This window comes from Thamnophis sirtalis, unplaced genomic scaffold (genome assembly GCF_051295495.1).
Source record: "Thamnophis sirtalis isolate CommonGarterSnake01/CBP01778 unplaced genomic scaffold, rThaSir2_p1.2 scaffold_14, whole genome shotgun sequence".
Classification (NCBI taxonomy): domain Eukaryota; kingdom Metazoa; phylum Chordata; class Lepidosauria; order Squamata; family Natricidae; genus Thamnophis; species Thamnophis sirtalis.
Window position 1 is genome coordinate 24,013,820 of NW_028261394.1, and position 122,029 is coordinate 24,135,848.

Consider the following 122,029-nt stretch of genomic DNA (forward strand, 5'->3'; position numbering starts at 1 on the left):
ACACAAGTGGCTCTTTCCCCTCTTTGCTATCAAGGGGAATCAGATCCATGAAGGCTGGACCTGGGGATCCAAGATCCAGTTGATGAGGACAGCGCAGGAGCCAATGGTGATCTCAGACGTGATATTCTGCAATTGTCACTGGATCCTCCTGCAATATTTTAATATTTACCTGTTAATTACTGCCCCGGGACGTTCTTCTTTTGACGGGCAGAGAATGACTGCAGTTTCTCCCTTGTGCATCTTCTGGCAGCCTCAGTCACAGCATGGAGGCCAGCAAAGATCGCTTGCCTGGGGGCTCAGCTGCCTGTCTCTCGGGAGGCTGGAGCCCTGGTTGTGGGAAGGTAGCAGCTGCTGCTCTCGTGTGCAGGGGGGGCAAATAGTGCAGCTGCTGGACAAAGGCCTCTTTAGGCCACCTGCAGTTAGGGGCTCCTCTGGCCACCCACAGCCTCTTCCTCAGGCAGGGGGGGAGGAGAGAAGGGCTTGACCACTGCTCACATCAGACTTAAAATGCGGGAGGGGGAAAAGACTGTCTTCCTCTTGGCAGCACAGCCCATTGAGTGACACCCGGCTGCCCTTCCCCATGAAGGCCCCTGCTAAGGCTGGGGCCCCTGCCACACTTCCAGGGAAGAAGTGCCTCCAGACCCCAGTGGGAATGCAGGGAAGGCATCCTGAGTGGGCTGGGGGGTGGGTGCATGTGTGTGTGTGGTACAACTATCCCACCAGCCCCTTGGATACAGCTTCCCCCTCCCCCCCTTCATGCAGGGAAGAGGGGCTGCTGAAGGACAATGGCGTTGCTGCTGCTGCTGCTGCCTTTGGGCTCCGGCCTGCTCCTCCCACCTTCTCAGGCCGGGAAGCTCTTCTGCCCCCCCCCCCACAGTCTCCTCCCCAAGGGGCGAGGAAAAGGGGCCGCCACCCACCCCTCACTTGAGGGCCTCTCAGCCTTGAGGGGGGGAGTTGGGGCCACTTTTAGCAATTCCACCCGCGCGCACAAGAACCGCAAAGGGGAAGCCGCCCTTCCCTCTTCGCCCTCCCCACCCGTCGCAGAGGAGGCGAAGGCCCGACTGGCCCTCCCGCTGCGCCCGGCCTCTTGCGGCTCCTGAGGAGCAGCGCTTCGCGGGCAGCGGGGAGCTTCGCAGGGCAGCGGCTGAAGCCCTCGGCGGAGCCCGGACCCTTCTGCGTCCCCCACCCGGAGAGGCCTTCAACTTCTCCCATTGGCAGCAGGGCAGGGCAGCTCCGCCCTCCGCCTCTTTTTTACAACTCATGTGCCGCTTGCCTCCTCACTCTGCCGGGCGAGGCGCGCTCGGGACACCCGGCGCGACCGCCGCCTGCCTTTTGTTTGCCGCCGCCCGAGCGGGCCGCCTGCCTCCTCGCGCAGCCCCGGCCTCCGGTCCCTCCTCCCGGCCGGCTTCCCGCCCTGCCCCGCATGGAGCTGGGCTGGGCGTGCAGCCTCTCGGTGTGGCTGCTCTTCCTGGGCAGCCTGGCGCTGCGGCTCCTGCGCGCGGACCTGCTGCTCAGCCGGTTGCTGCTGCTGCGGGTCGGGCTGCTGGCCGTCCTGCAGGCGCTGGGCCAGGCCGTCCTGCCGCTGCCGCTCAGCGCCGCCCTCACGGGGGCTGCCTGCTGGCTCGTCTCGGCCAGCACCGCCCGGCGGAAGCGGATCCCCGTCGGAGGCAAAGCGGTGGTGGTGACAGGTGAGTCGGTGGATCCGCGGCGGACCCTTCGGGGGTGGTGGAGCTCGCTGGGGCCACAGTCGCTCGGGCCGAGCCGGTGGCCCAGAGAGCTCGGCTGCATACTCGGCTGGGCGGGGCGGCCTCGTCTGCTCCGAGACTGCACGGCGGGCCGGGCGGGGCGGGGGCCTGGCGAGCGAGGGGCCCCTGGCCCTCTCCATCCTTCCCGCTCGGGGCCGGCCGCATCAGGACCGAGCCTGGTCTCCGCGCTCCTATCCTCTTCGGGACGGAGATGCTGGCGCCGGCAAGGCGCACTCGCTGCCCAGAAATGCGCGCTTATCTCCCGCCGGCCTAGAAGGGGCCCCTCTGCCGCGGGGACCGAGCGGGGCCGCGAGAGCAGCCGGGGGCTGCGGGCAAAACGGACCCAGCGTCCTTTCCGACGGAGAGACCGCCCAGACGCCGCCCTCCTCCCGCGGCGAGACGGCGCTTGCGAGCCTCGTCCTGGGCGGACGGCGGAGGCGAAGTCAGAGGTCGGCGTCCCCCCCCCCCGCCCAAAGCCCCCGCCCGAGCGCTGAGAGTCTGGCAGGAGGCGACCTAGCGCGGGGCTCGCCCCGCCAGATCGACTTTGGTGCCGCAGCGGCGGCAGCAGCCGGGACGTGGCGGGTGGAAGCCGGATCCTGCGCGGCTCCTTCGGGGAAAGGTCAGGCGCGCCCCGGGGCCAGGATGCAAGAACGCGGGACCGGAGAGCGGGCGGGCGGCCCTGATGCCGGCTCCACGACGCCCCGCAAGTCGGCTGGAGGAGGAGCAGCGGCCGGGCAGCCCCGGCGGCGGATGCGCGCGAGGATCTGGGGCTGGCGGAAGCCGCGGACAGGCTGAGTCCTAGTTAAAGGCGTCCTTTCCAGGAGGGCTGCCCAGCAAAGTCCTGGGGGAAAACAAGGCACGGAGTGGGAGGGATCTGGCTAGGAATGCAGCCGAGAGAAAGGCGGTCTTAAGACCCCCATCCTGAGGGCTGCCTTGTCTCCACCTGTGGGGACCCCCACACCTTACATGGGAGGGACTGGTGGGCCCTGATGGGTCATGCCCAGGGTTGCCCCTGCTTTGCTCCCTCAAATGAGCCTCTCCTCCAGGAAACCGGTGGGAAAGAGAACAGGCACCACTTGAGGAAGGACACCTGCTTTCTCCAGAAGAATTTGCAGACTAGCTATTTTTATAAACCGATTCTCCATCCAGCTGCAGGTGGTTTCAATGTTGACATCAGCTGGTGGGGGCTCAGGTGCAGCCTTTCTGAATGAGAACAAGTCTGGGATGGTGACCAAACTGAGGAACAGTTTGGTTGGTGGGAAAATTATAGTTGCTAATCCTGCTGAAAAATGATGACTACTAACTCTGCCAAAAATGTGAGTCTTGCTTGAAAAAGAAGCATTCCAATAAGTGAATCCTGGATTTCAGTTGAGTGGCTGCTCAGGGGAGCCCCATTTGAATCCTTCCAGATAAACGGTTGCTTGGCCTCACTTGAGCCAAGGAAAAGAAGCTCCTCTCCTCTATGGGCCACGAGTTCCCTGCCAAAGGAAGTTTTTCTAGGATTCATGCAGGATATAGCAATAGCAATAGCAGTAGACTTATATACCGCTTCATAGGCCTTTCAGGCCTCTCTAAGCGGTTTACAGAGAGTCAGCATATTGCCCCCAACAATCTGGGTCCTCATTTTACCCACCTCGGAAGGATGGAAGGCTGAGTCAACCCTGAGCCGGTGAGATTTGAACCGCTGACCTGCTGATCTAGCAGTAGCCTGCAGTGCTGCATTTAACCACTGCGCCACCTTCCTGTAAGTTAGATGCTACTATTTGCTCTTGATTCTGGAGTGAGAGTGAGCAGGTCCTGGGCTTCATCTGACTTTTCTGATACTTCCACAATGTTATATTATTCTGCTCCCCCCTCAGTCATATTTCTCAGAAATATACAGCAGCCCCAGCTTCCCTTCGGAGGGCTTTCCAGGCCCCCGGATAGTTTACGTTGCCTTCCTCTGAGTCCTAATTTCTCAATATGCAATATGCCTAAATGTAGACAAGTCAGGTTCTACATTTAGGCAAGGAAAACAAAATGCCCAGGTACAGTATATGGGGTACCTTGCTCAATATTGGTGACTGTGAGAGGGATCTTGGAGTCCTAGTGGACAACCATTTAAATAGGAGCCAGCAGTGTGCTGTAGCTGCCAAAAAAGCCAACACAGTTCTGGGCTGCATAAACAGAGGGATAGAAGGGTTAATACCACTTTATAAAGCCTTGGTAAGACCACACTTGGAATACTGCATCCAATTTTTGTTGCCACAATGTAAAAGAAGATGTTGAGACTCTAAAAAGAGTGCAGAGAAGAGCAACAAAGTTGATTAGGGGGCTGGAGAATGGTATGAAGAACGATTGGAGGAACTGGGCATGGCTAGTCTATTGAAGAGAAGGACTAGGATATGATAGCAGTGTTCCAATATCTCAGGAGTTGCCACAAAGAAGAGGGAGTGAAGCTATTCTCCAAGGCACCTGAGGGTAGAACAAGAAGCAATGGGTGGGAACTAATCCAGGAGAGAAGCAACTTAGAACTAAGGAGAAATTTCCTGAGTTAGAACAATCAATCACTGGAACAACTTGCCTCCAGAAGTTGTGAATGCTCAAACACTGGAAGTTTTTAAGAAGATGTTAAACAATCATTTGTCTGAAGTGGTGTAGGGTTTCCTGCATAGGCAGGGGGTTGGACTAGAAGACCTCCAAGGTTCCTTCCAACTCTGTTATTCTATTCTAATATCCTTCTGCACGCTACACTACATGACTGGAGACAGGGCTCAAGATGGGATGTGACCAAACCAGAATGGTAGTAGTCCTCAGATTATGACTGGTTACTTAGGGAAGTCATCAAATCAGTCATCTGGGTATCTCGATTTATAACTACCATGACATACAATGAAAATTCTGGGTTCTATGATAAATTGAGGACTACTTACTGCAATTAGTTCTTGTGATTTGGAAATGATGCTTCTACTCATGTAGCCTAAAATTGTTTTTTTTTTAAAAAAATCACATCCCTAGACTGGCTCATTTTCAGCAATTAACTACAATTCCAAGATGACATTCACAAATATTATGATCTGCCTAGTAGAGAAATCCAGGCTCCATTCAGTAAACATCAGTTGCTTCCAGTTAAAAGGCTGTCCTGCCATTGTATCTGCTTAGCTGGCAGGACAGTTATAGAAGGCTTCTGAACCCGTCACAGCTGACTCCTTGACTGCCAGTTTTGGTGAACTTTTAAAGAGTTAATTTTATTATGTTTTTATGCATCTTTTACATCTTTCCTATAGGGAGACTCTGGGCAATTTACAGATTATGATTATTATTGTTGCTGTCACAGATTATTATTGCTCCTGACCATGGGATTAGAAGATGGGTATAGTAATCCCGGCATCAGGAGATGTTACATATTACTTAGGGATGCTTCCTGTTCTTGCTGTTTGGAGGAGAATTTAGAATTGTCAGATTGAGCTTTCACAGTTTAAGGGATATGATCAAGATTGAAGGATTGCCTATGTCCTTGTGGGGAGCAGAATCAAGCTTAAAATCATAGAACCAGAGGCCTGGAAGGGACTTTGGAGGTCTTCTAGTCCAATCCCCAGCCCAGGGCAGGAGTCCTTATTCCATCCCAGACAAATGGTTGCCCAATTTTTTCTTGAAGACCTCCAAAGGGGGTGAAACTGCAACTCCAGGAGGTGAGCTGTTCTATTGGTTCATTGTTCTCTTTATTGTTCATATTCCTCCTTAGTTCTCGGTTGCTTCTCTCCTTGATAAGTTTCCATCTATTACTTCTTGTCTTGCCCTCAGATGCTTTGGACAATAGGGTTCCCTGTGACAGCCCCAAGTATTGGAAGATAGCTATCATGTCCCCCTATCCTTCTCTTTGTTAGATTAGACATGCCCAGTTCCCTTAACCGTTCTGCATATGTTTTAAGCCTCCAGCCTCCTAATCATCTTCTCTGCCCTCTTTTTTGTATCATGATGACCAAAACTGGATCAGTATTCCAAGTGTGGCCTCACTGGTGTAATGTAGAGCAGGGCTATCACTTCCCATGATCTTGATGTTGTCCTTTTGTTGATGCAGCCCAAGACTGCATTGGTCTTTTGGGCAGCTGACATTGGATAAAATCATTCCAGAATACTTTGGACTGGGAGAAAAAAGCAGTTCAGTAAATAAAACTAGATTGCTCACTGGAAGCACTTCATAATGCAGCTAAAGTTAATGCCAAGCAAGAGCCTGAGAGGAAGCTCCGAGGCTGGCTAGATACCTCTTGCCACTGATGACACAAGCAGGACTTTACAGAATTTAGAGAAATCGTTGTACACAGACAATCCTGGCCAAACATTGTCCGTCCAGTCACAAAGAGTTGCAAGAGACTAACAAGCTCCTCCCCCATTGCAACCAAAGAATAGAGAGATGCTGCCAAGGGCACTTTGGAGCTAAAAAGGTTCCATGAGGTTTAGTGCAGAGGAGAAGTTTAGAGGGTGGTGAGTCCCCCTCCCCTTTGGCCCAAGGTCCCCTGCCTCTGGGCCAGGATTAGGTCTTCTGACTGTGGCTCCTTGCTTTGGTCACTACAGATGACAATCGCTTAATTCCTACATCGCTTCATAGGTCTCTGAATGGGGAGATCAAGAATGCCTTCAGCTATCCTTAGATGAAATTATATTAGCTACTGAGATTGTTCTTTTTTCATTTCATCTTTCATGTTCCTTCTAATGTGAAGATTCACATTCTCAGATTTCAGTGAGGACATTGGAGCTATCATTGGAGTCTGGGGCAGGAGCTCTTCCCTCCTGCACCATGTGGGAAATTTTAGCAGAGAGAAGCATCACTAGCCACCTCCAGGGCTCTCTGACTCGAGCCCATTGCAGATGCCTTGCTTGAAATATGGCAGAGGAGTCTCGGGATTTTCTAGGATATTAGTCGTGCGATTAAATGTTATACCCTCCAAAGTGGCTTGTTAAAAGACATGACTAAGGGTCTGATGATTGTCTGACTGCAGAGTCGCTTAGCCAGCTTGACGCGCCAGTTGCCCTGCCTTTCCTTGTTCCACATGTGAGTGCAAGAAAAGCAGGAAGGCCGTGCCATGGACTTGGGAAGCCCTGCTGCCCTTCTGGTGGGCAGGGAGGGAATTCCCCGCCCTCCAGGAGGACCTGGAGAAGCAGCTGTTCTTTTCAGCACCAAGGAGAGCTGCAGGGAGAGAGTCTGTTCCAGCAGAGGGAGGGGGCCGAGATGGAGCCTTTGGGGATCCCTTCCTGGGTACCACAGTCCCCACCTAGGATCAAGGTTCACTCTTCCTGGGCGTGGGTGTGTCTGTTGAGCAGCAGATAGTGGAGCAGGAGGGAGATGACCCTCAGGTTCCTTGCCGTATTTGGGGTGACCGCCACTCCTCCATCTATGGCCAGGAGTTTGAGTTCCTGAGACTTTCCAGGCAACAACTCGGATGCAGCAGAGATTTGCCTGGTGGAAATCATTTCAACTGCGAGGCTTCCCTACTCAGTCCCTAACCGCCTCTTCTCTAAATCATTGAAGCTGAAGCAGAGAAGCCGTTGCAGCTTTGGGGCGAAGGAGTCTGGTGACGCCATTAACGGAAATAGTGTGTATGTTTTATCAGGTAAAACACTCCTAATTATGTCTTCTCCCACGAGAAAATCTGATTTCTGAATGAATCCTTGCAGAACTTATCTTAACTTTTTTCCTGCAGTTTCCAGGCAAAACAGAATCGCCAAATGTCAAAACAATATAAAACGCATTATGAGTTGGGACTACAGCTTAGAGAGTAGTCACATGGTTGTATTTGTATTTTATTATTTGTATGCCGCCCTTCTCCGGGAGGACTCAGGGCAGCGAACAATTCAAGGGGGGGAAAAGGGGGAACATAAAAGACAAAATACAAATAATAAAAGTAGACAACAGTCGCACAACCATACATGTCGAGAGGGGAGGGAACTCATCACCCCCAGGCTGTCGGCAAAGCCAGGTTTTGATGGCTTTTCAGAAGGCCTGGAGAGAGGTGAGGGTCCGAATCCCTGCGGGGAGTTCATTCCAGAGGGTTCCTGGGAGAGGATTCTCAGAGAATGGAAGAACATCTCAGGTGCCCTCCTACTGGGTTCCCCCAAAAATAAGACCCAGACCTATTTATTTTGGGGCTCCAAAATAAGCACTGGGCTTTATTTTGGGGGACACCCCCAAAAATAAACCCTAGTGCTTATTTTGGAGCCCAAAAGAAAATAAGTCTAGGTCTTATTTTCAGGGAAACACAGAAGGAGGGCACCTGAGATGTTCTCCCCTTCTCTAAAATTCTTCTCTCAGGAACCATGTGATTACGTGGGAGGTTCACTTCTGCTTGCTTGTGGCAGCTCAGGAGGCTGTGCAGTGCGGGGAGGTGGAGCTGCCCTACGCACCCTGCACCGGCTTACCTCAGAGCCCCCGCAGCCAGGGCATCCATGCCCTGACATTTGCCTTGCCTCATGCCCGCGGCACCATCACATCACTCGGCCTCCTGCTCGGTTGCAGCCACATGAGCAAGCAGAAGTGAGTTGGCAGCCATGCACGGTCCTGCTGGATGGAGTTGCTGGAGCAGCCGCCATGAGGCAAGGTAAATGTCAGGGCATGGATGGCACATGGGGCAACTCCATCCCACCTCGCTTCATGAATGCAGCACCACAAGCAACCGGATGGAATGGGTGGTTGGGCGGGCGGCTGTGCAGGTGCTTAAGTAGACTTATTTTGGGGGTGTGTCTTATATTGGGTGCAGGTGCAAAAATATAGCTCTTATTTTTGGGGAAACACGGCAATATGGCTGAAGGAGGACCTGACAGGAAGCCCCTCTGACCTTATCCCAGTCCCTCTACGCAGCTGGTGCTTGTTAAGATTGTTCCAGCCAGGGACGCTTGCAAGGATGACTTCCACACCAATGAGAAAGAATATATGTAAAAGGTCTCAGGATTTTGAATCTATTGATACCTCGCTAGAAGCAAAGGAAGCAAAATTTGATGTGGTAGGAGAAACTGGTGAAAGAAAGAAAAATGCTCAAAAATGGGCCAGATCCAGTCTGGGAGTGCAGGAGAAATAATTCTTCAGAAACTACCTGAGGACGAATGGGCCTGACTGTCCCAGCTCAAGCCTCCCTCCCAGTCACCACGGCCCCCGAGCAGCCCCCCCTTTTCTATAGGAACATCAATCCTGCATACAGATAACACCCCCCCCCCCTAGAAATGCACAATATCCTTGGTTCCAGAGAAGAAAATGAGCAAGACCTCTGCCCATAAAGTGGTTGATGCCCATTTTCCTGTTCTCCCTTCCTTGTTTCTGTGGGGGGGGGGTCTCCCCTTCTTAAAATGCAAACCCAGAACATGATACCAAAGGTCTACCTGACAGGTGACCAGGGAGGAAAGGCGATTCTCTTGAACCCGAGGCTCTGTTAAGGATCCCAGTTGCCTTTTTTGGAACTGCGTCACATCTCCCACCCCCCAAAAACCTTCTGGCTCCTCAGAAGGTTGCAGGAGGTTTCCCCAGGACGGAGCTCCAGAATCTCAGCAGCTTTTGATCCCATCAGTCCTGGCATCCTTCTGGGTGGGCTCAGGAGATGTGGAGGCCCTGAGGGGCTCAGTGTGGCTGTGAAGAAGGGGTTGTGTGGCGATTTCGCCTTTTCCTCCAAGACAGGAAAAAAGATGGACAAAGCTGTGAGGAAAATATGGGAAGTTGCTGTTTGAAAGAACATTGTTTTCTGTGCAGAAGCATTGTGCGATTTCTGCCTTACTAGAAAATCCTACGGCATTCCGGGTTTTTTTCTGGATACATCGGCTAGATTCACAGAATATGGTAAATTATACCCAGGTGAACAAAATACAACTGCTGACTTCACATTCCAGGCCATTCCCGAACAAAGCAACCATGCACTGACCCACGGAATTGGCCAAGTCAAAGGCTGTGCTTCCACAACACGCTGAGTCAGGAATTGCCAGGCAGTTGGGGTCAAGCACACAATTGTTGGGTGGAGTCAGAGGGCCCACAGGGGGCCCCTTCCAGCCACCCGAAGAGAAGCTGAGTGCGGGGCTGGAGGCCATGCGGGCCTTGGCTCTTCCATGGTTCTGATGGTGATCTGGAGGAAGGAATGGTGGTCAGATTTGTCAGTGACATGTATACTCTAGAGAAGTGATTAAGTATCTAGGAGAGAAGGAGAAGATTCAGATCTGGACATGCTTGAACAATGAGCCAAAATGAGCAAAAAGAAACTTAGCTGGATGGGAGGCATCTGGGAAGACCACTAAAGGCATAAAAGAAGGAGTGGGGGACACTGGCCTGGCAGTAGCACCTGCCTGGGCATTCTAGGCAGTCACCAGTAGGACATGGATCAGTAGTGAGATGCAGCAGCTAGAAAGGCAAACTTGCTTTGGGATGCATAAACGGGAGCCCCGTCCCCCTCGGCTGCTTTGACCAGGGCCCCCTCAGGATGACAGTTCAATTACGAGCCCTGCGGTGCAAATCAAGAGCGACCAACGGGTGTCAGGGCAGTGAAGGGGAAGAAGGCAGTGAGGAGCCTGGAGGGCTTCCCACAAGGAACAATGGAAGATCTGGATGTGTTTGGTGGAAGAAGAGACAATGGAAGGGGAAGGCTTCACATGTCACTGGCCAAGTACCCAAAAGGCTCTTGCAGATTTGCACCAAGCAGCAGGTGAAATGAGATGATTTCTGATGTGAAGCCTAAAACTTCAGTAGAAGCATTATTTCACAACCTCTTTTGTTCCAACAAACTTAACAGAACAATTAATACATGCATATACATGTACTGGAAATGTGTTGCATCATTAAAATTTAATAGAGAAAAGGCCTAGACACATCTACCCCAAGTGAAGGAGCTCCAGAAAGAACAAATTACTTTAAGATCATCTCCCTTCTTTTGTCAGAGAAAGAATGACCCAGCTCAGGTGTTGACAGGTATGCAGGAATCTAAAGCATCTGCCTGTCTAGCAGCCTCTTTAGAAATGCCACTGCCAGAGCAGAGAAATAATCCTTTGGTGTTCGAAGGCTGCCCCGGGTTACCTACCTCCTCAGAAGCCTCTGGGGCAGTTGAAGGAGCGTCCTTGGGGGCTGGCTAATGTCCACCATTAGCTGGGTGGCCTCACAGGGTTCGTTCTGCAAGGCCATCAGACTGACCTTCCGGAGAGAAAACAGTTAAAATGCAGAGATGACCCAGGTGGGTTCAGGGAGAGGGCCTCTCGCTTGCTCCAGATTCAAACACGGGATCATGGGGGCCAGTAAACTCAGACGCTGCTACAAATGGAAGTTTGGATGAAGAAAGCCTGGAGGTAGTCAGCATTATCTGCACAGGAATCCAGGCAGAGTGGAATCCTGCTAGAGAACAGACACCCGCTTAGGCATGCAGGCTTATTGATGTTGGTTTGCTCTCCCGTCACTGCCTGCTTTGGGGGCAGATTATTGCAAAGGTCAAAGCACTGGCTCTTCCTTTCGTCTGGAGCTCAGGGGTGGTCCCTGCTTGGCCAAGGAGAGAAAAGTTCCCCTGGGCTGGCCAGGCTGGTTTTGTGCCCTTTGGGTGGAAATGTTGGGCCGAGGGAGTGGCAGCCGATGTGCACACAAGCGCGCAGCAGCCTCCGTTGGCAGCTGGCCGGCAGCTGTTAATGGTTAATGTTGCCATAAATCTGCGGAGAGGGAAGCTCTATCACCATACCTATCAGAGGGGGAAAGAACATCCTGTTCCTTGCTCGCCCCAGATTGTTTTCATTCCTCCCCCTTTCTCCCCCGCTTGGCGTGAGAAAGTCCTCCCCTCCTCGCCCTTCTGGGGAGGAGTCCCCCCCTTCCCTCCGCCATTTCCTTCACTCGTGTGAGGCAGCCTCTCCTCTCCTGGGCTCCGTGTTCCTCTCACCTCATGTTCGCCAAGGCCCACTAAGCAAGAGCTCTTAGTGATCCTATACAGATACATTCCATGGGGGGCCCAAATACTGTTTTTAAATTCCCAATATTCTCTGTGGAAAAGTTAAGCATGCTGTTAATTCTGTTGAAATTAATTCTTAACAAGATTTTTATTGTGACGACCTATTTGGTTTATTTAAATGTTGTCTCCGTTTGACTTGTGATTATTCTTTGTTTACAAATTGTGAAAAAGGAGAGATTCTTGGAAGCCTTAAGGACAAAGCATAAGCCATTGTTTCTTGGCCCCCTCCTTCCCTCCCACATATTCCGAGACCTTTGTGCTTTCATCGTTTCTGTCCTCAAAACAACCACGAGGGGGGGGGGACAGCAAGTGAGGTGGGGCCAGAGGTCTCTGGTCCAGTTCTCCCACCTCTCTCTTCATGCTTCTCAGGATGCGATTCCGGCTTTGGAAAGGCAGCTGCCCAGCATTTGGACAGGCTGGGGCTCACCGTCTATGCCAGTGTGCTGGACCTGAAGAGCTCCGGGGCAGAAGAGCTTCGGCAGACGTGCTCCCCACGGCTGACCCTCCTGGAAATGGACCTTACTAAAGCAGAGGACATTCAGCGAGCCCTGCAGTTCATCAAGGCACAGACCAGAAGGACAGGTAATCTGCCCTCAGCAGCCCCCGGTCTCCGTCTGTTCCCTCTTTCCTAACATGCTGATCCCCAGGGATCCTCTGAGGGGACGAGGATCAGGGAGGCTTCTCCAAGTGGGAAGACGACGACTGGGCTTGAAATGGTCTACAGTCACTGGCCTATAAATGCCGACGGAGAGCACGCCAACCTGGCCTCAGAATTTCCTGTCTCCATTGACCTAATGTGACCTGACCTCATTCCCCCAAGTGCTGATGTCCAAGATCTCTGCCCCTCTTTGCTCTTGGCCTCGTATTTTGCTGCCTCCACCCAGGCCCTGGCCAGCGTGTCTTCCTGGGGGGAGTGGGGTGGATTTGATCTGAAATGTTCTGTGGGCATATTTGTAGCGAGGAGAGCTCTTTTCCCATGGAAGAAGCTGTCAGAAAACAGCCCCTGTCAGGGACCAATGGCTTCCATGGGCTAGACTTCATGTTTGGCTGGGTTTGTGCCCCCCCTCCTTTTGTGCCCCTCTCGGGCTGCAGTGAGCCTTTCCATACGCCCCTCCCTCTTTTGTTCCCACGGGCAGGTCTCTGGGGCCTTGTGAACAATGCTGGGTTCAACGAGACCATTGCCAACGTGGAGCTGACGCCAGTGCCCCATTTCCGCACCTGCATGGAGGTGAACTTCTTTGGGCCCTTGGAGCTGACCAAAGGGCTGCTGCCCCTGCTCCGCTCATCCCGTGGCAGGATCGTCACAGTCAGCAGCCCGGCTGGTAAGAAGCCCCCTCAGAAAAAGGGGCTTGCTCAGGCTGGGCCTACGGGGGAGAGTGGCCACTCAATCACCTGGAAAACAAATGGGGTTTTCTGGTTCTTTAGCAGATCCTTCTGAGGGTTTATCTGCAACTTTGTTCACTAGAAATAGGCGTACCCTCCCCATCCCTGGACTATAGTAGGCTGCCACAGCAACTTGGGATCCTTCTTTGGCCCATGAACAAATCAACCCAGCCTTGCTTTACCTAGCACAGTGGTTCCCAAACTGGCTGGAGAATTCTGGGAGTTGAAGTCCACAAGTCTTAAAGTTGCCAAGTTTGGGAACCACTGACCTAGCACAACACCTGCTTTGCTGCCTTGTGTGAACCGAGGCCTTTGTGCCAAGCCTTGCGCTCTGTGCAACTACAGTTAAAGTTGCTGGCCATTATCCCACTCACTCACCAATAGCAGCAACCGGTGGAGGTCTCTGGGGAAGAGCAGTTGCCACTGGGGCCCTTGGAGGCTTCGGGGTGGCCAACGAGAGGCCTAGCAAGCCTTATTTGTGTTCCCTCAGGCAATATGCCCTACCCCTGCTTGGCCAGCTACGGGACCTCCAAAGCGGCGCTCAGCCTTCTGATGGACACCTTCCACTGTGAACTTGCGCCCTGGGGGATCAGAGTGAGCGTGATTTTTCCAGGGTACTTCAAAACAGGTAAGGCTGACAATACTTGGGTAATGCTGTGCTGTATCCTCCTCCTCCTTGCCATGGTCTATCCGCTGCAGGATGAAAGCCTCTTCCGCGTGTTTCCAACCAATACGGTCCTGGGATTTCCTTTGCCAGTTGGGCCTGCAATATTTGCTGATGTTGTCAATCTGTCTTGTTTTAGGTCTCTTCCGTGGACGCTTTTGATCAAGTGGGATCCATTTTATGGCTGCCTTGGTCCTCCTGCCCGCAGCTCTTCTTGCTATGTGACCGGTCCATTTCCATTTCCCTTCTTTGACTTTCTTGATGGCATCATATATTTTCCTTTGTTCTCTGATCCATGTGCCTTTCTATCTTGTCTTGTGATGCCGAGAGTCTCTCTTTCCATGGCTCTTTGTGCCACTCATAGCTTCTGTATCGATTGTGAGGTTAGTATCCTTGTTTCACTGACATATGTTAGAGCAGGTGGCACAGGCTGAGTTAAAGCTTTTCAAGCATAAGGGGAAATCGTTCTTCAAAATCAGGCTTAGCTTGCCAAATGCCTCCCATTGAATAATTTCCTTTATTGCACCACCTCCCGTTGAGATCTGTACAGTATGTAGTGGTCTACTATATCTAGTTCTTCTCCGGGTACAATTTTCTTTCTTCCTTTAGTGAATTTATGAAAGGTAACCTGGCTCTTGTTATCAGGATTATTTCTAAGCCAAATGGCTCTCCTGCGCCGTGCAGCCCTTGTATGTGTCTTTGTAGCTCTTCTGGGCCTTGTGAGAACATCATCATCTGCACATCTTAAGTGATTGAAATAGAAGCCATTGATTTTTATTCCATCTTTTGTCCAGCCTAGTTTGCAAAATCCGTCTTCAAGGCAGGCTGAGAAAAAGATAGGTGATATTGTATCACCTTGTCATACACCTTGTTAATGTCAGCTGTGTCATGTATGGATATGTGCATTTCTCCCACATATAGAAACTTAGCATATACTTTAAGATCTCTGCTGCTTTCCAATGAGATTTTTCACTGAGATCTTCTGAGCTCAACAATTTTCCTGGAAAGTAAATGCATCTCAGGAATTGGTCCAAGCCAGCCCAGGTCATGCCAAGAGGTCCTTCTCAGTGGACATTTCTCTCTGCATGTTGCATGACTTAGCTACTCCTTTTAGGAGGGGGCTCCCCCGGGGCCTTCCCGTGTGTCCTTGCTGCCCTCCCTTCACTGGTGGCTATTCCAGAAGGCCTGCAACAGAGCTCCAACAGGAGGCGGGTGACCCTCATTGGGGTGGAACCTGCAGCAAGGACTCTGAATGTCTAAATCAGGAGTCTGCAACCTTAAAATTTGAAGAGCCATTTGGACCTTCCACCCAGTCACATGATCCCCCCAGCCACGCCTACTCAGGTTTCTGTAGGAAACAGGTCTGTGTGTGTGTCTTTCTGTGTCTATCATTCCCTTTCTCCCTCTCCCTCTTTCTGTCTCTCTCGCTCTCTCATCTTTCTCCATTTGATCTCTCTCCATCTCTTTGTCTGTCTTTCTCCCTCTTATCTTTCTCCTCTCAGCTTTTTCTCTCATTTCCCTCTAATCTTTCTCCCTTTCTCTCATCTTTCTCCCTCTCCTTCTCTTTCTCCATCTCTCTCATCTCTTTGCCCAGCTCTCTCTCATCTTTCTCTCTCTCTGTGTGTGTGCGCACACACGTGCATGTTCCCTCTTGAACCATTTCCAAAAACAAGCGAGGGTTGGGGTTTTTTGTTTTTTTTTGCTGATGTTCTTTCTTCTTCTTTGGGTGCTTTTTACCATGATTTAAATCAAGAGTCTTTTCATGTTCCCAGATAAATGAAGCTCTTTCATCCCCCTGCTGGGACTCCCTGTCGACTGGCCCCACCCCTCGCCCTTCCACTCACTCCTCCTTCCGGCCCTTGTCGATGCTGCATGTGCCTCGCTCGCTCCGCTCCGAGACATTGGCTTGGCCTGGCTGCGGCTGATGCTCCGCATCCTAATGGGCTCCAGGAAGAGAAGGGGGCGCATTTAGCATGCTTCCCAATGGGGGAGATGGCATCCCCTCTTCCTCCTGGAACCCATTAGGATGCAGAGCATTGGCCATAGCCAGGCTGGCCAGTGTCTTGGGGCGGAGAGCAAGTTGCGCATCTCCCCAAGCGACTGCGGTGTGCACAGCACCAACAAGCACCGGAAAAAGCGCCTGCAAGATGAGGAAAGTACAGGGGCGCTTTGCTCCCGCTCTGGGAGCAAAGTGTCCATATGGAATGAGTCTCCATCTCACCAGCCAGCGGTGGATTTAATCGACAGGGAGCCACAGATGGAGAACAAGAGTCGCATGCGGCTCCATAGCTGCAGGTTGCCAACACCCAGTCTAAATGATGTGAGAATGTCGCATGCTCTACTCTGCTCTCCTTTAAAAATACAAACCAAGGTTCTTGGAAGATGAGGTTTTACATTAGCAACCATCTGTGCACCGGCCTTCTCTGGTGCCTTATGAAAGAGTAACGCTCTCCTCCTCTCTCCCTGATTTACAACAGGTGGCAGCTGTAACCCCGAGTACTGGAAGGAGAGGAAGGACCAGCTCCTTGCAGCTTTACCCGATGACCTTCTGGAAGCCTACGGAGAGGAGTATCTTGAGGAGATCAACAGGCAGTTTGTGGACTTCATGAAGATGGCTGTGGAGGACCTCAGCTCGGTGGTGGACAGCATCACTGACGGCCTTCTTTCCACTAAGCCTCTGCTGAAATATTACCCAGGGAGAGGCTTGTGGCTCATGTACTTCATCCACCATTATCTCCCTCACACAGTCCGGGACCTTTTCCTAAAAACCTTTTTTATCAATCCAAAACCGCCACAGGGATTGTGTCCCAAGGCCTGCCACACACAGCAGCTGTTGTGAGAGCTGCTGGGGATCTTTTGCACCATCGCCAGAGAATCTCTGGAGAATGCTTCCTTTTTATTCCACCTGTGTCCAGCTAACTAGAAGAGGCATTTGTTCCTGTAGAAACAGGGCAGGGCAATTTGCTCAGTCCTGGGTTGCCTCTCACAATGACTTTCCTTGGGGGGATGGGAAGCACGGATGCCCTGGTCCCCTACACAAGGCCCGAGACACCTGGGTGGGGATAGAAGCAGCATCCTTTCTAAACGAAACCTACCTGGACTTTCTCTCTCCCCCCATCCCGTCCCCCAAAATGTGCCAAAGGAGAGGTCAGAAGCTGCTGCTAGCCAAAACAAAGAGCTTCTGGGCATCTCTAGTCAATCATATACCTCCTCAAAAGTTGCCTCAAGGAAACTAAGCTACCTTCTCTTGCCACATGATGTGGCAAGGCCTCAAAGTCGCAGCCTTCGGCTTCTTGATGAACCAACCTCCTCTGTGGCTTGGGCCAGTTCTCCTCTTCCACTGCAGCCCCCATCATTGTGCAGAGACACATCAAGGGGACCTCACCAGTGAGCCAATGGTCTGCCATGTTTTTTTCAAAAGGAGCACAACTGTATTGTTACTTAGTTAAATAAAAAATATTTCATTATTGGATTAGAGGTTATGTTTTACTGGGAACCATCCAGATACTGTTGGGTTCAGGCCAGTGGTTCATGGCTGCAAACCCACCCCCTAAAAAGCCAGATAAACGGTGCCCCCCCCCATTAGCTGGCTCCTCAGAACAAGGCTTTTTCATCCTCTGGAGGCTTCAAGGAAGCGCCTGAAGCCTGGGGGGGGGGCTGTTTTCGCCCTCCCCAGGCTCCTAGAAAGCCTCTGGAGGGCCAAAAAAGGGCACCAAACAGGACCAGTGCCCAATCTGGGGGGAGGTCGCCCTGGACTCCTGCTCAGAGCAAGTGGCACTCATGGTTAGGAAGGCCTTTGCACATCTTTGGGTGGTGCACCAGTTCCATCCATACTTGTACTGGAAGACCCTACTCAGAGGAACTCATGCCCTTGTACCCTCCAGGTTAGACTACTGTTATACACTCTACCAGGGGCTGCCCTTGAAGACCATTAGGAAACTTCAATGGGTGTACAATGCAGCTGTGTGGGTAAGTAACTGGTGCCACCCATACGGGACCTAACACCACTTCCTGCGTGAGCTGCATCGGCCACCAGTGTTTCTGGGTGCAATTCAAAGGGCTGCTGGTTACCTACAAAGCCCTGCCTGGCTAGGGACTGGGGTACCTGAGAGATTGCCTTTTCCCCAGTCTCTGCCCATCCCAGGTCATGCTGCAGATCCCATGCGCCGAAGGGCGTCTGCAGTGGCTCCTGCTCTGTGGGACATCCCCCCTTCGAGAGCGGAAGGGCCCCAGCCCTCTTAGCCTTTCGCCAAGCTCTAATGGCCTGGCTCTGCTCCTGAGCCTGGGATGCTACGTGATTCCCAGCTGCATTCTTCACAGGCTAAGGATCTGGCTCTTGCGTCTCTCGAGTTGGAGGTTTTAATGCTTTTTTACTGGTTTTATTGTTTTAAAGATTTTTAAAAATTTTTTAACTGTAATACTGTGCAAACGTTTTAGGCAGGTGTGAAAAAATGTTGTAAACAAAAAACACTTTCAGAAATATAAATAATGATTGTTTATTTCTGTCGATTTTCAAAATGCAAAGTGAGCGAACAAAAGAAAAATCTAAATCAAATGAATATTTGGTGTGACCCACCCTTTGCCTTCACAACAGCAGCAATTCTTCTAGGTCCACTTGCAGAGTTTTTGAAGGGATTCAGCTGGCAGGTTGTTCCAAACATCTTGAAGAACTAACCACAGATCCTCTGTGGATGTAGGCTCACATCCTTCTGTCTCTTCATGTAATCCCAGACACACTCAATGAAGTTGAGATCATTGAGATCATGGCTCTGTGGGGGCCATGCTGTCACTTCCAGTACTACTACTTCTTCTTTACGCTGAAGATAGTTCTTAATGACCTTGGCCATCATATGTTTGGGGTTGTTGTCCTGCTGCAGAATAAATTTGGGGCCAATCATACGTCTCCCTGATGATATTGCATGATGGATAAGTATCTGCCTGTATTTCTCAGCTGATGGCACTGCTGGACATCTTCCGATTTCGAAGGGCAATAAGCTTGATGTGTCTTTCATCTGCTGCACTAAGTTTCCTTGGCCAACCACTGCGTCTACGATCTTCAATGTTGCCCGTTTCTTTGTGCTTCTTCAAAAGAGCTTGAACAGCACATCTTGAAGCCCCCTTTGAAATCTTTGCCTGGGAGAGACCTTGTTGATGCAGTATAACTACCTTGTGTCTTGTTGCTGTGCTCAATCTTGCCATGACATGAAACTGTCTTTCACAACCTCACCTTGGTAGCAGAGTTTGGCTGTTCCTACACAGCTGTTTCTGTTTCAGTTCATGATTGGGTATCAACCTATGTGTGGCATTGATGATCATTAGCACCTGTTTGGCATAATTGGCTGATCATACCATACACCTGACTATAATCTTACAAAATCCCTGACTTTGTGCAAGTGTACCTATGAGAATTGCTGCTGTTTTGAAGGCAAAGGGTGGGTCACACCAAATATTGATTTGATTTAGATTTTTCTTTTGTTCGCTCACTTTGCATTTTGAAAATTGACAGAAATAAACAATCATTTATATTTCTGAAAGCGTTCTTCGTTTACACCATTTTTTCATACCTGCCTAAAATTTTTGCACAGTACCATATTTTAACTGTAAGCCACTCAGAGTCACTGAGAAGGGGGAGAAATTAAACCAACAGCAAATTTAGTAAATGGAGTAAGCGTTGAAACCGCCCACTTGCAAGAATTGGGTGGAAGCCCTGCAGTGACCCTGGGATCCTTTGTTCACTGTTTAGGGGGAAGCCGCTTGCAATCAGCCCAAACTCCCAAGACCATCTCTGCCGACCAGTGCAAGAGGCCAGAAGACAGAAACAGCCATTCAGTGGTTCATTACCATGGTTTAAGCGGAAGATACACAAACACTGGGAGCAGCAAAATCACTGAGCACACACGGAGGCTGACTGGACTGACTTATCTCACCCACAAAAGCCAGGGAAGGGCAGCATTTGGCCGGGGCTCACAGGGGACCCACAGGGGATGCGAGCCAGGCCTTTGGAAGCTGGGTGGGGCAGGCCACGCCCATTTTCTGAAGAGTGGGGCAAAGGGATGGACATCTATCTTTTTTTGTAGGAGGCCTGGCAACAAAGACCCCCCCCCCAATTCCCCAGGGGCCAAACTGCCTACTCTCAAGGGGAAAAAAAGGGGGTTTCAACAAGAGTTTTGGGTCTGTTAGGAGGAAGGGCAGTTTTTTCGATTATCTCTGGTGGGAGAAAAGATGCCTTGGAGGTCAAAAGCACCAGCCTCACCTGGCTCAGGTAAACGGGCTGATGCAGGTGCCCAAAACAAGGAGTGGGAAGAGCTCAGAACCATCCCAGGCAGGAAGATCCTTGCCTGAACTTGGGGTCGAGACCTTCGGAAAGACCCACTGCTGACCATCTGGGCAGGAGGAACGGGGGGGCTGGAGCTGCTGTTTAAGGTCAGAGCCAACATCTGGAGAAGATCGGATGGAGCCCAGCCCAGCCAATGCTAGGCCTGCTAGGGGACTCAGAGGCCAGGGGAGAAGCAGGCAGGCCCATGGGGGGGGGGGAGGCAGGGGGGGGGAATGCCGTTCTAGCAGCACTCCAAGCACAGGGTCCCTTGCTAAGCTGCCACTTCAGGACTGCCCTGACCTGGGCCAAAAAGCCCGATGATGGTGGCAACAGGCAGCAGATGCAAAGAGGGGTCATGAAATGAACTGGACGCTCGGTGCGTCCCAAATGGGGCCCCCAGGAGGGCTGCAGATGTGAAACCTTCTGATGCGCCCAGCAAGATGCCTTCTCAACAGCACAACGAGTTGGTACAGACACAGCACGATTTAACCTGTCCGATTCTGGCAGGCACAAGGAGTCCAAGAGGAAAGGGGGGTGCGTGTGGGTTCCCTCCTGCCCCAGCTTCCCCAGGCGGGGCTGAAGAAGCCATCCGGGACATCTACGGACTTTGCCAGACAAAGGGAAACACTCAGAAGATGGGAATGTAGTTGTCAATCTTGGCTCGGTGGCGCTGTGCAATGCACTCCGCAATCCACACAATGTTGCGACATTCTTGCTCCTTCAGTTTCACAAAAGCATAAAACACACCAAAATGGAACTGGTTCAGGAAGGCCAGCTTGTTCAGCTTCACCTGCCGGGAAGAGACACACCTGAGCGGGCATCCTGCTATCCTGGGGAGCCCCAACCGTCCCGGGGAAGAACCACCTTCTTCAATGGGCTTGGCAGGGGAGATTTCTGCAGTACTGGCAGGCAGCACCACATGTGGGGGGGGGGCTCCCCATGACCTCTGCTGTGATGGCGTCCCCCCTCCCGGAGGTTTGGTAAGTCTGTCCAGGCTGAACATTGGCCATCAAAGCATGGCCATCCCCCTGCTGAAGTCCGGCAGCTGCTCCTGAGGGCACAGCTCACCACTGCCCGGCTCTGGACCAAGCGGCAGTGGGACGCCCTCTATGCTGCACCTGGATTTATAGCTAGGAATTGAGGATTCCCCTCTCTTCCACTGCAACTTTAGCAACGGCCTAAAGGTACCGAGGGTGACAGGGCTGAAGCACAGGTTCTCTGACCAGAGGCCTTCAGCAAATGGGATTGCACGGAGTGAAAAACTACAGAGGACAGCAAAGGATGGCTCTGTATTTCTCTGCTGCCATCCTCTGATGCTCGGCGTCATCACAGCCCACTGAGAGCAGCCTCAGAAAAGGGCCCCCAGGAGAGCCACAGCAGAGGATGGAGGGCGCCTCTGGCTGCTGCCCCTCCTTCTCCCTGAGGCCACCACACGCCGGGGGAGGAGGGGCTCCTAGAGTTAAAGAGCTAGACGTGCATGGGGAGCTCCCACCTGCTCACCTCGTGCTCAAAGAATCGGTCTTCCAGGGTTTTGTCACCAGGGTTGCTCCCTGCTCCTTCAAAGAGCAACTTGTATTCCTGCAGGAGAGAGAGAGAGACATGAGGGAGGACAGGGAAAGCTGGCAGGCAGGGCATGGAATACCCTTCAGCTGAGAGGTTGTAAAAGAATTAGAAGAGCAAAAAAAGGCCCCCCTCAGGCTGCCTTCAGGGACGTGGGCCGGAACATCCCCTCCGAGACAGGGGAGAGCCACTTTTGGGGGTGGGGGTGGCTGAGGGGCTGCTGACCTCCAAACAAGAAGAGCCAAAGCCCTGGTTCTGCTTCAGGCCTGAAAAGTCCTCTCCCTGCCCAGCTCCCAGGAGGAGAAGCCCTGAGCTGCCTCGCCTTCATCAAAACTAAAGGAAGGGCAAACATCCATCCAGCCTCCTTTTCACCAGACTAGGATGGATGAAAGCAAGAAGAAATGCCCCAACTTCTCTCAGCAAAGGCTCCCCCTCTCCTGGGAGCTGCACCACATCCAGAACTGCAGCCCAAGGACCCAGAGGAGGCCAGGCTGGGCGATGCCTATGTGGAGAAGAGACACCGGCTCCGATGCACAACTCAGAAGGACCCCAACGCAGGCAGCACTGGCCCCTCTTGCGAACTGGGCTCTGCGTCTCCCTCGCACTGACCAGCCCCACCACCCACGGCTGCCCTGGGGCCCTTACCGGGTAGTAATTGGCCACTGTTTTGACGTGCTCGTAGTCGTCTGCCCGGGCGAGCTGAGCCAGGCCCTCGGGGTGGAGTTTGCCGCAGTGGGGGAAGAGCTTGGCGCGGTCCTCCTTGGACAGCTCGGTGCCAAAAGAATTGATGGTGATGATGAAGGCTCTGCGATCCGCTTCGAACTAGAGGGAAAGAGGACCGGGTCTCCTCTCTTGCCAAGCAAGCGGGAAGTTGGACCCCCACAGAGCAGGTGCTCAGCTGGCTCCTACCTCCAGAATCGGGCACATGGCATCTGCTGTTGTGCCTCCCAGGCTCTTGCAGAACTTGTAGAAGGACTCCAGGTAAGCCTGGGGAGAAATCAGCCCCTGGTGAAGACCAGGCCAGCAAGCCTGGCAAGAGCAACCCATGCAAGCTACAGAATGGCCCACAAAGAGTTTGGAGCTTACAGCCTGCCAGGGGCACTGCCCTCCAAGAAGGGGGGGGCACCTGGTTTGGCAGAACAGCGAGAAGCTTTGGGATAGGCGAGAACCTTGAAGCTGAATCCCCAGGAGACGCAGCCTCTGCGTATGGTTGGGAACATACGGAAGCAATCAAAGCAGACGGCGTATCTGGGGGGCAATTTGCAGGCTGCTTTGGACATGAGCCCCTGCATTTCCCTTGCCTTGCTCCCCTGCTGAAGTCTCTGGAGGCAGACAGAGCGGCCTTTTCTTTTCGGGAGATCCAGCCAGCCAGGCTGGGCTATGAAGCCACACAGGAAGCCGGCATCCTCGGCCAAACCTCTCCAGCAGCCCCCGTGCTCAACTCTCGGCCCATGGAGCTTGGCAGACCCTCCACACCGCTTCCCACTCCCTTGTTTGCTTTGAGGTCCCCCGGGAGCTGCACGCTTATGCCCCCTGGCTCTGGGACTCTGTCCGATGAAGGGAAGCAGGCAGAAGCAGCATCCTGGGCTTTGCCAGGCACGAAAGGAACCTGGAGCAACCGAGCCAGGTCTTGAGCTCAGTGCTGGGAGGCCGAGGGAGTGGCAGCAGCTTCCTCAGCACACCTGGCATTCTCCCCTTCTCACCCTCCCTCGCCTCACAGAATGGCTACCCAGCCTTTCAGCAGCACTACCAGCTGTTCCATCAGGGCAAAAGGATTGTTACCCTGAAGTCCCAAAGGGCAAACCCTGAGCTCTTCCTTTCACCTTTCAAATCCAAATGGATGCTCATCCCCTCTATTTACTTCTCAAACACAACACCTTTCTTCAACTGATTCCGAGAGTTCTCCTGAAGAAGTCAAGTCTACCACACTAACCCTCCCTCTGGCTGCCATCCAGAGACAAGGGCCGAACCTGTGGGGGTGGGGTGGGGGGTTCTCAACCTTTTCTTCACTATACCCCCCCCCTTAAATACCATTTGTGGCCACCACCGTCTCAAGAATGAGACTATAACATTTCTCCGAGCCTTTGTGGAACCCCTGGGATGACATCTCAAAGACCGGCTGAGACCCAAGAGCCCAACACAGCCTTACAAAACCAGACTTATGTACAAGTTGCTCTCTACCGTTGGTTTACTTTGCAGTTCTTATGAGGGACTGAGGGAGATCAAAAGGGAGCTTCCGGGGTGCAGGAGACTGAGGCCCGGCCAACATGCCCCCCCTTTCCCGCTCCCCCCCCCACCATGGAGGGAGAGGGGCCTTTGCCCTTCTGGCTTCAGTCCATCCTGCAGACCCAGAAATGTTGCACAAATGGGGGAAGCTTTGTGGCCCCGCATTTATTCGTCTCCAAGCACTTACCTTATACAAAGTGTTTCGTATGATCTCTATGTTCATCTCATCCAGGTCCTGCTCAGATATGCAATCCTGGAAAAAGGCGGCTGAAAGAGAAGGAAATGGGTGAGCAGAAGAGAGACCCCACAGGGCCCCTGCTCAGCCCTGCAGCTATCACTGCTTTGAGGAGGAGGAGTAGACCCCTCACCTAGCAGGCCCTGAGGTTTTCCACAAAGACTCACGCTTGCCAAGGCCACCAGTTTTTCCGCCCATCCAGGGCTGAGCCCCATTTGATAGCTGCCCTCTTATCTTACCGAGAGGCGTGTCCACCAGGATGGCATTGTAGAGCTCAGCTGGTGTCTGGGCAATATTCACAGCCTCCATCTGCTCAAAGCTGCCCAAGGGGTGGCACTTGGGTACCAGTTCTGCGATGGAGCGTTGATGGAGCGTCCCGGTAATCAGCAGAATGACATTATCGATCATGTAGCTGTAGCTGAAAAAAAGCAGTGAGAGCAGGGCTAGGAGAGCAAGCCACCCTCTCCCAGTGGAGGTCCTGTGGCCATCCATTCACATATGCATCCCCAAACAGGCTTCAGGGGGTTTCTCAACAGCAATGCCAGACGAGGGTGCAGCAGAGCACAGGCTGGGGCTTCTGCCCTTTGGGAAAGTTAGGACTTCAAACCTGCTACCTTGCAAGAAACAAGTTTAAACCACAAAAGCAAAAAAAAACAACAACAAACCAACAACGTAAATGTGGGGTTTCTCACTGCTGTTATGAGAAGCCTGCTAAGTTTTCTTCTGCTCCATGACTCTGCACAAGAGGCAAGTGGCTCCGAAAGAAAACCCGTTTGAAGTGATTCAGGGGACTTAGCCTACAGCTGTGAGCTCCAGATGATCCGACCTGACCGCAGGACCCAAGCAGGAGCAGCCCTGGTCGGGAAGACTCTTGGCCAGACCGGCCAGTGAAATCCCCACCCGGGAAGAAAGCACCAGGCAGAGCACCAAGAGAAGCGCAGGAACGCAATCATCGGGAGAGGAGCTTCCTTTGAAAGGTTGTCTGTTTTTTAGAAGTTATGACACCTGGATGCTCTTCTGTCCTTAGAAAGCCTCTTCCGAAGAACAGGGAAGGATCGGTGGCTGCTCACGGCGGCAGTTCCTCAACAGGCTTTGGCTGGACAGCCCCCACCAGGGACGCCTCAGGTTTTACAAGCTAGACGGTAGAAAGTGTATTCCTGATTTTTGCAGATGGTACGATAGAAAAGCATCTATCGTGACTTAAAGGCACATCACCAATGCAGGTCATCCAATGACTACCTTGAAGATTGGCCAATATTATCTGGTTGCTGCTACAGAAAAATCAGTCCAACCTTTCTCTGCCTGGAGCCAGTGGCCACTTTGCACACCCCGGCTTCCCTGGTGGGCCTGAAGTGCCCAGAGGCATCAAAGAAGCCAACTTCTCAGACCAGGCCACCCAGCGCAGATCCCCATTCAAAGCGGCTCTGGGGCCCTCCAGCGGAAGATACCAGAGGGAACCAACCAATCCTATTAGGCAAGAGATGGATCTCTAGCTTCCACTTCAACCTTGGCGACTTTCAGCTGCAGGGACCTGACACCCGGCATCCTGGCTGGGGAATTCTGGGAGTTCAAATCCATACAATTTAAATTCACCTAGGTTGAGATGCTCTGCTCTACCTTCAATGAAACCGATCAATACCTTGTGCCAATGTTTCTATCGCTGAATTGCTCCAGAAAGTTGGTTTTCCTACCCACCCAACAGTCACCGTTATTCTCTGTCTTGCACTAAACAACAGAAAGAGATTGTGGTCTCCCTGAAGAGTGTGACTGTAGGGGCAAGAGACCTGGCATGGCAGCCAGCTAGGCCGATGCATTGCACTCAGGAAAGACTTGTGCCAGGTAAGCTGTGTCCAATTGTGGGGCCTGGCAAGCCAGAAAGACATGGAGAAGCTGGACTGGGTTTACGATGATAACAGCCCTGGGAAGCAAACTGATGAGGAGGAATGGCTAAACTATTTGGGCATGTTTATTTTTCAAACAGGGGAGATAAAATAAAAGTGCACACTTCTAAATCTAAAAAAACCCAAACATTTTACAATTTCCATGAGGAAATAGACTTATTCTCTGTTTAAACAGAAGACAGAACAAGGACCAATGGACTGAAATTAACTTAACAATTGAATGTTATTATTAAACTCTTTTAAACATACAGGTAGTCCACACTTAATGATTGTAACTAGGATAGGCAACATTGTCATTAACCAAAGTGATCACTAACTGGGAAATCACATGACTGCAACTGTGGATGCAAGAAAGAAGACTAGTCGTTTTCATACTTTTTCTACAATTTGCCTCCTAACCACTCTTGCTCTTTGGCAGCAGGAAATGGAAAAGAGGAGAGAGCTTATGTACTTGCTCCTCCTTCCACAGCAGAGCCTGGAGAGGGAGGGATTTCAAGAGAGTAAGCTGCTTGCTCTTCCACACATTGAGAAAAATGTAATTGTGCTGGCAGTGGGAGACACCTTACTTTCTTGCAATCTCTTTCTCTCCAATCTACAGGACAGGGGTGGGTTTCTCGCCCCGTTCCAACCGGTTCGGTTGGAACGGGGCCAGCGGCATCCTCATGCATGTGCGCAGTGCACGCATGCGTACTAGCGCCTGTGCGATGCTCCAGCTGCTCCTGGAGGATCGCGCAGGCGCTGTATGTGTTCTGCGCATGCGTGGAAGCGCAGAACTCGTCAAAACCAGGTAAGAAACGCGGGCGGGCGGGTGGATCCTTCGGCGTTCCCGGAAGTTACTTACTTCCGGGTTCGCCAACCAACCGGTTCGTGGGGACCGCCACGAACCGCCTGAAATCCACTCCTGCTACAGGACGACCTCTAGATGTCACAAGCGCTACTAAGAGTTCAGAACAGTAGTGGATTCTTTTTGCAGGATGATCATCAGCCAGGAATACCTGACTGCAGTGATGGCAAATGCTTTAGACACCGAGTGCCCAAATTGCACACGTGCACATGCCCAAACTGAAAGGTGCACTCACACACGCGAATACGTGCATGCACAGCAGAGACCCAAAGACCATCTGGCTGGTGGGGGCTGGTGGGAGGCGGTGCATCCCAACACCGGCAGCGCAGCAAAAGGTAAGATCTTTTTCTTTCGTGAGCTTGTTTCATCGTCTGCAGGGAAACGGAAGCTCACAAAAGAAACGCCACGGAGATCTGAGGGCGATGGCGCACGTGCCAGCAGAGAGGGCTCTGCCTGCTACCTCTGGTACGCGTCCCATAGGTTCGCCATCATGGCTTAGTGGATTCCTGAAGTGACCAGAAAATTAAACCTATAATGTCCCTTCCAACTCACATATCCTATGCCAGGGGTGTCAAACTGGATTTCTTCAAGGGCTGGATCAGCATTGTAGTTCTCCTCTGAGGGCCAGCCTAGGGGAGGGGGGGAGGGGAGACGGGAGGCCTACAGCTGCACCTTACCATCCAAAATGGGCCTGAATGGCCTCTTGTAACAGCCTGCCGGGCTACATTCAGCCCACGGGCCTTGAGTTTAACACCCCTTTCCCATCTCAGTTCCCCCAACTCTCTTCTTCTCAAGACTAAAGAAGCCAACAACAACTTCTCAAGAAACGACTCGACACATGGACATCACCAGACGGTCAACACAGACATCAGATTGACTGTGTGCTCTGCAACGAAAGATGGAGAAGCTCTATACAGTCAATAAAAACAAGACCAGGAGCTGACTGTAGCTTAGATCATGAGCTTCTTGTTGCAAAATTTGGGCTTAAATTGAAGGAAGTAGGGAAAAGCACTGGCCACTCAGGTATGAACTAAATCATATCCCTGGTGAATATACAGTAGAGGTGACAAATAGATTTAAGGAATTAGATCTGATAGACAGAGTGCCTGAACAACTATAGACAGAGGTTCACAACATTGTACAAGAGGTAGCAACTAAAACCATCTGAAAGAAAAATAAATGCAAGAAAGCAAAATGGCTGTCTGAGGAAGCTTTGCAAACAGCTGAGGAAAGAAGGGAAGCGAAAGGAAAGGGAGAAAGAGAAAGATACACCCAGTTGAATGTAGACTCCCAGAGAATAGCTAGAAGAGATAAGAATGACTTCTTAAATGAAAAGAAATAGAAGAAAACAATAGAATAGGGAGGACCAGAGATCTCTGCAAGAAAATTGGAGATATGAAGGGAAGGTTTCATGGAAAGATGGGTATGAAAAAGGATCAAAATGGCAGGGACACAATAGAGGCGGAAGAGATTAAGAAGAGGTGGCAAAATTACACAGAAGAACTATACAAGAAGGAGCTTAACGTCCCTGATAACCACAATGGTCACTGAACTAGAGCCAGACATCCTAGAAGGTGAAGTCAAATGGGCTTTAGAAAATCTGAGCAACAACAAAGCCAGTGAAGATGACAATAATCCAGCTCAGCTATCCAAAATCTTAAAAGACAATGGAGTAAAAGTGTTACACCAAATTTGCCAGTAAATTTTGAAAACTCAACAACGGCCACAGGATTGGAAAAGGTCAGCCTACATTCCAATTCCAAAGAAGGGCAATGCCAAAGAATGTTCAAACTACCGCATCATTGCACTCATTTCACATGCTAGCAAAGTTATGCTCAAAATCTTACAAGCTAGGCTCCAGCAATATGTGGACCGAGAACTACCAGAAGTACAGGCAGGATTTCAAAGAGGCAGAGGAACTAGGGATCAAATTGCCAACGTACACTGGATCATGGAGAAAGCTAGTGAGTTCCAGAAAAAGATCTGCTTCATTGACTATGCTAAAGCCTTTGATTGTATGGATCACAATAAATTGTGGTAAGTTCTTAAAGAGATGGGAAGTACCAGACCATCTTATTTGTCATTTGAGGAACCATATGCAGGCCAAGAAGCTGTATACTGTCGCCCTGCCTATTTAACTTATATGCAGAGCACTTCATGAGAAAGGCGGGGCTAGATGAATCACAAGTTGGAATTAAGATTGCTGGGAGAAATATCAATAACCTCAGATATGCAGATAATACCACTCTAATGGCAAGAAATTAAAAGATGCTTGTTCCTGGGGAGGAAAGCTATTGCAAATCTAGACAGCATACTAAAAAATAGAGGCATCATCCTGCCAACAAAAGTGCGTATAGTCGAGAGGGAGGATCACGTCGCGATGTTACAACATGCGGTCTCAATACTCTGAGACCGGTGTTGATACTTTTGCTGCTGGGGGGGTCCATTGAGACTGAAACCATCCCGTAGAAATGGTGATCAGGAAGACAAAGCCTTGCTGGTCTCAGGGATATCGCAAAATCCCTGATAGACCCAAGGGAAGTGCTTCAAGCCTGTGGCAAACAGGCAGCCCCTAGGCTGATGATCGGGACCTCCAGAAGGAAGGAAGTGAAAAGAGAAAGTGAAGATATAGAAGATAAAGATAAGACAATAGATGAATGGTGCAAATGTGGGTGAAAATGGAAAGGAAATATGGAAAAGGGAATTCGACGAATTGGAGCTCTACCCCCAATTCCAGGACACAGAAGAGAAAAAAAAAATACTAATGATGATAGACATAAGAAGAGAATTTTTTTCAGGAGCAAGATTGACAAACAAAGACAAGTGAACTTTAGTAGCAACTGGTGAGCAAGGGAATTATCTGAGAGACCCTTCAAGCAACAAAGTGCGGAGAGAAGTCTATAAAAACCTTATAAAGGAGATAAAAAGAAGACTGACTCCACAATTGGCAAGAGAGATAAGACTGTTTTGTTACTGGAAAGATACAGGTTGACAATGAAAATTGATAATAAAAAATAGTTTTTTTAATTATTGGTGATTAATAAGTAGGAATCTTGTAACTCCTAGATTGTTTTAGATTGTTATTAAATATTTACTCGCTAACAATTAACTATAAATAATAATAATGAAATGATAATGGATATAGCATAATGATATATACATGTATTGACAATTTAGTAAAAGAAATTTGGATATAAATTGTAAATTGTGACTTGGGAAAAAGACCTCTAAATTTTATTAACAAATTTTCATTTAGATCTTGTTATAAAGGTGTAAGGTTTTTTTTGTGGGGGTGGGGGCCCTGATGAGAGGAGATGGGGCATAAATAGTAAATGATTTTTAGCCAATTACAATAACAAGGAAATGTTAATGGACATTGTTTAACAATATATACATGCTATAGTATTGGCTAAAGTAACTTGGATATAAAATTAGTCAGTGAGTTGGAGGGGAAAGTGGGGGGAAGGCTTAGAAACTTTATTAATTGACTTTTACTTAAAAGATGCTATAAAGGTGTAAAGTTATTGGAAGATTTTTTGAAATAGCTAATGAATGCCATTATGTGGTTGTGTCTATAAGTATGAATGATTTGAGGTAAAAGCATGTTCAAATAATTGTAGTCAAATGAGAATTGTGGTACATTGATAGTAAGATATACAAAGATTTTTTACTTAAAGTGTATAATCTAATATGAACTATAAGTAATGACTGTGGAAGAAATGGACAAAAGTTATCTGTAACCAATCGACACACTTTCTATAAGATGTAATGAAGGATGATTCTTTTTTTTGTGTTTTTGTTCAATTAAAATTTAAAAAATTCAAAAAAAAAAGTGCGTATAGTCAAGGCTATGGTTTTCCCAGTTGCAATGTATGGCTGTGAAAGTTGGACCATATGAAAGGCTGAGGGTCAAAGAATGAAGGCCTTTGAACTCTGTTGCTGAAGAAAACTCCTGCGAGTCCCTTGGATTGCAAGGCGATCCAACCAGTCAGTCGCCAGTCAGTCGTAGAGGAGATCAACCCTGACTGCTCTTTAGAAGGCCAGATCCTGAAGAGGAAACTCAAGTACTTTGGCCACCTAATGAGAAGAAAGGACTCACTGGAGAAGAGCCTCATGCTGGGAACAACTGATGGCAAAAGAAGAAGGGAACGGCAGAGAAGGAGGTTGCTGGATAGAGTCACTGAAGCAGTCGGCGTGAGCTTAAAGGGACTCCGGGGGATTTTCTTTGTGATTGTGATGGGTCGGACACGATTTCGTGACTAACAACAACAAACAAGCCAGCATTTTCAATTCCTGTCCGCAAGGCTTAGCATCTGGTCTCATCATCCCAACGTTCTTTCGTTCATTTCTTACTTTGCAGAACATTTAGAGTAATTGCCAAATGTTCTGCTTTGGACAGTTTAAGCCCCCACTTAATCTGGAATTGTCACAAGATTCCCCTCTTTAAATTAAATTCTCTTCAGCTTCTAATGAATTCAACATAGAAATCCAAGGCTAGAAAAAGGGGTTGTGATCTTAGGACACGTCGTAAACAATTTGTAAGCATGAAGTAAGAAAGACTCTCAAAGTCCTTTGAAACATTGCTCAAAGCTTTCCCAACATGTATTGTGTTTCCACATAATCTACCTGGTGGACTTGTGCCAGCCAGATTCCCAGGGATTTTGTGCCCTGCAGGTCCAGCACTTACGTGATGAAGTCCAGGAAGCTGGCCAAAGGCTCGTAAGCGTGATTCCGCATGTGCCGGAACTCCACCACCATCTTCTCCTTAAGCTTGTCATCAATGACAGAGACAGTGAGAGGAGAGGCTTCATTTGCCAGGAAGTTCCCATAGTCCGTACTCTGGAGGTGAAGCTTTAGATCTGAAAAATTAAAAACAAATTTCAAGCAGGAAAATGGATGGAAGACAGATCTGGCAGTCACTGACAATAGTTTCCCCCATCTAGGCTGGAGCTTGGCACTTTTACTTGCCTAATGTATAAGGTATGTCAGCTGCCCCCTCAGGCTTGCTTGTGCTTCACTGCTAGGCAGTGAAAGACTTCCATGAACTGCGTGGGGAGGGGGAATGAAGGGGGGAGTGTATCAAGGTCACCCAGCTGGAAGAGGAGGGGAGGGGGGCATACCAAACTATGCTTCGATTGTCCGTTAGGAAACCATCTTGCCAAAACCAGATTGGTTGCACTGGGGGAAGCAATGAGAGACAGTTAAGGGAGGGAAAAGTAGAACTTAGGGAGTTTGGCGTACAATTTTCAGTTTTGGTTTTGCACTACTGCAATACACTTGATTTCTAATAAACTGTATCTTTCTCAACAAATGGAGCCAAGAATCTTTTTTATTGAGAAGTTTGTGACAGGTCTGACAAGGTGTACTAGCTCTAGGGATCTAGAATCATGAGTCCCTTGGGACAAATCTCTGACAAAACAGGCACTTCTTTCAGGTGCCTTTTCCTATCTAGTAGTTAAGGAAGGTGTAGCTGCTAGGGAGATTTGAGTGGCCCTGTATGCTTCAAGTCACTGTTGAGTTGCACTTGAGAACAGAAGGAAATACAGTATTCTGCAAGAAGATCGCATAGACCAATGACAAACAACAGCATGACAAAGTAACAATGGTGCATTGGAAGAGCCGCAAGAAATGGCATTTGCCTGCAAGCAAGAACTGGTCAGACCATCAAATAAGTAATAGAAAATGTAGAAGCTAAAGTGGTCTGGAACTTTAGAATTGAAACAGAGAGGAACTTGCCACATAACACCCCAGATTCTACAACTGTCAATAAGAAAGACAAAAACCTCTGAACAGTGGACTTGCCAATACCTGGAGGCAGCAAAATAGTGATGATAACAAAACACAAAGACTTTAAACAGAAATGGGACAACTTCGGCAAAAGAAAGCAAAGGTAGCACCATCAGTCATAGGCTCCTAGGGTGCAATCCCAAAATAGCTGGAGCACCACTTGAATAGCATGGGCATTGACAAATTCACCTTTGATCAGTCAATTGCAAAAGGCAGCTTGACTCAGAACAGCTGATATCCTTCGATGGGTCCTTTAACACCATCAAGCATCAACATCTGCCTATCTGAGGTCTTTGGGAAAGACTCGACAGATGGGTAAAAATGCCAAATCCAGTCGTTTGTTGCTTTACTATGAAACAAAAAATAACAGTCAAAGTCTTTTTAGCCAAAGAAATAAAGTGCAAAGCACTAGGAATATAGAAGTGGGCCACTGATATGCCTTCAATTCATTCCTACTCATATAAGACCAAATTAAGCATCCTTTAAAGATGACGGTTTTTTTCTATTTTGTGAGAGACCTGTCTCCCCAGCTTCTCAACGACTACTCTTGCTGGACTGCTTCCCCGTTTCCCCCACCTCATGCAAATATTCTTCACATAGCAAATGTTCCATATAAAGAACAGTCTTTTCTTGCTGTTCAAGTCCAACCCCTGCCCCAACAGACGGAACTAAGCCAGCTAGAATAAACACTAGTTGAGCTCCTCACAGAGCGACTAGGAGCCTTAATCTGCCTTTGACCTTTTCAGTAGTTCAGTTTGACATGTTTTAGCCAGCCAAAAGCCTCAAGTCTTGGGGTAGAGATGAGGGGACAGAGAGGGGGGAAAGTGTGTGAGACAAACTGATTGGAACCAGATGGAACTGACTTGCTTCCAAAGACTTCTCAGATTTTGGAAATCTGGAAGAGTTCAAGGCACTCCCTGCCTTCAGGGATTCCATGAATTGCAGAATTACTTTTCAGTTCAATATCAGAAAGGCAGAACAGAGGTGGTGAGGGATTCCATGCTAAACCAGGAGACCCAGAGCACCACTTTCTTAGTGAGTTGCACAGAGAAGGAATGGAGATAGTCCAAACATGAGTGCAGCCATGTATGAAGCGCAGTCTAGAAAATGTTGACTTTCAGCTTCTGGGTGAGGTTTTAGGGCATATTAGATGTGTCCAAGATAGCGGAAAAAGTGAGCAAAACGAACAATGGCCAGTGATAATCCCTGGCCAGTTAAAGTCTTTCTGGGCAAAGGACAGAAGGAGAGATCACCCGTCTATGCCCCAGACAGCTGGTCCTTGCAAGGAGATTGAAGGATGGAAATCTTGTGGTCTTCTCATGAATAGAGCATTGGGGGTGGGATGTCACAGAAAAAACAGCTTGCTTGTATTTGTCATGCCCGACTTTTAAAGGACATTGAGTTCGATCCTTTACTTCTTTCATCAATTTGAGGTATAATCAATTTACAATTGAAAACAAGAACACAAAATAAACTTCTTGGACAGTCAGCTTTTCTTCCAAATTACAAAATCCTTTCCAATTAGAATACTACACAAAAGGGAGAAGTATTATTTTTTTACCAACAAACCTGAACCAAAAAATGTATAATATTAATGGGATAAATGAAAAAGAGTGATTTTCACTTTTAAACAATAGAAGTTCAGATTGAATTGGTCCAGAAAGTGAGAGAATTGTTAGAAATGTTTAAAAGTGGACTGCACTGAAAATGACAAAGAGACTTAGCACTTTTGATTCTGAATAGCTACAACAAAAATCTGAGGGAGAGATCACCATATTGGACATCAGAAATCCTAAGGTTTTGGTATAAATATGGAATATAAATGCCTAATGTGGAACATAAATGGGACAAGTGATCCTCAAAAAAGAAGAAAATTATTTCACTATTTAAAAAATTGAAACAGGATATATAGCCTGTTTACAAAAAGAATATATTTTAAAAAGGATTTAAAATTTGACTTGTTACTCTGATACCTAACATCAATGATGAAGAAAAACCAGAAACGTACTGGCTTTTATCTTGTACTAATATGGGGAAAGGGCCTGGCATACAATGAGAGCAACTGCAAACAGAATTCCTGATGCAGCAACGGAAAACCGCTCCCAGGAGTGAAAAGGTGGCCTGCCCGAGATTCTGGTTCATGGCTCAAGAGGCTCAAGGGGATGAGATGCTCTTGGCCTGGTCTGGATGGGGCTCTTCTATGCCCCTGGTTGCTGTGTGGGATGGCTCAGCCGTTGCTGGATTTGAAAGAGTTGAAACAACTGCAGCCAGAATGCCAAAAGGCAACTTATCAAGGGGTTCCCTCTGCCTTCGTTACAAGTCCTGCAAGACACTTTGCACTTCACTCTTAAGAAGTATCCAGAAATTAACAGATTAACAGTTGGAGGGAACCTTATAGATCATCTAGTCCAACCCCCTCCCCTGCCCAAGCAGACCCTACACCATTTATGACAGATGACAGTCCAGTCTCTTCTTGAAAGCTTCCAGTGATGAAGCTCCCACAACTTCTGAAGGCAACAATTACAACAGGCGCAGAATGAAAGGAACAGCCAGGCCACTGATACAAGACAGGGGAACCATCGCCTTGCACAATTTACCCAAATGAGTTGACAGCCTGCAGAGTCCCATCCCCCACAAGGAACCGGGGAGGGAGGGGGAGAAGAGGCTGCCCAGCCCTGGGGATGCAAGAAAGGGCTACTCTGTGCAGGAACCCATTTCGGTCCCACAACTTCACCAAACGCTAAATGTGCTTCTCTCCTAATACTTCTAAAGATTTTGATTCCCTCCCCACCCATTTTTCATTTGTTCCGTGTTTTAAAGCTCATGACCTGCTTTGAGTGTTGAGTGATATAAATTCAGAAATAATTAAACAGGAAAGCTTCTATTTCGTATTTTCAGTCGTTAAAAAGGCAGAAAAGAAAACCAGGCACTGTCCCCACTTTCACCCACAGGCAGGCAGAGCAGCAACGCCCAGGGAAGAAGGCGGAGAGGCCGCCGCTTCCTCTTTTTTCGGCCCCGGCGCCGCATCCCTCAGCCTCCTGGGCTCCGAAGGCGCTCAGCCCCCCAGGGGCCCAGCCCGCCTCCCCCCAGCCCGTGTCCATAGCGGCCGCTGGCAGGAACTGGAGAGGCGGCCGCGGTGCCCCTCCCCGGGATCGGCCCGAGGGTGAAGCGGCGCCTCTCCGAAGCGGAGGAGCCCGTCCGCCTGGGAGCCGAGAGCGGGGACGGGGCGGAGGGAGGGAGGGAGGCCGCCGCGGCGCCACCGACCTTCCAGGCTCTCGCACTGGACCAGGTTGAGGTAGTCGGCCTGGCTGAGCACCCCGGCCTTGAAACCGCGCACCAGGCCCTCCAGGTAGCCGCTGTCCACGTTGAAGTAGAGCTCCGGGAAGCAGGAGAGTAGCATGGCGGCGGCGGCGGCGGCGGCGGAGCCCGGTCTGTCTCGTGACGCCCGGCACTTCCGCCGCCGTAGCAGTGGCCATAGAGACGCACGGAGGAGCGGCTTCCGGCGCTGCCAGAGCGCCCTTCTGCGAGGTAGCCGCGTGGGGCGCCTCTGCCTGGACCGGGCCGGGAAGCCTCTACTGGAGGGATTGGGGGAGGGGGGGTCTCGGGAGGTCCAGTTCTTGGAACGGGAATCAGAGGCCACTGAGGGAGGCCGCCGCCTGCTTCCTCGCTGCCGAGAGCCGCCAAGCGAGGCGAGGACAGCCGGCAACTGCGGGAGGGAGGCGGGGGCTCCTCCGTGAGGGAGGGCGGCGGAGGCGCAGAAGCAGAAGCCCGGCGTGCTTGGGGCTCCGGGAGTTGGGGGCTTCGGGGGCTGGTGAGGCGCGGCCCTTGCTGGAGGCAGCTGCGGTAAGGGAGACGCCTGAGGCTGCAGGGCGTCTTTTCTCTCGAGGAGCCCGGCGGGATCGCCCTGGCCTTCCTCGGTTCTTCGTCTACGGCCCGGCTCCCTTTCTGCCTCTAAAGCCCCTGCCTTCCTCTTCCTCAGAGGGCAAAAGGGTCTTTCCAGAACATTCCCTCGCTGGGAAGCGACCATAATTTCCAAGGGGTCTTTAACCATTTGGGGAAACGGGGTATGGGAAGCGCACCCCAAACTGGACGGTGCCAGGAAGGAACTCCTGAAACCGTTCAGGAAATGAAAACGGCCTTTTTCCTTAGCAGAGTAAAGAAAAGAAACCGGGAGGCAAAAGCTCAGGACATGATTGCAAATCTGGGCAGACTGCCAAAAGCTATGACTAGAAATAAAGCAGACCCTGAAAAAAACTTAAGGAATCAAGCTAAAAATAACTTACCAAGGCAAAGCCAGAACTCCCATTTTCTCCCCCCCCCCCATAGGATTAACCCCCCAGGATAGGAAAGGTAAAGGTCCTGGGACAGGATTAACCCATTAAGGCAGGAAAACAGGATCCAGGGCAATCACTTCAAAGGCATACATCAAAACTCATCAAACTGTAGAGGAGCTTCAAAGGAAAATCCAGTAGAAGAAGGCATGGCTTTGCCCCCTCCCCCCCCCCAATCTGCTTGCAAGGCAGGAATGTTCCAGCTGTGTCATTTTTTGCTTCTGCACCCATTTCTGTGGTGTGTCCCAGCTGGGAAGGAACCAGAGAATTTTCTTCCAATGGGTATTTTGAGGGGACGAAAACAGCACCTTCGTTAGCTTCATGGAGTTCAATATCTTGGAGGAGATACATTTGGCCACCTCTCACTATCGCAAGATGTTACAAGACAGACAAATATTCTGCTGATCTTTTCATTAAATGTGTTCTATAACATATTCTGCAGCACCAGACTCTATTATTCCTGTTACCTGTTCTTTCCTCCCAGATCCCATATTTCTACAATCTGGAAGATAACGTGTGGGAAGTTATCCAGCCCTCTCCCAGAAAAAATGAAATATCCTAGGAAATATTGAAAAGGCAGAATGTTTCTCTGGATGTGAAAAGAAGCATGTTTTAAAAGACAGAATAGTTGCCTGTAGCTTCCTGCCTACCCTCACTTTGTCAATAGACCCATTAAGACTAGCCAGGCTAGCCCACTTTACATAATAAAGACTTCTCCACTGCAGCTGTAGGGGGAAGGGATATTATTCAACTTTCCACATGGCATCTGAGAACTCATCTATGGATTCAAAAGCCTAGAGAGTAGCCCCCTGCATGGCACCATGGGAGTCTGACAACCAATCAGAATACATTTCTTGCACAGGAACAGGAAACAGAGGTGGGACTAAATGGTATAAAAAGCCTAGCAAGCCCCTTCCTCAGCCCTTCTCTTCTCCACCTACATTGAAACGTGATCACCTTTTCTGTTCAGGGCTCAAGCCATGTGGCCCTGTCCAACAATAAACCATCTTTCCAAGCAGCCTCCATGTCTCCAGTGTCTTCTTCCCCACTTGGAGCTGAACCCAGAAGGACATTTCTTTCAACAAACAAAAGACAAAGGTTCTGGGGAATCCTGGGCTGGCAGATACAGTTCATTTAGTGACTGTTCAAAGTTACGACAACAGTGCAAAAAGTGACGTGACCATTTTTCAAACTTATATCGCAGCATCCCCAAGATCATGTGGTTTACATTCAGATCAGGGGTGGGTTGCCGGTCGCTTGTGTGCATGCTGCGTGTGTGTGCACAGTGCAATTGAAATTGTTCCCCCCAAGAATCAGTTTGGGGGCATGGCAGGCCTGGGTCGCTGCTGGTTCCAGTAACCCAGGCCGCCAAACCACTACCGGTTCGTCCAAAGCAGTCTGAACGGTAGGAACCCACCACTGATTCAGATGTTTGACAACTGGTTCATATTTATGATGGTTGCAGTGTCTTGGGTTCATGTGATCACTTTTTGTGACCTGGCAAGCAAAGTCAATGGGAAAGCCAGATTCACTTAACAATGCTGTTACTAATTTAACAACTGCAGTGATTCACTTAATAAATGTGGCAAGAATAGTTGTAAAATGGGGCAAAACTCACTTCACAAATGTGTCACTTGGCAACATAACTTTTTGGCTCAACTGTAGTCGTAAGTCAAGGACTACTTATAGAATAACTAGGACAAGTTCTCCAGAGACATTCTTTGAGTAATTTTTACATTTGTTTTTTATTGTTTGTACTATTCACCATTCTCATGGGGGTTACCATATTTTTCACATGCACGAAATCTGTTTTTGAGTCACCTCTATATTTTTTAGTTCTGGTTTGGAGAATAGGGAATAGCACTCCCATTAGATGAGATCAAAGACAGTTTGGCTCCTGCCTGCTGAGTTGAGGCAAAAGGGTATTTCTGTAAATAAAAGAATCTGAAAACCATATTGCAATGTCAAAAACAGAAATCCATGGAAAGTAAGGATAGGTTTGAGCAATAAGGTAAAAGTCAGATTATGGAAATGGTGGAAATAAGAGGAGAGGCCCCTGTGACACTCCTGTTTTGATTGAGGTCGGGTGAAAGCTTGGAGAACCTAAACAGTTGAAGCTGGAGCCAAAGTGCTTTTAGCTTTCTGGTTTTAATTAGCATAATGAAAAAAAAGATCACATTTCATGGATTCTTTCTCATAGGCGATTTATTGGAATGTAAAAGAAATATCTATGGACCCCACATCTATTCAAGATCAGTGAGTGGCAGCCTGCAGGAAGCAAGCTAGTTCCTGCCACAGGGGAAAGTACTGCTAAATTTCTTGCAGAAGCAGTTAGCGTTGAAAAAGCGGCAGTAGCAAGTGGCGCACGGGTCACAGCATGGCAGTTTGTGCCCAAGGCAGGATTCCTGGACACGGACACATCTCCGCAGGGAACGCCCTTCCCGGTCCTGGGCCTGCAGGGCTGCTGAAATCATCTGCAAGGAGACCACAAAGAGGGTCACAGTGGGGCAGCATTTAACGCAAGTCGGAGGAGTTCTAAAATGAACCTAGCTGGAAAATACATTACAAGTGCAAAGGAGAGAAAACCATGCTTGTATGTATGTTTTAAAAGGAGTGAAGGCATCAACTAGAAAAACAGTCTGGGACCTTTTTAAGCCAGGGTTTATTATTGAATCTCCAAGCCTTGTTTATATACTATGAATGGATCTCTAAGGGGCGCATGGCCTGGTTAGCCACCAGTGGGCAAGCCTGAGTTTCTCAGAGCTGCCACCAGCAATGCAGCTTCCAGGAGGAGGATTGGTCAGCCCATATTTTTACCAACCTTTTAATGTTTTGAATAAGACACCGCCATGAAAAACCCAGCTAAAAGTAAGCCTTAAATTCATCTACTGACATTTTAAAGAAAATATATTGCAGCAACTGAACAGGATCCACAACGGTTTCTACTGCAGAAACGGTGTCAGAAGGACAGACATTAATATTAAATGCCAGCAGTAGCTGAAACAGCTAAGTCTAAAACTGATCTGAAGGCTTAAGTTATGGTCCTTAGTTTAAATGTTTAGATGCCAGGAGATTTGTTGGGCTCCACCATAAGGTCAGGGCACCATGGCATCCCTTGCCTGCTGATTCTTAGCTCCACTCATCACATTTAAGCAAGAAAAATCTCCACTGGTATGCAAAGCTTGAATAAAAATAAACCAACATAGTTTATTTGTATATTTATCCACAAGGAAGGAAGCACGCAGTGAGGTAACCCAAGGTTTCTGTCTGCGGGCCAGTCCTCTTCAACTTCTTCATAAATGATCTAGACAAGGGGATAGGAGGAGGATAGATTCAAGATCTGAAGGATCTTGCTAGACTTGAGCATAGGGCCTAGCTGATAAGATATAATAGGTCAACCGATTCTACAAAGCATCTGAAGGCAGGACAAGAAACAATGGAGAAATTTCCTGACAGTGAGATGATAGTAAATTAGTTGGAACAGCTTGCCTTCAGAAGTTGTGCTTGCTCCATCACTGGAGGTTTTGAAGAAGATTTTGTCTGAAATACATAGAGCCTCCTCCTTGAGCAGGAGGTTGAACTAGAAGACCTCCAAGCTCGCTTCCAACTATCATATGTTTTTCTGTTAAAATGTAGTTCAATGGGGAGAAAAAGTCCTGCACTTAGGCAAGAAAAAATAAATGCACTACTACAGTATAAGCATGGCTGAACAATAGCAACTCTGAGAGGGATCTAGGAGACCTAGTGGACTCCTGATTAAGTAGGAGCCAGCCCTGTGCTGCAAGGCCAATCCAGTCCTGGACTGCATCAACAGAGGGAGAGCATCAAGATCACACAAAGAAGTGATAGTATTGCTTTATACTGAACAGCGAGGCCACACTTGGAATACAGCATCCTAGTCTCATCACCATGATACAAAAAGATGCTGAGACCCTAGAAATATTGCAGAGAAGAGCAACTAGGATGATAAAAGGCTGCAGGTTAAATTGTAGGATGACTGGTTAAGGGAACTGGGTAGGTCTAGTCTAATGAATAGAAGAATTAGGGGTGACATGATTGCCATCTTTGGGTACATGAGGGACCCCAGAGGGGTGAGGTTGACTTATTCTCCAAAGCACTCCAGGGTGGGACAAGAAACAATAGGTGGAAGCTTGTTAAAGAGAAATCCAACCTGGAACTAAGGCAAAACTTCCTGACAATGAATGCAACCAATGAAACGGTTTGTAACCCAGAACTGTGGGTACTCCATTACTGGAGGTGTTCAAGAAAAGATTGGGCAGCCATTTTGAAAATTCAGTTGCTTAAAACACTCTTGCTGTGTGCTCCCACGTGCCTTAAAGCAGAGGGAAGAAGAAGAACTGGTGTGGACAATTTCAACTGTGATGACTTGAGGATGGGATTTCACTTGGAAGCTGTCAAGAGACTTTATTAGAGGCTCTTTGCAGGTGGTTTGACATAATCGTTAAGGAGCTTAGCATTAAGGAGCCATCTGAAGTTGCACAAAGGTTCTTCCAGGTGGACAGTCAGCAAACGAATCTGGTTATCAAGACATTTCTTCTCCTGTAAGACAATGGGGACCCTCCAAACATGGCATACGTATATTACTCAGGTCTGAACCATGAGGGTTGCTTTGTGTAAAAGTTGAGATTCCAACTTTACAGAAAGGCCTTCCAAAAAGTTGATCACTTTGCCAACTGATGGATTGGCAAAACATGTGCAAAAAAGCCAGTTTAGAAAGATAAGAAGTGGGCAGATTGCATCAGTCCGTGGACCAAGCTGGGTCAAGGCACGCTAGAGTCTAAGGCAAGCTCTTTCTCAGCTACGCCAGAGAAAATGGGTCCTTCTGCATGCAAATCACGGGTTATTGAATGGCAAACATTTCTATAGGTTAAAAGCTTTCAGGGCTGGGAAGGACCCTCCTCTTACATTGGACCCTGCAGAGTTCCTATCCATCAAAGCAGAAAACAGTCCTCAGTTATTTTTTGGAGATTTATTTTTTGCAGGAGCAGAAAGAATGAATCAAAAAATGATTTAGGTTACCATCATGCTGGCTGCTGGTGCAAGATCATCTTGGACTCTTTGTGTTTCCAGAGCCACTTGTTTAAAATCTGTGAAAGAAAATAAAAAAGTTACAGTAGATCCCAAGAGCTTCCAAAGGAATTTGAGAAACCAAACTGGACTGAGGCCTCTATCAGAAGCCCCAACGTATTGTGGGAAAGGAGAAAGAAGTTTATTGTTTTTATAGAAATTGTAGAAGAAGGTACTAATCTTTGAAATGAATACATTGTGTACTTATCTAATCTTATAAATGTTGCTCATGCCTAAAGCTGCACCTAGGAACGAAGGGATGAGAGGCCCCAGGTATGTTCAAAACTGGTTTTAGCTGGAATTTGCTGGCATGGTAACTGGTTTAGAGACAACCCCCAGAAACTGATAGGGAATAATGTAATCATTTTAGGTGCCTTGGATAGATTGCGACAGCCTGAGTACTCAGCCAATGAGGAAAAGGTGGGAGGTAAACTTGAATGCTTATCAGGACTATAAAGAAAGTATATTGATGACATCTGTATTCTTCCCACCAGATATTAATCCGAAAGCAATTCAAGCAGAGATGGTAAAAGTTCAGTGAGAACAACCACCACCCATGTAATGTAGGCAACTCTGTTCTATCTACTGAGCTTCAGCACTCAATAGAGTCATTGAGGGCCCATTGGGTACTAAATGTAAGAAAATTGGGAGAGAGATGATAACTTTCTTGGCAAACCTCCAACAGTAGTTCTAAGCAAGAGAAGGCATCGCTCATGAGAATTAGTTCTCACTAAATAGAATACAGAACATAGAATATTAGGGTTGGAAGGGACCTTGGAGGTCCTCTAGCTCATCCCCTGCCTGTGGCAAGAGACCCTATATGGCTGCCCAGTCTCTTCTTGAAAACCTCCAGCGATGGAGTACCCACAACTTCTAATGGGAAGCCATTCCACTGATTAATTGTTTTCAGTGATAGAAAAATGTTCCTTAGTTCTAGGTTGGATCATTCCTTGATAGGTTTTGATCCATTCTTCTTGTCACGCTCTCAGGTGCTTTGGAAAGTAAGTCCACCTCCTCTTCTCTCTGACAGCCCCTCAAGACTATCCTATCACCCCTCGTGTTTGACTAGACTTTCTCAGTTCCCACAATGACTCATTATCTGGTTAAATTCCAGACACCTAGTCATCTTTCTTGCTTTTCTGTGCACTCTTCCTAGAGTCTCATCATCTTTTTTTTATTGTGGTGACCAGAAGTAGACACCGGACTCCAAGTGCAGAGCTGCTAAGTGCTACTGTCGCTTCACATGATCTTGATTCTATCCCTCTGCTGAGGCAGCCTTGGACTGCATTCGCTTTTTTGGAGGCTGCAGCACCTGACTGGCTCATACTTAAGTGGCGGCCCACCAGGACCCCTAGCTCTGCCTCACATGTGCTCTCATGGAACCAGAAAGTGCCTATTCTGTAACTCTGCATTTGTTTTTGGTTTTTTTGCCGGTGTGTAGGGCTTTACTCCTACCACCACTGAACCGCTTCTTGTTGGAGAGAACTCATTGTTTGAGCCTGACAAGATCCTTCTGAATCTTGAATCTATCTTCCTCCTATCCCCTCGTCTAGATCATTTATGAAGATGTTGAAAAGCACTGGTCCCCCCACCAAACAAGACTCTTGGAGTACCTCACTGCATGCTTCCTTTCATGTGGATAAACATAAAAACAAACCATTTTTACATACGAGTGAAGAGTTTTTTTGCCTAAATGTGATGAGTGGAGCTAAGAATCAGCAGGCAAGGGATGCCATGGTGCTCTGACCCTATGGTGGAGCCCAACAAATCTCCTGGCACCTAAACGTCTAAGCTACGGACCATAACTTAAGCCTTCAGATCAGTTTTAGACTTAGCTGTTTCAGCTACTGCTGGCATTTAAGATTAATGTCTGTCCTTCTGACACCATTTCTGCAGTAGAAACAGTTCTGGATCCTGATTGGTTGCTATAGTATATTTTATTTAAAATGTTAGTACATGAATGGGGAATAGAGGAATCAGTACAGATGATGTGTGTGTGTGTGTGTGTGTGTGTGTGTGTGTGTGTGTGTGTGTGTGTGTGAATAGTTTTATTAAAACAGGTCTGAATGCTGATGGTTTTTTCTGGCTATGTTTTGGTTGTTTTTCCCATGTGACTGAAATTTGACTATTAGAAGAGAATTGAGGGCAAAGATGGTTAAGGGTTCTGGGGCTACCCCATCTGTGGTGCTGGATGGAGTTGCACTGCCCCAGACAGACCCAGTGTGCAATTTGGGGATCCTCCTGGACTCATGACTCATAGAGCAGGGGGAGCCATGGTTCCTTTGCACAGCTTTATATGCACCAGTTGCAACTCTTCCTAGGTTGGCAGGTTCTGCAAACTGTCACTCATGCCCTCATCACCTCCCAATTGGGTGACCGTAATGTGCTCTGCATGGGATGAAGAGTTTCCAGGAACTTCAACTGGTCACCATACAGCAGCCTGGGCAGTGACTGGATACGTGTTCCTCAGCATACTACAACTCTACTCTATCAGCTGCACCGGTTGCCACACTGGGTCCAGGGGCTTCCTCTGACCTTTAATGGCATAGGGACAAGGTATTCAAAGGATGCCTCTTCCTGATTCCATCTCATCCCATGAGACTGAGCAAGTGAGGCATCCAGAAGGTCCCATCTCTGAGCAGGCCCTCTTCACTCTCTTCTCTGAAGTGAGCTCAGCTCTATCCCTTCTTATTTACCAAAGTCCCTCAATGCCTGGCTTTGTCATTAGGCCGGGGGTGGGGGGATTTAGGGCCCTGCTAAGACCTAGAGATGGCTCCATTGCTGATTGAATCTCTTCAATTAGTTGATCTGTTCTTTAAAAAAAAAAAAGACTGTCTTGACATGTTTATGGTTTTGTTCACTTTTTTTGCTAAACGTTGCCCAGAGTCACTTCTTGTGAGATGGGCAGCCATATAAATTTGATAATCAATAAACAGGACTTTCCTCCCTTTGCAAATAATTCTTGCTTCCATCAATTCCTATACTGATTTATCTATTTTCATTTATTGGTAATCTCATCAATGTCATCCAATCACCACATGTTGGTTTTCCTATTAATCCATTCAATCTTCCAAGGAGGCTTGAATTATTTGCAAAGGCGGAAAGACATGAAGAAGTAGTATAGTGAATCATGTGGTAAAAGGGACATTTATCTCTTATCTTATGTCCTTCATTTCTTTCAGTGGTTATTTTTATTCCTTCTTTGGAATTTCATCTGCCACATCATCTTAATATATTGGCATGACTACACTTTGGAGGAGGAGAAGAGGCAGAACCTGGGGGAGGAGGGGTGGACCCAAGGGGGAATCAATCTGAAGTTGTTAAATTGCCAAGAACAGTCCAAGCCCAGCCCCCTCCCTTGAATTCCATTGACCAGATTCTTGTGCACAGAGGTGAGCAATAAATCTTCTTAAATGGAATTTAATGTGTGGTTCTGATGCTTTAGCCTGAAACTTTAATACAGTCTTGTTTTTAAATCTCGGTGTCTTTCCACTCTTGGAAGGAATGAGGTTGCTTATATATCTCATTGGCTGCATACCTGGGTGCTTTTCTGTCATTCCCTGGTGGAGCTGGAGCACAAATGTGCAGCAACACCAGAGAAATTGCACCTGTAAGGTTGCCCCAAATAATTGAGGTAACCATTAATGGTTTAGGAAACAAATTGAGGTGACAAATACAAATTAGCCCATCAAATTGGCCTGGACTTTGTAAATGATGTTCCTTTCATAGTTTAAGGCTGTACTCATAAACTTACTTTTATTTGTTTTTATCCCATCTTTCCTCCAGGAATCCATACAACAACGATCCAGTAAAGGAGGCTGATCTGAAAAAGAAAGACCCAGCCACACAGCGGAGTGTGTGTGCATGTGTGTGTGTGCTAGGACCAGAGTGTCTCCAGGTCATTCATGAGCCCATCGAAGAAGCTTCTCTGCTGATCAGCAGGAAGATTCTGCTCTGTCAGCTAGGAGAGTTGGGTGCTCTTCATTTGTGTTTGTGGGGGCGGGGGAGGGGAATGTATTTTACAATCTACTGTAAGCTATCCGATAATCATTCAGGTACACAAACACAGCAATTTTGGGCTAACAGAATCAAAATAGCCAGCAACTATCTGGTATGGGAAGGTGTGGGAGTGTAAAAGAAATACTCTTCTTTCTAAGAATGAATTCTGTCATTCTATCAACTGTTTCTATTCACCAACGACCAAACATGGGAACATCTGGAAGCTGCATGGAGAAGACATAGAAGCACTTACCTGGGATGTGGACCTCCTTGACCATCTCAAGGCCTGGGGAACTGGGCCTGCCTGTCTCTTCCAGGATGGGTCCCCTTTCGTCCAGATGGCCCTGGCCAGAAGCCAGGAAGGCCAGGGTCACCTGTAGGACTCCCAAGGACAGCAGCAGTTGCCTCAACATGATCCCTTCAAGTCACCTGCAGGCCAAATGGATGGGGAAGAGTTCAGGGGTTGTGAGACCCACCCAGAGCCACCAAGTGGCAGTCGAGCAAAAAGCTGAGCTTGCCACCTTATGGTCTCCATCCATCGCTGCAGAAACACACATTTGAGACCCTTCCCAACATCGTCCTCCTACCCATTTCATTATTCATTACTCTGCCACAGCAGGTGATATTCAATTACTCAAAAGACGGAAATGGATGTGCTACATTATTTTCACTTTAAAAAACACTTTTGACCCACTTGCATCATGAAGTCCAAACTAAGCCTGGATAAACACAGCAGTGGGCGTGGCAGATTGTACCTACTCAGCCTTGCCAGGAGACCAGACATGCCTTCGCCTGAGATTCCTGCTCTGTGAAGGGGATTGGATAGGAAATCTTCAAAGGGCCTTCCAGTTCTATAGTTCTGTGATTCTGTGATCAGTATACTTTCTCTGCAATCTCTCAGAAACACTCGGGCCCTTATTGTGAGATACAGACATGATGCTGTTCAGTTCCAAAGACAACATATTTTCTTCATTGTGCTGTTCAGTTGTATGAGGTGAACATCTCCATTGGAGAGCATATATCACCCCCCAAATGAAATGAAATGAAATGAACATCAGGGGGGCGGGGCATGCTTGTTTTCCTTCATAAGGGCCCCTGTGTGCGTCAGAGCTGGCCCAGCTAATAGGTCAGCTAATGCAGGCTGACCTATTAGAAGAACAGGTGTGCCTCTCAAAGGATGTGAACAGCAGTGCACAAAAATATCTATATCTACATCTATATCCCATAAAAGATAATAAAAACTAATTAAATAAGATGTTCCCATTATTGACATTCTGGCCCCAGAGTTATTTTAGCCAGAAAATAACAATACCTTCCATTTGAAGGGAGACTGCCTGGGGATTGGCTGCAACTCTCTAGGATTCTTCATTAAAGGGGGAAGGGGGGGGCTGCAGGGGGAACAGGGGAGAAATTTCTTCCAGGCTTGCAAGACTGATATCACCTTTGCAAGTTGGTCTTCACCGGTTCTATTCTATCGTACAGCTACATTAACAGAATCTTGCAAGTCTGAACGTGCATCTCTGAACGTCATCCTGCCACTTTTATAGTCCAAGAAACTAGGGGGGGGGCACACTCTAGTTCCACACCCACTTTCCAGGCTAAGCTGCCTCTGCTCTGCTGGCTGCAGCTCTTCCCTGCCCCCCAATCTCACTCCCACGTGCATCAGCCCACAGATGGAGCCCAAGTATGCCTCGCCTAGCAGTGACCATTCACAGGCTGTCTCAGGAGGGAGACAATTTTTAAGTGCTGTATCTCAAGCCATTTAGGGTTCAACAGATGGATGGGAGCCATTTCAACTGAATCGATGGGTCAGTCAGTCACCGGGATGCCTTAAAGGATTGGTGGGATGTATTCATGCTTCTCGTTTGGCTGCTGAGGGATTGAATAAGAGGAGCACCATGCGGTTCAAGTGAGAGAAATGGGACCCCTATAATCCAGGGACCATTTTGCCATTGATTCATAGCCAGTGGAGTGAAAAGGAAAGAATCTGCATTTTGAGGCATCAAACTGGCTCTGAATGATCATAGAAGCAAAGACTGGAGATGATGCAGCTCCTCCTTGCCCAGCCCAGGCATCAAGGGATGCAGCCTCAGGTTAAACACCCCCAGGGAGAGAGGGAGGGAGCAATGGTCACACTCTTCAACAGCTTTTATTGTTCAGTTTGTCAGGCTGTTGGGGTCGCCTGCCAATAATCCAAGCAATAAATTGGCCACTTTGCCCCCCCAAAAAAGGGAATGATTGACATTGATGAATCCATTCTTCTGCTAAAAAAGTATTTTTTTTCCTAAACATTCACAAACTGACTGCTTGCTAATCTGTTCCAGATTTTAACTCTGTTTGCATTGAACTGAATTTAATACTTTATTTGGCCAAATGTAATTAGACACGCAAGGAAGTGCACTTGCAAAGCATTAAATAAAATAATAACAATAATAATGTGGGACTTTTGAATCCAAACAGACATCTGGCCTACAACACACCTGACATCACTATTGTGGAAAAGAAAAAAGTAAAAGTCTGTTTCATTGATATTGCAATACTGGGTGATGCACGAATTGAAGAGAAACAACTAGAAAAAATAACCAAATACTGCGATCTGCAAATTGATCGATGGTGGAGGAAGAAACAAATGGTTGTATCAATAGTCATAGGAGCCGTTGGAGCAATATCCCTTAAAGGGCTGCCTGGATACATGGAAATTCTGAACCTGAATGTCCTGACTTTGCAAAAAATCGCCTTACTCGAAACTGCCTATAAACTCAGATGTTACTTTAGCAGCTCTCAGGTCCTTGGTTTGGGCTTGAACTGTTCAGTTTTTACCAGTCCCAAATGTGAATCGAATTGAAGATTAAATCAATAATAATAATACCCCAATTGAAAAGGGGAAATAAATAAAATAACAAAAAGAATAAATAATAATATTACAGCCACACTGTATGGAAAAATATACATGCTCATTAGACAATTAGGTGTTCAGCTAGCTAATCTGAAATGACAGATATTTCCCCTTTTTTGAAGTCCAGAAGCTACATTTGGCTTCCTCTGGTCCTCTAGCACCATTCCTGCCTCCTGGATTTCTTTAGGGTCCTAGAAAGGCTTTCTCAGGCAAAATAGATCTGGTCCTAGAGGTTTAAGCTCCTTCATGGGAGCCATTTACTTCCTAATAATTTCTCTTTATTTGTGATGTCTTTCCTTCGGCCTAGGGAGTTCTGTTCTGCTTGAGTCCATTTGGACCTTTCCCCACCCAGGAGAAGACGGGGCAAAGCAGTTATGGGGCTTTGAAGGACAGGAGGAAGGGCTCCCTGGAGTTGTGGGGGCTTCATTGCTGGACATTATCAAAACTAGACTGGACAACTCTTTGACCGGGATGATAGGTTGCCTGTCTGGAGCAGGGGGCTGGACTAGAAGGCCTCCAAAGTCCCTTCCAGCCCCATTATTTTATATTCTATGTTTTATGAAAAGATGGTTTAGACAAATAATTTGATTACTGTAAATAATGGATCAAATTTGGTATTCGAGGAAGTGCAAAAAAGTGAGATGGGTTGTTGTACCAAATTTGAAGCAATATTGTCATGCTGGTTGTCTGATCTAATTGTTTATTTATTTATTTATTCAATTAATTTTTAATCCTGTTTTTATTATTTGATAGGTAACTCAGGGCAGCAAACACTTTGCTATCACCCTATGGCTGGATCACTTGCTCCCTCTCTTTCAGTGGCAGGAACACGGCCCCTTCTCACCCCTCGCAAGAGATCAGACATATGCACAGCTCCCTCCCCATTCTGGGGCAGGGTCTCTAGTGGGGGCTTGCAAACTCAGGTCTACTCAGCTCCAGGATGCCTCTGCCAGGTCTAATAGAAGGGGAGTCGATGGAACCTGGCTTCTTTGCTCCCGATTTCAAGCAAATTCGCAGTGATGGGGAGGACGATGTTATACTAGTTAATAACTCCCCTGCCTGTCCAAATGCTGCCCTTCCTGCCCCTGAGGAGGTCTTCTTCCTATGAGGTGTCCTAGTACTCTCTCCCTCCCCTTCCCCCCCCCCTCAATGAACGCAGGATCCTGTTCTCACCCACTTTGCCCTATAGCCTTTTTCCAGCTAGAACTGGAGATTGATTTTACCATCTTTCCAAAATTGGATTCTGTCCCTGGCTAAGGCCTCATTCAGTCATTCTTTGTTAGGCTAGAACTGGGGAAGTCTTTCCATGGCTTCATCCCTGCAGGATTCAGTTGCTCAATTGTCCCTGGGGAATGCAGCCTCTGCCCCAGATTGAGGTTCCCACCCCAAAGCTGCGACAGCCTCGTCCCTATCAGGCCAGCTCTGGAGGGCACCTATGCCAGGAGAGGCATCCTACAGAGGCTCCATTTTCTCTCCTGTGCCATCTCTGGGGCTGAGAGAGCTGCTCTTCTGCTGCTAACAGAGGGGCTGTGCTATCACCCCCTTTCATCCCCCTTCACTGAAGGATTAAACATTTAAGTTTTCCACCGTTCAAAGGCCAGGCCCCAGCATTTTCATCTGGGGGAGAAGGACATGCTTCCTTGTGTTTGTTTCAAAGCCTGCTGACCTCCATCTTGGGGGTGCAGATATGAACTTAAGGATGCCTGAATGGACAGTTCAGTCAATTTAAGAGAAGTTGGTCCCCTGTTGCCATGCCATGCCTGACTCTGGGATGATTTCCTAGCTGTCTATACAAGAGCAATGGCCCTGTAGAATTCTTCTTTTTCTTCCTTTCCCTTTTCTTTCTTCCTCCCCTCTCCCCACACGCAGCAGTCAGGACACCTTTTAACGATGACCCAGAAGAGATGCAAGAGAACCAGACAAGGCAGGGATGAACAAAGAGGTAGCAAGTCTTGTACAGGATGATACAATCTCTAATCTATGGGGTCTTTCCAATTTGGTGAGTGCTTTTTGACCCACAGCATTTCAGGTTCCCCCCTTGCAGCTGCCTAAAGATCCCTCGAGTTGTTCTTGTTCTATCCCCCCGCCCCATGCAAAAGGTTCAGAGAGCCCTCCAGATAATTCTCATTACCCTCACCCCCATTCTAAGGTAGGTGATGATGAAATTGGAGAGCAATAATCTTGCCTTCATCTCCCCATCATCATCATCCTTCTGCCCATCCTTGCCTCCCTCTGGAGCTCCTCTTTCAGACATTAGAAGACATTCTTTCAGGAAAGAAGAGAACTGACCCACCACCAGAAAGTCTAGTCTGTTCCCAGGCTGTGGCTCCCATCCATGGACCAGGATGCAGCCACGGTCCAGAATCCTTACCACAAAAGATGAAAGTTCACCGTGCCTGGATGTGGTTGCCAGCCTCTGTCAAAAGGTCGCAGCTCTGGAGAGAAGCTGGTTGACCACAGCTTTATATCCATCACTCAGAATCAGTTGACTGGAGCACATGGTGGCTGCCTAATGGGTGGGAGGGATTCTGAACAAACATCACACCGATGGCTCCTCCAGTGGTCTCTTTATAGGCACCTGGAGGACTATCACATGGCTCCTCCTGGGATATAATGGAGGGTCCTACCAAATCCCCAGCTATTTAGGAAGATGTTCCTTCAGCATAGAGGCCCCCTGAAGAGCACTTCATTACAGCACGGGGAGAGAGCGTGGGGCCCCATTAAATGAAAAGAAAATAGCATAAAACTAAACCATCAGAGAGGCTTATTTCAAACTGCTTGAAAACCAGGATAGTTTATTAGATTTCTGCAAACAGTGATACGAAGGATCCCTTGCATTAAGTCTCAAATTCCCATCTGGTTGTTTAATGGTAATTGTGAGGAAGACTCCAATCCTTTGTCCAATTGTCCCTCAAATGAACTGGGGATTGATCCCTGGTTTTTATTAATGAAAAGTTTTAATAAATTTTACAAATATTTCCCCTTCTCTCCCTCCACCCCAACCCTCCCTCCCGCCAACCTCCCAGAGCAAAATACAGGGTATAAACATTTAACAATCATACACTAACATGAGCTAACTATAGCATCCTAGCTCCTCTTGTACTTTAACTCCCCTTTTATTAAGCTAACTTTAGATAAATTGTAACATTCCTTGTTCATTCATTCATAGGCTAATTGAAATTTCGTAGTCCAATATTTATTTTGAATGTAGTCAATCCATCTTCTCCATTCCAGCTTGTATTTCTCATCAGAATAGTCCTTCAAATATGCTGAGATTTTGGCCATCTCTGCTAAGTTTACTACTTTTAACGTCCATTCTTGAATAGTAGGAAATTCTTCCTTCTTCCAATACTGCAACACCAGCAATCTTGCTGCCGTTATAATCTCTCTGATTTTTAGACCCCACCCCACCCCTCCCCAGGCAAGAAGACAGCTGGCGGCCAGAAGCCTGGTGCCACCAATGCTCTTGCTCTCTCTCCCAGCCTGCCAGTGATCGTATTGCACGCTGTCCCCCCACAGCCCCCTTGGTCACACACACACACCAGTGCCATGGCTGCTGCCCACTATCTGATTGGCCGGGGGTGCAGGTCAAATGGTGTCTGGGCAATGGGCAGGAAGGACCCATTTTTGTCTGAAGCTAATCCCAAGGGAGACAGCCTATAGGGAGCCGGCACTGGCTGGGAAGAGCAGTGGGGAAGGTAGAGGGCAATGGGCCCACTGGAGGGACAAAGGGTTCAGCCATGCGCAACCTGGATGGGAACTGGGGAAGGGAGCAGGATTTACTTGCTCTTCAGTTTCCCTGGAACCAAATGAGCTTCTTGAGGAGCCTCCGCAGGGAGTGTCTCCCCACTGGATCCAGAGCATCGTGGCCACTTTGGATTGAGCTGCCCCGTATAGGTGGCTCACTCTACCACACATGGCTGCACCAAACGGGAAGAAATCCCACTCTAAGGGATTCAAAGACAGAAAGAATAAAATCAGATTAAGCAACAATCAGGACAACCCCCATGAACAAAGGGGGAGGGGGGACTGACGACCACTTTGTGCCCACCTTGAATGTCATCCTTCCTGTTGGTGCCACTGAATTGACCAGCCTATCTTCACCAACAACTGAGACCTGGGAGACCAAACAGCCTGGAAACAGTCAGGTGTGCTTGTAGGGAAATGGGAATTTTTTCTCCAAGTCAATGAAATGGTCTCTTGGGTGGTGTAGACAGCAATTGTCACTGATGTAAAGAGGAGCCCTGAGCAAGCAGAGAAGGAAAACAAACAGGAGTTTTCCAGCCCTGACGGAGGGAGCCTTTGTTGGACTGTGGGCTTCAGCTGAGCCAGGGAGAAGTGCTGAGGTGCTGACCACCAGCGATTGCCCACCAGGTGACCGGCTGCTCTTTGCTAACTAAGCAGAGGCTGTAGCAGGCAGGTGGATTCCGAAAGGCCAACCGAGGGAGAAAACGCCATTTACAGTAGAATCTGGAGAAAATTTGCCCCTAAGTCAAGAGATTTATTTAGACAACCAAGGAAATCTATGCTTAAGAAAGCAGACAAAATGGAAACCTTTCTTCTGGTGATACCTAGAGAAATGGAAGGGAAGAGGTAGGAATCAGCAGTCATATCCTGCCATATCTGTGGTATACAGGTACTGCTCGACTTACCACAGTTCATTTAGTGACCAAAGTTACAATGGCACTGAAAAATGTCACATGACCATTTTTCACTTACAACCTTTACAGCATCCCCATAATCATGTGATCAAAATTCAGATGTTTGGCAGCTGGTTCTTATTTATGACTGTTACTCTGTCCCAAGGTTACATAATCATAAGCCAGATTCACTTAACAACTGGGCTACTAACAACTGTGGAAAGAAAGGTTGTAAAATGGGGCAACTCACTTAACAAATGTTTCACTTAACAACATAAATTTTGGGCTCAATTGTGGTTGTAAGTCAAGGACTACCTGTATTACTGTTCCTGCTCAAGAAGGACCTGGCATGTATTTGTAGCAAAGGCATCAAAAAGCCATTGCAGGATTAGTGATGATGACAGTTCAGCTGGTGAGGAAGGAGGATGATTCAGGAAGGCAATCAAACCGAGGAGGAAGCCCAGCAGAAGAGAAAGGAACGTGGAAGTTATTCTGCACCAGAATTCGGAAACTAGTGTCGGCCCTTTGCAAACGGGTTGCTGTCCATCTTGCTTATTGCAACAAAGGGAGCTCACAAAGGACCTAAGGGGGCACCATTGGGAAAGCCTTCTTGACATGGAGGTTTCTCTCATCCTGACCCACATCTCAGCCTATCAGTGAGGCTGCTGGCCAGGAGGTTGTCGTCGCAGGAGCTTCTCTTTGGCCACGTGAGACTGGCAGGCAGGCAGGCTTCTCGGCTGGGCCCTGCCCACTTTGCCCACAGGGCCCTCCCTCTCCTGGAAACTATGCTCCTGTCTTAAAAAAGGAGGTTCCCAGTGCCTGTTCTGGGCCCTGGATCCTGGAGGGGCTACTCTGGTGAAATTTGTCAGGGGGGCTGGAGAGAGGGGGAAGGCGGTCACCCCCCCCCACAACAAATACACATCCACCAGGGGGCCCTGGCTGTTGCAGGATGGGCGAGGGGGCATGGAGACCTCACTTGGTGCAGGGAAGGCAGCCAAGGGGGGTCGACTGCCTTGGGCACAAGGGTCCCTGGGTGCGGGATGTGCAGGGAAGTTTTGGCCCCTTGGGAGTGTCTGAATTGCACCCAGCGGCCCCTGCCTCCTGGGTGGCCAGTAGAAGCCACCTAAAGATTCTCCCAGACTTTGAGATGATTTCGCTTAAATGAAAAGCCACACAACGAAGTTCACCAACAAGAATTGCGCTTTGGGTTCAGACGGTGGCAACAACTGGTTGCAGCCCAACCCAGCCACCTTTGCTCCGAGAAGGCTCGGCGCCCTGAGCGCTTGCAGCTTCCCCTTCGGCCCGCCTGAGTCGCCCTTAAACGTCGCTGGGCCCTCGCCCGCTCCTTTCTCTCCGCAGCTGGGAAAGGCCGACCTGGGCAGCCACGGCCTTCGGGGGCCAAAGGGGCTCCCGGGCAGCCAGGAACTGAACGGGATGACCCCATTTCAACGTTGAGCCGAAGGACGGGCCGGGAGGGGGGGAGCCCATCTGGCCGCCCCAGCCGAACCCCGCCCCGCCCCGCAGCGGCTCTTAGTTAGCGGCATCCCGCGAGAAGCGCCTCGCGTGGAGCCGCAGGAGCAGCACGATCGTTCGGAGGCAGCCAGGCCGGAGGGGCGATTCTGGGAAGCGCTGCCAGCCGCCCCCGCCAATCAAGGGGCTAATGGGCGCTGCGGGGCCTTTCCGAGAAAACGCCTCGCCAGGAGCCGAAGCGGCGTGCTGGCGGGGGGAGGGGGCAGTGTGGAGGGGAAGGGACCCCCGCAAGGGAGCGGAAGCCCCTCCCCGCCTTGCTGACCGGGTGCCTGGGCCGCGGGGAGCTTCCAGGCCCGTCTGGGGGAGGCCTGGGGAGCGTGTGGAGGATGGACACCCCCCCAAAAAAAGCCCCGAGGCGCCCTTCCGCTCTCTGAGACTCCGCAGTGGGGGGGATCTGCTGCGGGGTTCCCTGGGGGGCGACGGGGGTTATTGCCAATGGGAACCGGAGTTGAACGGCGACGGGCGGCCTCAGCCAGGTCTACAGCCTGAGAGCGCGAAGCCTGCGCTTGTTTGCTGCAAAAGCTGCAGCCGGTAAACAGAGCCGCTCAGCTCAGCGGAAGGGAAGCCATTAGCACCGCCGCGAAGAGGAGGCGACTGCCGCCCACGCGCTGCAATTGCGCTGAAAGCTTTTTAATCTGCGAGCGAAGCGCCGCACGGATGTTCTGGCCCTGACATTCAATCAAGGGCAACGTGAAAACTCGCTTCCAGGAAACCAGAAACTCCCAAACAGCCATTAAGATGCACGGCCAACATACAGCTCCCCCCTCCACAAACAAACAAACACTAATTCAGGGATGGGAAACTGACGCCAGAAATAAAACGAATGTTGTTGACCCTGATCAAAAGTTTCCTTCCGATGAGAGAAGGTGCTGCGTCCAGCAAGCCTCTTGGCTTAGTCATTCCCAACGGTCTGCCTTCCAGCAGCTGCTGCGCCTCGCCTTCCTGCTCCAAGGAGAGACTTCAAGGTTTATCTCTGGCTGTCGGTTAAAGGGGCCTTTTTACTCTTTGAGCATTGTGAATTGGGGTGTGTGTGGAGGGGCTGGGGATTAAATCAATTTCCTTTAACGTTCCTGTCCCTAGAATCACAAAATCCCACTTTGGGTGCAACCCCCTATCCAATGAAGAAGAAAAAGAACAGCTCTCAAAAGAAACCAGAGTGGCTGCATAAATAACTCTCTAATAAAGAAAGACAAAACAAGTATAAACAGTGGAAAGAGGGACACATAACTAAGGCAGATTATCAGCAAATAGCCGGAGCCTGCAAATAGGAAGTGAGGAAAGCTAAGGCTCAAAAGGAAACTACAGACCCATCAGCCTGACCTCAATACCTGGAAGATTCTGGAAAAAATAAGCAATGAATCAGTGAACACTTAGAACATGGGTGTCAAACTTGCAGCATCACGTTGCCATCATGTGATGTTTCATGACGTTTTTCCCTTCACACAGCTGGGGTGGGTATAACCTGCATGTGACACATCCAACCCACAGGCCACCAGTTTGCTAACCGTGACCAAAGCCATACTTAAAAGCCAACATGGGCTTGTCAAAAACCGATCTTGCCAAACAAGTCTCATTGCATTTTTTGACAAAGTGACAAAGTTAGTGAAGAACACTGTAAGTAATTTACTTGGACTTCAGTAAGGAATTTGACAAAGTAGACCGTAACCCACTACTAGATAAAGTAGAAAAATGTGGGTTAGTCAGTATCACCACCATCACCAGATGGATTCCTAAGCGGCTGACCAAACGCACTCAACATGTAATCCTCAATGGAACTGTATCTACATGGAGGGAAGTATGCAGTAGGGCAGTGGTTCCCAAACTTGGCAACTTTGACTTGTGGACTTCAACTCCCAGAGTTCTCCAGCCAGAAGAGCTAGCTAGAGAATTCTGGGAGTTGAAGTCCACAAATCTTAAAGTTGCCAAGTTTGGGAACCACTGCAGTAGGGTATTCCAAGGATCTGTTTAAATGATTTGGATGATCAATAATTTGGATGAGGGGATAGATAGGGAACGCAATGAATTTGTGGACAACAACAAGCTGGCAGGAATGGTCAACACTCCAGAAGAGAGGCTTAAGATACAGAAGGATCTTGACAAACTTGAACATTGAGCACTATCTAACAAAATGGACACAGATAAACCTCCAAATGGACAACAACTCTCTAAAAGAATGCAAATGACCAGCTGTTTGCAAGGAATATTAAGCCATTCATTCCTCATCATCCAGTCAGAGCTGAAGAAGCTTCTTGGATAAGAACTTGAACATTGAACTCTATCTAACAAAATAAAATTAAATGAGGAAAAAAAATAAGATTCTATATTTAGGCAAGAAAAACAAAATGCACAGGTATAGTATAGGTGGTTCCTGGCTCAACAGTATTAATTGTGAGAGGGATCTTGGAGTTTTACTGGACAATCACTTAAATATGAGCCAGCAGTGTACAGCAGCTGCCAAAAAAGCCAACACAGTTCTAGGCTGCATTAACAGAGGGATAGAATCAAGATCACATGAAGTGTTAATACCACTTTATAATGCCTTGATAAGACCACACTTGGAATACTGCATTCAGTTTTGATCATCACTGTTGTAGCATAAGTGTAGGCATGCATAGCTATGCTGGAACACGTATACAACAGCAGTAATGATCAACCATACCATAAGATCAGTAATACAAATTGCTGACTCTGAAGCATTAAGTAGGGCAGAAGTCACAAACTCTTAACTCTAAGCACTAAGTAGGTCAGAGGTCACAACTGGTTAACTCTCAGCACTAACTAGGGGTCAAAAGTTTGCGTGCTGACTCTGCAGTATTAACTAGGGGTCAGAAGTTTGCATGCTAGTAAAAGATTTATTTGCTGACTATGGGCATTCTCTAGGTTCAGAGGTCTACATGGAAGTAAATGAGTTACTATACCATAGACTTGTACAACCATGATTGGTCCACATAGACCATGTGACTCCACCCTTTCCTTGTGTATGCTCAATAAAAGAGTCATCCAGACTATGCTCTGGGTCGGCTCATCCCGAGAGAAGACTCGTGTCCGTGTCTTCCTTCATCATTGGCCTCATGGGCGACCCGCGGAGAAATCGCACGTCACGATGTGAAAAAGTTGTTGTGACTCTAGATTCTAGATTCTAGAAAGTATGCAGAGAAGAGCAATAAAAATGATTAGAGGACTGGAGGCTAAAACATAAAGAACGGTGGAATCTGACTCATTGTACCTTAAATCTACTTAAATCTACTCAGCTGTGCCTCCACCCTGGAATGAGACCGGACCTCAAGTACATGAATTCTTGTGGGTGTCTGAAAAGTGCTATCATACCCCTCCCAGTCTGCAAGGCAAAATATTCCCAATTCCTTCTACCTCTCCTGATACTTTTGCTTTTTAATAAATGCCGTATTCCAGCTTCTTGAATGCTTCTTAAAGTCTCCCAAATGGATTCACTAGAGATAAGGCGAGTCCTTTGAGTGAAAGACTTACTTCTGGTGATTTGAAAGTTTATATTTCTGTTGAGGCAACCTAAAATTGCATCTTTCCTTTTTTTACAACCACAACTCACTTCATATCAACTAGCATATTTTCTCAAATACCATTCGGGACCTCCCACTGTATATTTCACTTTGTTTGTTAAGTGAGGCGATTTGCACTCTATTAAATTTCATTCTGTGGGTTTTCAACCCATTTCTCCATCCAATCTTGATCATTCAGAACTGTATTTCTTCTAGGGAATTTGCTCTTTCCATTGTTATAACATGAAGATTTTGTGAGTATTACCACTGCATTTTTGTTCAAGTCACTGAAGAATTGGAAGGGTTGAAGAAACCAGAAGTGTCGCGGTGAGACTGGTTGGAAAATAGCAGGCTCCAACGAGCCCCACAAAAATCCAACCTGACAAATTGCTGTCAGGGGGTCTTTGGACTGGAACTGCCTTGAAGGGACAGGGAAGGAGAGGCGTTTTGGATGACCAAGAGGAACTGGCAAGTTCCTCTGTAGGTGGGAGACAAACTCTCCAAGCCTACAGCGGGGGCAGCAGCCATATTTAAATGATTGCTTTAAAGCTGGGGCAACCGTACTAAGCTTTCTGAGCAGGTGGTGTCAGAATGGAGTGCTGGAACTGGGTAAGTGATTGGACAACTCACACAGGTAAAAAGAAACTTTGAATTTGGATTTTAAAAGAGTCCTGGAGCTGAATTAGTGACTAATTGGCATTTGGGAAATTTCATGGAGGAAGAAGGACAAAGTGGAGGTTAAAATACTAAAGCCTTATTTTTATATTGGGATTGGAAGACACTAAAAATAACAAAAAGAAAGAACCTGGGGGGAAATTAATTTTTAATTTTTTTAAAAACTTTTTGTGGAGTTAAAGTGGTTTTTGACATTTTTGATAATCAGCTGGTCGGAGTGCATTACAGAGAGAGCCATATTCTGGTGAGAAGAGAATACTACAAGACTTAGGGAAAGACAAAGGAAAAGTGCAGCTGCAGAATTTGACCTTGGCTACAAGAAATGATACTTCAGAACTGTGAGAACTTTTAAGGAGTGTTTGTTTTTGCAACACTGTTTGGATTTGACTTTCCATGGCCATGGAAAAAAATAAATTTGTAATTTGGATTGGACTGGACTAAAATTAGAATTGGACCCTAGAATTCGGAAATAAAAGGAGGGAAAGGACTGTGTGGACTTTAAGTTTTAATTAAATGTGATATAGCATAATTTTTTGAAAAAAATTGTTAAATTAGTCAAACTGGTATTATGGAACTCTGGATGTTTGATGAACTATTTGAGATGCTAAAAATGTGCGTGGAACTTTAAATGGTAAGAAAAAGAAATTCAGATAGAGCACTCAGACCAGGAAATAGGAGAGAAGAGGGTAAAAGAGGGCTCAAATGAAGAACAAGAAGATAATATGGAAGGAAGAAGGACTGAAAATAAAAAACAGATTGCAGGCCTGAATCAAAAGATTGAGATTTTGGACACTTAACAGAGTAAAGTATCACTGGGATTCTCAATGGCACAAAAAAATGTAGGCAAGGGGGAATTCCCCCCCCCAAAAAAAAACCAATCAAAGAGCATAGAAAGGAATAGTGGGAAAGGACCAGAAAAAAACCCTGGGAAAAGCTGCTAGAACAATAAAATAAAAAGTGAGAAAAAGGACTTTGAAGAAAAGATACAATAATTATAAAAATAAAAGAAAAAGAAGCGAGGAGAATGGGAGGAAAGCAGAGAATAAAAGAGAAGTGGATTTTTTCACAGACCAAGAGAAAATGGTTAGAGAAGGAGGAAGGGAAAGAAGGGATATATTAGTAGATTAAAGGGAAATGTATTAATATTGTTAATGGCATGTAGCCAACTAAGATATAAGGGAATTATAGTAACATTAATTGTGGATAATTAACTTAAATGTTTTTATGTAAAAATTGAACATGAGGATTTATGTTACTTATAGTAAATTAGGCCAACAGATGGAATATGAAATGATAATTTGGTTTAACTCTGAAGGGGAAATTAATGATATTGTTTATGTATTAAGAAGAAAAGTTTAAGATGAAAAATATGGAAAGAGAATAAGATGGCTGAAATTGGAAATAGAACTATGATGTAAAATGGATTATGTATAAGAGAGGATGTAAAAGAAAAAAACCCAGACACTTTTGTTTATAAAATATATTTAAATATGTAATAAAAAATAAAAACCTTGAAAGATAAAAAGAATTGGGAGGGTTGAGGGGCCACACTTGAGCCTCTTCAGTCGGACTTCACAAAGATTGCAGCCCACACAAACCCCTCTAGCCTGCAGGAGGAGAGTTCTGGGGGCCAAAAACCAGGGCCCTCCTGTATGGTGGTTGGGACCCTTCTGGGGCGTCTTATTGAACCTTACAAAACTACGTAAAAGGAGCTGTCAGACACAGGGAGGATGGGGAAGATGCGGGCCAAGTGTCCCCCCCCCCCCGGCAGGGCCTGAAGAAGAGCCTCGGTTTTTCCGCTAAGAAAAGGAGGGAAGGGTGAAAGTTTGTCACTGTAGCCGCCTTGAACGAGGACCCGGGTAATGGTCGCAGTTCGGGGAAAGGCTCCGTTGGGAAGGCGACCAGTCCTCAGTCCAAAACCAGCGCCCCGATCTCCTTGCTGAGAGCGGCGCGGAAGACAGATTGGGAAATGTTCCTTTAAATGCCCGGGAGCGCTCCGGGTCACGAGAAGCAGCTCCGCGCTCGCGGGGGACATTTTCCGGCGGAGCCGATCCCGCGCCCGCCTTCCGTCCTGCCCCGGGAGAAGCGCCGCCCGCTCCGGCCTCGCTGCCGCCCGAGCCCGACTTGCCGGCCGCCGGAGTAGAGCTGCCCAGCCGGTAGGCCCGCGCCGAAGCGGGCGAGAGCGCGGGCACGGCGATGGAGGGCCAGATGGCGGGACTGTACGACCTGGGCCGGCGGCTGGGCAGGGGCCACTTCGCCGAGGTGCGGCTGGCCCGGCACGTCTTCACGGGCGAGCGCGTGGCCGTCAAGGTGATCGAGAAGAGCCGGCTGGGCGGCGCGGCGGCGGCGCGACTGCGGCGGGAGGTGGGTTGCATGAAACTGGTGCAGCACCCCAATGTGGTGCGGCTCTACCAGGTGCTGGAGACGCCGGCCCGGCTCTACCTGGTGCTAGAGCTGGGCGACGGCGGGGACCTCTTTGACCTGCTGACGCGGCGGCCGGGCGGGCTGGAGGAGGCGCAGGCCAAGGGCTACTTCGCCCAGGTGGTGCACGCCATCTCCTACTGCCACCGGCTCCATGTCGTGCACCGCGACCTCAAGCCCGAGAACGTGCTCTTCTTCCAGCAGCAAGGGGTGGTCAAGCTCACCGACTTCGGCTTCAGCAGCTGCTTCCAGCCGGGCACCATGCTGGCCACCAGCTGCGGCTCCCTCGCCTACTCGGCCCCCGAGATCCTGCTGGGCGAGGAGTACGACGCCCCCGCCGTGGGTAAGAGCCGGCCAGCCCCGAGCGGCTTCCGTCCCTGTCAGGGTCGGGCGGTCCCGAGGGCTCTCGGCTGCGCCAAGGAGGACAGGCAGCGCGGAGCCTGCAGGCCCAGCCGAGGCCCCGGCGGGATGTCGGTTGTCCGGGGGGGGGGGAGGGAGGTGACGCTGGGTGGACCGGGCTGCCGGGCCCGCCTTGGCCTTGGGCCGGCGAGGCGTCTCCTGGGGTGAGGAGGTTAAGGATGGGGGCAGTTGGAGGGGGGGAGGCCCCCCTTGCTGGGCTGCCTTGTAAGACTTTCTCTTTCGGCTCCTGGTTTCCGTGAACCGCAAGCAACCTTCAGAGCCAGCCAGAGAAGTTCCGAAGGCCTAAAGCTGCTTTTGACCCGCGTGCAGGAGGGCTGCCCGAGGGAGGGAAAGCCCTGGTGCCCCTGTTTCAGCCATGGTGGTTGAGCAGCGTCCATCCGGGCCCTGATGGGGTCCAGGAGTTTCTTTGGGTTACAGCTGTTCAGCGGGAAAGTTAGGGAGAAGCTGGGCCTTCCTTTCTAAACACTTTAAGGTGACTAGAAGTTTCTCCTCCCTTTCCTAATTGCTAAAAGCAGTTTATAATGTCATCTTCCCCAGTCCCTTCCATGGTGGCCCATCACCCCTCATGCCTCCCTTTCCCCTTTCATAGCCTTTATGTCAGAGTGATCCCTTTTATAATCTCTTTTGCCAGCCCTTGCTCCCAGGATCTGTTGGCAGATTTTTATTTTTATTTATTTATTTATCAACATGTATAAGGTAACAGGTGTTAGTATAGACATGGACATTTTCGCACAAGATTGGTACAAATAGATGGATATCAATAAGTATAACATGGCTATGAACACATAAAATGAGTACATATCAATGGGGACAGTAGGACAGGGACGGTAGGCACTCTGGGGTGTTTATGGTCCCCCTTAGAGACCTCTTAGGAAAAGTGTGAGGTCCACGGTGGACAGTTTAAGGTTAAAGATTTGAAAGCAGTTTACTTTGAGTTTGCATCTATTGTTTGTTCCGTGTATTATTGCGGTTGAAGTTGAAGTAGTTATTTACAGGTAGGATGTTATAGCAGATAATTTTGTGTACTATGCTTACGTCGGAACATAGGTGGCATAGTTCAAGGTTGTCCAGGCCTAAAATTTTGAGTCTGGTGGCATAAGATATTTTATTGCAAGCAGATGAGATAAGTACTGTTCTTGAGAAATAACTCTGGACCCACTCTATTGTATTAATGTCCGATATACAGTGTGGATTCCAGGCAGGTGACCAGTATTCAAGGATTGGTCCAGCAAAGGTTTTATGTGCCCTAGTTAGCAGTAAAGTGTTACCAGAGAAAAAACCTTGTAAAATAAGGTTGACAACTCTTAATGCCTTTTTGGTAATGTTGTTACAGTGAGCTCTGGGGCTTAGATCTGTTGAGATGAGTACTCCTAGCTCCTTGACAGAGTGTGGATCATCTATTAGGTTGTATCCACTCAGTTTGTATTTGGTGTTCTGTTTTTTGTTGCCAATGTGTAGGATAGAGCATTTGTTAGCAGAGATTTGGAGTTGCCAATTGTTTTGACCATTCAGATAGAGTCAAGTTCATTTTGTAGGGTGGTAGTATTGTCTGTGGTGTTAAATAGTTTTACATCATCAGCAAAGAGGACACAGCTGCTTATAATATGATCACAGAGGTCGCTTATGTAAAGCAGAAAGAGTGTGGGTCCTAATACGCTGCCTTGGGGGACACCACTGTTAATTGGTGCAGGGTTTGATATTGTGCTTCCAATATTGACTACTTGTTGCCTGTCTGATAGGAATACATCCACTTGTGCAAAGATCTAGAAATGCCGTAGGAGCTTAGTTTTAACAGAAGTTTGTCATGTACCACTGAATCAAAGGCTTTGCAGAAGTCTATGTAGATTGCATCTATTGCTTTGCCCTGGTCGAGTTGTGTGGTCCAAATGTTTCTGCAGTGTAGGAGTTGCAGATTACAGAACAATTTTGTTCTGAAATTAAATTGCTTGTTAGAGAGCAGGTTGTTTGTCTCTAAGTGTAGGGTGACGGATTGGTTGATGATAGTTTCCATGACTTTACAGGAGATGCAGCAAAAGGAAATTGGTCGGTAATTCTCAACTAGGCTGGAGTCTCCTTTTTTGAAGATAGGAATGACTGTTGCTGCTGACCATAGGTCAATCAAGGAGCTGGTTCTAAAAGATACTTCATAGATAGTGCTTAGAGGTTCTGCTAGGGCAGTGGAGAGTATTTTCAGAAAGACTCCAGCAGATTTTCTCCTCTAGAGATTCAGAGAAAAAAATGGGAGAATAGCGACATCACACAGAGGTTTTTAAAACTCCAGGGTGCAAGAAAACCACGTAATACCAGCACATCCCTATTTTAGACAGAGGAGAGACTGGCCAGTTGGCTGAGGAGCTCCTGGCAATGGTGAAAAGGAGCGGGGGGGGGGGTTGCCACTAACAATTCTGCTGTATTACTTACTTTAGTTCCCATATTGGGAGTGGGGGTATTAGAGTTTACCATGGATGTTATCCCTGTGAGATGCTGGGAGCCTTGAAGGATTGGACAGTATGTACATTTGATCAATCAGACTGGATAGTTGAGGGATTAGCTAGAGAACAAATATTATTCCAGATGACTTTTTCCCAAGATGGAACCAACACAATTCCTCGGCAGTTAAATCCCTTTCCCATGTCATTCTTGTAGTCTGTCGTTTGTTTCAAGCCTGTTTCAATCTTGTCAGGCACAACCTTTTCCTTTTCCGTAAAATCTTTTAGATACAGTCTCTCCATAGAAGCAGATGGCTCTGTTGACACTAATAAATTACAGTTAATTTATGAATCCATTGTTAAAAAATATCAATTAATATGACATAGAAAAAAGGTTACGCCGGACATATGCTGGCTGATGACTTAATAATTAAAATGCATATATAAATAAACTGAGAAAGTGACCTGAATAATTTTCCTGCATTGGAGTTACAAAAGAGGATTGTTAAAGCTTTGAAGAATTTTGTGAGAAGGGACAAAAAAAAGAGAAAAGAAATCAAATTCCACAATATTAATTTAATGGACTAAAGATTGTTAGAAGTGGAAGGAAAGAATATAACATTGGTTTATTTGATCAAGGTTGACATAGATATGTTGATATTTCTACTAATCTTTAACGAACCAACAGAACTGAAATGATGATGCTTTATGGATTTATTTATAGATAAGAAATCAGATATTGGAAGAAGAGATAATTTGTTGTCTTTTTAGATAATAAAGCTATGTAGGAATTTCCTATGTTAATCCCATTTTTTAACATGGATATTCTAGAAAATTTTATTAAGTGTCATCTTTAGCCATCCTGTATCTGCTTCTGATCAATTTTCTGATGTATGCTTTGATTTAAAATTGGAACAAATTTGAATCCTTGCCCAGATCAGTCAAATGGATCGATTCATTTGATTCCTTTCTAAATTTGAGAAGCTGCCATATGACTCTGGTCTGGAACTTCTCTGCAGGTTGGAGGGTTCATTCCAGTGTCAAAACCTTCCTGGGTCTTTGGTTGTTGAGCCTCAGGAAATCAGCTCTTTCAAACTCTTTCCATGAGAAGATGATTAAACTAAGAACTGGCCCTTCTCCTACATACTTGCTGGATACTCTTTGAGTGGGGTGCTTGAAGCTGACCTCAGCATTCCAGACCATAGAATCACATGGCTGGAAGACACCTTGGAGGTCTTCTAGTCCATTCCCCTGCTCAAGCAGGAGACCCGATAATACCATTTCAGACAAATGGCTGCCCAATCCCTTCTTAAAACCTCCTGTGGTGAAGTACCCACAACTCTAGGAGATAAGCTATTCCATTCTCACAGGCAGGAAATTTCTCCATACTTCCAGGTTGGATCTCTGTTTAATGATCTTTCACCTGTCACTTCTTGTCCTCCCTTCAGGTGCTTGGAAGAACAAGTTGACTCCCTCTTCTCTGTTACAGCTCCTCAAATACTTTTATCATATCACCCTAATCCTTCCCTTTGATATGGTGGACATACCTAGCTCCCTTAACTGTTCATCATATGATTTAGCCTCCAGATCCCTTATCACTGTTGTTCTTATCTAGGGCAGGTGTTTGCAACCTGTGGCTCCGGAGCCACATGCAGCTCTTTGGGCCCTTTGCTGTGGCTCCCTGTGGGCTGATCCCACCACTGGCTGCCCCCCCCTCGCCCTCCCCTCCCAGTCACTCCTTGCCTGGCCTGAGAAGGTAAGGGCAAAGGCAGTCACTCTTGCTGGAGTTTCTCCCGGCCCTTGTTGATGCTGGGAGTGCTTCAGTCACTTGGGGAGACACACAACCTGCTCTCTACCCTGAGATACTTGCCTGACCCAGCCGCGACTGATGCTGGCTTCACTAACATGAGGGCTGGCGGGGTGGGAATGGGATCCAGGAGGAGGGGACAATGGAAAGGGGGATGGGCTCGCAGCACCCAGCAGTGGCTTTAAAAGTTGCAAAAGGGGACTATCGCCTTCTAGAGGATGCTTTTCAATGAAAGCCAGTGGTGGCACTTCTCCACTGGAGGAGTAAAGAAGCTCAGGACAGTGGGAAAAGAGGGTTGGCCCCACCGAACCTCACACGCCCACCATGGGGGTCAGGCTTGGAGAAAGCCGGAGCACCCTCGCCAATGACACTCACCCCCCCCCCCCGGTGTGTGTATCTCTGTATCTTTCTCTGTGTCTCTCCTCTCTCTCTCTCTCAGAAAACCAAGGCTGGGCCAACCCAACGAGCTCTCCTTGGGGCTCTTCATTACTCCTTTTCTTTCTTCTTGGCAACGTTTTGGAAATCCTGGCTGGCTGAGGAATGAGCATCAGCCATCCATAGCGGAGGCTTCCCTTCAGATGATCCTCCTCCTTTCCATCCTTCTTCTCTCACAACCACAGCCAGGCAGAGAGAGACATAGACACACACACACACACAGAGGGGGGGGGGGAGAGGGGAGAGGGAGAGATACAGAGAGAGGGGGAGAGATAGAGAGGGAGAGATACTCACAGAGAGAGAGGGGGAGAGAGAGATACAGAGAGGGGGGAGATAAAAGGGGGGAGAGAGACTCAGAGAGAGAGATATGGACACAGAGAGATTCAGAGAGAGGAGGAGAGAAATGGAGAGATACAGAGAGAGGGGGGAGAGATACAGAGGAGGGGGAAAGAGGGGGAGAGACACAGAGAGGGAGAGAGACACAGAGAGAGAGATACAGAGGGGTGAGATAGAAGGGGAGAGGGAGACAGATAAAGAGGGAGGGGAGGGAGAGAGAGAGGGGAGAGATGGAGAGATAGAGGGGGAGATACAGAGGGAGAGATACAGAGGAGGGAGGAGAGACACAGAGTGGGATACAGCGGGGGAGATAAAAGGGGAGGAAGACAGATACAGAGGGAGGGGGAGATACAGAAAGGGGGATAGGTAGAGAGGGAGAGAGATACACAGAGAGGACGGAGAGAGACAGAGGAAAGGAAGGGAGAGGGAGGGGGGAGAGAGACACAGATACAGAGGGGTGAGATAGAAGGGGAGAGGGAGACAGAGATACAGAGGGAGAGGGGAGGGAGAGATACAGAGACTGGGAGAGGGAGAGTGATACAGAGAGGGGGGAGATAAGGAGAGAGATAGAGGAGGGGGGGAGATACTGAGGGAAAGGGGTGAGAGACACAGAGAGATACAGGGGAGGGAGATAGATGGGGAGGGAGCCAGAGAGAGATACAGAGGGGGAGGTAGAGAGATACACAGAGAGGGGGAGAGAGGGAGAGAGACACAGGGAGATACAAAGAGGGGAAAAAGTGGGTAGACGGGGGAAGATAGAGGGGGGGAGAGAGAGGGAGAGACACAGAGAGAGATGTCGAAAGGATTTTGTGATTCCAGAACAACCAGTTCTCTGCCCTAATGACTGGCTGGGTAGGTGGGGCTGGGGGGCGTCATCTGACTGGGTGGGAGTGAGTGACATTGAGTTGGCCACGCCCACTCATGCAGCTCTGGGCCCTTTGCTGTGGCTCCCTGCATTATATAAATGCAGTGGCTCAGGTTTTGTGGCTCCCAGGGTTTCCTTTTCTGTGGGAAAAGGGTCCAAATGGCTCTTTTAAGTGTTGAAGGTTGCAGGCCTCTGTTCTGGGAGGTTCTCCCTGTTCTCATCTCATTTTTTGCCTTGTGGCCTCACTCGTGCAGTGTAAAGAAATACTAACACCTTGTGTGATCTTGATGCTGCCCCTCTGTTGATGCAGCCCAGGACTGCATTGACTTGTTTGGCAGTTGCAGCCCCCAGCTGGCTCCTATTTAATCAGGAATCCACTAGATCTCCTAGGTTCCTCTGAGAGTTGCTATTGTTCAGCCAGGTACCATTTATTCTATTTTCTCACGTGAGCCTGACTAAAAGCAAAGCAAGTGGGACAGATGCTTAACTGTGATTTGGAAATTATATAAATGCAGTAGCCCCAAATAATCCCATTGTTTTTAATCTACACCACAGTGATGGCTTCTGTTCCATTTGCAATCCAGCCATAAATTTTTTTTCCTGTACTTCCATTTTACACCTCTGCATTTGACTTCTGTTTCAATGTACAATTATTGTAGCTGTGGAGATTTAAATTCTTTCACAGGAAAGAAATCTCTCCTGACCACATTTCCATCAGTTCAAGCGTCAGCCGTGACCTCCAGCTGCTTCTTACAATATCCTGAAAACAGAACCAAAATAGAAATTGGGTTTTTGAGTAGCTCCTCTTCCATTACTTGCTAGCATTTTGTCTTTTCACTGAACAGCTGTTATATGGATTCTTGTTTCTTTTGAAGGTATCCAAGGTATCTTTTTTATTTTTAGTATGATTTGCCAACCTCAATTCATTCCACTCCTTGGTTTTCTTGATGCTGTTTCTAGACAACTGCACATATTTTTTTCTTGGTGTTTTAGCTATCTGTCTCCTTACATGTTGATTTCCCATTCTTCCATTTTCTCTCACTGTTACATTCTTACAACTGAAAATGATTCCTAAATTCTTTTTAGGAATTCTCATTCCTTTTCTCCTCTTTTCCACATTAGCTTTCTCTGCCATGAGGAAGGGTTTATAAAATCTGCTCTTGACATTTCAAAAAGGTGCCCAGCTACTGAGGTACAGGTTCCTAATCTCAAGGCTTTCTTCAGCCCCTCGGTGGTTCCTACAGCATTTCTATTCCATGCTGTGAAGCCCTTTGTAATATTGGTGGTTGGAGGATTTGACAGGCATACAAGTAGGACATCAGCCTTGAGTCCCCTGCAGAACGGAGGTTGCATTTGAAGTCAGTGGAATGGGTGGATTTCATCTATTACTTTGGGCAATCGGGTCCTTTTGCAGCCGGGAACTGGGAAGGGGAAGAAGAGGGTCGTGCTGGAGGGCTGAGCCCAGAGCACAGACTCTGTTCAGCCCAGTTTCCTTTTTTCTCTCTTAGATATCTGGAGCTTGGGTGTCATCCTTTACATGCTGGTCTGTGGACATCCCCCTTTCCAGGAGGCCAATGACAGCGAGACCCTGACCATGATCCTGGACTGTCGCTATGTGATACCATCAGGCATCTCCCTCCTGTGTGCAGAGTAGGCGGACCCTCCTCATTTCCTCCCTCTGTGTCACTGCCTTGTTCCTTAGGAAGCAGCCTCAGCCTCCCTGCCTACTGTGTTCGCAGCCTAGAGGCAAGGGGCAAGTGTCAGCAGGAAACCCCCAGGCAGTGCCGTTTATTTATTGTCACATTTTTATGCCTCCCAACCGCTTTGGGTGATTCACAGCAATCAAAGAAGTTACAATAAACCCAATTAAAAGCCAGGTAAAAAAGATGGCAAGCGTGGCAGACCAAATGGGAGGAGGCCGGAGGACACAGGGAAGAGGTGGGTCATCGTGGTTCCTCGTAACTAGGGCAGACGACGGGGGCCATCCGGATCATGGATGGCAGGACTCATCATGGAGGGCAGGCACTGCGCCAGGGAAGGGACATTCCCAGAGCCCCAAGAGGTGATACGAAGGAATCTGACACCTGCCCACTCTGCAGGCTCAGGTCAGCTGGGAAGATACTATGGGAGATGGACAGTAACCAGGCCCTTTGCCAGGGAGGACTTGGTGGGTAAAGACTAGCCTCTCGATTGCTCCTGGAAGCGAAGTCGCCAATGGTGCAGCAGCTTCACAGAAAAGATGTTATGTAGGCATAGGTCTAGATGAGGTGGGTGGCACATATCCAAGAAGCAAGTACATAAATAAATAAAAATACCGAGGCTTGCCTGTGCTGGTGAGCAGTTGAAGCTTCCAGGTGGTCTTCAAGGGTAGCCTTACATAGAGCATGTTGCAGTAGTCAAGCCGTGAGGTGGCCAGTGTGTCCGAAGGGCCCCTCGATGTAGAAAAGGATGCAGTTGACACCCCTTTGTTTCCATCCTTGAGCACTTGGAGGGAAGGATGGTCTGGGAACCTATGTATCTATCTATCTTTGTCCTCCCCTCTGCCCCCCCTTTTTCTCCATGGGAGGGAGGCCCTCTCCAGTTGGAGCAGAACTCAGGAGGTGAAAGCTCAGCTGCAGAGGCCCGTTTTGATTATTCTTCTGGTCTAATTGCTGGATGGCTGAGACTCCTCTGCCTTCCCTGAGAAACCTTTGAGCAAAGAAACATTGGTGGCCCAGGGACAAGGAGCAGGATCCCCCTGCTCTGCCCTGAGTATCCGTGGTGCCTTTCCAAGCTCCTCACTTGGGCTCTGCCTTCTGCCTTGGACTTTCTGAAGAGAGGGGGAGTGGGAGTGGGAGAGCGGGGGGGGGGGAGAGAACCTGGGGGGGGAGGCAGCTGAGTCACTCTCGCTCTTCTTTGCACAGCCTTATTGCCCAGATGCTGCAGCGGGACCCCAAGCAAAGGGCCTCCTTGGAGATCATTGAAAACCACCTGTGGCTCCAGGGGGTGGACCCCTCCCCAGCCAGCCATTCTCTCCTGCCGCTGACATCCCACCGGAGGGTTTTGGAGGAGGAGCACGAGATCATCATCCAGGCCATGCTGTGTGGCCACATTGCAGACCGGGAAACCATCCAGGAGTGAGTGAGGATCCGGGGTGGGCATTGGCACAAATCGCTCCGGTTGATTAAGGAAGGTTGTGCAAGGGGAATATGACTTGGGCACAGGTATCACCGCCACCGGACAGGAATTTGAGCTGACCTTCAGTTGGTTGGGACATAACTTTGCTAGCTGAAATGATCAGGTAGATGTTTTGGGCCTTCCTTAATGCTCAAAGGTCAAAAGTGGCTTCTGACAATGCCCAGGAACCTCTGACTGTGAAATGTCAATCATAGTTTTGAAATGGACATAAATGGAGATGTAGGAAATCCTTGATTAATGACTACTTGTTCAGTGACCATTTGAAGTTACAGTGGTGCTGAACAAGTGGTACTTAAGAGCAGTCCCAGAAATTCCAGCTGTCCCACCATCCCTGCATTCCCATGGTTGCCATTTGTGACGTTCTCTGCCAGCTTCCCCCAAGCAAAATCCATGGGGAAGGTGGGAGGGAAAATTGCAAGTTGCTCCCACTGCTTTTTCCCCTGAGGAACCATGCCACAAAGTGCAAGATCCTGGAGAATTCACACACACACTTCTTCAGTGGAACCTCTCCCCAGACTGCATACATTTGCCACCATATCACCCTCCCTCACTCCAGGGTACTTACTCACCCTCCAGCATGCTTGCAAGCCACCAGGATTTGTAACTCCCCACAGGCTTCCCCAATGACTTTGCTTCTGGAAAGTCGGCTGGAAGTTGCAAGTCCTCGGTGGTCACATGAGATTTCACTTAACAACCCATGATTTCGTACGTGGCCACTTAAGGCGGTTTAAAAACACAATATAAAATAAATAAAAATAAACAATAAAAATAATAAACACCCCCCCAGGCGACAACACACATTCATACTAGCCATGATCCTTACTTAACGGCAGCAACAGAGACTGCAGGATTGCCATTGCTTAAGCAATCTGGTCACGTGACATCATGCTTTGCAACTACATTGCTTGGCGATAGAAATTCCAGTCCTTGCTATTGTTGTTAAGCAAGGACTATCTGGCTGACATCCCCATTTCCCTGGAGAGGAAAAAGTGAATCTGTTGGTGAACGATAGGAGTCAGGAGCCCAACCTCTTGGCTGATGGTGTGGATTTCAGCCCAGCAGCTTCCGGGCAGCCGTGGATTCCCCATTCCTGGCTTAAAAATTGGCACAAACCTGTGATCCCATAACTGTGGCCTGCAACAGAAGAACCAGTCCCAAAGTGTCAGGTTCCTGAATAGAATCCACCAGTGAATAAGTTGGACGCGTCCTCGGGGGGCGGGGGGGACAGAGCCACAGAATAAGTGAGGCTGTTCGGTCTCCCCCAGGTCCTCCAGTTCTCTGCCATCAAGACACTCACCTGTACCCAGATTGCTTCAAGCCCAAGGAGAAATCCATAATTAAGGCAGCTGGACTTTATGTACCAAGATACATGTCGAAACAGACTTTTGTTCCCTGGTGAGGTCATTATCTGAGTTTGTGTTGTTAAGGAATTGAGTGCAAGGGCTTTCTGGTAATCAGTCGATTGAGTTTACAGTCTAGGCCGGAGGGCAATCAGTCAGTTACCAGGCAGCCCTGAAAGGGAGCAGAACCTCGGAAGTCTCTTCTGTGCCCATGCCTGATTCTTTCCCCCTGGCATCTTCCTGCAGAGCCCTGGAGGCCAAGCGCTACAATCATATCACTGCCAGCTACTTTCTGCTGGCCGAACGGATTCTACGTGAGAAGCAGGAGAAGCAGAGCCTGGCTGAGGAGCTCCAGAGCAGGCAAGCCCCCCTTGGCCCTTCGAGCGTTGGTCTCTGCCAGGGGGATTCGCAGCTGCTTACCTCCCCTCTTTGCTCCTTCTTCTTCCTCAGGAGTCTACCAGGCGAGTCCCCTCTGCCCACAGAGCTGCCACCAGCCACCAAGGGCACTCTGGAGACGGTTGCTGCTGAGTATGCCGGGAAGCAGCCTCTCCTCTGTCGCTCAGCCTCGGGTGAGGGCAGGTCCTCTTCCAGCTTCCATGGATGCGGGCAGCCTCTGCGGGCCCTCATCCAGCCCTCCCTCATGGAGACGGGCATTGCCAAGAGCACCCTCGCCTTGCAGCAGATTTCGGAGGAGGAGGAGGAGGAAGAGGAGGAGGCAGAAGGGAAACCGGGGCCCTCACGAAGACGGACCTCCTCCTTGAATGAAGAGCAGATGAGCCGCTTCCAGAGCACCGCGTCCTCCCTGCTCTTCTGCCGGGCCCTTGCGGCCCACTACAAAGCGGGAAAGAGCCTCCTCCCTGCACACACCAAGTCCCCCTGCCTGGAACAAGGGCCTGGGGTGGCTCCAGCAGCTCCTCCGGAGCAGGCATCCCCCAGCAGCTGGTCAGGAACAGGCCGAGCCCCACAGTCAGAGGAACCGGGCAGCAGCCTCCGCTTGCAAGGGGGAAAGAGGCCTGCTGAACCCCCAGGGGAAGCCACCCCACTAGGCAGCAAGGGAGGGGGCCCCGTCAGACCAGAGGGGGGGCTTGGCCAAATTGAGCCCCTCCTGGCAGAGGAAGAGGAACAGAGTCACCTCCTTCCGTCGGAAGGAGAGCCCGTTGAGGAGGACCTCCTGGAGGTTGAGGAGGAGAGCCCCCACCCCCAGAGCAGCACAGCTCTTCTGCAGGGAGGCTGTGCCCCAAGAACCCCTGGAGCCGAGGTGCTGCCAGGAGCAGAGGGAAAGGGGCCGGAGCTGGGGCTGCGCCATGGGGCCAAAGCCTGCTGCGATGGCCAGAGCAACGGGAGTGGCCATGACAGCCTCGCAGATAGCATCATCAAGCTGGACCCGGCCAAAGGCAAGAGCGTTAACCTGAAGGATCGGCTTCTGCAGTTTCCGCTCTGCGAAAAGGCCCTGGCTTTCCGGATGCAGCCAAGCTCCCGAGAGAGCCTGCTGTCCTTGGGGCAGTTCAACTGTTGCCACGTCATCTAGACATGCGAGAGAGAAGAGCAAGGAGAGCTGAGATGGACCTCCAGGGGAGAGCCAGGCAGCAGCAGCGCCAGTTGCCAAGGTCCGTGCTTGGCTGCCTGCACCTTCTCTGGGAGGGGGGGGGACTTCCTGTGTGAGACCCAAGTAGCTCCCAGCATCCACACGGCACCTTAGACTGGGGTGTTTCCCCTTACGTCCCCCTGCACTCCCAGCATCCCACACAAACCCTCCTCCTGGTCTGTGATGGAGGAAGTCTTCAGCCTGCTCTGCTGCAGCTGGAAGCTTTGGAGAACTTGGAAACTGGAAGGAAGAGTCGAAAGGGAACTTGGGATGTCCACTGACCCAGGAGGGCTGGGAGAAGGTTTTCCAGGAAATGCAGGAGCTCTCCTGGCCGCCTAGTTTAACTGAAGCTAATCGGCCTATGACACCTGGGGGGTGATTTATACCAAGCAGGTGGCAGCCTTGACTTTCCCTGGCAGAGCCGCCTGCTTGGAAGTGGCTTCGACCATCTCCCCCTTGTGGTGCCTCCAGGCCAGGGGAGGCCATGCACCCACCCAAGGTTTCCATCAGGGCCTTCCTCCCTTTTCTCCCTGGTTGCCCTCTCTCCACCCGGGCAGAGCAGGGGCTTCCTCCCTTTCTGGGCCCACTCTCTCCCTCCCCCAGCTTCAATGTTGGGAGTGTGTGCTGCGGTGGTCGTCACTTTGAAGCCCAGCTCACTCCTGGACCCAGGACCGGCATGGGTGCCAAGGGTAAGCGTGGCAGAGTCAGATTGGGAGTCTTCGTGCAGTGCAGGTGTGAGCAGGGCAGGTAGATGTTCACTGCTAGGTCCCTGCATCTGGATTGGGGCTCTTCAGCAAGAGACTGTGCATTAGGCTTGGCTGGCTCCTGCCCTCCTTCCTGCCCCCAGTCTGTGTGGGAGGATGAGCCCTTGGGCTGGGCCTCTGTTGCTGCCGCTTCCTCCATACCGCACGCTCTCTGTCCTGGCTGCCAAGTGGCGTGAGGGTCTTCCCAAAGCATCGGGCTCTCCCAACCCCAGGTGACAGGCAGATTTTTACAGCAACTGAGGTATTTTAGCATATTTTACGGTTTATCCCTTAGCCTGGGTTGGCCCTAGGTGGCCAACATACTTTCCTCCCAGCATGAACCAAGCTGTCGGGTTGCCCTCCTTTGCCTGCAGGGCGGGAAGAGAAGCTCAGGAGGCCCTGGCTGGGCAGAGAGGGCAGAAGAGGGCACTTATCCCCCCCCCACAGTCTCCAGAGGCTCTGTGTCCCTTCCCTCTCCTGCCTACCCCCTCCCCTGTCTGGCCACCTGCGCCCAAACCCTCTCCCAGGGGCTTCTGGGGAAAAGCCGTTCTCCCTCTCTGTATTTATCCTCTTTTCTTGCTGGCAAGGAATGGATTGGGGGGAAGGGACTGAGCTCTTGGAGTTCTGTGTCACATGCACTGATGGGATCGAAGGGAAAGCAAGGCCAACCCAATAAAATGATCACTCTGAATCCCAAAGCAACTTATGATTCCTTGTCAAGAAAAAGCTGAGGATTTTACTCAGGTTGGTACCACTGAGCTTGGATGTGCAGGCACCTCGGCCCTCACTCTTTAGGCCAGCCAAAAATCCCCCTGGGGGGAACCCAGACCACCATTCACCTCCCCGAGCCTCCATTGGACCCGCCAGAGCCAGGTAGCTTCAGGGGTCTCTGTCTTTCCCACCTGCAATCCCTGAGGAGCTTTTCAAGGGAGACCTTCCCTCTCAAGCTGGGGAGGGCTTTTCTGACTCTACTTTCCCTTGTGGGGGGAGTCGCAGACAAGAGGCCTCTTGTGGCTTCTCTGAGGACAGAAGAAGAGCTAAAGGCCTCCCTGTCGCTGCAGTGTCTGCTGTATTGAAAGCCACTCATTCTGATGATAAATTGTCCTTTGGACTTCAAGAGGGTAAGACAGCTGCATTGGGAAGAAAAACTAATACGTGGAGATCCAACTGTGGAAATAGGTCATTAGCCTCTTCTCTACTAGTCAACCTTTCGACTGAATTGTCCCACGGGTTTCTTCTGGTGGGAGGTTTTGGTTGCGGGAAGGGGCAATCTCAAGCTGGGTAGGTTCATTTGAAGCCATGCCTGTTGCTCCACAGGAAGGCTGAAACCTGGGGAATATCTGTCTTCCCTTGGCCATCAGCTTCAAGCATCCTGGGCTCTGGAGAGATCTGCCATATTCATCTGATGCTTGAATCCCAGGATTGATGCCGATCCTGGGGTTGGATGCACCACTGAGGACTCTTGAGGGGACCAAGAGGACTGAGAAGTGCCTCTAGCCAGCCTGGCTGATTCTTGTAGGGTCAGAAGCTCCTGGGAAGCCCACCAGCAGGGAAAAATCCACTCCTCTCTGTCCCAAAGATGCTTTTTCAAGAGGCAGAAGCTTCTAAGGATGATAAGCAAAACATCTTCAAAGAAGAACCAGAAAGTCCAGTCTCTGGAAAAAGCACCTTTGGGACAACCATGACCTGGATGACTGAGAATCTCTGTAGCTCTCTGGTTCTTGCCCAGCACTCTGTGTAGCTTGATCTAGAATGCTGACTGTTTCTCAGTTGAAACTGGTTGAGTCTGTCTGTGTGTGAGAAGATTAAGGAGTTATCATATACATTTAGACTTTGATTGCTTTTCCCTATTAAGGCTCTTTTTAGCCTTTATCCTGGTCACTATTCAGAGTTCATAGCATGGTTGTCTGTTATAAAGACACAAATCATCTTGGGATGGGATGGAACGGAACAGAGCAGAATTCTTTATTGGTCAAGAGTGATTGGACACACAAGGAATTTTTCTCCGGTGTAGAAGCTCTCAGTATACACACAAACAACAAAGTGATAAGTAATAGATCATAAATCATAAGATAAAAGGATTGATAAATCATAATCTACCAGGAAGCAATCCAAACCCAACCATTTTTCTAGGGCTCTTTGTGACTATAACCTGCCATGTAAGGACTGCAACAGCCGCTGTGTAGGACGGACAAGCAGAAGACTGGCAGGGCCATCCATGAACACCAACTAGAGGTCAGGATGAGAAGTCCTTAATCTCACCACACACAGACAGACTGACTCAACCATAGTTTCAGCTGGGAAACTGTCAGCAACCTAGACCAAGCTAAATCCAGAAAATGCTAGGGAATACCCAGAAGCTTGACACTGAGACAAATCAATCACAAGCTACATTTATACTTCTTCAAAAGAGGCAATAAAAAAGCCCCTAGACCCAGGTAAGCAGGGATTCACACCAAGCAACAACCAAGTAGAAAACAATATCCCAATCATTTAACTACCAAGCAGAAAACCATACCTCACCAAAGCTGGCAGTTGGCATAAAGAAGAGCAACCCTACATGCCCTCGCACTGAGGATGCTACCTGCCTGGGTTATGAATGCCTTCTGCCACCGGAAGCTCCACCATCTGGCATTTTTCAAGTGTGTAGAATTGCTTGTGAAAATATATACCATGACCTAAGATTGGTTTCCCCACCAGGGCACAACAACATCTATGTAGAAGATTGCAGGCCAATCAGGCTTCTTACTTCAAGGTAGCCTAAGGAGAAATGCCACAGATAAACTATCAGTCATAGCAAGCTCTGCCTCTGACTTTCCTCCCTGCTAGAGAATGCTGAAAACACACGTCTGTCATTGGCTATTTTAGTGCAATATTTGGGTGCCTGTTATGCCAAAGGCAGGTAAGGATGATCTCTGAATGTCATAGCAGATTTTGAGCACACTGCACAAGTTTGGTTTAGTAAAAATTAGTTTAAAAAAGAACAATATTACAGAACTGAATAAATTTTCAAAAAGAGCAAACAAAACTTGCTACAGAGTTGAGCAATTCCCTTATGAAGAAACACTGTGATACAGGATTGTTGTTCAACAAAGACTCCTGCCGGGCTATTTACGAAGGACAAAGGTGGTCACAGAAGTCTAAAGCACTTTGGGTTTCTTGTTGTTTATTTTGTGCTGACCTGGTACCTGCCTGGAGTTTCCCTCACAAGGTTCTTTGGAAGAGGTTTGTCATTGCCTTCTTCCTGGGGCTGAGAGAAAGTGACTGGCCTAGGGGCACCCAACTGGCTTTGTGCCTTTGTGGGACTCGAACTCACGGTCTCCCAGTTTCTAGTGTGATGCCTCAAGCACTACATCATACTGGCTCTTGTAGACCTGGAAAATCCTGGAAAACCTGATTTTCCAAATATTTGAGGCCTAGATAAGTAAAAGTTTAAAATATGTACCCAAGGTCTTTAGCAGGACTACTGGCTAGGAAGAGACATTCTCCTGCTAAAGGTGCCACCAATGGAAGCCTGAGAAAGAGGCCGTGTGTTAATGGCCATCAGAACTCCACATAGTGCTGAAGAGATTCTGAAAACTTCACTTTTGGAAATACAAATGACTGGAGACTTTGAGAAACAAATAACAGTATTGCTGCACCATTTCAACAAATCTTGGTAAAGATCTATGATGATAATAAAAGGCCGAACATACCTTCTGCATACAGCAGTAAATTATATCCTATTCCTTTAACACAATTACCTTGGGTATCCCCAGACTATGTCCTTAAACATGGCAAAAGTTCTAAATTAAATATTGAACGAGAGGGAACATTGGTGTTTTCCATGGTTCCTGTGTTTACATAAGAGACAATGTTATTAGGCTCTCAAAGGATTAAAACAATATTGTTTTATCCAAGAAATTATATTAAAATCTGTTTTGTAACTAATTCCAAATAAAGCTTGCACATATTGAAATAAAGACAAAAACATTGCAATATTATCAGCATTCAAATCATCTAATATTGATAGAGTTTTGATGGTGTTTTATGAAACCAGGCTGTGCTGATATTTTATTGAAGGTAGGGTCTTCTGTAATTTTGTACCAGATTAAGTTTCAACAGTGTATAAGTGTATCAGATGATCATTCAAAGGATGCCTCTCATTTTCAATATAGCTAGACTCATGGAATAAAGTCCGTAGGATCTATTTAGGAGTACAAATCTAAAATAATACTTTCATGATTTCAGGGAATCTCAGCCAAATTAATCAACCCCATAATCAATAGGCCTTCAACTGGTCAGTCAACTCCTCTCATTCAGCCCATATTCTGAGGGAAGGTTGAAAAGCAGACCCAGATGCATCTTCTCCATCTTGCCTCAGTCTTTGAATCCGACGGTCCCATCGAATCATCAAAGCAGCTTCTACTCTGACAGCATAATGTTCTCCAGCAGGGTTGTTTATTTCCCAGGCAAGGAGTTGCCCGTTTGTAATGATAAATTGTCCAATTCACATGAAGTGATAGAAATCTGAAGCATGTCTGAAATTCTGCCACACTTACTCAGCAAGGAAGGGGCAGCCCAGGGGTGGGCTTGAGGTGTGCGGTACACACATGCACAGTGGGATTAAAATTGTTCTGTGCATGCGCAGAACCAAGAAACAAGATGGCACTGCCTATGGCACTGCCGGAAGAACTGGTTCAGGGGTGTGGTAGGCCTGGGTCGCTGCCAGTTCCAGCAACCCAGGCCACCAAACCACTACCACCAGTTCGGCTGAACCAGTCCAAACCAGTAGGAACCCACCACTGGTGCAGCCTGAAACAAGCCCTGTGGGAGACCGTGCTGCGAGTGGCAGAGGCGGGATCTGCTGCACTGGTTGTGCCAGAAGAGGGGCCAGCTGATGTGGGCCATTCCAGCAGCTTCCAGGCTCTAAGATCTAAGCTGTGCTTGTACTGGAGGGAGGCTGTGATGCTGCCTCAGCACCGTTCATCCTGGATCCCCTCATCATCTGCTTCACACAACCCTGACACCGGAAATCTAAGAATGAAATGTTAGAGTCAGGCTGATTTAGACAACCTTGGATCCCCCTTCAAAGAAACGTTTGGCTTATGGGCTACTTTAGTTGTAAGAAACGGTCTGTTTATGTAGAGGAGCCAAGGAACCTCAGGCCTCCGCGGACGCTGTTCTCCACCTGCAGCTGAAAGAAGGAGGGTGTCCCAGCCTTCCTCCAGGCCTTTGCTTTGCTTACTTTCCTCGGGAAAGGCCAGGAGAGGCCCTGCTCTCTCCGGGAGAGGAAGGCCAAGCCTCCCAAAGGAATCTGGGCGGCAGCTGCTTCGCGGGAGCTCCTGGCCTCGGATTCTTCTGGCCGGTCGCGGCCAATGACCCCCCCCCCCCGCGGGCGTTGCATGATCCCTCGGAGGGGGCTCTGCAATCAGACCTTCAACTTTGGGAATGCCTCTTCCCCCCCCCCCGGCCCACTCCAGCCCTGCCGGCCACTCGGCCTGAGCTGGTGGGTCCCTACCTCCCGCTCCTCCCCTTCCCCAACAGTCTGCGGGAAGAGAGCGGAGCGCCCTTCGCCGCCCCAGGCTGGGAGGGCCAGAGTAGCTTCTCGGCAGCCCAGGATGCAGAGCCAGGCCGGATGGAGCGCTGCCCTGGTCCTGGCGCTCCTTCAGCCTGGCCGGGCCTTCTGGCTCCTCAACGTGCTCTTCCCGCCAAGCACCACCCCAGAAGCCGCCGGCTCCAACAGGACGCCCCCGGTGCTGCTGGGTGAGTTGGCCGAGGAAGGAGGGAGAGAGGGAGGGAGGGGAGCCCCGGAGGCGCTGGGGAGGGTCTGGGGGCCAAGGCCGAGGAAGAAGGGAGGGGGGGTGCCGGTGCCGTCGGATTCTTCCCAAGAACCGAGGAAGGGGAGTTGCTGCGGCTAAGTCTTCCCTGCGGGAGACGGAAGGGCTGACGCCAGGACGGGCTCTCGACGGCCGCTTCAGAGCCCAAGGCGGCTCCGCAAGAGTTGCTGATGCGAGATCCGCCCGGCGGCAGAAGGGCTCAGCCTTTGGTCCTGCCGCGGGCCCGAGTTTGGTCGTCGGCCTCTCCCAGGAGGCCGGCAGGAGGTCGGAGCGAGGCTGGCAGGCGACCGATGGGACGTCCTGCTCTCGTGGCAGCGCTTGCTTCACCTTCCCAGCCTCCGAACAAACGTCCTCGGCACCGAGCCTCGAGAGGAGGAGCGGAGAGGCTCCCCTGAGCGCCGAGCCTTGGAGAGGCCGGTGGGCCCCTTCTGCCTCAGGCACCCGGGGGGCTTCCCAACCGTCAGCCGCCTCCCCCCCCCCCCCAGGGCTGCGGGCGGCGGGGCTTTCGCCTTTGCTGCCGGCATCGGAAGGGCAGAGGTGACTGGGAAGGGGGAGCCTGTGGCAAAGCTTTGCACGGGCAGCATCCAGACGGTGGCGACTCTGTGCGGTGGCCCATTAAAATGCAGAATGGAGTCAGATCTGGAAAGCAACTTGACCAAGCGCACAGCTACCACCTTTAAGCGGGTAACCTGCAGTTTGCTTCTCCTTAGTTCTTTCAAATAATTTCGACCTAAACCAGTTAGGAATTGCTAAGAATCTGCCTTGAGTTCTTCTCCAAGTTGCTGAGGACCTTTAGCAGAATGTTCTTTTCAGGAGGAGGAAGAAGAGGAGGAGGAAGAGAAGCAGGAGCTGAGGCTGCTCTTGCTCCAAGGCCCAGCTGCAGGGGGGCAGCCAGAGAAGATCCTGGGGGCTCCCAGCAGTGGGAAGAAGGGCCTTCTTGGCTCTGCTGTTGATGCAACAACAAAAAGGGGAAATCCCCCACCCCACAATGTCCCCCTTTCTGTGGCAGTGAAATGGAGCAAGCACTCTGCCCCACAGTGACCCTGCAGCCAGCCTGCCTTCCCTTTGATCTCTGAGATTAAATTTTTGCACAGTGACTCCTGAGTGGTGTTTGTTGGACTTTGCCTTGTTTGCATGAGACTGTTTGCCTGGAGGGAACAGCCAGACCCAAATTCCCACCAGGATTGCAGGGACAGCAGGGCTATGGAAAAAAACAGGAAGGGTTGGGGGGAGGGGTCTCCTAAATATCCCCAGAAGGAGGGCCACTTCCCGAGCTCAGAAAGCACTCGGCCCAAAGGGGACGGTTCCACCACAAAACCGCGTTCGACTAAAGCGCACTCGACGAAACCACGTAGCTGACGTCATCACAGCGCGATGAAAAAAGCACGCTGTAAACGCTAAAGCTAAAATTAACCCCTAAACCTAAACCTAACCCCCCTAAACCTAATCCTAAACCTAACCCTAAACCTAACCCTAAACCTAAACCTAAACCTAACCCTTAACCTAACCCTTAACCTAACGCTAAACCTAATCCTAACCCTTAACCTAACCCTAAACCTAACCCTAACCCTAACCCTTAACCTAACCCTAACCCTTAACCTAACCCTAAACCTAACCCTTACCTTAACTTGAATCGGCTTGCTTTCAAAGCGCTATTTAAAGCGCCCTTTTTTCTCCGCGGTTGCTGTTGTCGCCCTGCTGATGACGTCAGCGACGCGGTTTAATCGGGCGCGCTTTAGTGGAGCGCGGTTTTGTCGTGCCACGAAAGGGGACAGGGGAGGCAGACATTCCAGCATGGCCCCTGCAGAGGCATTTCTAAGTGGCTCTGGCAGGAAGGCTCATTGTGTCCATCCCTGGGATGGGAGAACAGCCAGCTGCTTGCAGGCTGCAGGAGGTAGAGCTCAGGCATGAAGCTGCCCTCTGAGGGGATGGAGTTGCTGCTGCTTCTTAAATGCTGCTGAGGATTTCCCAGTGGGACAACCCAGACAGGTGTTGTTAATTTGTCTCCCACAGAGTCCTTTCCTTCCCATCTTGTGATGTCCTGTATCAAAAAGCACCCGTTTATGTGAATGGCTCCCAACTTTGATAAGATTTGGAAAGCAGGGAGGGAGAGGAACGAGATAAAGGACGAAATAGAAGAAGAAAAAATTGCGGAGAAAGAGGCAACAGGGGGTACAACATCTCTCAGCCAACTGGCTATTGTGGGCCGAGCAGCTCCCCAGGACAGAGCAGGGGAAGGGAAGAGAGAGACGGGTCCATTAATCCTAAGTAGGGGTACTGAAGAAATGGGGAGGAGCAGGTGAGCCTCAGAACAATCACCTTCACCCCCGCCCTGAAGTGGGCTCTTTCCTGGCCCTGCATGACTGGTGGGGAGTCAAGGAATCCCTCTTAGGATGGGAAGGTTGCTCTGGGGCACCCCAAGATTAGATGGGGGGAGGGGAAACTGCCACCCTCCAAATCAATGCCTTCTCTTCTGCTGTAAGAGCTGTGAGTCCCAGAAAAAGTAGCTGATAACCCAGAATGGAATAAGATGCATTAGTAAATGCTCTTACTTTGAAAAATGTGATTGCAACAGGTGCCTGTGAAGACATCCCCATGGAGGAGGAAGTAATAGACCCTAGATTTAAAAGCATAAGGAAGATTGACAGTATTAGTGAAGGAGGCAAGGGAAGACTGAGTTGACGGAGTCCAAAATCTCACTGGAGTTTAGGAAAAATGGACAGGGAAGAAAAGGCGGGAAGGAGAGGAAATGCAGATGCGATACAGGCTGGCTTAAGACCAACTGAGAGTGCAGAATTTAGTTTGTGAGTCATTGTGGTTGTTAAGCAAGATGCCCATATGACTGCCTTGCTGAACAACCACAATCCTGGCTCTCCTCATTGCAGTCGTTAAGTGTTAAGCAAGTGCACAGGTCATTAAGTGGATAGAGCAAAAGAGCTGCCTGCTAAAGGATTCAACAGAACAAAATCACAGAGTTGGAAGGGACCTTGGAGGTCTTCTAGTCCAACCTCCTACTCAGGTGTGGAACCATTTTCAGACAAACGGATGTTCAATGTCTTCTTAAAGACTTCCAGTGCTGGAGCATTCACAACTAATGGAGACAACTTGTTCCACTGATTAATTGTTCTCACTGTCAGGAAATTTCTCCTTAGTTCCAAGTTGCTTCTGTCCTTGATTAGTTTCCACCCATTGCTTCTTGTTCTGCCCTCAGGTGCTTTGTAGAATAACTTGACTCCCTCTTCTTTGTGGCAGCCCCTGAGATATTGGAAGACTGCTATCATGTCTCCCCTAGTCCTTCTTTTCATTAAACTAGACATACCCAGTTCCTGCAACCGTTCCTCATATGTTTTAGTCTCCAGTCCCCTAATCCTCTTTGTTGCTCTTCTCTGCACTCTTTCTAGAGTCTCCACATCTTTTCTACATCGTGGCGACCAAAACTGAATGCAGTATTCCAAGTGTGGCCTTACCAAGGCATTATAAAGTGATATTAACACTTCATGTGATCTTGATTCTGTTCCTCTGTTAATGCAGCCTAGAATTGTGTTGACTTTTTTGGCAGCTGCTGCATACGGCTGGCTCATATTTAAGTGAATGTCCACCTGAACTCCAAGATTCCTCTCACAATTGAGCCAATTAATACTGTTGAGCCACCTGTGCATTTGGTTTTTACCTGTGCTTTTGGTTTTTCTTGCCTAAATGTAGAATCTTACCTCCCCCCCTCCCCGAATTTCATTTTGTTAGATAGTACCCAATGTTCAAGTCTGTCAACATCCTTCTGTATCTTAAGCCTGTCTTCTGGAGTATTGGTTATTCCTGCCAGCTTGCTTTTGTCTGCAAATTTGATGAGTTCCCCATCTATTCCTTCACCCAAATCATTGATGAAGATACTGAAGGGTTCTGGGCCTAAGATAGAACCTTGGGGTCCCCCATTGCATTCTTCCCTTCAGGTGGAGGTAGTTCCATTAGGGACTACATGTTGAGTGTGGTCGGTCAGCCAGTTAGAAATCTATCAAGATGGTGGTGATGCTGTCTAACCTACATTTTTCTATCTTATCAAGTACAGTAGTAGGTTGTGGTCTACTTTATCAAATGCCCCACTGAAGTCCAAGTACATTATATCCACAGCATCCCCCTGGTCCACTAATGTTTCTAGGTGTTCTTTGATTTGTTGCTTCATTATCTTTCCAGAATCTTCCCAGGTATTGAGGTCAGGCTGATAGATCTGTAATTCCCTGGATCTTTTTCTGTCTCCTTTTTTTGAAGATCAACTACATCAGCTTTTTTCCAGTCTGCTGGTAGTTCTCCGGTGCTCCAGGATCTTTGAAAGATGATCAATGGTCCTGAGGATGTACAGCAGCTCCCTTCCACGTGCAGAAGGGAACGCCAGGGCTGGGCTGGAGAAAAAGCCTCTCTGATCTTTGTAATTCTGAGCTTCTTTTCTCCAGCCCAGCACTGGAGTTCTTCTCCCTCCATGCAAGAAGGGAAGCCAGTCCTGAAATCCAAGTAGGATTTTGGCACAGAGCATTTGCAGCATTGGAAATCCTCTTGTTTTGGAGAGCTGGCTGCAAATGCCCCATGTTGCAAACATCCTGCTGCATTTTGGAAAGTATGTTTTCAGTCAGCCTCCTTCCAAGCAAACAGAACTAAAAATAAATAAAACTAACCTGGGCTGACTGAATGCTGGAATATTTATAGATTTGCATGGAAGTTATAGTGTGACCTGGAGGTCTTCCACAATGTCTTGTAAGCCAACTGGGTCCCCCTTGATATCCAGATATGGTGGTAAACAGGGAGTTGATGGAGCAGCTGCCAGCAGCCAGAGGGTCCAGCACCAAAGCCTTGCTCAGGACATCTGCCCAGCTTGCTCCTGGCTACCACCCTTGAATGCGTGCCTCTCTTTGACCCTCTCCCCTTGGCAGAGTGGCAGCCCCCTTGCTTTCCTCCTTCCTTTGGACTGTCCTTTCTCATCTTTTTGGCTTTTCCTACCTGGTGGCTCGGGCACAGTAAGCCATGCATGGGGACCTCTGATTCTGCCACGCATTTTGGACAGGGTTACCTTGGATGAAGAGCCAGAATGAGGCCCAAGTCCTGAGCTGGGTTCTTCCTTGGAGAGTTCTTAATTGAGATTCCAGAAGGAGCCGTTACAAAATCTCTTTCATTTCATAACAATGTTAGCATTTCTATAGTTTTCCATTTTGCTTCCCTACCCCACTCTTCCTTCCTCTTCCTCTTCATTAGATTTGTAGTACTATGTTCCTTTCTCTGCTTTTTTAGATAGGAATAAGCAAATAGTGATAAACCAGTTTTTCTAATGTTAGAGAAGGTCACAGGTCAAAGATGAAACAGGCATATATTGAAAATACCACCCAAAACTACACAACCTAATATTGAAATCTCTGTCTCTCCCTCTCCTCCTCTCCTCCTAACTGTTGTATAACCTGGTGATTCATTATATTCCACCTCCACTTTTAAAGGAATTGCTCCGCTGTCCTTAGGCTTCTTGACCAAAGGTCAAGATCTTAGTAAAGATATTAAAAGTTTTCACAATTTAGACCAGATATTCGAGGTCTCCCTGAAGGCATCTTGAGGACAGGCTCTTCCTGCTCTTGGTTGCTAGAAGAGGGTCTCACATCCAGAAAGTTGTGGCAGGATGATGGCCCAGCACCAGCGTAGTTGGCTTTTCAGCACCAAGCAAAGCTGGGTTTTCCTCAGGCATTTGGGACTTAGCGATTATAGCCTGGTTGCCTGCTGGTTGTTTAGGGCTACAAATCCAGACAAGCATGGTTGGCGGCAAAATGCAGAAAAGTCTGCTGCCATCTGCCGATTGTCTGGATTTTTGCAGACCAGGATTGGGAACTGACAGCTGCAGCTTCTGAGACCCTGTGCCTCTCTGTTAATGAAAGCAGCACTTAACCCCTTGCCCGATGAATTGCTTAATTTCATCTGCAGCATGCAGAGAATCTCTGCTAACACACAAACCTTTATTAATTGCAGTTGCTCCAGCAGTACACACAGACACAAACAGATGTTTACATGCTATGCTGCAGAGGTGATAAAAGGGTGCCTGGGAAGAAGGGAGCGCCATGCAGATAAAAGGGAGTCTGTAAAGGAGGCCTCCCCGCCTTCTTTCTTCTCCTTGGCCAGCAGGGACTTACTACGTGTCCCCAAAGATGTTCTGGGAATGAGGGGGCTGGGTGGAGACACTGAAGCAGTAGGCTTCAGTTGAGCTTCAATGGACTTCAGGAAGGCCTGGAGGAACATTCTCCCTGGGGTTGCAATGGGTCGGACACGGCTTCGCAACTCACAACAACAGATGTCCTGGGCTGCCTGACTTGCAGCAGGGCCGATCCTTTCATCTCTCTGCTGCTGCTTCAGGCCAACTCCCTTATCGCCTCTTCAGCTGCCTTGCTCTGCATTCTTCTCTGGGGTCAGGTCTGGAAACCTCTCATCCCGAGGAGACCTTCCCCAGCACTCGCTTTCTGATTGCAATTTTTCCTCCTACGAGGAGATCTCTGGGGTGAACCTCTTCTTGAGGGCAGGAGCCACCTCGCCAGGCACAGCTGTTTGCAGAGGATGGACAGGAGGGTAGAGAGGTAAACCTGCCACTTCCCTTCAAGACAGGGTTGCAGCCAGAAGAAGGGAAAGGCCCAGGTAGACAGGGCAGGTAGACAGGAGGAGGACATCCAGGAATCCCCATCTTTGCAGGCCAGTTTGTCCTTTTGGTTCGGAGATGGGAATGCAGCTGTTCTGTTTCTCTGCCCCTGCAGTGCCCGGGTACCTTGGGAATCAGCTGGAGGCTAAGTTGGACAAGCCAGATGTGGTGAACTGGATGTGTTATCGCAAGACTGAGGATTACTTTACCATCTGGCTGAACCTCAACATGTTCCTGCCTTTTGGAGTGGACTGTTGGATCGACAACACAAGGCATGTCTGTGGGGGAGCACCCCTCTCTTCACAGACAGACCCCCCCACACACACACATCAACTCTACTCTTGGCCTCTCCTCTGCCTGTTGGGATGGAGGTCCTGCTGGTCCAGACCTTAGAGGGTCCCTGGCTCCCAGACAGAGGAGAAGAGGGGGTGATGCAGAGAGAGAGAGGAGACCCCAAACAAGCAGCAAGTTGAAGATCCTCTCCCAAACAGAACATATTGTCCTAAACCATTATTTGTTTTATACAACACAGTGGGTGACTTGCACAAGCTCTGCTAAACTATAAACCATGATTTATGAACAGTGGCCGATTCAAGAGTTTGCTAAGCCAAAACTAAGTAAAGTATTTTGGGTCTTACTGCAGTCGCTGAGTGCTTCTCTCGTTCATTTCACCTCAGCTCTGAGTGAAAATACGATCCCACAACTTTCCAATAGACTCTCTTGGCATCTCTTGGGAACATCCCACCCTAACCTCTGCCTCCATCCCTCCATGACTGTCAGAATTGCTGATTTTGTTATTATAGACTGCCTGGTCTCTCTTGGGGTCACTGATCCTGATGGACTCTTGTTGCTTTCACCTGGGACACCAGGCTGGGCTGGGGGCTCCCACTTCCTCCCCTCCGCCACTTCATCAACTGTTAGGCAGGCTGAGTTCAGGACTGCCTTAGAAGACCAGTCCTGGTAGCCTCCCGAAACATCTGGCAGGCATCAGGAAGGGGTTCATGGTGCAAGCCCACAACTCCATCTGCTGTTTCAGGAGTTAGTTTTAATCATGGCTTCAGCATCCCTGAAAAAAATGGGAAACTCCGGTTTTAAGATAGCTAGACAAATGTGGCATGGATTGGCCAACGGGACAGGAGTCTCCCTCCCCTGGCAGCCCCCAATCGCCCCCATGCCCTCTCAGTTGTTTCTCCCTGGTGGGAAGCAGATTTTGACTCCTGATGCCCCACGGTGGTATTTGGTGGCTGAGTGGGAGCCTTCTTTTTAAGAGCCTGTTGGCAGGGACCCCAAGCACAAGAGGCAACCAGGAGGCCTCCAGTCCACAGGATCTGAGGCCTCAACCTGTACCGTAGACCTAAAGGATCAAGGCCTGGGTTTTTTAGATCAAGGCTGCTAGTGATCCTGGTATTTAGCCCCTTCAAGTTCTCTGGTGGGATGATGGCCTTTGTTGGAAGTGGACCTCCTGGAATAATTATTGTGTTTTCTCTTGACTCGTCCTTGGGGGACACAGAGTGGTTTTCAATAAAACCACCCGGAGCATAACCAACGCCCCTGGGGTCCACATCAGAGTTCCCGGGTTTGGCCAGACCTTTTCGGTGGAATACCTGGATGGTGGCAAATTGGCAGGTGAGAACAATGAGGAGACTAGGGGGAGCCGGAGGGAAGCTCAACAGGGTGAAATGCATCCCCAAAAGTCTTTCTTCTGAGCCTTTGGTTCCTCCGAGTTCCTGGAGTTTCCTGCATGAAATAATGGCAGAGAGTTTGGGCAAAAGCCTGCTGTTGCTGGTCTTTGTTGGGGGAGGGCTACCTGCACAAGGGTCCTCCCTCTGTGGGGGTCTGATATGCAGTTATGGTGACCGGAGAGGGGAGTAGCTACAGAGGCAGCTTTTTTGCCAGTGTGGCAGAGCAACCACAGTTGCCAGAGTGTTTCCCTTCAAGGAGAGAGAGGTTTAGGGAGGACAATAATATGGTGGAAATTACATGATGGTTCTCCTGCTTTCTTGGGGGCTTTGGAAAGATCTTTGAGGGGTGCTCAGTGGAGGGCAGCCCTGTGGACTTCAGAAGTTGCTACCAGGCGTGCAGGATCTGCATGACCTTCTTTGGAATCCCTTTGATCTTGGTGCTTTCTCTAAAAACCGCTTGGCTTCTTCTGAGGGAGTCAGGAATGGTTTGTGGGGGGAGAAGAGGGGCAGAACTTCCAGGGAGGCCTTGAAGCCCCTGCCTGGACTCCATTCCCTGGAGGTCGCCCTGGCCTCCTCTCACCTCCCTTCTCTTCCTTGCTCTAGGCTACATGCACACCCTGGTGCAGCACCTGGTCAACAACGGCTACGTGCGTGATCAGAGCGTGAGAGCCGCTCCCTACGACTGGAGGCTTGGCCCCAGTGAGTATGCCTGGGCAGAGGCAGGGGAGCAGGGAGGATGGGCTCAACCCCTTCCAAAGTGCAAGGCAGCTGCTGCATCCCCATCAGCTGTCTCCCTCTCAGAGCCTGCAGCCCATTTTTCCAGCATGCTTTACGGTTCTTCCAAGTGGCTATGTAAGCCTTTTAGTATCAACCAATCAATCAAACCATCACTAAAGCCTGATCATTCCTTCCAGGCTTTCCATTGGTCATTCCATTTTTTTCAGTGGCCCCAGCAAAGCAGCCACAGGATCAGGATACGGTGCAAAGGAAACCATTTTCTGCTCCCCAAGGAAAAAGAAAATGGCATTAACTTTTTCCCAGTTAAGGATTTTCCTTTCACAAATCTGGGTTAAGAAGAATTGAAGAAAATGGGCCAGGTCTGCCTCATAATATCACACACCATCAGGGGGATTTAATATTTCCCACCTATCCCTGGCTTGTCTGTATTTGAAACCCTGACACAACAAACTGACAAATAAAATGTGACACAAAAGGAGCGACTGGAGAGATCCGGGATGGAGGGGAATGAAATTCAGCAAGTGCAGCTTTGGGCATCCTTCATTACAGCCCAATGCGGCGCTTGGGGACAACTGGAGGCCACCCAGGACTCAGAGCCTCAGCATCAGGGCTGAGCCATGTGGGGGAGAAGTGGGGTCTTCCCCAGGAGCATCCCACCCCAATTCCCCCCTTGGTCTACCCCTCACCTACCCCTCACCCCTCACCATCTCCACCCCCTCCTCAAAGGGGGTGGAGATGGTTTGCCTGCAGCCTCGGGCGGGGTGGGGAGGAGCCCTCCAGCACTGCTCTGGACACGGCATGGGGAGATTCTCCCTGGATCCCAGGCGGTGGGAGTGGGGTGTGGTTTCCTTCCCATACTCTTCCTCCTCTTTCCACAGCCGACCAAGAGGTTTACTATTTGAAGCTGCGGGGCCTCATCGAAGAGATGTTTGAAGCCCACCAGAAGCCGGTTTTCCTGATTGGCCACAGCCTTGGCAACCTCCACATCCTCTACTTCCTGGTCCAGCAGCCACAGGCCTGGAAGGACCGCTTTGTTCAGGGCTTCATTTCCCTGGGGGCCCCCTGGGGGGGAGCGGTGAAACCCATGCGGATCATGGCTTCAGGTGAGTAGCTGCCCTGGTGCTGCCCAGCCGTGTCTTCCTGGGGCCTGCATGGAGCTGGGCTGCACCAGCAGCTTTCCGCCCACTAAAGATCCTGGGTGTATCTTGTCCACAGCCCCCACGCTTTCTGGGGAAAAAATGGAGAGGCATCGATCTGTTTCCGTTTTTGCACCCGGTTTAGCTTTAAGAAGAGGGAAGAATCCCTGTTAAGTTTATTCATCGGCCGTCCTCTGTGGCTGAATTACATTGTAATGCAATTTTTTATTGCAAATTAGCAAACCTGAAAGTGGCAGTAGAATAATGCGATTCTACTGGTGTCCTTTGCAGGTGACCATCAGGGCATTCCTATTATGTCCAGCATTAAATTGCGTGAAGAGAAGCGAATCTCCACCAACAGTCCCTGGTTGTTCCCCACCCACACAGCCTGGCCAGAGACACACATCTTCATCTCTACCCCCTTCTACAATTACACCTACCGGGACTACCAGCGGTTCTTCGATGATATCAACTTTGAAGACGGCTGGTTCATGTGGAATGACAGCAAGGAGCTTCTGGCAGGGCTGCCACCTCCCGGCGTGGAGGTCTATTGCCTGTTTGGCACTGGGCACCCCACTCCAGAGACCTACATTTACAACGACCAGTTTCCCTACGAGGACCCGGTGGAGATTATCTATGGGGACGGGGATGACATGATTAGCTGGCGCAGCATAGAGCTGTGTAAGGAGTGGCGCAAGCAGCAGCATCAGAAGGTCCATGTCCTGGAGCTGCCTGGAGCTGAGCATCTCAACATGATCTTTGACAACCGTACCCTACAATACATCAGTGAAATCCTGTTTGGGAACCTGGATAATGTGACTGCTACACAAGACCTGGGGGGAAGAGTCCTCTGAATCCCCATGGAAATGGAAACCTTCCCCATGCAGAAAATGGCTGCTGTTTCTTCTGCTAGTGTGGGGAAGGAACATGAATACACATATGGCTGCAGTACTGAAGCTTTCTCTGCGCTGGAGAGACTGAAGGGCTGGCTGCCCCCCCCCCCCCCCCGTGTTTGGTTGTTAATATGATGGTTCCCACTTCCCCACCGTAGTTTCAAGAAGCACAGAGCACACCATACTGCTTTCAGGTTCCCGCAGAGCAGCAGCAACGTTTCAGAAAATATAACGTGGCAAAGACCCTGGAAGGCTGGGCTCAGAGAGCCTGCCAAAGGAATGGTCAGATAAGAGGTGGCATAGCCTGCAGCTGTATGGTGGGTGGAGCAAGAGACTCGGAAGAGACCCTCCCTAGTTTCTCAGGCTGTAAAGGAGACAGTGGGAAATTTGTACCTGCAGACTTGCAAGTTTCTGTTAATATAATTTTACAATAAAGTAGAATTAGTACATCTGGTCTTGTTTCATGTCTGGTCTATTTATCAAGGCTGATATTAATGTTGCAAGTCTCTGATTCTCTTCCAAAGAGGAGCAGAGGGAGGAGCACAGGGAGTTCTCACCAGAAAAGGGGAATGACACGTCTTCAAGGAAAAACCAGAAAGTCTGATTGCTTCTTTACAAAAGCACATTTGGGATCCCAACTGGTGGTTTTTGTGTGAACGTTTTGCCCATAAGTATTTGCCAACCTTTTGATCTTGGCCAATAAGCAAAATGAAGCTGCCAATCAATGCCCAAGGCATGGGCCACTTGCTGGGTGATGGTGGAGATAAAGAATTGATCAATTCTTTATCTCCACCATCACCCATCAATTCCTTGATAGGGAAGGGGGAAACGTGGAATGTTTTCCTTCAAAAGGGCCTTGACCACGTCACGTGCCTTGTTGGTGTGGCAAGGGAAGGGCTCACCCAGATAAAGCACCCACCAAAACCAGCAAGTATGGAAAGCCTGTTTCCTCAGCAATTCAGTAAAACCAACTTCCCAAAATCAATTGGCAGGAGCATAGATTTGTTGGATTGTTTCTTGGACAAACAACCCATTGCCTGACCAACACACTTAAGAGCCTTATCAAAGATCTCTGGTCAAATACAGTCCTTTAGAAGAGATTTGACTACAGCCTTGGAACCCCCATGTTTACTTGTATATAATAATTCCCTCATGTCCTGGGAGAAGCCTTTTCCCATCCTTTTCCAACTAATTCCCCTGATAAACAACACCCATATTACATGCCTTGGGCCTCTCCTGCGAGGCATACGAAGGAGCCAGCAGGCAGGTGAGAAGGAAGGAGTGCACAGACATACCAAGGGGAGAGGGGACCTGAGGCATCAGACTTGGTGACATTGCCCTGGCCATGTTTACTGTCATCCTTATCGTGGGCTCCTACATGCATAATAACTACCTTGCTAGGAAGCAAAACAGCATCCAATAATCTCAATATTTCAGGTCCATATTTAACAGGGGTACCTTGGATGTCCAGCAGCCCAAGCTCCTTCCACAAGGCACCAAGTACATGTAGGGGACCCAAAGCAAATTTACTATCTGTGCAAATATTAACAACCGTGATAACTCAAAGTCTCTTGTCAAGGCCACAACTCGGCCTTTTGGGCTGAGGTTCCTGCAGGGAGGGCTGCTGCTTTCAATACTTGGTCCAAAGTGATCACAGCATACCCAGCCAGCCTTTCTCCTTGGTACATGAAGCTGCTGCCATCTGTAGACAGGTCCCTATCCGCATCCTCAGGTGGATCCAGACAGCTGGAAAACACCTGAGCAATGGTTTGGACACAGTCATGAACAATAACGTCTTGTTCCAGTTGTGGAGAAAAGGTGGCCGGAGAGGATCTGCCATGTTTTAAATGCACATGCGGATTGTCGAGGACAATCTGATCTCTCCAGGTGACTGGCTGTAAGCCAATGACCCCCTTCGACTCAAGTAATTCCTGGATGGAACAAGGAGTCTCCTCTACAACGGTGACACCAAAGGTCAATTGCTCGGTAGCGTCTAATAAAAGGGTGACGGCTGCAGTGGCACAAAGTCATGCCGGTCATCCTTGAGCAACGGGGTCAGGTTGTTTGGAGAAATATGCTACCGGGCATTCCCAGCTTGTAAGAGTCTGGCTTAGAATGCCAGCTGCTACCCCCCTTTGCCAGTGATGGGATGCAAATGGTTTAACAACCGGTTCGGTGAGTGAGCACTTCACGTGTGTGTGCAGCATTCAAAAATAACCACCTTTTAAAGCTTTGAAATGTACCGTCTATGTCAGCGCCTGTGAGTAAAACAGCTGACACGCAGCAATCCGCTGTGCTGCATGAATCAGCTGAGCTAAAAAACACGCATATATAGGACAAGAAAGCGCAGGGGCTGGTGGGAGGGGCCAAAATACTCACCGGAATTACCGGTTCATCCAAACCGGTCCAAACCGGCTGAATCCCACTCCTGCCCCTTGCTCTTTGTGACATTAGGAATCCCAAGGACAGAGCTTGCATTTAAAGAGGTTTTAATACTATCAAACAGCATCTGGCAGTCTTTTATCCGCTCAAAAGGAACCACATCAGAGTCTTTTGTAGTTTGATAGAAGGGCTTTGCCGTCAAAGTGAAATTGGGTATCCAAATGCAGCAAAACCTGGCTATCTCCCAGCAGCTTTGTAGCTGGTGTTTAGTTTTAGGTGGTTTCAGAAGACAGAGAGCTTGGATCTGCTCCTATGAGAGCTTCCTAGTATCCTGAGATAGAATATAACCTAAATCCCTGACCTCCTGAGGAAAAAGCTGTGCCTTAGCACGAGAAGCCTTATAGCCCCAGCGGCTATAATAAAAAAGCAGAATTCAAAAGACAATTATCCTCAGAAGGGGCGGCCAAGAGCAAGACATCTACGTATTGCAATAGAACTGCAGAGGTATCATCAACTGGCCACCAGTGACCAACACATTTCCAAAGATAGGAGGACTATTTTGAAAGTCTTGGGGTCTTGGGCCTTCCAGCAAAGCTGCCTAATGCTGCCACTGAAAAGCAAAAAGTGGTCGACTCGCAAGAGCTGAGGGGACACAGGAAAAGGTGTCTTTACAATCAATAAGGGTAGATCAAATGAGATGAGGACCTACAGTTGCAAGAAAAAGTATGTGAACCCCTTGGGATTATATGGAGTTTTGCATGAATTGGTCATAAAATGTGCTCTGAACTTCATCTAAATCACAAACATTAGATGTTGCCATGGTTTAATTGCAGATAACATGTAAACATTCACAGTGCAGGGAGGAAAAAGTATGTGAGCCCCTAGCCTAATGACGTCTCCAAGAGCTAATTGGAGCCAGGAGTGAGCCAACCTTGACTCCAATCAGTGTGATGATATTGGATGTGTTGCTGACAGCTGTTCTGCCCTTTAAAAACACACACCTGTTCTCCAGTGCACTGCTCAGAGAGCCCAAATGCTGGGTTAACACAGCCTATCTGCCCTTGGACTGAGTGATGTTTTTCTTGACCACGCCTCCCTTTGCCTGCACATGCTCAATTCGAAAACTCAGTCCGCCCGAGTTAGGACTGTTTTGGGAGAGCTCCAGTCTAAGAGCAGAAAGGCTGGAAAAAGTTTCCCAATTTGGACCACGTTTAAATTCTCAGATAGAGGAAATCACGCTTCTACATCAGGTCTGTCTATTTGCCTCCAGTGAGGCTTCCGTTGCTTTAAGAGAAGGGCTGCCGGGTTTCCCTGCTGTTGCTAATTGCAAGCACTGCAGGGGGTTGAAAAGGCAAGCGGGGGCTGGCTAGCAAGGGAGCAATTAGTGGGATAAACCAAGTTCCCTGTTGGAACAGGGGCGTCCCAGGGGGAGAAGAAGTCCAGCAAAGGCTCTGAGAAGGCTCTAAAGCAGGTGAGCCGGATTGCTAGGATTCCCTCGCCTGCTCCATTTTGCCCGGCAACAGCAGCGGCGGCTGGAGCCTTCGCGCGCTTTTCAGGGCTGGAAAGAGCGGGAAGCGGCTGCGTGCGCACCCCCCGCCATTTTGGATCGCTCCGACTCACTGTGCAGAGCGGCAGAGCTCAGAGCGTGCGAGGAACAAGGCAGCAAGAAGAGCCCAGCCAGCCAACGGAGCCTCAGCGAGCCCTCAACGACTGCAGAACACCGCGGGGAGGCTGGGGGCTAGACTGGGAAGCCAGCTAGTCTCTCCCTCCGGAAAATAAGCTAAGTCTCGGGGAACCGAGGGCGGTGGAAGGAAGGAAATCCGACCCCAAGGCGGCCCTTCCCTCCTGGAGATTCTGCCAGCGCTTTTGGACTGCAAAGGCCAGCGCGTGCCCATCCCAACTCCAGCTATCTTCCAGGCCTTGTGGGGACCTGAAATGGCTGAGGAATGCAGGGTGGCCTTAGGGGATCAGGTGGGGCCCTCCAGCAAGCGCTGCAAGCTGGATCCCTCTGTAAATAAAGGCAAAGGGCACAAAGGCTCACTTGAAAGGTCTTCTCCAAGAGCCACAGTGGATCCCAGGGAGGTTTCAAGGCCCCTTCAGCCAGAACCTAGCCCAGACCGTCGCAGCAGGGAGTCAGCTTCCCCTGATCGTGAGGCCCAATCCCCCGGGGCAGTGAATTCTTGTCTGGGGATAACTATGCATCCAGGTGGAGTAATAAAATAATATAAAGTGTTTATATTTTACTGAAATAGTCCCCTAGGGGGAGCTATACCACGTGGTAATGGCGGAGAGAAGGAATATGTAAATACTTGAGAGGAGAACAATGAACTGTAAGAGGAGTGGCTATGAATTGAGCGGGAAAAATGTGATTGCTTGATTGGCCAGAAGGATGCCAAGGGCTAATTGGTTAAAAATTGTATTCCCAAATAAGGTAAAAGATAGGGTAATTATTGTCTCTGATTGGTCTGTAACCACCCTCGTCAGGCTAGCTGACCAGGAGTAGGAGGAGTTAGGTAGGGTATAACTGCTGTTTCACTTTCGAATTTGGTGTGGCTCTCCTTTGTGACTCAGGTGAAGTCAGGGTGAGACCCACCAACGCTTTGCAAACCGTTTTCAAATTAACTCTGATATTTGGATAATAAAAAGGAACTTTATTCTTCTACCCCGAACCTCGTCTCTAGAATTCTTTTAAAAATTCTAAAAACAAATTGGGGGCTCGTGTCCGGGATCCAATCTGCGCTGGAACTCTGAGGGATTCTCCTCAGGTGCACCCCTTTCCTTTTTGAAAGGAGAAGAATCACCCAGAGGACTGCGCAGCTCTTGGAAGCCCGTAAAAATTGTGCGATAGACGAGCAGTAGGGGGGGTTGAATAAAGGGAAAGGGGTTGAATAAAGAGGAAGAGACGGCTTGGAGATCGACCGGGAAACATCTGTGCACAGAACCCTGAGTGAGTACCTGGTAAAGACACCAGAACACAAGATCCAGGGCGGTCAGGGAATGTGTGGATGTGAGAACTAGCAAAGGGGCCGGGTGGAAGTCCTTTTGAGGAATCTCGGGAGATTCGCAGGACGGAGTGAGTGATGGGGATATTGTGAATATCCGGAGACGGTGACGTGTGGAATTGAAAGGAATTGCTGGGAGGGACACAGGAGCACATACTCAAGGGAAGGCTACCTACCCATAAGAGAGATGGGGGGTAATACAAAGTCGACTGAGTCAGGGAAAAAGTGTGTTAAAAGGATCCAGAAAAAACCCAAACTGAAAATCAACCCGAATGGCCCTTTGGGCAGAATATTGGCTGGATGGGGATCCCCGCCCTATAACCGGGAGATTTTGAGGTTGGGGTTGAACAAAGAAGATATGGTTAATTTATGTTGTTTTATATAGTGGAAAGATAATAATGTTGAGTGGCCACGAGATGGCGCTGTAAAATTACTTTCAATGCTGTAATCTGTATGATTACGTGAAACAAAAGGGAGGTTTGTAGGGGAAATGAGCTAGCAAACGTGAGAAAAGATTTAACAAGGCAGATGGAGGAAGAGGAACTAATTAGACAGCCTCCTTTGGATTCCACACAAGAAGGAGAACAAATTAAGCAATTCCCTTTAAGGGAAACCCCGAACGGAAATGATCCCAATGGGATTCCGATCATAACATATGTACATGAACCCTTGCGATCGTCCGAAGTATGGGCATTTAAAAAAGGAAATGAAAAGTTTTGTTGAAGATCCTCTGACCGCAAGTGACCAGTTGGATGCCTTATTAGGACCTAACGTTTATACCTGGGATGAAATGCAAAATATAATGAGAACTTTGTTTAGCCCAGAGGAAAGAAATTTAATTAGGACAGCTGCAATGGCAATTTGGGAAAGGGAGAATCCGGGAGTACAAGGAAATCAAATCAGAGGGGACATTAAATACCCATTGGTGAGACCAAATTGGAATAATAATGATGCAGAGGGAAGACAGAATATGATGGATTTGAGATCAATAATCATAAAAGGAATGAAAGAAGCTATTCCACAAGCACAAAACATGACCAAAGCAGTAAATATAAATCAAGGGAAAGATGAGGACCCGGCGATAGATTTGCAGCGTCTTAAAGACGGAATGCGGAAATATGCTGGGGTAGATCCGGACAATGCTCTAAATATCCAATTGGTGAAAATCCAGTTTGTTACCAAAGCCTGGCCGGATATTGCTAAGAAGTTACAAAAGAGAGAGAATTGGACCACAGAAGCTATGAAGGTTCTGTTAAGAGAAGCACAAAAGGTTTATGTAGACAGGGAGGAGGAGGTAGTGTCCTGAGAACAGTGGAGTGTCCTCCAGTGTATGTTGAAGAATTTTAAGAAGGCATATAATGGGGATTATGGGGACCCCCCATCAACCCAGGCTAATTTAAAAATATTTTGTGAGTCAGAATGGCCCACTTTTGGTGTAGGATGGCCCCCAGAGGGAACTCTGGATCCTAGGGTTATAAGCTTTAGTCCATCAAGTTGTAACAAACTCAGGAACTGGCCACCATCAGGTGAACTGAAGAGAAGTTCTACCTGAGTTTCTTCCCCAAAGCGATTAAGAAGTCCACAGGGACATGTTAGAAAGCTGTTAATAGTTGTCTTTTAAAAGAAAAGTAGAGCTCGAGCCCCACCCAGATGCAAATGATGTGTTAATAAAATATCTATATATCTTGCTCTTTAAAACTATGCCAGCGTTCTGCTGGGAGAGCTAAGAGTTTGGACCTTTAAAACTATGCCAGCGCTCAGCTGGGAGGTCCAATCTAGAACCCTGGCCAAGCAATGTGTGGACAAACATCCCTATACATTGTCTCTATAAATCTTGACCTTTAAAATTATGCCAGCGTTGCTGGGAGATCAAGATAGAAACGGAACATCACAGGGCAGAGACAGGTATTAACAAAATAGTGCTTAAAGAGATAGAACAACGGGCATAACTTCGAGCAAAAGTAAGAAATTTAGCAGGTAATAAGGTAAAGCCTGACTGAATGGGAAGACCTAGGTAATTGGACTTGATTAATTTGATGTAATGTCTGTTTAAAAAAAAAAAAATTATTAGGCGTGCATCTATACTAATAACATGTAGAATTGAATGGCGTTGAATTGATTGTGATATGTTTAACCAAGCTAGCAGAATAAATAAGCTTATCAGCTTGGGCTTGAAGCTATGGGGGAGGGGAGAGTAGTTAGGATTTAAACTGCTCTCTCTGAGTTTCTCAGCTGCTTGGAGAATGAGCCATAAGTTCTCCAAGGAAAGAAATTTGAAGATTTAAAGTGACAGGACCTCCCCCAGGCCTGAAAGTGTTGTTTCATGGTATGTGTGCATGTGTGTGTGTAATCATTTTCAGACCTGGAGGGAAGTTGAGATTTCTTAATAATAGAAAAAGGAGCTCATTGGCTTATGTACAGCTCCCTGAAATAATTATAATAATTGCTTTGTATGAAAGAAGAATGAAATGGGATATTTTTGTATGTGAAATTAATCTAAACAAGCAGCCTGATTGCAGTGCAAATGTATGTCATGGTAAAAGTTGATATGAATGTACTATAAAGAAACAGTAAGCTGCAAGATTGTTTAATGGTATATGCATGTATGCTTGTGTGTTATCATTTCCAAACCTGAAAGGAGGGTGAGATCCTCTAATAAATAAAATGAAGCTTGGTGGCTTGTGAAAAAGCTTCCCGAAATAATTATAATGATTGGTTGGCATGAGCAAGCATGATTACAGTATGAATGTATATGTCCCCGAAAGTGATAACTGAAGAGATCCAAAGACCTGTGATCGCCTGCGTGAATCCCCCCCCTCTTTTCCCCCTGAGTCATTATTTGGAGGAAAACAGGAGAGGTGGGGAGAGAGTGTATGTATGTGTTTGAGTGAACAAATGAGGGAATTGCCCCTATTTAGGGAAGTAGGTGAGTTATTGCAAACATGATTAATCAAAGATAAGTATGGGGACAGGTTGGACAGTAGAGAGTAAAGAGAAAGTGATAAAAGAGTGGGAGAGAGGGAGAAAGAAAAAGAGTGAAAGAGACAGAAAGAGCTTTCTGCCCACCCCCAGCTAATGGGCCATTAAGATGGCCCGGCTAGCTCACTTTACATAATAAAGACTTCTCCTCACTGCAGCTGTAGGGGGAAGGGATATTACTCAACTGACCACAAGGCATCTGAGAACTCATCACAGCCTAGATGAGAGAGAAGAATGGAAAAGAAAGAAAAAGAAAGTGAACAGAAACAAAGAGATAGAGGATGAGAGAAACAGAGAGAGAAGAATGGAAAAGAAAGAAAAAGAAAGTGAACAGAAACAAAGAGATAGAGGATGAGAGAAACAGAGAGAGAAGAGAGGAAGAGGAAGTGTTGGGTTTAGAGGAAGACCAGGAATGAGAAGCAGGGGCGGAATAACCAGAGGAGGAATGATAGGAGAGAGAGGAACTTGCTTCCATTGTGGCAAGACAGGACATTTTAAGAGAGAATGTCCTGCTCTGGCCGGGGAGGAGCAAATTAACCGATTGATGGAGGAAGATGAAGATATATATTAGGGAAGTCAGGGGCCCTTCATTAGGAGTTCCCGCCGGGAGCCCTTGATAAATCCGGAGGTGGGAACCCAGGAATATACCTTCTTAGTGGACACCGGAGCATCTCGCACCTCTGTGTGTGTGATGCCAGGGGAAGGTAAAATTGATAATCAGACCAAAAAAATATATATATCAAAGTTAGTGGGGTAAAAGTGGAAGCTTTTAATGTGAAGCAGTTAGAACCAGTGAAAATAAGATATGGGAAAAATGAAATCCGGACTCTAAAATTATTGTATGTGCCTGAAGCAGGAATTAACATCATGGGAAGAGATTTGATGTCTGCCTTGGGAATTACAATAAGCTTTAATAAAAGTGAAACAGTTTATGTTCTAACAGAAGAGAAAGAACAAAAGATTGATCCTTTAGTTTGGGTGCAACCAGGAAATAGAGGTGGATTAGAGATAGAGCCTCTAAAAATAAAATTGAAACCCAATAGTGTAGTAGTGAGCCAGAAACAGTATAAGAGTGAGAAAATCACAATGGGAGGGGCGCTAATTGTAAGCAGCCCACACCAAGTGAGAACACTGTTGAGACAGAAAGCTGGGAGGTGGTTGACTGATTCAAGGTTGTTGAAATATGAGAGTATGTTGCTGGATCATGCTGACCTAGTTCTAACAACAGACTCGGCATTGAATCCAGCACAGTTCCTCAATAAAACTAATTCATCAGGAGGTGAAGAAATTGAACATTGGTGTAGTGAAATAGTGGATTTAGAAACAAAAATTAGGCCGGATTTACAGGATACCCCTTTGGAAAAGGGAGAAAGATGGTACATTGATGGTTCTTCACGAGTGGTGGAGGGGAAAAGGCAAAATGGGTACGCTATAATTCAGGAGGGCACGTGGGCTCTTTTGGAAGGGGGGAGGTTGCCAAACCATTGGTCTGCACAGGCAGCTGAATTATATGCCTTGAAAAGAGCTCTCATATTGGGGGGAAAATCAAATTTAACAATTTACACCGACTCTAAGTACGCCTTTGGAGTGGTGCAAACCTTTGGGAAAATCTGGAAGGAAAGGGGGTATGTGACAAGCCAAGGGAAAGACCTGATCCATCAACAATTAATAGAAGAAGTATTATCAGCCCTTGTATTGCCACATAGAGTTGCAGTGGTGCATTTAAGGGCACATCAAAGAGGGGATGAAATAGAGAAACAAGGAAATAGGCTGGCAGACCAGGAGGCTAAAGAAGCAGGCATGAATGAAGTCATTGAACAGATCAAAGTTATGATTCCCCATGTGTATGAAGTGAAAGAAATACCAATTTTTAATGAGAAGGAGGAGAATAAAATTAAACAAATGGGGGGAAAGAAGGATGAAGAGGGGAAATGGTGGTTACCAGATGGGAGACAAATCCTCAATTACCCCCTAATGAGACAAATCTTTGAGAGATTACATGAGGGGAGCCATTGGGGAACTCAGGCTTTGATTGATGAAGTACTAAAGAAGTATGCAGGAATAAAAGTTTATACTGCCGCGCAACAAGTGGCCCAAAAATGTATAATTTGTCAGAGGGTAAATCAAAACCAATTAAGGGAAAAACAAAGAGGAGGGAGGCCTTTAGCGCTTTATCCTTTTCAAAATATACAAATAGACTTTACTGAAATGCCACAGGTGGGAAGATATAAATATTTGTTGGTTATTATAGATCATTTAACGGGGTGGGTGGAAGCCTACCCATGTTTTGATGAAACTGCTAGAACTGTTGTCAGATTAATCTTAGAGCATATTATACCAAGATATGGAGTGGTTCAGAGAATCGATAGTGATCAGGGAAGACATTTCACGGGGAAGATTACTCAAGGAATTGTTAATATATTGGGAATTAAGTGGGACCTGCATAGCCCGTGGCATCCGCCCTCTAGTGGAAAGGTGGAGAATATGAATGGAAAAATTAAAGTAATGCTGACAAAGTTGTATTTGGAGACAGGAATGAATTGGATGAAAACTTTGCCAATAGCCCTGTTTAGGATAAAAACACAACCCAGGAGGGATGTGGGAGTCTCACCTTATGAAATATTATTTGGAATGCCACTAAGGAATGCTGGGATACGAATGGGGAATTTACCTAGTAAAGACAAAGGGTTGATACAATACTTGCAAATACTGTCCCAGACTTTTGATTCTTTCAGAAAAGCGGGCTATTTAATACAGACTCCTCCATTGAGCTTCAAAGTACATTCCATTGAAGTGGGAGACCAGGTGTGGATAAAGACTTGGAAGGACGATTCCCTAAAGCCAAAGTGGGATGGACCATTCCTGGTGTTGCTGACCACAGACACTGCCATCCGGACGAAAGAAAAAGGCTGGACCCACTACACCACAGCGAAGAGAGCCAACTTGGAGGAGTCGGAAACATGGAAAGCCCTTCAAAAAGAACCGTTGAAACTGGTGTTTAAAAAAAAAAAAAAACAGTGACTTATATCCTTTTGAATATAACCCTAGTGGCGGTTGGGGGAGAATTATGGATTGAACCGCCTAGAATCTTTGAACCTGATGGAACTTGGACACAAATTCGGTGTTATAATGACAAGGAGAGTGAGTGTTTTCCCATGAATTGGATCTTTGAACCCAAAATTTGGTGGTATGAATCTAAGTTACAACCAAACTGGCAACAAGTAGGTCAGGAGGAAAGTTGGATAGTGGTAACACAAAAGAGAGGGGGTAAGTGTCAAGCTACTCTATATTTGCAAATAAACCGAGAGACTATAGGAAGATATACTTGTACAATGTGGGAGGAGAAAGACTATTTAAACACAAGCTCTTTAGTGGTCTCCCCAAGTTCTTTCGAATTTCTTCCTATCCCCTCGTGGATGCTGACTGCTTCGGCTATTAGGAGACGCTCCCTGCAGAGAAAGAATAGAGCCGTTGGTATGGTGATCTGTTTGAAAAGCGGGGGACATCGAAAGGGAGAGTTCCAATACTGGAAAACTGCCCAATATGGATGTAATCTGACTCTGGAGGTAACACCAAGGCAAACTCAGAGAGATCCAGCTTGGACTTGTAAAAATCAAAGTAGAGAGTGGATGAGTGGAATCACCCAGATGTGTGAAAATGCAACCAGGGGAGACCCAAGGTGCTATTGGATAGGGAAGGCCTTGTGGTTCAGTGGTTGTGGCACGGAAGGGGAAGGCACTGAGAATCTCCACTTTCTATGTGATAATACTAGGAGTCAGTATTTACAACCAGGAAGGGGTTGTGTAAAGTATTGTGGGAACCTGCTCGGAGTCATCAACCAGCCTATCCCTTAAACCCCCATGGAAAAAGAAAGAACAGAGCATTACTTGCCATAACCCAGGCCTACTCACAAGGTATAATGTGACCCTGTGGGTTGGATTGGAAATTATTAGTGGACAACCTGGGGCAGCATTACTAAAATATCTTAATCATACGGTGGTCACCAAAGAAGAAAAATGGGAGCTTTCATTAGATGTATGTAGAGCAATGGATATGATAGCCTTCCGAAAATGTGGTTCACAAACCTGGACTGGCCTGTTAGATGAAGGAGGGTTCCTAGGGGACATTTTCAGAAACTGGAAGCAAGCCTTATTTATGGTTGGTGTAATTTTTATTGGATTAATGTTGTTGCCATGTCTAATCCCGGTAATAAGAAACTTAGTAATCACAACTGTGAAAAGTATTATGCAGGCCCAACAAACAGAGAAAACAATGATGGTACTAAAAGAAATTGGTAACCAAATACACCTGTTGGAAAGTATGGACACTCTACACCCTATGAAAAATACTGAAACTGAGAAAGAAAGATTGAAAGAAATAAAAGAAAATATTAAACAAATCACCAAATAAGAAATGGGGGAATTGGAGTAATAAAATAATATAAAGTGTTTATATTTTACTGAAATAGTCCCCTAGGGGGAGCTATACCACGTGGTAATGGCGGAGAGAAGGAATATGTAAATACTTGAGAGGAGAACAATGAACTGTAAGAGGAGTGGCTATGAATTGAGCGGGAAAAATGTGATTGCTTGATTGGCCAGAAGGATGCCAAGGGCTAATTGGTTAAAAATTGTATTCCCAAATAAGGTAAAAGATAGGGTAATTATTGTCTCTGATTGGTCTGTAACCACCCTCGTCAGGCTAGCTGACCAGGAGTAGGAGGAGTTAGGTAGGGTATAACTGCTGTTTCACTTTCGAATTTGGTGTGGCTCTCCTTTGTGACTCAGGTGAAGTCAGGGTGAGACCCACCAACGCTTTGCAAACCGTTTTCAAATTAACTCTGATATTTGGATAATAAAAAGGAACTTTATTCTTCTACCCCGAACCTCGTCTCTAGAATTCTTTTAAAAATTCTACAAACACAGGGATCCATCTCCTGAAGCATCTTGGGGGTACCCCGACTCCCCTAGCTCCTCCATCGGAGAGGAACGAGATTCTGTCCAGAATTCCCCCTTTGGGAAGGGTGGATCCAGCTCAGGCAGGCCTAGCCAGCGCAGGCCCAGTAAGCAAAAGAAAAAAAGGGGAAAAAGTCCTGCTCTTTCTGATGAAATGAGGGAGGTAATTTCCTTAGCCATCTCCCAAGGGATAGCTGAAGGCATTAAGCGCAAGGGCTCTCGCAAGGGCAAGGCCCCAAAGGAGAAACGCAAACCTAGGGCCTCCACCTCTAAGGAGCCTGTATCCTCCTCCCCATCTTCAAGCCCCTCTCACTCTGGGCTATCAAGTTCTGAGCAGGAAGAAGGGGAGATTTTCGCCCTTTCCGAAGACGAAAACCCCACCCCTGACAAGCCAAAATTCTCTGGCCTGTTTCAACCGTTATTATTCAAGTCTATCTTGCACAAAGCCATGACGGCCACAGAGTTAGGCCCCACTTCCAGACCTGAGGCCTCTCAGGCTTCCACTTCCAAGGATCTTAAGCATGGGTTGTTCAAAGAGACAGTAGAAACTCCCGAGGTTATTCCTGTGCCAGACCTATTCATGGACGCGGTACAGTGCCAGTGGCTACAGCCAGGCACCCTGACCAACCCCAGTGGGGGGGATAGAACTCTATATGCAGTAGAAGATAAAATGGAGGAAATCCTCAAATTCCCAGAAGTAGATGCCCCAGTCGTGTCTCTGACTTCCAATTCCAACCTGCCAGCTGAGCTCCTAGAGGGACTTAAGGCAGAAGATAAGAGGTCAGAAAAGGCATGTCAGAAAACACACATGGCGTCTGCCTGGGCCATCAAGGCATCCACCTCTGCCTCCTTTTTTATTAGGGCCACCCTATTCTGGCTGCGCCAACTCAGGTCCAGACCCCCGCCCAGGAAATCTAGGTGGCGCCATGAGCTAACCAAGATTATTACCGCTGTCGAGTATTCGGCGGATGCCACCTTGACAGCAGCAAAATTCTCTTCCAGAGCTCTAGCTTCCAATATCACCTCCCGCCGCCTCCTATGGCTCAGGCACTGGCAGGCCGAAATGAAGGCTAAATGGAAGCTGGCATCGGCCCCATTTAAAGGGGACTTTCTGTTTGGAGAGGCCCTGGACAAGTTTGTCACCGAAACCAAGGACAAACGCAAGATCCTTCCGGCAACCTTTAAAAGGGGTGACCGGAAAGGGGCGGGGTCCTTTCGTAAGAGACCCTACAGGAGCCAGGAAACAGGGCAATCTTCTCACCCTTCCTCCTATCAGAGGCCCTTTCAGGCAGGGGGGGATAGGCACCAAGACAGATCCTTCAGGGCTCGTGCCAACCAATCCCAGTCTTCCTTTCGGAAACCATTCTGAGGAGGAGGAAACAACAGTGGTGGATCCCGGCCCTTTCGTAAGGGAAAGTGACGGTCACAGGGATCCCCCCATCGGGGGTCGGCTACGGCTGTATGCCGACAGGTGGGAGGAGATAACATTGGACAAGTGGGTCATCAACACCATTCGCAAGGGCCTTCTCCTGGACTTCCTATCCTTTCCCCAAAGAAAGTTTATCCGCTGTCCTACCCCCAGGAACCCAGAAAAGAGGGAACGCATGAGGACAGAAATCTGCCATCTCCTAGAGATAGAGGCGATAGAGCCAGTCCCCAGGGATCAGCAGGGGAGGGGCTTCTATTCGATCCTCTTCCTAGTGCCCAAAAGTTCAGGGGGGTGGAGGGCCATCTTGGACCTCAAGAGCCTAAATCAGCATCTGGCTTACAAGAGGTTCAAGATGCAGTCACTCCACTCCATCCTGGGCTGTGTGAGGGAGGGGGACCTATTGACATCAATAGATCTCAAAGAGGCCTACCTGCATGTCCCCATCCATGTGGCCCACAGGCGGTTCCTGAGGTTCTACGCGGAAGGGAAGCATTTCCAGTACAGGGCTCTTCCCTTCGGGCTATCATCTGCGCCCAGAACATTCACCAAAATTCTGGCAGTGCTAGCGGCTCATCTCCGCAACCATCCGGTTCGTCTGGAATGTTATTTAGACGACATAAACATTCACTCTCTCACCACCAAGCAGGCACACCGCGATGTTTCTCTGACTGTGCAGACCCTGCAGTACCATGGCTTCTCTGTCAACATGGAGAAGAGCCAGTTCCGACCATCCACCTGTATACAGCACCTGGGTGCGGTCATCAACTCCACCTCCTGCCAGGTATTTCTTTCGCCAGACCGGCTGTCGAACCTGAGACGCAGAGTGAAGCACTGCAGCCTTGCCAGGTCGGTACCCATCATTCAGCTGTCCCAGCTCCTAGGGATAATGATCTCGTGCCTGGGGGTGGTTCCCTGGGCTCGCCTTCACGCCAGGGAGCTGCAGTGGTTTCTGCTGCCAGTGCAGAGGGCCAGGAACAGCAACTCACTCAGGCGGGTTCGGCTCCCACGAAAGGTGATCCGGTCTCTGGCATGGTGGAGGTCCAAGGCAGTCAGGAAGGGCTGCCTGTTCAAGGAGCCGGAGAGACTAGTTGTCACCACGGATGCCAGCCTCCTGGGGTGGGGCGCCCACTGTCAGGGCCACCTAGCCCAAGGCCGATGGACTCAGAGGGAGGCCGCCCACAGCATCAATTGGCTGGAACTGAGGGCAGCTCGCCTAGCGCTGAGAAAGTTCGCATCTCTAGTAAGAGGGGCTCATGTACTGTTGATGACAGACAATGTGGCGACAAAAGCGCACATAAACCGGCAAGGGGGCACTCGATCAAAGGCCCTCATGCTTGAGGCAGAAGCGCTGGGCAGGTGGGCGGAACGTCATCTGGCTTCTCTCAGTGCAGATCACATCTCCGGCGTAAGCAACCGGGAAGCAGACTGGCTGAGCCGCCAACGCATCGACCACTCGGAGTGGCCCCTGCACCCGGACCTGTTCCAGCAGATCGTGAGGAGGTTCGGCAAGCCACAGGTAGACCTGTTTGCCACACACAACAACACACAGCTCCCACGCTTCTTCAGTCACTACCACTCGCCCCAGGTGGAGGGAACAAATGCTCTGAGGTCAGCGTGGCCTCAGGGACTTCTGTATGCCTTCCCTCCACTTCCGCTCATCCCTCAAGTGGTGAACAAGCTCCTGACTGAAAAGGCAGACCTCATTCTGGTGGCTCCCTTCTGGCCCAGAAGGCCCTGGTACGTAGACCTGGTCAGCCTCTCAGTTCAAAGACCTTGGAGAATCCCCCGGGACAAGATTGCCCTCAGCCAGGGGGCCATCACCCATCCAGAGCCCCAGTGGCTGCAGCTAGCCGTTTGGCACTTGAAGGGGAGCTCCTGAGAAAGCAAAAATTCTCTGACCAGGTCATTCGAACAATCCAAGCGTCCAGGAAGCCCTCTACGACTAGAATCTACGATGCCACCTGGGCCGCCTTCTCACGGTGGTGCAAGACTAGGAACATAGAGGCCTCCTCAGCCTAGATCCCTCAGACCCTAGACTTTTTGCAAGAGGGTCTGGATAAGGGACTTGCAGTCAGCACCCTCAGACGCCAGGTTGCAGCGTTGTCTACCATCCTGGCAAAGGGCTCCTCTTGCTCGCTGAGTCAGCTCCCCCAGATCAAGAGCTTTCTCAAGGGAGCAGCGAACATCAGCCCTCCAACTGTTCACCGGTATCCGTCATGGAATCTTCCATTTGTGCTTAAGGCCCTGACCAAAGCCCCATTTGAGCCTTTGAAAAAGACCAGTCTGCGCTACCTCACCATCAAAACCGCCTTCCTGGTGGCCATTACATCCGCTCGCAGGGTAGCCGAGCTTGCTGCGCTCTCTGTCAGGGAGGATTTGTGCGTAGTTCACCCGGACAGAGTAATATTGAGACTTGATCCGTCATTTGCTCCGAAAATTAACTCTCTGTTTCACAGGACTCAAGAACTTATTTTGCCCAACTTCTGTCCCCATCCTTCTCACCCTAAGGAGCGTGAGTGGCACAAGCTGGACGTGAGACGGGCCGTGCGCACGTATGTAAAGAGAACAAAGGACTACCGCCGGTCAGAGGCTTTCTTTGTCTCCTTCCTCCCTGAGTCCCTGGGCCGCAAGGTCTCCTCTCACACTGTGGGACGTTGGCTACGTGCTTGCATCAAACTGGCATATGAGCACCAGGGCAAGACGGCTCCGAGACGAATCACCGCTCACTCCACCAGGAGTGCTGCAACGTCTGCAGCCTGGGCAACCCAGGCCTCTATCCTAGACATTTGTAGAGCGGCCACCTGGGCTTCCCCCACGGCCTTTATTAGAAACTATAAGATTGACACCTTTGCCTCAGCCGAAGCCTCCTTTGGCAGAAGAGTATTACAAAGAGTGGCTGAAATGCCAGAGGCTTTGGCGCTTCCCCACCCTGGGACTCAATAGCTTGGGCATGTCCCAGCATTTGGGCTCTCTGAGCAGTGCACTGGAGAAAGACCGTTGACTTACCTGAACGGTCGTTCTCGGGGCACTGTGAAGAGAGCCCAAACCCACCCGGATGTTAGTATTGAACGATGTGGCTGTATTGACTGTAATTGATTACAGGACGGTTCCTTCGTTTTCGAATTGAGCATGTGCAGGCAAAGGGAGGCGTGGTCAAGAAAAACATCACTCAGTCCAAGGGCAGATAGGCTGTGTTAACCCAGCATTTGGGCTCTCTTCGCAGTGCCCCGAGAACGACCGTTCAGGTAAGTCAACGGTCTTTCTGCCCTTTAAAAACACACACCTGTTGTGGGTTTACTGGTTTCAAGAAGCACTGTCTGATGTGAACCATGCCTCGCAGAAAAGAGCTCTCAGAAGACCTACGATCAAGAATTGTTGACTTGCATGAAGCTGGAAAGGGTTACAAAAGTATCTCCAAAAGCCTTGATGTTCATGTGTCCACGGTAAGACAGACTGTCTACAAATGGAGAAAGTTTAGCACTCTTGCTACTCTCCCTAGGTGTGGTCGTCCTGTAAAAATGACTGCAAGAGCACAGTGCAGAATGCTTCATGAGGTAAAGAAGAATCCTAGAGTGTCAGCTAAAGATCTATAGAAATCTCTGGCACTTGCTAACATTTTTGTTGACACATCTACAATAAGGAAAACATTAAACAAGAATGGAGTACATGGGAGGACACCACGGAGGAAGCCATTGTTGTCCAAAAAAAAAATATTGCAGCACGTTTGAAGTTTGCAAAAGAGCACCTGGATGTTCCACAGCACTACTGGCAAAATATACTGTGGACAGATGAAACCAAAATTGAGTTATTTGGGAAAAACACACAATACTATGTGTGGAGAAAAAAAGGCACAGCACACCAACATCAAAACCTCATCCCCACTGTAAAACATGGCGGAGTGAGCATCATGGTTTGGGGCTGCTTTGCTGCCTCAGGGCCTGGACGGATTGTTGTCATTGATGGGAAAATGAATTCCACAGTTTATCAAGACATTTTGCAGGAAAATGTACGACCATCTGTCTGCCAACTGAAGCTCCACAGGGGATGGGTGATGCAACAGGACAATGACCCAAAGCATACAAGTAAGTCAACACAAAAATGGCTTCAACAGCACAGAATACGCCCTCTGGAGTGGCCCAGTCAGAGTCTTGACCTCAACCCGATTGAAATGCTGTGGCATGACCTTAAGAGAGCGATTCACACCAGACATCCCAAGAATATCGCTACACTGAAACAGTTTTGTGAAGAGGAGTGGTCCACAATTACTCCAGATCGTTGTGCAGATCTGATCTGCAACTACAAGAAACGTTTGGTTGAGGTTATTGCTGCCAAAGGAGGGTCAACCAGTTATTAAGTCCAAGGGTTCACATACTTTTTCCTTCCTGCACTGTGAATGTTTACATGTTATGTGCAATTAAACCATGGCAACATCTAATGTTTGTGTAGTATTATTTTCAGCAGATGTGTTTTTCTATTGTTGTGACTTAGATGAAGTTCAGAGCACATTTTATGACCAATTCATTCAAAACTCCACATAATCTCATAAACATCATAAACCTTTTGTCTCTTTAGGAATGGTGGCTTATAAAGCAGTACCAACTGGGTCCTGAGATTCTTTCAAGCATTCATAATCTGGTCTGTCTTATAACTGTTAATAGACCACCTGGGATGGGTGTCAGGAAGTTGTATGGCAACAGTCACTACTAGATGCCTGCATTTAACCAAAGTTTCAATTTTCATATTTCGCCGGGTTTTGAGCTTATCAAACTTCCTTATGACATACTCAAAAGGGCCGAGGGCACATGTTTTAGTCTGACTTACCTTGACTCTAGATCTTCCTTGGGCCGAGCCCACATGTCTCAGTCACACCTCTTCCACAGCCTCTTGGGCCACAAGAGATCCACCGATTTCCCCAGCAGTATAAACACCCCGGTCAACAGGGTGAATGCCTAGTGGGGTTACGAGCAACTGAGATCGGTTTCACGCCTAGGCCTGCTCAACAGCAGGAGATTTATAAGGGAACATACAAACATCAACCACTCACAACCCCTTGGAGCACAAGAGTACAGGGTGGGCCTCCCTTGCTTTTTAAACACCTTGTCAGCCTCTGCTTTGCTGCTGCTTCGGCTGTCATTGAAATGGGGAGGGGGGGCTGTCATCTGGGAGGGGAATCATTATGTGCTGGAGGAAGTTTCTAGTCGCTGATCTGACCACCTTACTGCGCATGTGGAAGAAGGGAGTTTCCCGCCAAAGCCAACTGTCCGGCATTCCATCCTGATGAGACTTTTTGAAGTTATCTCCCACCTGACAGTTGGGTGCATTATAATTGGACTATGTACAGGGGTGCCAAGGGGAGGGGATTGAATTGTACTTGATATTGTCCGCTTTCGCGCCTAATTCAAACTTTCAAACCTTTCAAACTTTAATGGTATTTGTATGCCGCCCATCCCTAGGGACTCTGGGCGGCTCATAGCAAATAAAAACAGCAAATAAAAACATTTAAACATTTAAAATTACAAAACTAAAATCAACACAGCATCCATTTCATCAACTGGGGCTGGAATACTCAACAGCCCCAGGCCTGCCGGAACAGCCAGGTCTTAGTCGCTTTACGAAAGGCGAGGATTAACCAGACTCAGCATTGCTTTGCAACTGTTCATTTATAATTAGTAAAAGTACACTTGATTTCAGTCCAAATGGAGTCCAGTGGTTTCTTTCCTGATTACTAAATGAAGTCAATGCTGACATTAAGCTGAGTCTCCTTTCGCACCCATCCCGGAGCTAAAAACTACCGAGGGAGGTGCCCTCATAAGAAGAAAAGAAATGTCTTTGCATGTAAGTGACCAGGAGGAAGAGGAGGGGGCAGCGGCGGGACCATCTTTAACCGAAAGACTGGCCGAACTAAGAGTGGAAGAACCTGCCGTTCGTCCCAGATGGACTTGGGGTGTGGGACAAAAAGAGGAGCCTGAAGAATTGGATGCTGGAGTTACGAGAAGGAGGCCAAAGAAAAAATCAGCTGATTGGGGTGACACTGGAGAAGAAGATTACAAGCTTTCCCACGCCATGAGACTTCTCGAAGAAGCATGGACTGAACGCAGAAACTGTGAGAGAGCAGTGGAAAGGGAGCCAACAGAGGAATTTGAACAAAGGTACTCAATGCATAGTTTAAGGGAGAGCGAAGGGGCCAAGGGGGGTTGTGCACAAGAAAACCCAGAACCAGCCTCCCCCCCTCCAGCTAGAGTCGTTCAAAGAGCGGGGGGGGGGGGGGCAGGCAACGCCAAATGGCGAAAGTCCCTCCCTTAACCGTAAAATATGATGGAGATCCCAAAAGTCTTGGCTTGTTTATAATTCAGGTCTGGAATTATATGGAAATCTATAGACCTGATTTAGAGACAGATGAAATGAAAGTGAGGATGGTGTTGATGGCCTTAGAGAAGAAGGCAGCCTAATGGATGGTCGGCCTACACAAATGCAATTCCCCTCTCCTGAGGAATTTTAATGAATTTATGGCAGCCATGAGAAGGAGGTTCGATGACCCTTTGACCGAGAGACGTGGGTGCCCGAAATTTATGGCTCTGAAGCAGGGAAACAAAACTGTGCCAGATTATGTCCAAGAATTTCAGGAGTTGTCAGCTTATATGAGGAGGTGGTCGGAAGAGGCTTTGCTGGATCAGTTTGCTGAGGGGTTGAATGAAAAAATATACCAACAGTGCATAAACAGACGCCTTCCCCGTCGTGTAACCGTTTGGTATGAGTACGCTGCAGACGTGGAATTGGATTTAGCCAGGCTTCAATGCATGAAAGAGGGAGATGTGGAGAAATCCCCCCCAGCAGTCCCACCCCCCCGCCCCAGGAGTGAGGGCAGAAGAGATTTTGCAGGCAAAGCCAAGCCTTTCACTTGTTTCCGCTGTGGGAAGGAACGCCATCGTGCTGCAAATTGCCGCGTAAAATTGGCTCAGACCACCACCCCCCCGGAGAGAGGGAAAAGCAGTGAAGACTCCAGGCAAGAGAAGGGAGGCTGCATTCGCTGCTGAGAATGTTCCCCAGCACTTCCAGAGGAGGAGGGAGGCGTGAGCCCCAGCTCGTCTGACGAATCAGATGAGGAAGAGTCTCATCGCTGGGTAAGTTCCAGAACAGGCCCCATGCTTATCCCAATTGAGATGAGAGTGCCATCTTCTGGCGCAACTGAGAAACTTTTAGCTCTCCTTGATTCAGGTTGTTCCCGCTGCATGATAAACCCTGAAATGGTGGAGAAACTAGGCTTAAAATTGAGGACTTTGAAAACCCCTTTTATTTTTTGCCAAATTGATGGTTCTATTGTGAGAGGTGGCCCTGCTCATTTTTCTACTGAGCCCATAGAGATGAAAATGGGGACCCATCGGGAGTTAAGAACTTTTGTTGTGGCACCTGGGATGTACTGGCCCCTTATTTTGGGACTCCCCTGGCTTTGTAGATGGAACCCTCACATTAACTGGAGAAAGGGTTGGTTACGAATTCGCACAAACATACCCCCTGAACGGAAGGTTGAGACTCCAGATTCTGCCGCTACTAGCCCCACATTGGCAGCCAGGGGGCAGGAGAGAATCGAAGGGGAAGAAAGAATTCCAAAGGAGTATTGGGATCTCAGGTTTTTTTTTTAGTGAAAAATCTTCTGATAAATTACCCCCCCCCACAGGGCCACTGATTGCACCATTGCTTTTTTACCTGGGGTGAAGCTTCCAAAGCCCCAAATATATTCAATGTCCCCTAGGTAAATGGAGGAAATGAGAAAATTCATCGATAAGAACTTGGAGAGGGGGTTCATTGAACTGGCGAGACCCAAGGTAGCGGCTCCTGTGCTATTCAGAGAGAAGAAAGATGGCTCCCTGAGATTATGTGTGAATTTCAAAAACCTGAACACGATATCATCTCAGAACCTCTACCCGTTGCCACTGATGAAGGACATGCTGGCCCAATTGGGGAAGGGCTGCATCTTCACTAAGTTGGACTTAAGGGAGGCATATTATAGAGTCAGAATTAAAGAGGGGGAAGAATGGAAAACTGCTTTCAACTGTCCCCTTGGCTGTTTCCAATTTCGTGTGATGCCGTTTGGCCTACAGGGGGCGCCAGCGATCTTCATGCAGCTAATTAATGAGGTTTTACATGACCATCTTTACAAGGGCGTTATTGTATATTTAGATGATATCCTTATTTACACGGAAACACGTGAAGAACACGTGAAGCTGGTTCGTACTGTGCTGAAGAAACTTCGGGCAGCTGAACTTTACGCCAAATTGTCCAAGTGTGAATTCCATCAGGAGAAGGTTGACTACCTGGGCTATCGCATCTCCCACAAGGGTGTTGAAATGGACCCCGCTAAGGTAAAAGCAGTCACCGAGTGGGAGGCCCCTCGTACACGCAGGCAATTGCAAAATTTTTTGGGTTTTGCTAATTTCTATCGCCAGTTCATCCCCTCTTTTGCTAAGATAGCTCTTCCCATAACAAACCTTCTGAAGTCTAAAGGTGGGGCGAAACCCAAGCTTAGCAAGCTGCTGGATTGGATCATGGAATGTCAAGCTGCCTTCGAGAAGTTAAAGCGCCTTTTTGCAGAGGAACCAGTCCTCAAACACCCGGACATGGACGCACCTTTTGTGGTTCAAGCTGATGCCAGTGACGTGGCTGTGGGGGCTGTGTTGCTTCAAGCTAATAGTCAAGTAATTTACAACCCTGCGCATACACCTCCCGACATGGAAAGACGTTGGGCCATTTGGGAGAAAGAAGTGTTTGCTGTTTGCTGGGCTTTGGCCATTTTCTAAAAGGCGCCAAACACCCTTTCGAGGTGTGGACTGACCATAAGAATTTGAAAGCTTTGAGAACGCCCAGAAAACTTTCTCCTAAACAGATGTGCTGGGCTCAGCATTTCAATAGATTTAATTTTACCCTGAAATACATTCCAGGGGGAAATTTTTTTATGGCTGATGCTTTAGCCAGACTTCCTCAATACAAATGCTCGAAGCTCAGTGTTGTCCAGCCTGTCATTCCCGCGGCGAGCCTCGCTGCTCCTGTTGTTACTAGGAATCAGGCGCGTTCTAAGGTAGAGATGTCTCAGGACTTTCTTTCCAACCTGAAGAGAGCCCTGGTTGATTTAGATTTGTTTATTTAGATTTGTTTATTTATAGGCCGCCCTTTTCCCTGAGGGGACTCAGGGCGGCTTACAATCAAAAAAGGAAGGGGAGTGTAGGACAATACGAAAAAAGAAATGTGCACAAAGTAAATTAGACAATAAAACTCAACATTCACTCAGCATTCGGGAGGGGCGAAATAAGATTATCCCCAGGCCTGACAGGTTAGCCAGTTCTTGAGGGCTGTGCGGAAGGCCTGGACGGTGGTGAGGGTACGAATCTCCACGGGGAGATTGTTCCATAGTGTCGGAGCCGCAACAGAGAAGGCTCTCCTCCGAGTAGTCGCCAGTCGGCACTGACTGGTGGATGGAATACGGAGGAGGCCAACTCTATGCGATCTGATGGGACGCAGGGAGGTAATTGGCAGAAGGCGGTCTCTCAAATAGCCAGATCCACTACCATGGAGCGCTTTATAGGTGGTGAGTAGGTCCTTGAAGTGCACCCGGAGACCAACAGGTAGCCAGTGCAGCTCACGGAGGATCGGTGTTATGTGGGCGAACCGTGGTGCGCCCACGATCACTCGCGCGGCCGCATTCTGGACTAGCTGTAGCCTTCGGATGCTCTTCAAGGGCAGCCCCATGTAGAGCACATTACAGTATTCCAGCCTAGAGATCACAAGGGCTCGAGTGACTGTTGTGAGGGCCTCCCGATTCAGGTAGGGCCGCAACTGGTGCACCAGGCGAACCTGGGCAAATGCCCCCCTGGTCACAGCTGAGAGATGGTGGTCAAAAGTTAGCTGTGAATCCAGGAGGACTCCCAAGTTGCGGGCCCTTTCTGAGGGGTTTAAATTTTGTCCCCCCAGCCTGAGTGATGGTATGGTGGTCAAATTTTTGGGAGGGAAACACAACAGCCACTCGGTCTTGTCTGGGTTGAGTATCAGCTTGTTTGCTCTCATCCAGTCTTTAACGGCTTCCAGTCCCCGGTTCATCACGTCCACCGCTTCATTGAGTTGGCACGGGGCGGACAGATACAACTGTGTATCGTCCGCATATTGGTGATATTTTATCCCGTGCCTTCGGATGATCTCGCCCAGCGGTTTCATGTAAATGTTAAATAGTAGGGGGGATAGGACCGACCCCTGCGGCACCCCATAAGTTAGGGGCCTCAGGGACGATCTCTGCCCCCCCACTAACACCGACTGCGACCTGTCCGAGAGATAGGAGGAGAACCACTGCAAGACAGTGCCGCCCACCCCTATCTCCCGCAGTCGTCGCAGAAGGATACCATGGTCGATGGTATCGAAAGCCGCTGAGAGGTCCAGGAGAACTAGGATGGAAGCATGGCCTCCATCCCTAGCTCTCCAGAGATCATCAGTCAATGCGACCAAAGCGGTTTCTGTGCTGTAACCGGGTCTGAAGCCAGACTGGAAGGGGTCAAGATAGTTAGCTTCCTCCAAGGTACGCTGAAGCTGGAGAGCCACCACCTTCTCAACAACCTTCCCTACAAAGGGGAGGTTGGAGACTGGACGATAGTTATTAAGAACAGCTGGATCCAGAGACGGCTTCTTCAGGAGGGGTCTTACCACCGCTGTCTTAAGCGCGGTGGGAAAGTACCCCTCCCGAAGAGATGCGGTAACAACCGCCTGGATCCAGCCTCGTGTCACCTCACTGCTGTTGGCAACCAGCCAGGAGGGACACGGGTCCAGTATGCAGGTGGAGGCACTCACAGCTCGCATAGCCTTGTCTACATCCCCAGAGGCAACTTCCTGAAACTCAACCCAGAGATGATTTGCCAAGTTTTCTCCTTGTGTCTCGGCTGGATCTACTGGGGTGGAGTCCAGGTCCGCTCGAAACCGGGCAACTTTGTCCGCCAAGAACTGGACATACTCCTCAGCCTTACCCTGTAAGGAGTCCCCCGTCTCCCTCCTATTTAGGAGGGAGCGGGTTATCCTAAACAGGGCGGCTGGGCGGGACTTGGCGGACGCTACCAAGGAGGCAATGTATGTTCTTTTTGTTGTTCTTAAGGTCCGAATATACTCCTTGGTGCATGCTGTCAAAAGTGCCCGTTTTGACTCGGACCTATCGGACCTCCACGAGTGCTCTAGGCGTCTCCTCCGGCGCTTTACCTCCCGGAGCTCCTCAGTAAACCAAGGAGGCCTCCGGGGGCCGCTGACCCGGAGTGGCCGTAGTGGCGCAATCCGGTCTAGAGACTCCGAAGCTGCTGAGTGCCAGGCAGCGACGAGGGTCTCCGCCGAACTGTGGGCGAGGGTATCAGGAATAACCCCAAGCTCCGTCTGGAACCTAACAGGATCCATCAGTCGCTTGGGGCGGAACCAGCTGGTCGGTTCCTCCTCCCTACGGTGGGGGTTTGGCCTCCGGAAGTCTAGCCTCAGTAGGTAGTGGTCTGACCACGACAGGGGTATGATCTCATTACCCCTCAGACCAAGATCGTAACTCCACTGCTCCGAGAGGAATACGAGGTCAAGCGTGTGACCCGCTGAGTGAGTTGGGCCTCGAATTACTTGAGTCAAGCCCATGGCTGTCATGGAAGCCATGAACTCCTGCGCTCCATCAGAGTGTTCACCGAGCGAAGGCAAGTTAAAGTCCCCCAGAACTATAAGTCTAGGGAACTCAACCGCTAGCTCGGCTACTGACTCGAGGAGCGAGGGGAGGGCTGCTGCAACGTAGTTGGGAGGCAGGTACGTAAGCAGCAAACCCACTTGACCCTTGAGGTCCAGCTTCACTAGCAGGGACTCACACCCGACAAGCTCCGGAGCAGGGATCCTACGAGGTACTAAAGACTCCCGGACTACAATAGCCACACCGCCACCCCTTCTCTGGGCTCTCGGCTGGTGTAGCACCTGAAATCCGGCTGGGCACATCTCGACGAGGGGGACTCCTCCCTCAGGGCCCAGCCATGTTTCAGTAATACATGCCAGGTCTGCGCCCTCATCAGTTATCAAGTCCCGGATGAGGGGGGCCTTATGAACAACAGACCTGGCATTTAGCGACAGCTGATGATGATTGGTTCCGGCAGCATGTGAGTGAGTGCACTATGAGAGATGAATTGCCTTGGATTGGGTCAAAACTATATGTTCCTGCGTCTCTTAGACTCATAGTTCTTCAATGGGCTCATGATTCCCGAATGGCGGGGCACTTTGGGTTCGTCAAGACGCTCCACCTCATCAAGCGACAATTTTGGTGGCCCTCTTTGAAAAAGGACATCGAAAAATATGTTGCCAGTTGTCCTGTTTGTGCTGCTGCTAAATACCCGCCAGGAAAGCCGCAGGGGTTGCTCCAGACAGTAGTTCGCCCAGTGGCTCCTTGGAAGATCTCTATGGATTTCATTGTCGAACTTCCTGAGAGTCAGGGACACACTGTTATCTGGGTTGTTACCGACTTGTTCTCTAAACAGGTCCATTTCATCCCTTGCTCCAAGATTCCTTCTGCTAAGTCTCTTGCTAAGATGTTCATCTCCCATATTTACCGCTTACATGGGGTGCCCGACCGCATCATATCGGACAGAGGTGTGCAGTTCACCTCCATTTTCTGGAAGGAGTTTCTGAAGCGGATTGGCTCCGTCCAGGGATTAAGCTCCGCCCACCACCCTCAGACTAATGGGGCTTGTGAGAGGACTAATTCTGTAATAGAACAATATTTACGTTATTTCATCAACTACCAGCAAGATGATTGGGTAGATTTGTTGCCGCATGTGGAGGTGGCTTACAACAATTCCGTGCATAGCAGCACTGGTTTCACCCCTTTCCGTGTGGTGTTTGGCCAGGACTTTGTGCCCATTCCTGAGGTTCCCCGTGAACAGCCCCAAGTATTGTCACTGTCCGAGTGCAGTGACCACCTTCGGCGCATTTGGCCTTTAGCTCTCCGGACTCCAGATGCTGCGCACCGCGCTCATAAGAAACAGGCTGACAAAAAACAGACTAAGCCTTATGAGTACAAGGTTGGTGATCAGGTGTATTTGTCCACTAGATTTCTTCAAACACCCCAACAGTCGAAAAAATTGGGGCCCAAATATGTTGGTCCATTTCCCGTTGTCAAAATCATCAACCCTGTTTCTGTCCGGCTCCAGCTGCCTAAGCACCTCAACCGAGTTTATCCTGTTTTCCATGTTAACCTCCTGAAGCCTTTCTGCACTTCGTTGTTGAGGCCACCTCTCCCTCCTCCGCCCGCTCCGCTTTTGGTTGAGGGTGAGCAACATTTCAAGGTCCGTGAGATTTTAGACTCTCGTAAGCGCCGGAACTGTATCCAGTACCTGGTGGCTTGGAAGCATTTCCCACCTTCTCACACTGAATGGGTTGATGGGCCCCATGTTCGAGCGCCTCGTCTGCTCCGCAAGTTCTACTCTGCTTATCCTGACAAGCCCTGATTTTGGACATTCTCCTAATTTTCCTTTTTCTTGTTTTTCTTCCCTCCCCCTTTCCCTTTTTCGTGTCTTGTTGTCAGTCTGTTTGTTTGTGTTTTTTCGTTTCTGCAGGTCTGACCACCCTTTTCTGGAGGAGGGCCGGATGTCAGCCTCTGCTTTGCTGCTGCTTCGGCTGTCATTGAAACGGGGAGGGGGGGCATGGTATCTGGGAGGGGAATCATTTTGTCATTAACATCTTTTATTTCATTTTCATTTTCCTTTATACAATCACTTAAATACTGTGCAGTTAAAAAAAAGCAATAAACACAACTCATAATGCTTCTATCCTTCATACACCCTTTCTTCTACCCCTCCAACTTTCGTTTCTCCCCTCCAACAATCCCCTCTTCTACTTCCCCTCCCCCTCAACCATTCCTTTCTCCCCTTCCCACCATCTCACCCGCCTTACATTCCCTTCTCACTCCCTCTTAATTCCTCCCTCTTCTTTCCCTCTACTCCTCACTTCGGTGTATTTTTACTATTCATTGGTCTATTCGTTTTGTAATTTACACTAAAATTATAAGAAAAAAAAAATTAAGGGAAAGGAGAAAAAAGAAAGAAAGAAAGAAAAAAAAGCAACAGTATCCAAGTGCATTCATTGTTTTAAAAAATTGAATCTATATTTCCACCCTCCCCCCCTCCCCCCATGACCCCCCCTCCCGGACCCCCTTCCGACTTCCCAGATCCCATTCCCGACATCGTTCCTTATCAAGCAAAGTCTGGAGTATATTGAAACCAAATAGATTGGAAGCTAAACAAAAAATAAAAAATAAAAAAAAATAAAAAAAAATAAAAAAAAAAGAAAGGGGAAAAAGACCCCCCCCAAAAAAGAGAAATCAATAAACTCTCTACCTTAAGCTCAGCTTCCCATTATTATTAACACTTAAGCAATGTGCATCATTCCTAGTCTCAATTAATTTATTACTTGCAGGATTTCAAACTATGTTGAAACCAAGTGAGTTAATCACATAAAATTCTACTCTAGCTAGGGACCTTATCTCTTTATCTAAATATGTATCCATTTCCAAACCTTTAATATATCCCTTTTACCTCTTTCTCTATAAAGCAACTTAAACACCTCAAATATTTCTCTCGGTTTCTGTTCCAACTCCTCTCATCCTGCCTCTACCCGTGTCCATATATATATTTTATTATCATCCGTACACCTCTCCTATTTGCTCCGCCTTCCTTCAAGCTCCCTGAATATATTCTTCCAAACATTATGTTCAAATAAAAATTACTATAAAAGTCAACTTACTTTCTGGCCCAAAATAAGCTCAAATTAAACCTTCACTACCCTCCCATCTGCGCCACCCTTCCCAACTCGATTCAACCTAAACCACAATCCGAAAGCATCACAATCTCCGCCTTCCTCACCCTAGAGAATAAAACATAAGCAGTTTATGTAAAAGTTCCAAGTTGTCCATCACGTCTTTTTTTTTTTTTTAAGTCCCATACAATATAATTTCCGAGGCGATCAGCATCACTTCCCACAGCCTTAATGTCTCTTGATTGGTATACCGCCACGCCATCTTCTACAAGACATAGTCACAGAGTATTATTCAAGTTAAGATTAAGCAAATGTTTTGGAAGCATAACTAAATCCTTGATCTCCACTCTGCTGCCCCTCCGAAGGGGAAAAACGACAGCTCCCGCCCTGTAATTGTGTGATTGGTTGTTTCTCTTGTACTTTTCCTTGTATTTGTCCAAGTCCGGGTAGTTCAGGAAGTCCCGCCTTTAAAATCTTATGATAAAAGTCTCGGGCTTCACAAGCTGAGTTGAAGCGATGTTTCTGATCGTCAAGTGTGACTGTAATACCAAATGGCGCCTCCCATCTGTACTGTATCTGATTATCTCTAAGTTCTTTAATTAAAAAAGCATAGTCTCTCCTGGCTTTTAACATCTGGGGTGGCACCTCTTTAAAAACGATCAAATCCTGTCCATCAATTCACAGCCTGTTGTTGTAGAACTCTTGTAGTATCGCGTTTCTGGATTCTTTTGTAGCAAAATATATAAC

At 48.6% G+C, this 122,029-nt stretch overlaps 5 protein-coding genes across 6 annotated transcripts; 3 read left to right on the forward strand and 2 right to left on the reverse strand.

Annotated features, from left to right (window-relative positions):
• Positions 1 to 1,309: 1,309 nt before the first annotated feature.
• On the forward strand, positions 1,310 to 17,196 carry HSD11B2 (hydroxysteroid 11-beta dehydrogenase 2). The gene is made up of 5 exons (XM_014069849.2): positions 1,310 to 1,688; positions 12,047 to 12,259; positions 12,814 to 12,999; positions 13,551 to 13,688; positions 16,202 to 17,196. The coding sequence occupies exons 1-5, from the start codon at positions 1,424 to 1,426 to the stop codon at positions 16,561 to 16,563; spliced, it is 1,164 nt and encodes a 387-aa protein (XP_013925324.2). The 5' UTR covers positions 1,310 to 1,423; the 3' UTR covers positions 16,564 to 17,196.
• Positions 17,197 to 20,330: 3,134 nt separating this feature from the next.
• On the reverse strand, positions 20,331 to 36,045 carry ATP6V0D1 (ATPase H+ transporting V0 subunit d1). Its single transcript, XM_014069852.2, has 8 exons — positions 35,858 to 36,045; positions 31,494 to 31,665; positions 24,301 to 24,479; positions 24,014 to 24,093; positions 22,510 to 22,587; positions 22,246 to 22,422; positions 21,541 to 21,618; positions 20,331 to 20,830 (listed from the first exon to the last, which is right to left on the reverse strand). The coding sequence occupies exons 1-8, from the start codon at positions 35,991 to 35,993 to the stop codon at positions 20,669 to 20,671; spliced, it is 1,062 nt and encodes a 353-aa protein (XP_013925327.1). The 5' UTR covers positions 35,994 to 36,045; the 3' UTR covers positions 20,331 to 20,668.
• Positions 36,046 to 39,133: 3,088 nt separating this feature from the next.
• On the reverse strand, positions 39,134 to 46,896 carry AGRP (agouti related neuropeptide). The gene is made up of 4 exons (XM_014069847.2): positions 46,771 to 46,896; positions 46,265 to 46,440; positions 41,965 to 42,032; positions 39,134 to 39,398 (listed from the first exon to the last, which is right to left on the reverse strand). Exons 2-4 carry the CDS (start codon positions 46,422 to 46,424, stop codon positions 39,207 to 39,209), a joined length of 420 nt encoding a protein of 139 aa, XP_013925322.2. The 5' UTR covers positions 46,425 to 46,440; positions 46,771 to 46,896; the 3' UTR covers positions 39,134 to 39,206.
• A 14,411-nt stretch (positions 46,897 to 61,307) lies between these two features.
• LOC106551705 (serine/threonine-protein kinase SIK2) lies at positions 61,308 to 75,523 on the forward strand. 2 transcript variants are annotated; one of them, XM_087729153.1, is made up of 6 exons: positions 61,309 to 61,631; positions 61,893 to 62,031; positions 69,489 to 69,630; positions 70,884 to 71,096; positions 72,744 to 72,857; positions 72,948 to 75,523. In XM_087729153.1, exons 1-6 carry the CDS (start codon positions 61,464 to 61,466, stop codon positions 74,023 to 74,025), a joined length of 1,854 nt encoding a protein of 617 aa, XP_087585279.1. In that variant the 5' UTR covers positions 61,309 to 61,463; the 3' UTR covers positions 74,026 to 75,523. The 2 variants fall into 2 exon arrangements, with proteins under 2 accessions (XP_013925326.2, XP_087585279.1); XM_014069851.2 differs by having other exon boundaries at positions 61,308 to 62,031.
• Positions 75,524 to 80,360: 4,837 nt separating this feature from the next.
• Positions 80,361 to 92,194, forward strand: LCAT (lecithin-cholesterol acyltransferase). The gene is made up of 6 exons (XM_014069853.2): positions 80,361 to 80,570; positions 87,412 to 87,568; positions 88,807 to 88,922; positions 89,582 to 89,677; positions 90,595 to 90,819; positions 91,144 to 92,194. The coding sequence occupies exons 1-6, from the start codon at positions 80,426 to 80,428 to the stop codon at positions 91,704 to 91,706; spliced, it is 1,302 nt and encodes a 433-aa protein (XP_013925328.2). The 5' UTR covers positions 80,361 to 80,425; the 3' UTR covers positions 91,707 to 92,194.
• Positions 92,195 to 122,029: the final 29,835 nt, after the last annotated feature.

Bases quoted from the DNA above. Each gene is read 5' to 3' on its own strand.
- HSD11B2 (XM_014069849.2), top strand. From the start codon at position 1,424: ATGGAGCTGGGCTGGGCGTGCAGCCTCTCGGTGTGGCTGCTCTTCCTG. The intron at 1,689-12,046 runs GTGAGTCGGTGG...CATGCTTCTCAG, and splicing joins CAAAGCGGTGGTGGTGACAG to GATGCGATTCCGGCTTTGGA. The intron at 13,689-16,201 runs GTAAGGCTGACA...GATTTACAACAG, and splicing joins TCCAGGGTACTTCAAAACAG to GTGGCAGCTGTAACCCCGAG.
- ATP6V0D1 (XM_014069852.2), bottom strand. From the start codon at position 35,993: ATGCTACTCTCCTGCTTCCCGGAGCTCTACTTCAACGTGGACAGCGGC. The intron at 24,094-24,300 runs GTAAGATAAGAG...CTTCTCTTTCAG, and splicing joins CCTGGTGGACACGCCTCTCG to CCGCCTTTTTCCAGGATTGC. The intron at 20,831-21,540 runs GTGAGCAGGTGG...TCTTCCCGGCAG, and splicing joins ACCGATTCTTTGAGCACGAG to GTGAAGCTGAACAAGCTGGC.
- AGRP (XM_014069847.2), bottom strand. From the start codon at position 46,424: ATGTTGAGGCAACTGCTGCTGTCCTTGGGAGTCCTACAGGTGACCCTG. The intron at 42,033-46,264 runs GTAAGTGCTTCT...TTTCTTTCACAG, and splicing joins CAAGGAGGTCCACATCCCAG to ATTTTAAACAAGTGGCTCTG. The intron at 39,399-41,964 runs GTAACCTAAATC...GTCTCCTTGCAG, and splicing joins CACCAGCAGCCAGCATGATG to ATGATTTCAGCAGCCCTGCA.
- LOC106551705 (XM_014069851.2), top strand. From the start codon at position 61,464: ATGGAGGGCCAGATGGCGGGACTGTACGACCTGGGCCGGCGGCTGGGC. The intron at 62,032-69,488 runs GTAAGAGCCGGC...TTTCTCTCTTAG, and splicing joins GTACGACGCCCCCGCCGTGG to ATATCTGGAGCTTGGGTGTC. The intron at 71,097-72,743 runs GTGAGTGAGGAT...ATCTTCCTGCAG, and splicing joins GACCGGGAAACCATCCAGGA to AGCCCTGGAGGCCAAGCGCT.
- LCAT (XM_014069853.2), top strand. From the start codon at position 80,426: ATGCAGAGCCAGGCCGGATGGAGCGCTGCCCTGGTCCTGGCGCTCCTT. The intron at 87,569-88,806 runs GCATGTCTGTGG...TGGGGGACACAG, and splicing joins TGTTGGATCGACAACACAAG to AGTGGTTTTCAATAAAACCA. The intron at 88,923-89,581 runs GTGAGAACAATG...TCCTTGCTCTAG, and splicing joins GGATGGTGGCAAATTGGCAG to GCTACATGCACACCCTGGTG.